Consider the following 144,179-nt stretch of genomic DNA (forward strand, 5'->3'; position numbering starts at 1 on the left):
ATGGGGAATTCCCATTCTCTCCATGGAGAGGCAGATCTATGTTACAGCCATAGATGATTCTGCACTACAGAATAAGCAACCCCTCTCACAGACTCCTCTCCTCACTTGCCGTATTGGAGTCCTGCATAGGGAGGAATTGCAATTGTATGTGTTAAAGATGTCATCTCCTATGATAGTTCTGGGCCTCCCGAGGTTACGTCAGCACTCATCTCAGATCGACTGGAACACTGGGCAATTGTTGTCTTGGTCCCCAGCCTGTCGAACCACTTGTTTAGACAAGGTTACCCTGTGTTCCACTGAGGTTCATGTGGAAGGGGTCCCTTCTCCATATAAGGCTTATTCTGACTTTTTTTGCCCTAAAGCTGCTGATAAACTTCCTCCTTACCGAGAATTTGATTGCCCTATTAAGTTAAAACCTGGTTCTGTACCTCCCAGGGGACACTTGTACAATCTCTCAGGTCCAGAACAACTTGTTATGAAGGAGTACATTAAAGAGAACCTGGAAAAAGGTTTTATCCGCCCCTCCAAATCGCCATCAGGGGATCGGATTCTTCTTTGTTCAAAAGAAAGATGGTGGACTTCGTCCATGCATCGACTTTCGAGCTTTGAACAAGATGACCATTCCCAATAGTTATCCCCTGCCACTGATTGACGATTTGTTTTCACAAGTCTCTGGGGCGCAAGTGTTTACTAAACTGGACCTGAGAGGGGCATATAATCTGATTCGTATCAGGCAGGGTGATGAGCGGAAGACAGCATTCAACACACCCGATGGGTACTACGAATACTTGGTTATGCCCTTTGGGTTGTGCAATGCTCCTGCGGTCTTTCAGGAGTTCGGAAACAAGATTTTTAGAGACGTTTTGGGACGTTTCGTAGTCGTTTACTTAGATGACATTTTGATCTTTTCCAAAAGCCTCAGGGAACACAGATAACATGTAAAATTTGTCCTTGAAAGACTCCGTGAGAATTGTCTGTATGCAAAACTCGAAAAGTGCTTATTCGAGTTGTCAGAAATTGCGTTCTTAGGATACATTATTTCCACTGATAGTCTGTCTATGGACCCTAAGAAAGTCTCTGCGGTGTTGGAGTGGCCGCAACCAGCCGAGTTAAAGGCCCTCCAATGATTTCTAGGGTTTGCTAACTACTATAGAAAATATATTAAAGGGTTCTCTTCAGTGGTTTCTCCCCTCACCAACCTGACTAAAAAAGGGGCTGACACTTATAACTGGTCTGAGGAAGCATGTAAGGCATTTACACAGCTTAAGACACTTTTCTGTGCCGCTCCCATTTTACACCATGTGGATGTAACTCGTCCTTTTATTGTAGACGTAGATGCCTCCGAGATAGGAGTGGGGGCTGTACTGTCTCAATATTCTGGAACTCAGGGACGATTACATCCGTGTGCGTTCTTTTCCCGCAAGTTTTCACCAGTGGAAAAGAACTATGACATTGGTAACAGAGAACTGTTGGCCATAAAAATGGCATTTGAAGAGTAGTGACACTGGTTGGAGGGGGCAGAGGATATGATTACGGTATATACAGACCATAAGAATCTGGAATATATCGAAGGGGTGAAAAGACTCAACCCGAGACAAGCTTGGTGGGCACTATTTTTCTCCCAATTCCGGTTCATAATCGCTTATAAACCCGGCAATAAGAACATTAAGGTCGATGCCCTGTCCCGTTGTTTCGAACCTGAGACAGTCCAGCCTTCACTCCCTGTTAAAATCCTGTCAGAAAATGTGGTGATTGCAGCTACAGAACCCATAGAGGATCTGACTGTCACTCTGCAGCCTCATCAGAGTGATGCTCCTGAGGGGAAGCCAGATGGGGTGTTATTTGTCCCGTTAAATTTGCGCCTCTAGGTCCTTCATATGTTTCACAGTCATAAGAATGCAGGGCATCCTGGTGTCACCAGAACAGAGGAACTGTTGTCCCGTAGTGCATGGTGGCCATCTTTAAAAGATGATTGCAGAGAATTTGTGACCTCCTGTACAGTCTGTGCTTGCAGCAAGCCGTCTAGACAGGCACCTGCGGGGACTTTGCAGTCTCTACCAACACCCACAGAACCATGGACACATATATCCATGGATTTTGTGGGGGAACTCCCAGCCACGGAAGGGAACACAGTAATCTGGGTGGCCGTGGACCGCTTTAGCAAAATGGCACATTTTGTGCCTTTGAGGAAACTTCCCTCGGCTCAGGAGCTAGTGGATCTTTTCATTAATCACATCTTCCGCTTGCATGGGATACCAGCAAATATAGTCTCTGACAGCAGAGTACAGTTTGTATCAAAATTTTGGCTAGCATTCTGCAAGCACCTAGGCCTGACTCTGTCCTTCTCCTCGGGTTATCACCCCCAAACCAATGGTCAGACCGAAAGGGTGAACCAGTCTCTTGAACAGTTCCTTCGGTGCTATGTGGCGGACTCCCAAAATGACTGGGTAAAGTTTCTTGCTTTTGCTGAGTTTGCCTATAACAACCTCAGAAACGCTTCCTCAGGCTTCTCTCCGTTTCAGGTAGTTACTGGAAAATCACCCAAATTCTGCCCATTACCAGCGACTAATTCTCTCTTTCCTGCAATAAAAGGCTGGCAGAACTCGTGTAAGAGAATTTGGTCACTGGTAAAAGCCAACCTGGAGAAAGCATTTAAAGATCAAAAGAGACAGGCTGATAGGAAGCGTTCACCTGGGTGGGATTTTGCCTCAGGGCATAAAGTGTGGGTTTCTACCCATCACATTGCCCTGAGACAGCCTTCAGCCAAGTTAGGACCAAAGTATATAGGTCCATACCCCATCACTGAGAAAATCAATTAGGTAACCTACAGAATTGCTCTCCCAGCCACTATGCGGGGTGTGAAATCCTTCCATGTATCTCTCCTTAAACCAGCTGTGTATGCAGAGTCCTCCCCCCCCCCCCCCCCGTGATTATTGATGGAGAATCAGAATATGAAGTTGAAGAGATTTTGGATTCTCGCAGAGTGTGGAATTCAATACAGTATTTGGTCCATTGGAGAGGATATGGTCCTGAGGAGAGGTCATGGGTCCCCGCGCATCATCTTCATGCTGAGGAATTAAAAAAACAGTTTCACTCATCTCACCCAGAATGTGCATTGGGGGCATGTTCGGAGACCATGCCTCGAGGGGGAGTAATGTCAAGACTCATGTAGTTACCTCTGCAGCGCGGAGCGGTGCGGCCGATGCTCCCGCTAGGACCTCGCCACATCATCTCAGGCATTCCCTTCCGGTAGAACAGGTCTCTCCAGGGTGCATCAAAGCAGGGCAGCGCACGCGCGCACCAGGAGACAGGACCTTTATGCTTTGAGGAGGTGGGTCAGCTGACCGGTCGGTCAGCTGACAGCAATGGACTGGCTCTCGCCGCTGATTGGCTGAAGTCCGCAGGGCGGAACTTTTGGAATATGCTGTTGTATTTAAGGCCTGAGCGATCAGTGCCTCATTGCCTGCTGTTGCTGAAATTTTGCGGTTAAGCTCTCAGACCTTAGTCAGTTCCCAGTGTGTTTGAACCGGCAGGACCCCGGGGATTTACACTTAGCTAGGAATTCTATTGATAGCTGTAATAATAATATTCATTATTGTATTGATTATCTGTGTATGACAATTTGCCTGAAACTCTTGACTCCGCTCTCTGCCTCTTGATTCTGTACTCTGCCTATCTGATTGGCGCCGACCTCGCCCCGACCTCGACTCTGATATTGCCTCCTGATTTTGTACCTTTGCTCATCTGACCTGTTACCGACCTTTTGCCTGTTTCTCACTACGCCTTTGCCTGACGACTCTGTACTGCCTCCTGACCGACCTGTTACCGTCATTGCCCTTACGACCACTCTACCTAGTGATAGTCCCTACAGCCAAGGGCTATCACATAGGAGTAGTCCTGTGTTATTGTGCACTAAAACACGTGTGATCACACTCTGAATAAAGTACTGACTATCGTGCTGTTAAGAGCTGTTACAGATCATTACAGCACCTCGCACTACCTAAACTATCCAGGCCAGCCAGCCCAACATCTCCACCAGCCAACCAGCCCAGAATCACTGGCAAAAAGGCCACAGCATCACCACCAGTCAGGTCAGCATTTAGTTCAACCAGCCAAGCACATCCCAGCATCACCGCCAGCCTGCCCAGCTACGCCACAGCATCACCGCCAGTCAGGCCACAGCATCACCGCCAGCCTGCCCAGCTACGCCACAGCATCACCACCAGTCAGGCCACAGCATCACTGCCAGCCAGGCCACAGCATCACTGCCAGGCCTTTCAGCCCACGCATCATCCCCAATCCAGCCAAAAACAGTATTGCCAGCCAGGCACAGCAGCCAGTAGAGGAGAATTCAGAAGCCAGGTGAAAGGTGTCTACCATATTAAGGATTAAGGGGGCATTCTGCCCATTTATGTGAAATGCTGTCTATTTATGTGCCTCATGACTGCTGAATTTGTCTTGTTGGTGGCCTCATGATTGCTGAATTTGTCCTGTTGGTGGCCTCATGATTGCTGAATTTGTCTTGTTGGTGGCCTCATGATTGCTGAATTTGTCTTGTTGGTGGCTTCATGATTGCTGAATTTGTCTTGTTAGGAGGCCTCATGATTGCTGAATTTGTCTTGTTGAGGGGGCTCATGATTGCTGAGTTTGTCTTGTTGAGGGGGCTCATGATTGCTGAATTTGTCTTGTTAGGGGCCACATAATTGCTGACTGTGAGACTATGGGAAAAGCTAAATCATCATCATATGAGACAATAGCATTAAACCTACATTTTTTTTAGCTTTTTAAAACAGAAAATTAAAACTGGGTTTTAAAAAAAAAATACATTTTCCAGGAGTAGGATGGATGAGTTGTTTATCTTCACAGTTTACTTGCATTTTCTATAATGTTCATGTATGAGTTAAAATGTTTGTATTTAGTTTAAATTGCTGTTGGCACTTTACGATAGATAAGTGACTTTTGGGTTGCAGTTTGGGCACTCGGCCTCCAAAAGGTTCGCCACCACTGTCCTAATCTAATGTCCCACCATTGCTAGGTTCATGGGGGGGTGGGAGTGGTCTGTGGATAATCAGTACTGGGTGCCAAATACCCTAGGTACGCCACTGGATATATAGCCTTGATTCCAAGTCACCTGAGTCATGGCCTCAATGAAGAAATTGATTTCACAGGATTCTTTTAAATGATGGCTAATATATTTTCTGATTTGTTGCAGATATATCCATAATTACCTATCCATTGTTTCAAGGGTTTGTTGATGTATGATATGATGGACTCAATATATGGACTCTGGAACTCTTCAACAGTGGATTACCGTTTTTTGCATCTTTTCTTGCATCTCTTTTTGTGATCTCGTCGGGTCGGGTTGTGCCTGGTGTATTCACACTACTGGATTATTACCCTGTACTCGTTTATTGCTCCAAGGAACTTTTTTTCAATATATGGATGGACTATGTGCTGTTTGCATAAACTTTTGGGACTTTTATCTGCCTTCCTTCCTTTGTGTAATAACTGCTTATATTTTTGTATTGATGATAAATGTATGGGTATGTACTGATTAATTGAATATGAATAAACTTACTGTTTTTGAATAACATCTTGCAGATACATGGATGCTAAAACACTATAGGTATGAGCTGAGGTTTTTATCCGTGATACATACATTGTCCTGGCTCCCTGATAGTTAAAATCAGCAATGCAGACCTTTTTGTCCCTTCAGGCTACCCATATACTTACGTAATATGCGCTTCAGCATGGTTTACTTCCTCCTGGCGTCTCCTCTTCCCCGCATTGGACGCGGATCACGTGATGCGCGTCTGGCGCTCACGTGACCGCACCCCGGCGCTATATCTACCCGGTGTGTATGCCGGTTTGATACAGGATCCCCCTCTCTTGATAAAGTGGCGTGACTGCCGCAACACTGGTAGAGAAGTCTGCCGGGGGCCTCCTCCACACTCTGAGACATCTCCTTAGTCTTCATCCTCATCTGGGCTCGTTTTTCTTGTTCTCCATGCTGCCGCAGCGGTCTCAGCATCTTGTCACTTAGTGTTTTCAGCATCCATGGGCTGTTTTTCTGGGGCTGATCATAGTATAATGTATTGCACTTATATGCACTTTTTTTCACAGGTTTGCACTTTTATTATGGTTTATTGATGACCTCATGCTGTGTCCTTATTAAAACGTGGCCTTATGAACCCGGGTTCAACCCCTGTGGCAGTTCTTATATTGAACTACCCAGGTGATATTATCATTGTTATGTTATTAGCATTCTGATTCATCATACTTCTATATTACATTATATCATGACCAATGAATTGTGGTGTCTCCTTGGTTTTTAAATGTTTTTAATCTACTTTCTATAGTGCTTTGTGAAGTTTATAAATATATTTGTGATATTTTCTTGAAATATAATGGTGTGGTGATATTTGTAGTTATAACCCTTGGTAATAATCTATTGCCAGATACAACTACAACCGGCCTAAAAAGCACAACTTTAAATTGCTAACCAGGTGGTATAGAACGCCTGATAGATTGGCTTATATATAGCCTGTGTTGAGGTCATCGGGGCTTGGTGCTGGATGGGAGGTATATATCTCCAGTGTTTGGACTGTGGTCCCTTTAAAACCTTGTGTGGTCCTAGGATAGAGTCCAGATTTTTGTGGCAGCAAGCAGTTGCTGCTTGTGTATTTTTTCTTTTCAGGGCCGGACTCCTGGGATGGGAGGGAAGCAAGGGCGGGCCTTCCCATCCCACCTAGGTACACACCTGGTTGTCAGTGGGGCTGAGAAAGCCTCACTAATGTTATGTTGATGAGATGCGAATTATGCATAAGAAGCAGCCTCACAGGCAGTCAGGGAGAAGGTGTTTGGCGGAGTAGGATGTTACCTACTGGATCTCCTGTGAAGGAGGATTGGTGATCACTTGCTGGATGCCAAACCACACTGTGGACTGCTGTGAGTGTGGCTTTGGACTGTTGGAAATATACTTGCTTTGAACAAACTGGACTCTTTACTACAAAAGCTGACGTAAGCTTACTGTTTATTTTCCTCATTACTGCTGAAACTAAGCTGTCTATGTTCTGCTGCTAAAATAAATGGACTTTATTTTGTACATCTGTGTACTGCGTTCTGGCTGCGACTCCTGTAAACTTCACACCTGGTATAAGTGATAGTTGCAGGAGGGGTTGCAGGGCAAAAAGGTACATTGTTGCACTTTGTTTGGTAGTGTCAAATAATTGCGGGTTTTTGGAAAATTGTTTTGGAGTGCATTAATAAGATTATTGATGCTAATATTATTTGGGATCCTTTCACAGTGTTATTACATTACTAGCCGACCCGCGGCGTAGTATACGCCGCTTAAGGGGGTAGAGAGCAGGAAGGAGGTATTGGGCACAGGGGAAAAAATAAAATCTTCTATGAACTCACCATACTCCTAACGGAATATCTTGGGGTGTCTTCTTTCTAAAATGGGGTCATTTGTGGGGTTCCTATACTGCCCTGGCATTTCAGGGGCCCTAAACCGTGAGGAGTAGTCTTGAAACCAAATGTCGCAAAATGACCTGTGAAATCCTAAAGGTACTCATTGGACTTTGGGCCCCTTAGCGCACTTAGGGTGCAAAAAAATGCCACACATGTGGTACCGCCGTACTCAGGAGAAGTAGTATAATGTGTTTTGTGGTGTATTTTTACACATACCCATGCTGAGTGGGAGAAATATCTCTGTAAATGACAATTGTTTGATTTTTTTTACACACAATTGTCCATTTACAGAGAGATTTCTCCCACCCAGCATGGGTATGTATAAAAATACACCCCAAAACACATTATACTACTTCTTCTGAGTACGGCGATACCACATGTGTGACACTTTTTTGCAACCTAGGTGCGCTAAGGGGCCTAACGTCCTACTCACAGGTCATTTTGAGGCATTTGGATTCTAGACTACTCCTCACGGTTTAGGGCCCCTAAAATGCTAGGGCAGTATAGGAACCCTACAAGTGACCCCATTTTAGAAAGAAGACACCCCAAGGTATTCTGTTAGGAGTATGGTGAGTTCATAGAAATTTTTTTTTTGTCACAAGTTAGCGGAAAATGACACTTTGTGAAAAAAAAATAATACAAATCAATTTCCGCTAACTTGTGACAAAAAATAAAATCTTCTATGAACTCATCATACACCTAACAGAATACCTTGGGGTGTCTTCTTTCTAAAATGGGGTCACTTGTGGGGTTCCTATACTGCCCTGGCATTTTAGGGGCCCTAAACCGTGAGGAGTAGTCTGGAAACCAAATGTCGCAAAATGACTCTTGAAATCCTAAAGGTACTCATTGGACTTTGGGCCCCTTAGCGCAGTTAGGGTGCAAAAAAGTGTCACACATGTGGTATCGCTGTACTCAGGAGAAGTAGTATAATGTATTTTGTGGTGTATTTTTACATATAACCATGCTGGGTGGGAGAAATATCTCTGTAAATGACACATTTTTGATTTTTTTTAAACACAATTGTCCATTTACAGAGAGATTTCTCCCACCCAGCATGGGTATGTGTAAAAATACACCACAAAACACATTATACTACTTCTCCTGAGTACGGAGATACCACATGTGTGACACTTTTTTGCAGCCTAGGTGCGCTAAGGGGCCCAACGTCCTATTCACAGGTCATTTTGAGGCATTTGTTTTCTAGACTACTCTTCACGGTTTAGGGCCCCTAAAATGCCAGGGCAGTATAGGAACCCCACAAGTGACCCCATTTTAGAAAGAAGACACCCCAAGGTAATCCGTTAGGTGTATGGTGAGTTCATAGAAGATTTTATTTTTTGTCACAAGTTAGTGAAAAATGACACTTTGTGAAAAAAACAATAAAAATCAATTTCCGCTAACTGTTGACAAAAAATAAAATCTTCTATGAACTCGTCATACACCTAACAGAATACCTTGGGGTGTCTTTTTTCTAAAATGGGGTCACTTGTGGGGTTCCTATACTGCCCTGGCATTTTACTCTCCCCGTTGCGGTCTGAGGGCAATCTGAGCGTGTGAGGCGAGTGATTGGGTGCCCGCAAGGGGCAGATTATGGTCTATTCTGATGGGTAACATTGACAGGTGGTGATAGGGGGTGATTGATGGGTAATTAGTGGGTGTTTAGAGGAGAGAACAGATGTAAACACTGCACTTGGGAGGTGATCTGACATCGGATCTGCGGGCGATCTATTGGTGTGGGTGGGTGATCAGATTGCTCGCAAGGGGCAGGTTAGGGGCTGATTGATGGGTGGCAGTGACAGGGGGTGATTGATGGGTGGCAGTGACAGGGGGTGATTGATGGGTGATTGACAGGTGATCAGTGGGTTATTACAGGGAAGAACAGATGTAAATATTGCACTGGCGAATTGATAAGGGGGATCTGAGGGCAATCTGAGCGTGTAGGCGGGTGATTGGGTGCCCGCAAGGGGCAGATTAGGGTCTGATCTGATGGGTAACAGTGACAGGTGGTGATAGGGGGTGATTGATGGGTGATTGCTGGGTAATTAGTGGGTGTTTAGAGGAGAGAACAGATGTAAACACTGCCCTTGGGTGGTGATCTGATGTCGGATCTGCGGGCGATCTATTGGTGTGGGTGGGTGATCAGATTGCCCGCAAGGGGCAGGTTAGGGGCTGATTGATGGGTGGTAGTGACAGGGGGTGATTGATGGGTGATTGATGGGTGATTGACAGGTGATTGGCAGGTGATCAGGGGGGATAGATTCATACAGTACACAGGGGGGGGGGGGGTCTGGGGAGAATCTGAGGGGTGGGGGGTTGATCAGGAGGGAGCAGGGGGCAGTTTAGGGTTAAAAAAAAAATAGCGTTTTTAGATAGTGACAGGGAGTGATTGATGGGTGATTAGGGGGGTGATTGGGTGCAAAAAGGGGTCTGGGGGGTGGGCAGGGGGGGGGGGTCTGAGGGGTGCTGTGGGCGATCAGAGGGAAGGGGGGGGGGCAGGATCAGTGTGCTTGGTGCAGACTAGGGTGGCTGCAGCCTGCCCTGGTGGTCCCTCGGACACTGGGACCACCCGGGCAGGAGGCAGCCAGTATAATAGGCTTTGTATACATTACAAAGCCTATTATACACTATTCGTGCGGCGATCCGGGTGCTAGTAACCCGCCGGCGCTTCCGAACGGCCGGCGGGTTACAGCGGGGGGGGGGGCAGAGCCAGTCGCAGGCGGCTGATCGCGTCGTGAACGACGCGATCGCCGCATAACCACGCCCGCCGCCGCCACCGCCGATGGGCGTATTGCGGTCGTTTGGGCCCAGCCCTTGCCGCCGCCCATCGGCTTAAGGTGGTCGCCAAGTGGTTAAAACAGAAGAAAATCTGCAATAATTCAGCTATAAGTGAACATTTGTGGTTACCCACAATGCACCGCTACTAAATATGCAAATTAATCCTTTTCACCCTTGGTAAGTCAAGCAAGCCTATGGGCCTGATTCACAAAGCGGTGCAAACTGTTTAGCAAGGGTGTGCTAAACAGTTAGCACATGAAGTTCCGTTCGCGGACTTTTGCGCGCACAATTTGGCGCAAACCGCGGCACTTTGCGCACGCAAAAGTTCACAAACAGCACACGCATGCTAAACAGTTTGCACTGCTTTGTGAATCAGGCCGTGTAGCTTTACATTGTACACAGTCATATCAATCCCACATGTGATAGCTTATTTCAGACTTTTGGTCCTCATCAGTACATGGCAAGGATTGATATGGCTGTATGAGATAGGGCTTGGACCAGTACAACAGAGTAACCAAGCAGCTCAGGGTGACCCAAACTACTAAGAATGTATATAGGAGGATAAAAGAGACCAAAAAGCCCTCCTACTAAAAAAAAGCAAAGCTTGGTGTAATTTTCCTTCTTAAAACAGAAGCAAATCTGCAATAATTCAGCTATAAGTGAACATTTGTGGTTACCCACAATGCACTGTTACTGAATATGCAAATTATCCCTCTTCACCCTTGGTTTGATATGACACTACTTCTTCTTCTTGCTTGGACCAGCCCCTTCTTCTTGCTTGGACCGGCCCTGGGGGCAGGGCACTACTTCTTCTTCTTGCTTGAAGGTTGAGGCACTTACTCTATTATATATATAGATACATCAAAGTCTATTAGTAGTTATAAGAGATCGTTGGTTCCCCAATGATTTTGGCTGAAAGTTTGATTCCAGCTAGGTGGAGATGTCAGGATCCTCCAACCCTCAAGGATTGGGTGGGGAAAGTTAACTTATTGAAAGATTCCGAAAACCAAATTGCGCTTCAGCAGGATAGACTGGAGATGTATGTTTAATGATAAGTGGGATAGATGGTTTATGTTTCAGATATCGTCTGATTATGAGACTTTGATGGAATTGTAAGAGTGAAGTCTCTTTGGGGAAAATTTGGATTTTTTATGGCGGAATGATTTCTCAGTTCTGTTGAAAAGTTTTGTATTTTTTTTTTTTTTAATTAGATGATAGGAGGGGGAGAAGTGTTGGGAATGTTTTGTGTTTAACCACTTTACCCCCAGCAGTGTGGATTTCTCCGTCCCTTTTTCCACCCTGCTGTCCGCGCTCCCGCTCGCTCGTCCGCGCGCCCCTGCGGTCGTGCACGCCACCGCCCACTCGCCCGGAGATCAATGAACGGGAAAAAACTTTCCCGTTCGTTTATCCAAGCCCCCGCAATGATCAGCTGCTTCTACGAGAAGCAGCGCAATCGTGAAAAAAAAAAAAAGTTTCCCAGCCTCATAAGACTTCCTGCAAGTGTCCTTCCGGACGCTTGCAGGACGCATAAACAAACAGTTACTGTGGCCATCTTGTGGCCAAATAGTAAAACCACACCCTAAAGCATTTTTCATATAGAAATACATTAGTTATACACAAAAAATTTACTCATTACCTCCCACACTCCCCATTTTTTTTTTTGTAATTAAAAAAAAATACATAAATAGTAACCTTAGGGACCGAACTTTTTAAATATTTATGTCAAGAGGGTATAACACTGTTACTTTATAAACTATGGGCTTGTAATTAGGGATGGACGCAAAACTGAAAAAAATGCACCTTTATTTCCAAATAAAATATTGGCGCCAAACATTGTGATAGGGACATAATTTAAACGGTTTTATAACCAGGACAAATGGGCAAATAAATTTCATGGGTTTTAATTACAGTAGCATGCATTATTTAAAAACTGAAAAATAATAAATTTTTCCCACATTTTTTCCTATTTTCCCATTAAAACACATTTAGAATAGAATTATTCTTGGCATAATGTCCCACCTAAAGAAAGCCTAATTGGTGGTGAAAAAAACAAGATATAGTTCATTTCATTGTGATAAGTAATGATAAAGTTATAGACGAATGAATGAAAGGAGCGCTGAAAGGTGAAAATTGCTCTGGTGTTCAAGGGGTAAAACCCCTCAGTTGTAAAGTGGTTAAAGGATACCCGAAGTGACATGTGACATGATGAGATAGACATGTGTATGTACAGTGCCTAGCACACAAATAACTATGCTGTGTTCCATTTTTTCTTTTTCTGTCTGAAAGAGTTAAATATCAGGTTTGTAAGTGGCTGACTCAGTCCTGACTCAGACAGGAAGTAACTACAGTGTGATCCTCACTGATAAGAAATTCCAACTATAAAACACTTTCCTAGCAGAAAATGGCTTCTGAGAGCAAGAAAGAGATAAAAAGGGGTATTTCTTATCAGTGAGGGTCACACTGTAGTCACTTCCTGTCTCAGTCGGGACTGAGTCAGCCACTTGCATACTATATTTAACTCTTTCAGGCAGAGAAAGAAAAAAAGGAACACAGCCTAGTTATTTGTGTGCTTGGCACTGTACATACACATGTCTATCTCATGATGACACGTCACTTCGGGTATCCTTTAATTTAGTGTTTGGTTAATAAGGAATGTGGGAGAAAAAGGAGAGAAGGGTGCTCTACGGTATTATTGATGATGGTATTTTTGCATTTTGTTTATTTTGTGGATGCAATCACTTTTCTTCCAATAAACTAAATTATATGAAAAAAGAAAAAAAAAACGACCCCCCCTGACCCCCTTCCCCCGCCCCCACAGCAGCATTATATACTTGCTGAGTTTCAAGCAACATCCTTTTTTTTTTTTAATACATTTTTATTGACTTTCAGTAACATACAATCAATTTTGAACGTAGAAAGAAGCCAATGATGCATAAAATATTAGAGATTGGTGCATCCAGCAGCATCTTCTAACCATCCTGTAACTCCTACTAGCAGCTTTCTGATGTCCACCATGCACAGCTCTCGGTGGGTCACATGACACATAGGGAGCAGGGGCGTAGCAATAGCCATAGCAGCTGCTATGGGGCCCTGGAGCAATCAGGTGGTGCTTAAAGAAGTTGTCAGAGAAATAAAGTAAAATGAATGGTACTTACCGGGGGCTTCCTCCAGCCCCAAGCTCCCAGGACCTCCCTCGCCGCAGCTCTGCCTGCAGCCATTTGCCAGAGCTCCGACCTGGTCCCCGGCGATGACATCAGAGCGACCTGGAGGTCGCTCTGTACTGCGCCTGCGCGATCGGCGCTGTCAATCACCGCCACATGCGCAGTCCACTCCGGCCCACGTGGCGGTGATTGACAGCGCCGATCATGCAGGCGCTGTACAGATTGATCTCTACGTCGCTCTGACGTCATCGCTGGGGATGGCAAATGGCTGCAGGCAGAGCTGCGGCGAGGGAGGTCCTGGGAGCTTGGGGCTGGAGGAAGCCCCCTGTAAGTACCATTAATTTTACTTTATTTCCCCTGACAACTCCTTTAAAGAGACACTGTAACATCAAAAATATCCCCTGGGGGTACTCACCTCGGGTGGGGGAAGCCTCGGGATCCTAATGAGGCTTCCCATGCCGTACTCTGTCCCACGGGGGTCTCGCTGCAGCCCTCCGAACAGCCACTGACAGACCCAACTGTCAATTCAATATTTACCTTTGCAGGCTCCAGCGGGGGCGCTGTGGCTGCTTTCGGCTGTGGCTGCTTTCCGAAGTAGACGGAAATACCCGATCTCAGTCGGGTCCGCTCTACTGCGCAGGTGCCGGAGACTTGCGCCTGCACAGTAGAGCAGACCCGATGGCGATTGGGTATTTCCGCCTACTTCGGAGCCGACGGCCGTCAGAGCGCCTGCGCAGGAGCCGGGAAGGTAAATATTGACGTCACCGCTGTACGGAGGGCTGCAGCGAGACCCCTGAGGGACGGAGGATGGCGTGGGAAGCCTCATTAGGATCCGGAGGCTTCCCCCACCCGAGGTGAGTACCCCCCAGGGGACGTTTTGACGTTACAGATTCTCTTTAATGTGTTCACCATTAACTATTTTGTGTTCCTCCACCCTCTGACTGTGGCTCAGTGCCTGTGAACTATGTGCAGTGTTGATTGCATGCAAACCTAAATTGCCCAATTAACTCACATGCAGAGGGTAGGGGCAGGTGGCATTGTGTAAGTGTGCCTACATCTGAGGGCCCCATGAAAGTTTTGCTATGGGGCCCCATAGTCTCTAGCTACGCCGCTGATAAGGAGCCATGCATGGAAGCCAGAAAGCCGTTAGGAGCTACAGGATGGTTAGAAGATGTTGCTGGAGACTCCGTAAGTATTAATTTCAAGAAAATCCCCTCAAAAGGCCAAATCACAGTCCCCATTATCCCCTCAGGCATGTTGGTTAGTTGAGACTTCCAGTTGCCTAAGTTCGGATAATGGGGACTTTGCTGTATATTGAATTTGAACAATTGTTTCACTGTTCATTTTTTTCCTCCTCAGTCTGTAAATTGCCTGTAATGACACCTTCCATTATTCTCTGGCAGATCAGGGGATATTTTTAGAGATAGGCGGCCTACTTACACCACCCAGTATGCGTGTAGGGCCCATAATTATGGATCACACAGCCAAGGTGGGAGGCAAAGCACTATATTTGCCTGAGATGTATTTGGAAGAGCCACATTGTGAAAATACCACATTAAGATTGTATAGGATGTATGAGGGCAGCAAAGTGGCATAGTGGTTAACGCTTTCACCTTGCAGCGCTGGGTCGCTGGTTTCTATCCCTGCCAGGGCACTGTCTGCACAGAGTTTGTATGTTCTCCCTGTGTGGGTTACCTCCAGGCACTCTGTTTTCCTCCCGTATCTCAAAAACATACTGATAAGTTAATTGGCTTCCCCCTAAATTGGCGCTAGACTATGATACATACACTACACGATATATACATACTAGGTATGATCAATGAGATGCAAATTGTTCTGAAATTATGCAAATGTATGCAGTTTGAAAATGGACCAATCAATTTAAACCCAGGTTTAAATTGATTGGTCCATTTTTCAAGCTGCATACATTTGCATAAAAATTTGCATAAACTCGGAACAATTTGCATATATGTTATTATCCCTACATACACATATGACTAGAGTAGGGATTAGATAGTGAGCCCCTCTGAGGACAGTTAGTGACATGACTATATACTCTGTACCCTGAGCCGGTTGTGCTGTGAAACAACATGAAACATTTTCATCAGGCACAGAGATTACAGAGGCGGAGTGTTTGTGCTGTGTATTTACACTTACAGCATGCAGTCAGAGCAGGAGAAGCGAAAAGAGAGCAAGCGAGGTGAAGAGGTCATCATTGGGAAAATGCAGCTTGTTGTGTTGCGTGAGAAGTCTGACAGTGAGTGAGAAGGAGGAGGCAGGAGAGCAGCAGTGTTTCATTTGACTTGAAAAGCAGAAGGGAGGAGGTGGCACTGCTGTCCTGACTGAAGATGAATGGAGGACAGCCGACCCCCTATACTTGGCTACCTATGCTGGGGGCAACTGTACTGGCTGCCTATACTGGGGGAAACTATACTAAGCCACTTATACTGGGGGCACCTTTGCCTGGCTACCTATACTGGGGCACCTACCTTGCTAACCTATACTATTGGCAACTATACCTGACTACCTATACAGTGGGCAACTATACTTGGCTACCTATACGGAGGTAACTATACCTGGCTACCCATATTGGGGGCACCTACCTATACCTGGCTACCTACCTACATATACTGAGGGTGTTTTTTTTTTTTTTGGTTGCACGGCAGCAAGTTTGCCTCAAGGAGGAAACGTTTTAGAACCGGCCCTGTCTGTACAACACTGCAGAAGATGTTGGTGCTATATAAAAATAATAAAATGCAAGATCTGGTTAATGCTAACTGCAATAGATGTGGATCAATTCTTCCTTCTTATGTCCCCAGATGCTCATGTCCAGATAGGGCAGATGATGATGAATTGGACCATCTAAACTGTATGTTAACATGACATGGTTTCAGCATAGGCTGGGGTATTATGGTATGATTTCCAGGAGGAAGCTTGTGTCCGCTTTTTGTAGATACAGTTTGCATAGCGGGCAGCCCGGTGCCCACTATTTCATCTGGAGATAAATTTACCCTTCTAGCCGGCTTTGCTCTATCCTGGCTTTGCTCTATGATCCCCCCCCAAATTCACAACCACAGGTCCTAACAGGAGCCTAGATAAAACACACCACATTCAAGAGCAAAGAGGACTATATGGATAAATGGAGGGAGTCTACAGACTGAGTGCTGACAGCACAGAAATTGAGTCTGGGAGACACAGACAGAAGCATAAACCCAGGGAGGACAGATCATGCCAACACTGCAAGCAGAAGACCCTTGAGGATGAGTAGTGGCTGGATAGTGTACTGGTTAAAGTCACCGCCTGTGACATGGGAGACCAGGGTTCGAATCCTGGCTAGGGTCAGTACCTATTCAGTAAGGAGTTCAAGGCAAGACTCCCTAACACTGCAGGGCGGCCTCTTGAGCGCTTTGAGTCTGACAGGAGAAATGTTCAGATGATCAGATTATTATGAGACACACTGCCCTACATATACAGAAACCAGGGACAACCACTTTAAGAAATCGATGAACCTAATTCCAGACTTTCACTCATTAGAGCAGGGCTGGGCAATCCGGCTGCCAGCTGGCATGTCACATCATGTGCCGTCCTGTTGCCATGGAGATGCCATGCAGGAAGTGGTGATTGAAGGTGAGTTTCCCCCGCCGCTCACTTGCAACTCTGCAAGTGCACACAGGCTGGATCCGGCCCGTGGGCTGTAGTTTGCCCAGAGCTGTATTAGAGGATGGAAGAAAACGCTAAACATTCCACTGGGAGAGGTGGAATCCGCAGTCACTATCACTGCACACTATGTTATGGCATGCCACAGACTGAGAGGAGCATAACATGAACTGTAAACCTCAGACCATAGACTGCTTACCTGTTATACCTCTATCCCACCACAAAGGACTTGGCCCATTTCATGTCCCCCATTTCTCCTTGCTTTGGCAATTCCTGTCTGTACCTTGGTTGTGCTAGTGAAGCTATTTTTGAATTGATTTGATATGTGATGGAGGGCAGTGAGGAGAGAGTGGAGTCTATTGAGGGTCAGGGGTTAAAGAGAGGATAGAATGAGTGGAAAGGGGAGTACAGAGAAGCCTGAGTGATGGAGGGCAGTGAGGATAGGATAGAGTCTATTGAGGGTCAGGGGTTAAGGAGAGGATGGAATGAGCAGAGAGGGGAGTACAGAGAAGTCTGAGTGGTGGAGGCCAGTGAGGAGAGAGTGAGAGGCTGACTTACTTCTTAAATCCCCACTCTGCTTGTCTGTCAGAGGCAGGGTTAAGAGGGGACCTGAAGAGAAGTTTAAGGAGGCTGCCAGATTTACTACCTTTTAAGCGATATCAGTTGCCTGCCAGCCCTGCTGATCTATTTGGCTGCAATAGCGTCATAAACACCTGATCTTCTGCATGCTTGATCAAGATCTATGGCTAAAGGTATAGAGGCTGATAGTTAGTAGGATAGCCAGGTAACTTGTATTGCTTAAAGGGAACCTAAACTGAGAGGTATATGGATGTTTCTTGTTAAACAATACCAGTTGCTTTTCAGTCCTGCTGATCTCTTTGGCTGCAGTAGTGGCTGAATCACAGACCTGAAACAAGCATGCAGCTAATCCAGTCTGACTTCAGTCAGAGCACCTGATCTGCATGCTTGTTCAGGGGCTGTGACTAAAAGTATTAGAGACACAGGATCAGTAGGAGAGTCAGGCAACTGGTATTATTTTAAAGCGGAATGAAACCAGGCATTTCTACTTTGCTCAAAGGCCTGGTGCACACCAAAAACCGCTAGCAGATCCGCAAAATGCTAGCAGATTTTGAAACGCTTTTTCTTATTTTTCTGCAGCGTTTCAGCTAGCGTTTTGCGGTTTTGTGTAGCGTTTTTGGTGTAGTAGATTTCATGTATTGTTACAGTAAAGCTGTTACTGAACAGCTACTGTAACAAAAAACGCCTGGCAAACCGCTCTGAAGTGCCGTTTTTCAGAGCGGTTTGCGTTTTTCCTATACTTAACATTGAGGCAGAAACGCATCCGCAATCCAAAATCTGCTGCAGCCCGGGAGTATGCGTTTCTGCAAAACGCCTCCCGCTCTGGTGTGCACCACCCCATTGAAATGCATTACCCTAGCAGATCCGCACCCGCAAGCAGATCGCAAACCGCAGCGGAAACGCTCCGGTGTGCACTAGGCCTAATAGATTATTTACAGCATATTATAAACAACCAGCATTTTTTTTTTTTACTAAAACTGCATTCAAAGGGTTAACACAGGCTTTAGAAGCTTCCCTGTCTGCAGAGCTGGCCGCTTCCAAAACTTTACATAATGTTATCTTGTGTTTAAATTGTATCAAGTGAGAAATGTAAACAAAGCCTTCTCTCACACTTCTGGGTCCCTTGATGAAAGTCAGATGATTTGCTGCAGGAAGTTCGTCAGGGGAGCTGCGCACCAGAGGCCGGCCAGGAGAGGAGAGTTCTGTCAGGTGAGTGAATTATTTTTTTACAGGTGCATTATTTTCTGGTGACTGCTGCCCACATTACAATTTTCTGGTGAAATGCTGCCCACGTTATTATTAATTTCTGGTGAAATGTATCGCAACAAAACAGAGCAACCTCAAAATATCCATGTCCATGGAAAAAATGTACTACACTGTACAAATAACAAAGAATTCCATGGTCTCCAAACCAAACAAGTGCGCACGATATACCAATAATGTATAATACATTTTATTAAGGACGTATCCTAAACACAATAAACACAAATGAACTGCCAGTGTTGCTGAGATGAAAATATACAAAAATATTACAATAATCAATAATAAATACAAAGCGCAGGTGTAGGCAAGTAGATCAATGCATCAGATACAAAAATATAGGTACTAAATGCGCTGCACAAGATGATCGTCTCTCTTATCAAAACAGTACTCACAGAGTAGTAATATTAAGGTGGCAGCAACTATAATAATGGAAATAGAAAGTGAACAATCTTACCTATCCACCTCACTGTACCCTCTCAGCCGCACCGGCAGTGAGACCTCACATGTATCGCACCCCCTACAGTGCTTCTTCGGGCATTAAAAACGATAAAAAGGAAAGGTCTTAAAGATACACTGAAGCAAAAAAAAAAAATGATGATATAATGATTTGTATGTGTAATACAGCTAAGAAATAAAACATTAAGATCAGATACATCAGTCTAATTGTTTCCAGTACAGGAAGAGTTAAGAAACTCCAGTTGTTATCTCTATACAAAAAAGCCATTAATCTCTATGACTTTCAAAGTCGTGGAGAGGGCTGTTTTCTGACTTTTATTATCTCAACTGTTAGTTAACTATTTACTTTTTCTCTGCTAGAGGAGAGGTCATTAGTTCACAGACTGCTCTGAAAGAATAATTTTGAATGCTGAGTGTTGTGTAATCTGCACATATTAGAGAATGATGCAATGTTAGAAAAAAACACTATATACCTGAAAATAAAAGTATGAGAATATTTTCTTTGCTGCTAATCTTCTAGTAATTATTCATAGTACACAACCAATTCATTATATCATATATTTTTTTTCGCTTCAGTGTCTCTTTAAATCCGCCGCTAACCCGACACAGCGGGAGTGGTCACTCCCCCCACACGTTGCTCCGTCATGTGTACGCAATGACACATAGCATGAGCGGCGCTGGCCCGACATTCATATATACAAGAGCTCAGTGCAGTAAGAAAGCAGTTGATAATATACAAATATAAATAATCATGCATCCATGTGCAATTAATCACAATGAAATATAACAAAATTTAAAATAATATAATATCCAGAAAACATGCAACAACAAACAACTTTGTAAGTGCATGTCGAATAAAACGCCATCTTGTTGTCAAAATAGATGTAGCATAAAGAACATGTATAGAAAAATAGAATAGGAAGATGCAGGAACTCTAGGGACATCTACTGGTAGGAAACATTATTGTTGTTATTATGCAGTAAATGCTATTGGCCGTACTGGAATAATTTATATTAGTCAATATATATATTAACAACACTGGCAGTTCATTTGTTTTTATTGTGTTTACGATACGTCCTTAATAAAATTTACTATACATTATTGGTATATCGTGTGCAGTGCACTTGTTTGGTTTGGAGACCATGGAATTCTTTGTTATTTGTATAATTTCTGGTGAAATGCTGCCCACATTACGATTGTTTTCTGGTGAAATGCTACTCACTTTACAATTTTTTTTCTGGTGAAATGCTGTACACATTATGATTATTTTCTGGTGAAATGCTTCCCACTTTATGATTATTTTCTGGTGAAATGCTGCCCACTTTATGATTATTTTCTGGTGAAATGCTGCCCACTTTACAATTGTTTTCTGGTAAAACGCTGCCTACTTTACTATTAATTTCTGGTGAAATGCTGCCCACATTACGATTATTTTCTGGTGAAATGCTGCCCACTGTAACGATCGGTGTCAGCACGCAGAGAGTATTTGATTATTGGTGATCTGCAGTATCACCAAGAATGCAGATATATATACCTGATTATTGATGATCTGCAGAATCACCGATAATACAGATAGATTACTAACCTCTGGACACCTATGTATATAAGAGTGCTTGGTGTAATAGTAAGACTTTGAGAAACACACCTGACGAGCAGGTGATCTTAGGCAGTATGGGCAATACTGCTTTAGAGAGTACAGGAACCTTCCTGCAGCCTGAGGCTCTCCAAGGGGTGGAGTCAGGCTGGAGGTAGGACGGACCAGAGAGTGAGTGACACCTGAAGGTGGGTGTCACTATCTGATCTGGAGACTCTCTCTTAAAGTGGTCTAACACCCAGCATTTCAACTTTGCTTTAAAAGATTGCTTACAGCTTATAAACTATTATGCCAGATTTTTTTTTTAGCAGAAATTCACTGAATGGATTAAACATGACATTTTAGTGCTGCATTTAGCTAGAAATCCTCCTCCGTGCTTGCTTGTTTAGTTACAAATGTATCTATCTACAATGTAACAAACAAACATTGCTCTGAGAGAACAAAGAGGGCTTCCCCGGCAGCCTTTTCAAAGGTCTATTTGTATTACAAATAAAGATACATTTTGTAACTACAGATAAGAACGGATGCGGATTCCTAGTTAAATCCAACACTAAAATGTCATGTTTAACCCATTCAGTGAATTTCTGCTTAAAAAAAAATCTGGCATAATAGTTTGTAAGCTGTAAGCAATCTTTTAAAGCAAAGTTGTAATGCTGGGTGTTAAACCGCTTTAAGGGGAGAGATAGCTCTTGAGGTCAGGCAAGCCAGGTCGGCAACACACGGACAGACAAAGTACAAAGACAGTAAGCTGATTCGGCATCCAAGGCAAGCAGGGTTTGGCAACGGAATATCAGATATGCAAGGTACTGAATCAGAGGAGTAGTCAGGAAAGCAATAAGTCATAACAGATATCAAACAATGCCTAGTCTGGGTGTGAGGTCCGTGGCCTCTACACCTTGGAACTAGTCTGATGTATAACAGAATGATAACACAAGTTCCCTAGTCTGGGTGTGAGGTCCGTGGTCTCTACACCCTGGAACTAGTCTGATGTATAACAGAATGATAACACAAGTTCCCTAGTCTGGGTGTGAGGTCCGTGGTTTCTACACCCTGGAACTAGTCTGATGTATAACAGAAAGATAACACAAGTTCCCTAGTCTGGGTGTGACTAGGGAACTAGTCTAACATATAACAGTCTGGGTGTGACTAGGGAACTAGTCTAACATATAACAGAGCAAAATACAAGTAAACTGGCTCAGTGTGAATTCCCAGGTCCACCTGGTTCAAACACACTGTTGGATCTGACTAAGGTCTGAGTGCTTCCACGTAGTGTTCGCAACGGCAGACAACTTGTGACTGGCCAGCAGTAACTATATATGGAGTAGTGCTCTCTGGCACCACCCCTAAGTGATCAACCAATAGTTACCCGCTCTGGGGTCAGCTGATCGGCTTGGTCAGCTGATCCCTCCTTGCCCATCATAAAAGTTCTGCCTCTCAGCGCGCGCGCGTATTCCTAAGCCTGTGTGAACTAACAGACTCAGCCACACCAGACACACGCTGCTGCGTGCAAACCGCCACGCTGGACGCGGAACCAGCCGCATTGCCGTCAATACATGCGGCGGCTTTTCCGCGTTCTGCCATGTTACCAGACGCATGCTTCCGCGTGCAAACCGCCGCATTGGATGCGGAATCAGCCGCCTTGCTGTCAGCACACGCGGCGGCTTTTCCGCATTCTCTCACACCCACTTTACGATTAATGTCTGGTGAAAAGCTGCTCACTTTACAATTATTTTATAGTGAAATGCTGCCCCATTTTGATTATTTGGCACCTATGGGGGGGGGGGGGGGGGCACAGGAGGGCCCAGTGATTTCTAGTTACGCCCCTGATAATAAGCTGGAGAAACAGCATATTTGATGTTAAAAGCACATTTAGCTTTGAAAATGAATAGCAGATGAGACTCTCTCCATTTTTCCCTAGTAGTCAATGCTCTCAAGATATTATTGCCGTTGAAAATTTTATCTCCACCTTCAGCTTCCCCAAGATGCTTTTCCCAACCTATGAAGTTTTGAATTATTTTTGAATCAAGGTGGAAAACTGCCACGGCTTTCTGGATTTCCAAAAGAGATCATTTATTCTAGCCTGGCTTCAAAAAAAGAGTCAAACGGTGTAAGTTTGGCTATACTGGATATATTCCTTAGTTGAGCTTTGACATAAGATCTAAACTAAGTAGGGACTACTAGGGATACCATACAACCTCTGTAACTCCTGTAAAGAGACCCATCTGTGTTATTCCAAGTTGAAAAAAATCCCCAACTTAGTTAAACCCTTATCTTCCCATTTATCATATCAGTCTTATCAGTCGACCTCATGCATCATGCTCAGAGCAAAGTTTGCATGGCCCCAGCACGGCATATACTTTCCATAGACACTTTCCATGGCAGTTTGAAAAGTAACCGTTTTCTCACCTCCTTCCATGCTGCTATGATATCTCTCATCATAAGCTGACAATGGCCTCAATTCACTAAGCTTTATCAAACACTTTATCAAATGTTTGATAATTTACCTCATGGGTAAAATCTAATTTTGAATTCACTAAAGTGTTATATATTTATTGAATGTTTTATTGATAAAACATTCAATAAATCTATAATACCTTAGTGAATTCAAAATTCGATTTTACCCATGAGGTAAATTATCAAACGTTTGATAAAGTGTTTGATAAAGCTTAGTGAATTGAGGCCTATGTCTGAGCCTTGGAAGTATAGACACCCAGGGTGTGTGCAACAGACCCCTTAGGCTCCAGGGTTCTGCTATGGCACACTCCAAATGATAATTGGAAAAGGAATTTGTATCCAAAACCCAATCTCGGACATGTCTGATTAAACAAGCAAGGTTATGGCGCCGCACATCTGGTATATTTAAACCTCCACTATCCTTAGGGCAGTGATAGGCAAACTTAGCTCTCCAGCTGTTGAGGAACTACAAGTCCCACAATGCACTGCAGGAGTCTGACAGCCACAATCATGATTCATAAAGGCAAATGCATTGAGGAACTTGTAGCTCCTTAAAAGCTGGAGAGCCAAGTTTGCCTATCTCTGCCTTAGGGAGTTGCAGCCTGTTTATTTTTATCCTCACCTTTTTACCTGTCCATAAGAATTTAGTAAATGCAGCAATTAAACGATTCACATCTTGGCGCTTAAGTAATAGAGGTAGGACTTGCAGTGAATAAAATGAATTTTCTAAAATGTATCATTTTTAGCAGTGCATCCCTCCCAACTAGTCCCGAGGTTATTAGTCCATCTTTCCAGCTGAGCTATCACTTTGTTAATTACAGGGGTAAAGTTTGCTGCATATAATTGAAAAGGATCTCTATTAATTTGAAGACCCAAGTAAGTAATATTGGAAAGGGCTAATTTGACACCCAGTGATTTTGCCATTTCCCTGTCAGCATTTCCTGAAAGCAAGAGTGAGCTCTTAAGCCTATTGATTTTGAATCCAGACTCCGATCCTAGTTCCTCTATAAGACCCAGAACCACGAGGACCTGTGTATCAGGTTGTCCATCAAAAGGAGAACATCATCAGCAAAAAGGGCAAACACCACCCTTTGGTCTCCTACTGTAATCCCCTCCTACCATAGTATTGTTATGTATTTATATAGCACTGACATCTTCTGCAGCACTTTACAGAGTACATAGTCATGTCACTGACTGTCCTCAGAGGAGATCCCACTCTAATCCTACCATAGTCATTGTCTGATGCCCTACCATATTATTATTATGCATTTATATAAAACCAAAATCTTCTGCAGCACTTTACAGAGTACATAGTCATGTCACTGACTGTCTTCAGAGGAGCTCACAATCTAATCCTACCAACCATAGTCAGTCAGACTATGCACTGCAAGTTTCCCCAGTATGCGGCCCACAAATTTCTGAAGGCGGCACTACTTGCAAAATCCTTAGTTAAGCTACATCAATGAAATTACACAAGCTATGGTCTTAGTGTCTTGTGGAGGCTGCCCTCCACATCACTGTAACAGCCCAGGTTCCTGCAATGCCTTCTGGGAGAAAACTGAGGAATGTTGTGAGCCACTCACCCACAATTTCCTTCAGTCCTAAGGCAAGCATGGTTATGGGGCATATTCAGAGCCGGGAGAAGGTCCTCCAGCACCCAAGGCTGAGATACAAAACTGTGCCCCTTCATCCCTCCCACCCCAGATGTCACACACTGATTGCTATCAGACTAAGAGGCACCTCAGGGCCCCCAACACCTTAATTTCTAGTTATCTGGCTTGCAGTCACTGCTATGTATCCCCTTTTCTTATTTCTCTCTGCTTCAAACACAACAGGGGAATGATAGCTGAGTGAGTTGTGTGCCCCTTCCTACACTACGCCTTGAGGCTGGAGCCTCTCTCGCCTCTGCCTCGGCCCGGCCCTGGGCATGTTACATGAGCTGTTAGAGCAGCATTGTGGTATGCAGTATGAAAGGAGGCTGGGCCATTTTTCCAGTCAATTTTCCTCCTTTTCTCCACTATAAGAGGGAGGCATAGATCAGGGGACAGCTGCTGGAGAGCTAAAAACCAGGATGGAGGTAAGAGGATCAATATGACACTTAGGGCCCATTCACACTCGGGCGCTTTGCATCCGCGATTCACGCTTTGCTGATCGCCGGCAATCAGCAAAACGCTGCTGCACAAGCAATCCTATAGGGTTACGCTCACTGCAGCGATTGAGGCACATTTTCGATTATCGACGATCACAAAACACGCTACATGCAGCAGTTTCCCAGCAATTGCATCACGATTCTCATGCACTGGAATGAGAATTGCCAAACACAATCGCTGAACAGTTATGGAATAGCTTGCAAACACCGCGCTGATATCAGATCTCGGGTGAATTCAAATTGGCGGTGCGCTGCTTAAATACAAAACAAAGCCCACTTTCATGTAGATCACAAGATCAGTCTTATCTTGTGATCTACATGAGAGGAGTCTTTTCATGGGAACATTAGTGCGCAGCTGTTTAGATTGTGAAAGTTATGGAATAGCGAAATGTAATATTGTGATCGCATTCACTGGGCGATGGTGACCGCGATTTTTGTGCGAATTGGCCTTGGAGCATGTGATGTTACACACAAGGGTTGAGGAGCATAATTTCCCTAGAAAAAAAAAAAACTAATATGACAAGTAAAATCACTCCAGTAAAAATAAAATCTTTATTGTAATTTTATTATTGTAGTTTAATAAACTTTTACAAAATATTTTACATTTATTCCCTTAAAACACAACTAGCACAACTTTAAGCTGAGCCTGAGGCCATATGGCTTCCACTAGAGTGGATTAACGAGATGCAAATAATTCTGAGTAGATGCAAATATTTATGCAGCTTGAAAATGGACCAATCAAATCCAACAGCAGTAGCAGCACTTGATTGGTTCATTGTTTGGCTAAAATTAACATAAATATTTGTATCGAACTAGAAATATTTGCAACTCATTAAGCATCTCTAGTGTGCACCATAAAATGTCCTCCTTTATAACGGAATGCTACATTAGTCTACCCTTCTGCACCATTCCTTGTCTCCTGACTGTTATGAACCACCTTTAGGTGTCCTGTCAGGTTTCATGTGTTCAGTGCATTGGCTGATAGCAGCATGAGCAATAAGAAGCATGTCCTACGATCAAGGCATTGGGCTCTACACCAGTCTACTCTCCTGCATCATTCCTAGTCTCCTGACTGCTATGAACGGTAAAAGCGTTTTAGTGTTTGAACCTGTCTTCTAACAGGTTTCATGTATTTAGTGTATCGGCCGATGGTGGAAGAAGCCATAAATGGCAAGTAGAAGGATGTCCTCAGATGAAGGTATCGGGCTAAAGTATCGTCAGGCTACCAGACTACAGTATTTTGGGAAATTCATAAACATGCACCAAACAGGCGAATGGCGACAATATTTCATACTGCAAATGCAAAATTAGAAGGGTAATACATTTTTTTTTTATTTATTGAAGTCTTGGGTGGTGTGCAAAAAAAAAATACTTAAAGAGAATCTGTATTGTTAAAATCGCACAAAAGTAAACATACCAGTGCGTTAGGGGACATCTCCTATTACCCTCTGTCACAATTTCGCCGCTCCTCGCCGCATTAAAAGTGGTTAAAAACAGTTTTAAAAAGTTTGTTTATAAACAAACAAAATGGCCACCAAAACAGGAAGTAGGTTGATGTACAGTATGTCCACACATAGAAAATACATCCATACACAAGCAGGCTGTATACACCCTTCCTTTTGAATCTCAAGAGATCATTTGTGTGTTTCTTTCCCCCTGCATCTCTCATGCACTGAAGTTTCAGGCTGCTCTTTTCTTCCTGCAAACAGCTTTGCCCTTGTCTGTAATTCCTCACTATGTGAAAGCCCAGCCAGCTCAGAGGACGATTTATCCAGCTTGTAAAAGATAAGAGAGAAGAGAGAAGCTGCCCTAATCTAAATAATACACAGGCAGTGTGCATAGAGGGGCCTGGAAGGGGGAGTTCATAGCAGAACCACAACACTGAAGAACTTGGCAGCCTTCCAGACACAGGCCGACAAGTCTGACAGGGGAAAGATACATTGATTTATTACAGAGACTGTGATAGTAGAAAGTGCTGCAGTAAGCCAGAACACATTAGAATAGCTTTTGGAACTTGTAGGATGATAAAAAACAGGATGCAATTTTTGTTACGGAGTCTCTTTAAATATCTTTTGTTTTTTTGTTGGGCTTTACTAACACGAGATGAGATGTTATCTCATCTCGGGAAAAATTAGAAAGTCAAACTTTCAAAAAGTAGTAAACATCAAATTAAAGTTAGGTATATAAAAATATTTTATGAAAGAAGAAATCACCCTTAGTAAACAATTAAGCAATAAATAACACAACTATCTAATCATTTCTGGGGATGGTGTTAGTCTTGTTTGTCCACCAGATGATGGGAAAGTGCAATAGAACCTTTGCTTGCAGTACCAACTTCAGATGCTGGGTATACTTCTTCCAGTAAAAGGTCTCATTTATTGGTCCACTAAGCTCTGGACATTTTATTTAGGTCCTATGATGTGAATGACACAATCAAATATCTGGTATCCGATGTAGACCCATTTAAGGGTAATGTTGTCAGATGTTCGGACTTGTTTACCTAAATAGTGCTACTCCTATTTATCTACCAGATCATGGGTATCTGATGTAGACTCTTCAGCTTTAGGGCCACGTTCAGAGGTTGGATCCTTTTTCTCTTCCACATGTCCAATAACACCCCCAACTCCCGCCCCCACGCTGCTTCCTATAGCTCCTAGTGTGACAGATCCTCCAACAGCGCCTCCAACCACTGCTGCAGTTGTGCTTCCCAATAACCCTACAGCTTCAGCTGCAAGAACAGTCCCAGCCACAGCAGCTCCTGCAATCCCACCGGCCAGACTCAAGACTCCTCCTCCAACAACACAGCCAAGGACCACCGCACATTTGGTGAAGCGCTTTGAATATTCTGCACAAAACTTTTCTTGTTTTTCTGCTAGCAGAGCTTTCATCTCATTCATGAGCAACTCCTTTTCGGCAGCGTTCTCACCTTGCAGCGTGTGCTCATATGTGTCCAACAAAATAGAGGCCTGCTCATCAACGATGGACCTCATCTGAGATGTTCTTACTCCAAGGACCTTAAATGGAGATGTTCCAGCAGGGACCTAAGAAGAAAAGGAAGTTGGTGAGGTCAGAATGTTGCATTGGCGTAATACCTGCAATTTTGGTCTGTGATAAAGACCTGGGGTGAGTAAGTGAAAATCCAAGTGGACCAATGAAGGATGATGTAGATTTAATAAGTTTATAAAGATTTGTCAATAGTGCGCCTGATTTTGTCAGCAGCTCACCTAAAAAAGGGTTACCTCAACGTCCCTACTGATTAAATAAAGTGTATAATAAATTTAGGCAACGCTAATCAATAAGAGTATTTAATAATAATAAATTAAATTCATAAATAAACAGTAAAGTGACTGTATAGGTAAACGTTCATCAGTAATTAGCTAAAATAAGTATCATACACGTCCACGCACCAATCATCCCCATACACCTACTGCAGTAGGAAAAAATGGTACGTGCACTAAAAAATGGTACGTGCACTAAAAAATATAAGAATATAAAATATAAAAAGGATTATAGCAGCAGACAGATAATCATATCATAATTGAATGGTGATTTGGTTGAATCAATGAAAAGTTAACTTTACTAGGTGGCGTGAATATACTTGACAAATTTCACACAAGGTATTTCTGATGGAAATTTCCACATTTGTAGCAGCAGTCCACACGAAGCAATGTGTACGGCAAATATCCGTTATAGTACAGCGGTCTTCGTAAGTTAATACTCACAGTCCCTCAGAAGAATGGATTGCTGGTATCAGGAGCCGCTCAATCCCGTGTGCCCCGGCCGGCGACTTACACAGGAGAGTCTAGATGCCACTGGAGATGAGTAGACAGCGGTATCGGGCTAGCTTGCCCGGCTCCAATGCGGTTAGTGCAGCGTTCCTTCAGCTGTTTCCGGAACGGCTCTCCGAATCTCCGTAGCGTGTTAGAGAGATACACCTCCTTCCTCAATCTTCGTGACGTCACTAGAGGATTAGCCAATCGCTGACGCGTTTCGAAGGTAACGTCCTTCTTTCTCAAAGCTGGCTAGGGGTTGGAGGGATCTGTCTTTTAAAGGGGCTGTGATGTCATTAAACTTCAGAAGCTTTATTCACATTCATTCAAAAGCATATAGTTCTAAATCTTTATTTAAGCCCGCTGGCACAAGGGTATTAAGATTATAAATCCAATTTGTCTCATGTCTAGACATCTCAAGGATGTAATCTCCTCCCCTCCAAGGTCGCTTCACTATCTCTATAGCGCAAAATCTAGTGCCATTAATCTTGCAATTATGTTGCTGCTTAAAATGATCAGAAAGTGGGTGCTTCATGTTCCCTTTTTTTATATTAGTACAGTGTTCTCCTAAACGTTCTTTGAGGGGGCGTTTCGTCCTCCCCACATACTGCTTGTGACATGGGCAGATAATAACATAAATGACACCTTTTGTGTCACAATTCATAATATCTTTAATGGAAAAACTGTTACCCTCTGTAGTGGAGATGATCTCACTCGTTCTCTCAACTGGCATCCGTGATTCTCTACACATCCTACAAAATCCACAATTTTTGAAATAACCAGCCTTCATTTTCCCCCTAATCTCTCTAACTGTAGGAGCTATAATATTACCCAAGTTTCGTGATTTTTTGAAAATCACTCCTGGATTCTCCGGGAGTATGTCATTAAGCAAGACATCCTCCTTTAGTGTCTCCCAGTGTTTCATCACAATCTTCCGCAATTTCATAGCTTGTGAGGAGTAGTTGAATATAAGTTTGGGATCCAGATCAAATCCTTTATCTTCCTCTGTTCTTTCTTTCAACAAATTTTCCCTTCTAGTATTTTTTGCAGATGCTCTTGCCTTATCAATATTCTCCAAACAGTAACCTTTGTCCTCAAATCTTTCCTGCATCTTATCAGCTTCTTCTTCAAAGTCACTCAATTTGGTGCAGTTTCTTCTTAAGCGAAGAAACTGCCCTTGTGGAATATTCGATAGCCACCTCAAATGGTGGCAGCTATCCACATTAATGTAGCTGTTTATATCAACTTCCTTGCGGTATGTCTTGGTGACAATAGTATTATCCTCCACAAACCTATCACGTTATGTGGATCAATACCTCCAAAAAGTGGTGAAATTGACCCCCTCCTACCTTAAAGACACAGGACACTTCTTAAGAATCCTTATGGACACCCCATGGGATGGAGATTACTGGCTCTGTACTATTGATGTCAGTTCACTATATACAGTCATACCTCATGACAAGGGCCTAGAGGCAGTGAGATTTTTTTTTTCTGGCTCAGGACGGCGAAATGCCTGTTGACCAGGTTGGGTTTGTCCTTCAGGCTATTCAATTTATCCTGGAGCACAATTATTTTGTGTTCGGGGGGCAGTACTTCCTCCAGGGGACCGGGACGGCGATGGGGACCCGGTTCGCTCCGTCCTTTGCGAATCTTTATATGGCCCACTGGGAACGATTTATACTCGGTGGGCCTCAGGGCCCCGGAGCCGCCCTGGTGCTCTGGAGGAGGTTTATTGATGATGCCTTCTTCATTTGGAGGGGCACCAAGGAGAGTCTGGAGGACTTCCTGATCTGGATTAACACCAATGATTATAATCTCACCTTTACTGGAGATTTCAGTAAAATTAGAGTTAATTTTTTGGACTTGACAGTGTTTGTGGAGGATAATACTATTGTCACCAAGACATACCGCAAGGAAGTTGATATAAACAGCTACATTAATGTGGATAGCTGCCACCATTTGAGGTGGCTATCGAATATTCCACAAGGGCAGTTTCTTCGCTTAAGAAGAAACTGCACCAAATTGAGTGACTTTGAAGAAGAAGCTGATAAGATGCAGGAAAGATTTGAGGACAAAGGTTACTGTTTGGAGAATATTGATAAGGCAAGAGCATCTGCAAAAAATACTAGAAGGGAAAATTTGTTGAAAGAAAGAACAGAGGAAGATAAAGGATTTGATCTGGATCCCAAACTTATATTCAACTACTCCTCACAAGCTATGAAATTGCGGAAGATTGTGATGAAACACTGGGAGACACTAAAGGAGGATGTCTTGCTTAATGACATACTCCCGGAGAATCCAGGAGTGATTTTCAAAAAATCACGAAACTTGGGTAATATTATAGCTCCTACAGTTAGAGAGATTAGGGGGAAAATGAAGGCTGGTTATTTCAAAAATTGTGGATTTTGTAGGATGTGTAGAGAATCACGGATGCCAGTTGAGAGAACGAGTGAGATCATCTCCACTACAGAGGGTAACAGTTTTTCCATTAAAGATATTATGAATTGTGACACAAAAGGTGTCATTTATGTTATTATCTGCCCATGTCACAAGCAGTATGTGGGGAGGACGAAACGCCCCCTCAAAGAACGTTTAGGAGAACACTGTACTAATATAAAAAAAGGGAACATGAAGCACCCACTTTCTGATCATTTTAAGCAGCAACATAATTGCAAGATTAATGGCACTAGATTTTGCGCTATAGAGATAGTGAAGCGACCTTGGAGGGGAGGAGATTACATCCTTGAGATGTCTAGACATGAGACAAATTGGATTTATAATCTTAATACCCTTGTGCCAGCGGGCTTGAATAAAGATTTAGAACTATATGCTTTTGAATGAATGTGAATAAAGCTTCTGAAGTTTAATGACATCACAGCCCCTTTAAAAGACAGATCCCTCCAACCCCTAGCCAGCTTTGAGAAAGAAGGACGTTACCTTCGAAACGCGTCAGCGATTGGCTAATCCTCTAGTGACGTCACGAAGATTGAGGAAGGAGGTGTATCTCTCTAACACGCTACGGAGATTCGGAGAGCCGTTCCGGAAACAGCTGAAGGAACGCTGCACTAACCGCATTGGAGCCGGGCAAGCTAGCCCGATACCGCTGTCTACTCATCTCCAGTGGCATCTAGACTCTCCTGTGTAAGTCGCCGGCCGGGGCACACGGGATTGAGCGGCTCCTGATACCAGCAATCCATTCTTCTGAGGGACTGTGAGTATTAACTTACGAAGACCGCTGTACTATAACGGATATTTGCCGTACACATTGCTTCGTGTGGACTGCTGCTACAAATTGTGGAAATTTCCATCAGAAATACCTTGTGTGAAATTTGTCAAGTATATTCACGCCACCTAGTAAAGTTAACTTTTCATTGATTCAACCAAATCACCATTCAATTATGATATGATTATCTGTCTGCTGCTATAATCCTTTTTATATTTTATATTCTTATATTTTTTAGTGCACGTACCATTTTTTAGTGCACGTACCATTTTTTCCTACTGCAGTAGGTGTATGGGGATGATTGGTGCGTGGACGTGTATGATACTTATTTTAGCTAATTACTGATGAACGTTTACCTATACAGTCACTTTACTGTTTATTTATGAATTGAATTTATTATTATTAAATACTCTTATTGATTAGCGCTGCCTAAATTTATTATACACTAGATTTAATAAGTGATCTATGATGCCTCATCCAAATACCAGTAATATTGTATATACATGTTAATACATATAGCATAGTGCAGGGGCGTTGCTAGCCCCAAAGATCAGTGGCATGTGACCCAGATGTATTCTGGGTTGCCCCGGATGTCCCCCAGGCAGAGTCAGCTGTGGTGGCATGCTGGGAGCTGTGGTGCATCAATCGGGTTATGCTGGGTGCTGTGGTGCCTCTATGTGGGCATACTGGGTGCTATAGTACCATGCTGTGCACTGTGATGCCGGGCATGCTGGGAGCTGTGCTTTTTCTATGGGGCATGCTCAGAGTTGTGATGCCTCAATGGGAGTCCAATGGGAGGGGGTCCACTAGAAGGTCAGGGAATGCTAAGGGGGAACTGCCAGATAACCTGGAATCAGGCCAGCCTACCCAGCAGAAAGCCAGACCAGCCAGAACAGAAGCCAGGTAACTCTGCCTAGTTATGTTTAAGCGACACTGCCTATTTATGTGATATGCTGCCTTTTTGTTTTTTGTTAATGGTGAGGGAGCTTCTTAGACTGCTGTTAAAGGACAACTTTAGTGAGAGGTAAAATGAGGCTGCCATATGTATTTCCTTTTAAGCAATACCAGTCGCCTGGCAGTCCTGCTGGTCTATTTAGCTGTAGTATTGTTTGAATTATGCCAGAAACAAGCATGCAGCTAATCTTGTCAGATCTGACAATAATGTCAGAAACACCTGATCTACTTCATCCTTCTTAAGGGTCTATGGCTAAAAGCATTAGAGGCAGAGGGTCAGCAGGATAGCCAGGTAACTGGTATTACTTATAAGGAAATAAATATGGTAGCCTCCATATCCGTCTCTCTACAACATTTGTCCTTTACATTCATTTAAATTTGTCTCCACCCATGACCACACCCACACACAGGTGCATGGCCACACCCATTTTCCATCTAGAGTGCCCAATAGTGCTCCGGACCTCTTAGGATACTAGCAATGCCCCTGGCATAGTGCCCATTACCAGTATGTGAATAGTTAACATTCCTTTACTTCAGCCATTTCATTTTACTGACCATTTCCTTATATGGAACATTCTTTAAAGTACATGTAATATACCTTAGCCTTTTAAGGAAAGGTGTCTGAAGACCACTTAGGATTGGCTGGGACGGTGTCTTTGTCTGTATCGGTATATAAAAGGGGGCCAACACCCCTATATCACTGGCTTCACGATGGGACTGCTTTATCGAGAGCAAACTGTACTCAGGTCCCCAAAGCTGAGATGCCCATAAGGGCATATGGGGCCCCTCAGGACTATTTGTGAACTTATCTGATCGAGCTGAAAGACATCTGGGCATTTGACCAACATTCTGTAGCCAAGAATGTATTCATTCAATGTTATATATTTTACATTTACGTGTGGTCTTTGAGTTATTTTAAAACTGCGAACCTACTACAGATAAAGTGCCTTGGTGAAAAATAGCAGTAGTTTTGTTACTGTCAACCTGTAAGTCAACGGCAACTGGCAATAGCGCAGGATGCCGCATAGCACAGGACGCTATTGCAGGCTGGAAGACGAAGAAAGCTTTGCGTATCCCGGGGCACGCAGGCACAGTTGCCGTCTTACAAATCGACGGTAACAAAACTAGTTGGCAGCGGCAGAATGGAGGATCGTGTAGGACCGGCGTGGGACAGGACGGCTGCTGGGGGCTTGGGGAAGCCCCAGGTAAGTGAAACTGTTTTTTTTTTTTTTCACAGTTCCGATTTGGCTCCTTCCAAAGGAGGAGCCACTCAAGAGTACCAGTTAGTGTTATGCTCAAATTTCACATCATAAGTCGCAATTACGATGCACAATTACCAGCACATTTGTAATTAATTTAATGCGTAACCGTAATTATGTTCCATAATTTCACGAGAGAGTAAAAATGAGAAATTTGAATTTCTGGGAACAAGTCAAAGAATTTTTTTTTTAAATCAATATTCTCAAAAAGCACAAGAAAATGTTTGTTTTTTTTTGTTTTTTTTAACAGTGACATTTTGCTGCTGTAGCCTTTAATTTATACCAAGTTTGGAGTTCTGTATACACATTTCAAGAAACCGGACAGTGTCACCCCTCCCAAGACTCTTTAACGCCTTGACACTTATGCACGCTGGTATAGCAAGAATGCAGAGCCTAGACAGCCCCCTAAGCCATACCGGCCAGCATGGTGCATGATGTGCGGGGCCTCTGGTAAAACCCTTGACCATGGACAAGGCGCTTTTCCCCACCTACAATGTCCTCTTTAAAATAAGTACCGTATATTCCAGCTTATAAGAAGACCCGGCATATAAGACGACCCCCTGCCCCCCCCCCCAACTTTTTCAGTTAAAATTGCACTTTGCAATTTCAATTCATAAACTGGCAAAACTTGCTGTAATCCTTGTAGCTTCTTGGGAGCAGACGCTTGTGTGTGTAGCAGAGCAGCTTCCGGGATCACCTGACTGGTGATGTATGTGCTGAAGAGATCGCCGGGCTGTATTGTGGAGTGCACACGTCACCAGTGAGGTGATCCCGGAGGCAGCACTGCTACCCATGCGAGGGTCTGCTCGCAATAAGCTACAGTTTTTTTTTTTTTAAAACAGAAAGCGTGATCTATGTTTCCTTTCAGCGGCACATTGCAGCATCAGGTAATTTAAAGCTCTGCATGACACCCGGCAGCCTCATACTGAAAAACTGACACCCGGTGTATAAGACGACCCCTGACTTTTCAGAAGATTTTTAAGCGTTAAAAAGTCGCCTTTTACGCCGGTATATACGGTATACAGAACTTGAAAGGTCTTCAGGTGTTCGGTAGCAAAATATAATTTTATGGAGTTAAAATACCATTATTTCTTTGGATTTTTAATGATAGATTTTTACAAAACCTGCAAGGTTTTTATGACTTTTTTTAAAACTTGTTCCCAGTATTCCAATTTACCATTCTGGTTTGCTCAGAATTTTTTCACATTTCAAAAAAATTTTTAAAAAATTTACGACTGCTGTGTTTTCATTTTGGGTAACATGCAACATTTACGAATGGATTGCGCAAAATCAATTCAATTGTGAAATCATAATTATGTGTAATTTTATGTGAAATGTCAATTGTGAAATTGTAATAATGTGAAATTTTATATGAAATTAGCACATTACAATCATCGGTAGTAGCAGCTGCTCGGAGGGAGAGGCATGTGACTCCTGTTCAAAAAGAAACCTGTCTGCACCTCAGACTCCTCCTATCGGACCATAGATGATTGTCAAGCAATTTGACGATCACCTAAACTCCGTTGAGGTGTGAGCACACTGCATTTCCCTTAGCAACGCAGTTGGTTGTGTGTTATACGCAAGCGCGCCTGTGTTGCTCTCAGTTGTAGCGCTTCCCCATTCAATGATAATGAATGGTACAGATCTGTGTTGAGCTGAAAATGTGTGCTGCTATGCTGTGTGACAACGTACTGCTGTGCAGTGCATGAAATAACCCATCTGTTAGATTTAATTGGCATTTTAAACATTTTGCTCTAACATTTATTACTTATGGTACTAACAGTTTATGAATCAATCAAGTTCACATTCCAGTTCCCTAAAGGTCTTGTTACCTGCTGGTCCATGAAGTCCTGGAACCTCTTCAGTAGGATAGTCATATACTTCCGATTTTCAAGGGAGTAGAACATCTGTAGGGGAAATCGGACACAATAATGAGAAAACTAGGACATTGGAGCTTAAAGCTACCCTGACCAGACGTCCCGTTTTACCTGGGACACGTCCCAGGTTCAGGGTCCCCTATCCTAGGCTGCAATGTGTCCCAGGTTATGTCCCACTTTTAGCCGCTGGGTGTCCCAGCCGTAGGACTCTGTGGCCGCATGAGGTAATGTTTGCCTCATTTACCGTTTGCAGAGTCAAAGTAATCGTTTTCTGCTGCATTTTATGACACATAAAGGAGGTAACGGTAGTTGCATTTCATTTGTCGGAGGTAACAGTTATTGCAATTCATGTATCAGAGGTAAGGCCCCATTCACACCTGGAAGCGCAAAACACAGGCTTGCGTGAGTGATTTTGCAGTGGAAAAATCACTGAACACCGTGGCGATTTTTACGCGATCGCGTTTAGCGCTTCTATAGCACTGAAGCCCGATCAACGGGAAATCACCTGAAAATGGTGCAGGCGACGCGTCTGAGTTTCCTGATTTTGGGCGATTTGCGGCGATTAGCACACCTAAAAACTTTGGGAGTGTTAACCAGGGTGCTAAGTAGGTTAGCACCGTTTTTTTACAAATCACATTGCGCGCAAAGTCCCACACGCAAAACTTTGCGCACGCACAGCGCGGTGCGCGCAAAACGTTGCATCGTGTTGCGACTAAAACGGCGCACCTGATGCGCCTATAAGGTCGACCTTATAGGCGCATCGGGTGCCCCATTTTAGTCGCACCACGATGTGATGGTTCGCTTGTGCGCGCGAGCGCTACATATCACGCCTAAACTAACTTTAGGAATGATACAGGGCTTTTCACAGGCGTGCTAACACTTAGCACTGCTTTGTGAATCAAGCCCATAGTCATGCCATGGACTGACATCCATGGTGCAAATCTCCCATTCCACTACATCATTGTGGTAACACTGCTTTCTTATGCGTTTTGGGAACATTGCCTATCTCTGGTTTGGGAGGAAACTCTGGCCCACTGCCTCAAAGTTACATTACAGTTCGCTCTGCCCACGCCATGTCATGGACATGCCCATTTTTGTACCGTTGTCATGGACACGCCTATTTTTGGGCGCGGTGCGCTAGTGTCCCCTCCCCCCCCTCTGTCCCAGGTTGAGCCAAGAAAAATCTGGTCACTGTATTAAAACGCTCCTGAATGATTGCACAGCACACATTGAAATGTTTTCTTTCCGCATCTAAGTGCTGTAGAAATCAATTGCAGTGTGCCCCGTGGCTTTGTATAGCTACATCTGAGTGCAAAAAGTCTTATCATTAGCTGTGATTCACAGCACCTCCCTGGCTCTGCCTCTGCAGAGAAAACAGAAGATGAACCCTTTCTGTGCTCTCTGCAAAGTTCATCTTGTTACAAATGTTTACCGTATAGGTTATCATGCTGTGGCTAATATTTTAGAGCAGAGAAGAAGTTAGGAGTTTAGATCCACTTTGAAAGGTATCTCCAGTCACATAAATGAGACTGTACAAGTTTTAATATGACTAATCTAGCAGCCACTTAGTAAATGTAATGGTTTTTAGTAGAGACTTGCAAGAGGGGAGGATTTAGAAATCTCTCCATTGTCAAAATATATTGGTATGTAGCCCCCCCCCCCCAGTGATGTCATAGCCTAGGCTGTTTAGCTATGCAGAATTCTCCTACTAGAGCATTCTGGGAAACCAGAAAGTATTTCTATTGTCTTCAGAACACACAAAAACATTCTGCAAGCATTAGCAGTAATGATGTAACCACCTGTGATACATTTCAGAATGTAAATCAGGGTGATGAAAGATTTCACAATGGGCAAACTCAAAATAAATAATTTATAAATAAACATTCTAAAAAAATATTTCACTACAGTTCCGCTGGTGGTTTATATCTACTCCCACTGAAGGTGATGGAAGGCAATTATTGGTCGGGTTTTTTGATTGGGATCACGTATAGATTAGCACCTAGCACACTTGGTGGGGGTGGGATTTTTTCAGCAAAGATAACATTGTCATATGATTCCAAATTCCTGTGAGAAAATTAATGTGCCCCGCCCCACTAACTAATGGAGAGGGAGGACTTGGATGCTTTCCTTGCATTGAAGGGCATCCACGGCTATAATCACTAGGTCATTCCCGGGAGAGTTGATCCAGAGATTTATCTGACTGACAACTCAGGAAGGAATTTTTCCCTTTTAAGGCTAATTGGCCCAGGCCTTGTAAGTTTTTTTGCTTTCCCCTGGATCAACTGTAACATGTGCTGTTCCGGACAGTGTTTTTTGTTTTTGTTTTCTTTTTGGCTGAACTTGATAAACGGATGTCTTTTTTTCAATCAAACTAACTATGTTACAATGGTTTCTAGATTATATTTTATGTACAGATTAATATGTGTGTTCCCATGCGTGATATTATAATTACCTCCATGGGGGAACCAAATTTGTATTCTTCTTTCCGTAATATGCCAACAAATTCCTGTAAGATAAAACAAGTCATAATCTGGACCAAGAGCCTGAAGCCAGAATGTGATCTCATACAGGCAAGCGCACAGTCATGTAAAAACACTCTTATGAGCGCCGGGTACCATGGGTTGAGTCAAAGATGGCAAGGTTGTATGTCCTTTTTCATATCCCAGGTGCAGTGGGCTTTGCCCATCTAGGAACCAACACCTCCCCAATTCATGAGTACGGATTCCTTGCATTGATATTCCAAGGTTTATGTTATTAGATTTACTACAATACAATGACCTTTTTCCGTTATTTTGACATGCTATATACCGTATATACTCGAATACAAGTCAACCTCGTGTATAATTCGACTCCAATATTCAACCCTCTTAAGCTGGAACTTTTTATTGACTCAAGTAGAAGTCTACCCAGCAAACTTAATGGCTGCACTTGGATCTCATGAGGGGTTAATAACTGCACTGCATACAGTATTGCAGCCATTATCCCCTCCTGTCCCTAAAGTGCAGCCCATACCTCCTCCAGGCCCCCAAGTGCTGCAATTATAGTATAGAATGAATTCTAGCGTATAGCCATTTCATTTTCTTTTCTTACTCGTGAACTATTGGCTACCACAGCTTTTTTATGTTCTGACATTTCAAAATTGTACAAAGTCAGTTATTCATCTTTGGAATATTAATACAAATTAAAAGTAGAAAAAATATAACGTACAACTATGCCTCAAAAATGTTGTGCTGTGTAAAATATAGATAAAAACAAACTTTGGTGATTTTCAACCCCTGTTCAAAAAATACATTTCTCCAAGAGTAAAATTCACTATAAAATGACTTTTCTACTTTGTTCCTAAAGACAATAAAAATCCAACATATCTGACAGGTTTTGGACTAAAAAATTCTGAGAAAATGTACAGAGGTTTTGCTTTTAACTCCTAAATTCAGCGCAGTTGACTTCAATGCAAGTCTGTGGGTGGGGCTGCTGGTTGGATTGCATCATGTTGCAGTTTAGATTGTACTCCAATTAAAAAGCAGAAACATCTCAAGAATGATCAAGGGAAGCAGGTTGCACCTGAGCTCAACTTTGAGCTTCATGGCAAAGGCTGTGAATACTTATGTCCATGGAATTTCTCTTTTTTTTTTTTTTTTTATAAATTAGTAAAAACAAAACCCTCAAGTAAACTCTTTCACATTATTATTATTATGGGGTGTTGTGTGTAGAATTTACGGGAAAAATAAATGTAATCCATTTTGGAATAAGGCTGTAACATAACAAAATGTGGAAAAAGTGAAGATGCGCTGTGCATACTCTCCAGATGCGCACACACATATTTTTATTGCAATGGTGTTCTCACGTATCGTCACTATTTTTTGTTGCAATACTGCCGGATTTTGTGCCATTTCGCTGTCAGAATGAAAGATCCATTTAGGATATACAGTACTTTGGATTATAATATTATTTCACTGAGCTTTATGAGACTTTTTTGCTCTTGATCTTTTTAATCATTTGTTTATGTACCCTTGTTTATTACATTCCAATTGGAGATAATTATGTAACTATATTAATGCAAATTATGTATAACAACAGAGGCTGTCCTTTAATTTTATGGATTTGACCATCTATGAATGGTTATAATTATTTTCCACCAAGAGATGGCGACATCATCCCTATGAATTACTTTGTAATGAATCGTAATCCTTCTGCATTCATTTTACAGGGACTCTAATTCTAATAAAATGTGGTTGCATCATTTATGAATCAATGCATGTGTCCTCTAATCATATGATTTGTCTGATCAGACCAGCTTTATTCTTATACTGATTTATTTTGTATCTACTTTGTAAGGACTGATTGTCTTTCCTAATAAAGAATTATTATATACCGTATATACCCGCAAGCGAGCCAAATTTTTCACCCCCCAAAAGTGGCCCAAAAGTTGGGGGGTCGGCTTGCTTGCGAGTCATGGGTAGGTGGGTGGGTAGGTAGGTGGTGTCCCTCTCCGCTCGCCCCGCGGCCGCCGCTGCTATTACCTTAGGCGGCGCCGCTTCCTCTATCCCCGTCCTGCTCCGATAACTAACTCATTTACAGCAGCGCGCCCCTCGCTGCTGTGATGATGGAGGAAACCATAGAGAGTGGCTTCCTGTAGCGGCGATGCCGTTACTATGGGAACCGCTCTCTATGGTTTCCTCGGTCATCACAGCAGCGAGGGGCGCGCTGCTGTGAAGTAGTTAGTTATCGGAGCAGGACGGGGATAGAGGAAGCAGCGCCGCCTAAGGTAATAGCAGCGGCGGCCGCAGGGGGAGCGGGGAGGGGCACCACCTACCTACCCACCCACCTACCCATACTGGGGCACTATGCTAGCTTTACTGGGGCACTATGCTAGCTATATTGGGCACTATACTAGCTATAATGGGGCACTATACTAGCTATAATGGGGCACTATACTAGCTATACTGAGCACTATACTAGCTATACTGAGCACTATACTAGCTAAACTGGGGCACTTCACTAGCTATACTGAGCACTATACTAGCTATACTGAGCACTATACTAGCTAAACTGGGGCACTATACTAGCTATACTGAGCACTATACTAGCTATACTGAGCACTATACTAGCTAAACTGGGGCAGTTTACTAGCTATACTGAGCACTATACTAGCGATACTGGGCACTATACTAGCGATACTGGGCACTATACTAGCGATACTGGGCACTATACTAGCTATACTGAGCACTATACTAGCTATACTGAGCACTATACTAGCTAAACTGGGGCACTTTACTAGCTATACTGAGCACTATACTAGCTATACTGGGCACTATACTAGCTATACTGGGACACACTAGGGGAATAAGGCGGCCAGCATTTCCTACCCCCGGCTTATATGGGGGTCAATCATTTTTCCCTGTTTTTTCAGGTGAAAGTTGGGGGGTCGGCTTACATGCGGGTCGGCTTGCTTGCGAGTATATACGGTAATTACTTTTTGGATTAGCATATTTTGATATTTTGTTGCAAGGACATGTATGTCTTTTGCGACATTGCACTAATAGGACTAGATAATTTAGGCATGTAGAACATTTCAGATAAAGTGGATGATTATTTAGTTCAGATTTGGCTTAAGGCTTAAAGGACATCCGAGGTGAGAAAAAAAATTGAGATAAATAATAGTATCTATCCTCTTTCTCCTAAAAATGACTTTTTCTTTAGTTATTCCAGAGTTATAAATCTAATTTTTAAGTTTTTACTGTTTCATGGCCTCTTTTCAATGACACATTCACTAAAGTATGCCAAAGCTAAAATCCATGAACTAATACCCTTTTTTATCTCTTTTCTGCTCTCAGAAGCCATTTTCTGCCAGGAAAGTGTTTTATTGCTGTAATTCCTTATCAGTGAGTGTTACGCCCGGTCCAGACCCAACAGAAACGGTCACTTGCATACCTGATTTTTAACTCTTTCAGGCAGAGGAAGTAAAAAAGGAACAGCCTAGTTATTTGTGTGCTTGGCACCGTACATACACATGTCTATCTCATCATGTCACATGTCACCTCGGCCTTCTTGAAGTTCTAAGCCAGCAGAATTGAAAACCAGTGCATGGTTCAGAAAATGGTGGGAGTAGAATAAATGGACTTACCTTCAGCGCTGCCCCCACTTTAGCACAGGTGATCCGTTCATCACGGATGTCTGTCTTCTGGAAGAGCCAGATTCCTGCCACAAGGTCGGAGATGTATCTTCTAAGGTGCCCCCTGAAGTCGTCATCCATGTCTGTGGAGATGGAAAGTGTGCGTTTTGATGAAGAAAGTACAAGAGCAACAACATATGTAAAGAAGCTACCACCTCTTCAACTGATGTAATACTCTCAGTAATGGCCAGAAACCATCTGTTCAAGAGGGCAACAAATGCATATCAACTGTCTTAAGAGTTTGTCAAACTCATTAAAAGATCTGCTGGTCTATAGCAAGATTATGGGCTTGATACAAATCAGTATTTCTCCTAAGTTTTCTCCTGGGAGATACTTTTTCATCTTCTGTTTAAAGTAAAAAAAAAATGCTGGTTGTATACAATATGCTGTAAATAATCTATTACAGAAAAGAAGAAATGCTGGGTTTCATTCTGCTATAAGCTAGTTTTTTTACTTACCCGGGGCTTCCTGCAGCCCCATAAGCACAGATGTGTCCCTTGCCGTCCTCCTGCTCTCGCCCATTCAGCCCACGGTGAGCCCCGGTAATGGGCTCAGTCAAAGCCAGTCAGGGTCTTCTACCCATGCGCGGACCTACTGCACATGCGCAGTAGACCCGGAGTGACGAAGATCCAAGGTAATGTATGGACTGTACAGGAAGGTGTCTTTGCTGATCCCCCCCCACAAACACCTAGGTTAATACTTGGTGTTCTATATGTCAGGTAGGGTGTAGCTAGCTCTATATAACCGAGCACAGTCAAACCTGTTGCCGTGTAACCAGAGGTTAAACGATTGACATGAGTTCACACCTGAGTGAAGCATAATATAGCTGCAATACACATAGGGTAATAAGATTTGCCCCTTGTGCATGCTCTGATAGGCTGTATCACAACCCTAGGGTGCTGGCTCTAGTTTTTACCTCCATTACCGATATGCCACACACCGAGTGAAGCATAGGTCAACCGACAACTTGGTAAGGCAGCCTGGTCCAGTTGTGACTCTAGTCAAGAAGGCCTACACAAGCATAGCATGGGGGAAATATAAAGTGCGGGATCAGGGGAGTGCTATACAAATATGTACAGTGTCACAAAGTTCTCAATTCATCTCAGATTCATGACTTAATAAATGTTGTTCTCACCATTTTAAAATCTTTTGAAAAATACTCTATCTATAAACGCTGCCAGATGTGTAAGTTACCTGCCAGTCTGCCTTCACCCGATCTCAGGAATCGTTTTCCTGGGTGCGGCAGGAGGAAGCCGCTAACAGAGGGACTCCTGAGAGTGTCCAGCACACGGCGGTATGCAGAGTCCTTCAGCAGCCTCAGTTTCTGTATAGGAAATGAAGAGAAGGTCAGTGATGCTGTTTGGATTTGGCTTCTGATGTATTTAATCCTGAATAGCAGGAGTTCTGGTGAGTATTACATTTACCGGCAGTAACGTTTCTCGCCAGCACCGACCTGCAATCTGATCAGCAATACTTGCTGGATTTCCATGTGTATGCAGAAACTCTGTCAGTGCCAGCATGAAAATACAGCCAACACTATTACCGAAATATCTGATCTATATTGCAATTCTGTGTGCCCAGTGCACACGTTAGCTGTTGGAGACTATAACCCAACACTCCTTTACCACCACTACTGGCATCTAGTATCCACTACTGCCCCCTTTTTAAGGCCTCAGTGCAGAATCAGTGTTTTTTCGGTCACCTAACTGTCATTGAACTACCTCACCCAACCACAGAAGCTGGAAAACCGAGATCATCTGCACTCCCGTGAAGCATTTATGTCCTGTCAACTAGCAAAAACAATGATTTGTTCACCTGACTTTATCACTAAAACTCTTTGCAGTTGTTTGCGGTGCGTTAATTGTGATGTTTCGTCTGTCAGTGTGCACCAGGCCTAACCCTTACACTACCTTATCGCCATGTACACACGCTGGATGTTTTAAAGCACTTAATTCCACCAATTTAGGAGAGTAATGTGATTTCTGCCCTCTAGCGATTAAAACATAACTCCGTAATTTATGGTGGGACTTTTGCCATGTACCCCCGTCCAGCATGCCCCCTGTCCAGGTGTTAGGTCCCTTGAAACAACTTCTCCATCACTTTTGTGGCCAGAAACAGTCCCTCTAAGTTTTAAAATTCGCCTGCCCATTGAAGTCTATGGCGGTTCACCAGGTTTGCGAACCTCTGTTGAAAATTTGCATTTGCAAACCGAAAAAGTGATGTGTGCTACATCACTAGTGCAGAGAGGAGACCAAACACAACAAGGGACCACACAGTGTCTGGGGACCTTAGAGATTATGCAAGTAAGCATAACTTTCAACATTTTTCTCAGCACAGGTTCACTTTTAGTGACAAGCTAATAGCAGCGCGCGCGCGCACACACACACACACACACACACACACACACCTACACACACACACACACACACCTACACACACACACACACACACGAAAATTCAGCATCAGTTCTAAAGAAGTTTCAAAGACATATCCTCCCCTGCCCCAATCAGCCATGGTCCTCCCCCTTCATACCTCTCTCTCACGTTCTAGATAATCACGAGCGGCTTCTCTTCCACAATTGTCGGGCTCCTGCCAATCTCGAACCAGAATATCCAAGTGCTGAAATTATAATAAAAAAACAGGTTTCAGCCATGCTTTGGCAGGAGAAGAAGTTGGTCCATCAGAGGTGATGCAAACTCTGTTGAAAACAGAAGCTCTCCAACCATGTTAGTTTCCCCTCTTCTTTTCTAAGTAATTGTTTTCTTAAAGAGGACCTCCACAATCAGAATTTATTGCAACTAAAATGAGCAAATTGGTGCCAGTTAGACATGGCACAGGTCAGAAAGTAGCTGGCACTGGCAGTGGGAAAGGGTGTTTTTAGAATATGAGCAACGAGTTGGGATAAGGTTTTAATTTTACCTAAGCCGAAGCTCAGGTAAAAAAAAAATCACATACTTACCCAAGAAGAGGGAAGCCTCTGGATCCTACAGAGCATAAGACAAGACAAATAACATTTATATCGCACTTTTCTCCTGGCGGACTCAAAGCGCCAGAGCTGCAGCCACTAGGGCGCGCTCTATAGGCAGTAGCAGTGTTAGGAAGACTTGCCTAAGGTCTCCTGCTGAATAGGTGCTGGCTTACTGAACAGGCAGAGCCGAGATTCGAACCCTGGTCTCCTGTGTCAGAGGCAGAGCCCTTAACCATTACACCATCCAGCCACCACAGCATACATGTCAAACTCTGGTCCCCGGGCCAAATCTGGCCCTCAGAGCCATTACATTTTGCCCCCAAGTGGTTCCCCACTTTGCATTATGTATGGCCAACTCTAGACCACCAGGGAAGCTATACCGGAGGTGAAGTCCTAGAACACCAGGGAAGCCATATGGGGGAGGTAGGTGGAAAGCACTAAACACTAGGGCACTGTATAGGGAAGGGTGGGAGCCTCTAGACACCAGGGAACTGTATAGGGGTTGGAGGGGGGCCATTAGACACCAGGGAACTAAGGGAGCAAGATGGTTAGTAGACATTGAGGTTGGCCCGCGACTAGGTCCCAGTGTACAATTTTGACCACTTTGTATTTGAGTTTGACAACCCTGCTATAGAGGCTTTCCACGCATTCCTTTGATCCCCTGTTGGCCCTTGCGGACCCCCCAAAGATTACAAACAAGAGCTTGTTGGTAATCTAATCAAGTGGGTGCTCCTCTTCAAGCTCAAGCCCGGCTGCACTGCACCTGCATGAGTATGGCCACGTCTGCGCAGTAAGCTAGAGCCACTTAATGCATAAGCAGCTCCATGCTACTGCATGCGCGTGCACAGAAAGAAGCTCCGCCCTGATCAGCTGGAGGGTCTCATGCAGTGGCAGGGGACCAGAGGACAGCGAGGGAAGCCTCTGGAGGCTTCTCCCTCCTTAGGCAAGTTTGTGTTGTGGTACCTGAGCTTTGGCTCGGGTCGGCTTTAAATTTGACTATATTTATGTGAATTTCTAGCTACACAGAAAAGCAAAGTGTGGGAATGGGTGGAGCAAAGAGTCGCTGGAGAGTGCAGGACAGGTGGGCTGGTGAAGAATTCTGGATAGATGGACTAGAAAACGAGGAGCCATTACCTGCAGATATTGTATAGAAAGTGATGTTCCTGTGAGCTCAGAGACGTGAAGATACATCTGGAAAAGCAAACAAATAACAGAAAATCCAACATATTAATCTGAACATAAAACATAGGGCCATATTTATCAAAGCATTACCGACAGTTTTTTCTTCTAAGACTGTTCTAACCAGCAGGGGAACTGTTCTGCATGATAGTAAGAACCTTCCCAAAGCCTATGTAATACCGCCAGTTTAGAGTGGATTTCTAGAGCTGCACATAGAGCCTGCTGACAGCAGATGGGTTGGTTACCTCAGCAACAGTAATTTCCCTCGCACACTGCACTGCCTAAGAGAACTTCCTAACTCCTCCGATTCCTAACAGTTTAAGACGGAATCTGCACTATTTAGTGATTTCTTAGGATGACTTAGACAGTTCTGCACAGATTTCTAAAAACCTACTAATATTTTGTCTCAGACACTCTTGATAAATGTCCCCCACAGATACATGAGCAGTTCAAAACTCTGTACAGGCAGATATCGAGCAACACAAATACAAATACATACGTAGTTGATGTGGTTTGAGACATTACCAATACTGGTACATGTTCATATGATAAAGTGCAACAGAAATGAGAAGCGCTAGGAGGAGGACCCTATCCTTGCAAGCTTACAATTCAGAGGAGAGTTGGCTAGAGACAATAGGGTTAGCGGATGAGGCAGCGAGTCTCCAGTACTACATATGACAAATTATACGTTTTAAGAGTATGTTTGAAGGCTTCCATGCTTGGAGCATGATGGACAAGCAGTGGAAGAGAGTTTCAAAAGAGAGGTTACACTCGCGAGAAGTCCTGTAAGGAGGGCGAGAGGAGGTGACATGCCTGGACAACAAGAGAGTCTCATGGGAGGAGTGAAGGTTCCAGGAGGGATGCTCTCTGGAAATTAATGCGGAAATGTTTGAAGGGGACAGATTATGTAGAGCTTTGTATGATAGGCTCAGGAGCTGGATCCTTTTGATGATTGGTAGCCAATGGAGGGATTGGCATAGAGGGGCGGCATCAGAGGAGAGGGAGTAGGGGGGTGGATGAGATGAGCAGCAGAGTTCAATAGAGACTGGAGAGGTGCCAATCTGTCCTTTGGTAGACAGCAGAGGAGGGTGTTACAGTGGTCAAGATGGGATACGCTTAGAGCATGTATCTCCTGTGAAAGGAAGGGATGGATTCTGGAGATATTTTTTGAGAAGAGAGAGAGAGAGAGAGAGAGAGAGAGAGAGAGAGAGAGAGAGAGAGAGAGAGAGAGAGAGAGAGAGAGAGATTATTAAATGTTTTAGACCATGAGTGTAAATGGAGAAGTGATCAAAGAACTGAGCATTGTCATGTGTGTATGTGCATGTTTGTTATCCAATAGCCTTTCAGAGAGCACACACATTTGAGTCAGCATTTGCACAGAACCCCAGATTGGTTTGAATGAACTAAGAGTACCTGTCTCTTAGATCCAGACCCATGTCCAACTTCACATCCGGGGCGGTGATGTCAGTAGTGTGTCAGAAGTAGCAGGGCAGTGGTGACAGCAAGGGGAAGGGAAGTGGAGGAGAGGTGACAGATACGCTGGCCAAGGGGTGGTAATGTCACTGCTCAAGTGTGGGTCCAGGAGAAGCGGCTAAGCAGCACAGTTTGGAGACTTGTGGGTTTGCTAGTCAGCCAGCAATCCACATCACAACTGTTTACCCATCAAGTTTCCCTGGTGGACCCGACACCACAGCCTTCACCCCAACACCACTACCTTTTAACAGACAATTTTAAACCAAAACATGTAGTACAGGCCTGCCAAACCATTTATACTGATCTCTGTTCTCTATACTCAGTAGACAATTTGATCCCTTAGGAAGTGTTGCCAAATACAGTACATCGAGCATTATCATTTGTTGTGTCAGGGTCACCTACCTCCAAATAATCCAGCTCTGTGGTCTTCAGACAATTGCTCACATTGAAAATCTGTGGACATATGCAAAAGAAGAAATAATGTTAGATGAAAGCTCCGACTGACGGATAAGTCATAGAACGCCTTCAAGATTTCATATACATTTCTGTCTCTCATACCAGATATGAGCTGAGTAGCATGGAGAGGGTAGACAGCTTGATGCAATTCTCTCGATTGCCTTCAATATCCAGAGAGCCTTCTGTGTCCAGGACAAACACCGCCATCTGTCCGGAGAAGACAACAACTTAAAATTACTCCAAAAATACTAACGTTCTCCCATCAATCTACGGATGTAGTGCTCATGTATCTGAAGCAAGCAGCATATGTCCTGCTTGGACACCTACACCTGTTTAGATTATGTACCATATGAATACAAAGAAACTGTGATACAAGTCCCTAGCGCCACATGTTTCTGGAGAAGCGTGCAACTATTTTTTTTTTATATGATATTTAAGTCGTTTCCCCCCTGTGGCTAGAGAGTACCATTGGGGCTCCTGTGGCAAGAGTGGACCATTGGGGCTCCTGTGGCTAGAGTGGACCATTGGGGCTCTGGTGAACGAAATGGAGCAACGGGGCTCTGGTGACTGGATTAGACCATTGGGGTTTTAGTGACTGGAGTGGACCATCAGGGCTCTACTTACTGGATTCAACAGTTGGGGTTACAGTGACTGGAGTGGACCATTGGGGCTCCAGTGACTGGATTGGACCACTGGCTTTACAGTGACTGGAGTAGAACATTAGGGCTTTAGTGACTGGACCATCAGAGCTCCGGTGACTGGAGTGGACCATCAGGGCTCCAGTGACTGTATTGGACCATCGGTCACCTGAGTGGACAGTCAGGCTCTGGTAACCAGAGTAGAAAATCCGAGGAAGTCCGGCCTCACCTTCTCTCCACTCCTCTCCAGGATAAAAGGTCGACTCCAAATCCAGATCCCCTTTGTGAGACCATCAGCACCGTTTCTCCAATCAAATCCCACGAGATCTTCATCGTCCAACCCCAGACCAATTGGCTGACCCGCCTCCTGCCAGGGAGAAACAATCACCCAGTTATATCAGTTTGTTTGGCTAAAAAACTTCAAAATCAGCTTCAACACATGGGGAAGTTCACTCACCAGGCTGTGAAGAGCTCGGAGGATATAATTCATCAGGGTGGATTTCCCCTTCCGCTTCTCCCCGATTACACAGATGAGGCACAGTGGGTAACCGGCCACCTCTCCTTCCAGGAAACACCTCTGCAGCACCGACTCATCCAGCTGTAGCCTCCCCTGATGGTCCGAGTACACCAGATGGAGAGCCGAGGCTGCTTCCTAATGTGAGCAAAGAGATGTCAGAGGAGTTCTGTGGCAGATACCCAAACCTAAAGCTTTATACAGGTGCTAGGAATCAGAACACCTTACAGCAGGGGTCTCAAACTCGCGGCCCGCGGGCCATTTGCGGCCCTCGAAACAATATTTTGTGGCCCTCGCTGGCAAAAGCTTCCTTATAGTTCGCTTCAGTGCTCCCAAGTAATCCGCCGCATCCCCGCCGCTAAACAAGGGCTGCAGAGCCCCCAAATCGCCCGGGGGGCAATCCGCTGGCATTTCCTGGAAGGGGCAGAGCTTTCAGTTTCAGCTCTGCCCCTCCTGACGTCAATCGCCGCACGGATCGCCGCCTCTCCCCGCCCCTCTCTGTGAAGGAAGAGTGAGAGGGGCGGGCAGAGGCGGCGATGCGCCGCGATTGTGAAATTCCTTATGCGGCCCAGCCTCATCCTGACTTTGCCTCTTGCAGCCCCCAGGTAAATTGAGTTTGAGACCCCTGCCTTACAGCAAAGTGCCCTATGCTGTGGGTGCTCTCAACTGAAGAGGATAGTCCAAATGAGGATCAGCAAAAACTCCACAACTAATTATTGCAAACTGTCCTTGTCATACAATACTTCAGAGCTTAGAGAGCACATAGCCCTGGGTGTGAGTGCTGAAGTCATCTGGGTGTTCGAATCACCTGGTTATTGACCCTTTAGAAGTCAATTTATTTAGAGGCTTGCAAGTGCTGCAGGCCAATTTATTTTAGCACATGTTTTGCCTTGCCATGCTAATAATCAGTACTGCTGTAATTTATGGTCACTTGCCACTAGGGGGCAGTGTGAGACAGTAACAGAGGACTTCTGCTTTCAGTTTCTATATGTTTTTCTAGCAGAAAGAGATGAAAGCAATCCAAGAATTTACAGCACAGCGAGTTCTGCCGACTGAGGCCAAAAGCAGTGCACTCTGTTGAAGCTGCTAATGGGTTAACTGTTTTAAAAGGTACCCATACACTGCAACGATTTACCATCGAAATACATCAGATTCAATCACTGTGATCGAAGCTGTGTGAAATGTTAACGCAAATGGTGACCAGGTGGAAATCGAATCGATTGATTCAGTTGATCTGTGCAGGTGGAAAATTTAACTCAGTCGCCGGCGGGCCGGGAGCATGTCCTTAGCGGTGTTTGATATGGCGACAACCGACACAGCAATACATCACCTGTCCAGTCGGCGCGAGTCCCCGCTGTCTCTCACTTCTTCAGGCATCTTCTCTTCACTTCCTGTTCTGTCCTGTGAGAAAGCAAAGTTCAAACAGTAGAGGGCGCTCTACTATTTGAACTTCATGCTTGTCACAGGACGGGACATGAAGTGAAGCAAAGATGGAGGAGTACGCTGGAAGAAATAAGAGACTGTGGGGACCCGGGGACTCGCGCCGGCCAGACAGGTAATGTATTGCTGCAGGCCGGGGAAGCACGCGGGGGGCAGAGGCAGGCGGCAGCGACGGCTCCACAGGTTGTGAATCGATTTCATGCTGAAATCAATTCAAAATCTGTGTGCAGTGTATGGGCAGCCATTACATCCCTCTCTGATCAGATTCAATCAAAGAGGTATCTATCTGCTGGTTGATCTGGTGGCAAGCCACTAGTGTATGGCTGGCTTAAAGTGTAACTGTCGGGCATAAAATCGAAAATCAATTCTTTATTTTTATCTGGTAAACAAGTAATAAGGATGCTAACCAGGCAATCCAAAAGTTAAAATCATGATTACTTTTCTTGTTTATAAATGATTGTCACAGGAGCCCTGGTGGTCAGAACGCAAATTGCCTTCCAATCGGTTTCAGCACACCAATCATGCAAGCTGTGGTCGCGATCAGTGGGCAGAAACCAGGCAGCAGCCCGACTAGAAGGGAGCCTGTGGGTTACGGAAATACACTTTACACACTATTTCAGGGTATATCTGCCACCACCAGGGCCAGTGGTCCCTACCGACTGACTGACTGATCCTGCAAAGAAAACGGTTAAAACACGCTGTATTCTGTCTAGATATCAATAATAGTAGCGACTCCTCAGAGACCTGAGTTCAGTTTCTGTGTATGGCTGTATAGCAGGTGTAGCGGAACAGTAAACGACTTTGGTAAAGTCTTTATTTACGTGCAATATAAATAATTAATGTATACAGAAAATCATTAAAATCAACAATTATGGAAACATTAATAGCCAGTATGAAATAAAAAGGGAGAAAATACTTAGGGTTTGTGGAAATATGTCCGTTCTGGGAAAAACTTGTAGAGTTCCTTTTGTTTCAGTTCAAAGTTCAGAGTTCAGACCAGGTGGATGCCAGCATATCCTCAAGCTGGCACAGATGTGATCAAGATGGTGTTTCAAGGTGGAGGACCCTTGTGTTTCAGCCTGTCAATAGTTTTATCACCCATCGCTGCGGGGAGTGGATATGACAGGCACAAGTCCAGCCTCGGGAGGATGGAGCAGGGGCTGTCCCATCCTTACAGACCCTCAGACTGGCAGAATTCTAGTTCGGCCTGTCTTGGGGTGCACGTGGGGGCAGTTAAAACCTATACCGCATATTCACACTCAGCATGATTTTACGAATCCTAGGAAATGAAATATTACAGGTCTATCATGAGAATTTACCCCCAGTCTCTTCAAACCCATATTGCTATGAGAGTTTAGGGGACAGAGTTCTGGGAATTTCACAGAACCAGCACCGGGACTCATGCTACACTTTCCCCACATTTAGCGAAGCTGCCATCTCAGGAACCCCAGAAATATGACAGAACTGGGGTGTTATGGATTATGCTATGAGCCTCAGGTCATTCAGGGTGTGTGCTTGCAACTGGCTTCCCTTTGATCCTTCCCAGGGAGCAAGGTTTCAAGACCTCCCGGGGATTCGTAGCCTGCTTGGCTGAATCTAGGCCTCAGAGCTGAAATAGCTGGCATATGCTCTGAGAGGGGCCATTAGCTCTCCAGGGGGCCGGGGAACCAGCTTGTTACAGCTATGTGTTAAACGCAATTAACTTCCTTTCCCAGAACTGTCTATCTTAAAACCAAAGTTTGTCATTCTGAGCCCTGCAATAGATGTGCGATCAATTGCAGTGATCAGAAACGACTGCTGGATCTGCGATTTTTGTGCGTTTTGGACGACTGGGCGTCGCCTGGCGTCACAATGATGATTCCCCAGTTTACCTGTCTCTTATTTGGTACGTTGCCGTACAAACGAAGTTGCAGGGCATGATGGGTTGTCTTTTTTTGCTTCTTTATTTCCCCTCAGACTTAACCAATGTACAGAAGCAAAAAAGGACAACCAAGCATGCCCTGCAACTTCCTTGTTGTGTACCAAATTTTGTGTGTACCAAATAAGAGTCAGGCAAATTGGGGAATGATCATTTATCAACAATAAAAGTAATAGAGATTTTAACTTTTGGATTGCCTGGTTAGCATCCTTATTACTTGTTTACCAAATAAAAACAAATAATTGATTTTTGATTTTATGCCCGACAGTTACACTTTAAGAAAGGAGCTCACGTTGGATAAATAAAGACTGTTTACTTGTGAAGTGCTTGCTGGTACCCTACTCTTTCCAGTGTAAATATGTTGGTGCTATATAAATCCAATTAATGATAATAATAACAACCCTAAACCTTGTCACACACCATCTTCCTGACACTCCTGACTACACAGCAGAACTTCTAGCTGTGTAGGCAGAAGTGTCAGGAAGATGGAAAGAAGCATGCAGTACAGTGACAGGAGGCGGCGGTATCAGCAGGTAAACCCTCTCTGTTATAGCCAAACTATAGCATCTTTCCTCTGCTCCAGCCAGCCAATGGGACCCCAGCATACTGTTAAGATTATCACCCCATTAAAAAGGAAAAGGGCTAATCATGTGAAACAGAGGGAGCATGACCTGCCATATTATTATGTATTTATATAGTACTGGCATCGAAGGCAGCACATAACAGAGAATGTCGTCATGTCCTTGGCGGAGTTCACAATCTAATCCCGGCCATAGTCAAAGTCTAATGTCCCGCCATATCATTATTATGTATTTATGTAGCACTGGCATCTTCTGCAGCACTTTACAGAGTACATAGTCATGTCATGGACTGACATCCATGATGTAAATCTCCCATTTCACCACATGTTTGTGGGAACACTGCTTTCTTATGTGTTTGGGGAACATTGCCTAATTACCTTTAGGGTCACTTTGCATATCTGTGTTTTGGGAGGAAAGTCTGGCTCACTGCCTCAGAGTTACATTAGTATGCTCTGCCCATACCATATCATGGGCACGCCCATTTTTCCTCTGCGCCATGGACACACCCATTTTTTGGGGGGAAAAATCTGGTCACTGTATCTAAAGGCCACAGACAGCATGATGGTGGCATGAGAATGGGCAGAGTCATAACTTTCAAAATAGGTTGCAGAGAAGAGGACACAAAAAAGGGCACACAGGAAGGTATTAGGTGTGTGTATGTGTGTGGGGAAGGGGGGCAGAAGAGGGACTAAACGGGGGTACACAGGGGGCCACCGAAGGTGCACAAGCAGTGCAGAGGAAGCACTAAAGAGATTAAAGGGGGCTCACGTGAGACATGCTCCAGTACCAAGATGCTGGCGGAGGGTGCTGCAACATGTCTTCTGTATAATATGAGGCATGGCAGGCCTCTCATCATGGTGGCTACATAGGGGCAGCCACATGTTTTAATATTATTTAGATTATTTCTCATGTTCTCACCTGTCTGGCCTGTTCTTCTTTCACAGCAATCTGGACCTTCTCGATCATGTTCTGCAGCCTGTAGACAGGTATGAGCTGGTCTTTGGGGCAGATCCTCCTGCACTCGGGGCACCGATACCCCAGGGGTGGTGGGGTGCTCCAGTACTTGGTGATGCATGCTTTGCAGAAGGTGTGACCACATATGATAGACACAGGGTCTGTCAGCTCACAAAGACACAGGGAACACGTGATCTCCTCTTCCAACTTGGAGAATCGAGCAGCTCCTTCCTGAGGCATGGTGCACCTGATTGGGGGGGGCGAGACAGATAGTTATCCCAAACACCAGCACTGGCAAACATCAACAAAAAGTCCAACAATCTCGATGGGACATCAGACAGACACAAAACGTCATAGATAATCGCAAGTCTTCATGGTAGATTGATCCTAGTTGTAGTTCTGGTGACTGCAAGGAGAAAGCCTGAAGGACTTTGCCTGGTAAACAGCAGACTCTGATAACATAATCACATGATAAAGAGGAAATGGCCAGTCGCAGCAAAAACAGGAAAGACCTGTAAGGTGAAGAAGAGTTCTCAAAGACTGGAAATGGTGATAAATCTGTGTGCAGAGGAGTCACATTATCAACTCAACAGATTTTGGGAATTCTTTACTGAAAGTGAACCATAAACATAACCATACAAAATCAATGGTAAAAGTTCAAGGACCTGTGGTCACTTTCACATCTGTTCCAGCTGTCAGTGCAAGATACAAAAGACAGCCTAGCCTTAACACTTAGGCACTGACACTACCAAACCCGATTCAAGTCTTTTATTGTTAAACTCCACTGGTTATGATAGAGAAAAAATAAATAAAAAGTAATCCCCCATTTCATATTATATTTATTTCTGTATAGTCAATATCACCTCAAGGTTTATGCAACTGTAGGTACTTGTGGCATTGCTAGGACTTTATATTATTCTATGGGTCACACTGTCCAATTATATTTGATTGTGGCAGCACACTGCCTTATGTTGTTTGAGGGCAATATGCTGGTCAATCTTGCTGTTTGGGGGTTATGCTACTTAGTGTGTGAGTGTGTGAGTGTGTGTGTGTGAGTGTGTGTGAGTGTGAGTGAGTGTGTGAGAGTGTGTGAGTGTGTGAGAGTGTGTGTGAGAGTGTGTGTGTGTGTGAGTGTGTGTAAGTGTGTGTGTGAGTGCGTGTGAGTGTGTGAGTGTGTGTGCGTGTGAGTGCATGTGAGTGTGTGAGTGTGTGTGTGTGAGCGTGTGTGTGCGTGTGTGAGTGTGAGAGCGTGTGTGCGTGAGCGTGTGAGTGTGTGTGTGTGTGCGTGTGTGTGAGTGTGTGTGAGTGTGTGTGCGTGAGCGTGTGTGTGTGTAAGTGTGTGTGTGTCTGTGCGTGTGCGTGTGAGTGTGTGTGTGTGTGTGTGAGTGTGTGTGTGCGTGAGCGTGTGAGTGAGCGTGAGTGCGTGTGTGAGAGTGCGTGTGTGAGTGAGTGTGTGAGTGAGTGAGTGAGTGAGTGTGTGTGTGTGTGTGAGTGTGAGTGTGTGAGTGTGTGTGTGAGTGTGTGTGTGTGAGTGTGTGTGTGTGTGTGTGTGAGTGTGTGTGTGAGACACAGACAGACATGGAAGCCCCGGGAGGAGAGACTGTGCAGGCAATGTGACCAGGGGGTCCTGGAGGATGAGGCCCACTTCCTGCTACACTGCAGCAAATATACACCGTTGAGGACCGCCCATTTCCAAAGACTCTCCGCCCACATCGCAGATTTCACCTCCACAGATGAGGAGAGGAAACTCTACATCCTACTGGGGGAAGAGGAAAAAACTGTGCAAATAGCTGCGCGATATGTCACGGCCTGCCACCAACTGAGAGGAACATGATACCACATGGACTGTATAACCCCATACTCCCCTCCCCTATGGACTGATCATGACCATCAGGGGCGTGAATAGAAATCACCGGGCCCCCCTGCAGAAATTTGGATGCCTCCCCCTTTGGCCCACTCAGGGTCGTTTTGGGGGGCAGAAGGGGTTGTAGTATGAGGGGAGAGCTTGATTGCACATTGGCGGGGAGGGGGGACAGTCCCCCCCCCTCACCTCGGGCTCTCCCCTCAGTGTTCCCCTCCAGCATCTATCAGTGGCAGCAGGCAGGAACACATACCTCCATCCACCACAAAGGTCTGATCTCTTTGTGCCTCAATCTACTTCCTGTTTAAACAGGAAGTAGTGTCAGACACTTAGAGAGAGGAAGCTCCGGCGGTGGTACGCAGGAAGGTATGTGTTCCTGCCCGCTGCCTGCAGACACTGATTGAAGCTGGAGGGGAACGCTGAGGGAAGAGCCCGAGGTAAGTGGGGGGGGGGGAACACTGGCCTCCCTCCCCGTCGATTTGTGGCCAAGCTCTCCCCTCATGCTGCAACTCCACCTGCCCCCCAAAACAGCTCTGAGTAGGCCCCCTTGCAGGTGCAGGGGCTGCATCCCCTATTGCTACGCCCCTGATGACCATGCCTTCTCTGTTTACCGTACATTTGGTGCCGGTTTCACACTGCTAACCAGCGTTAGGGTCGCTAACTTTCCCCGTCTGGCAGCAGGCCAAGCAGGAAGTGAGGCTCTCTAGCCCTAACTTCCTGTGGCCAAGAAGATAAATTGTGTGGCAGTGTATTGAAAAAATATGCTTCCATGCATGCGTATCGCAACACACTACCACGAAAATGTTTTAAAATATACACATTGCCATAGGCAAACGTGACTTCCGGTCCACCGCACAAGTTGACCTGTAACGTAGGTATGTGCTCGCATAGGTAATGTGGTTAAAACATCACTTCCGTCGCATCGCCCCCTAGACTTTCATATACTACTACTGTACAGTGGCAATCCCGACAGTAAAATATCCGTACATTTTACCAGTATTTTACGGTCGCTAAACCTAACCCTATTTTCACAGAGCCCTCCCTCTACTTATGCCTAACACTAATCACCCCTCCTCCCCAATGATGCATAACCCTAACCGACCCCCCCCCCCACCCTAACAATGCCTAACTCAAACTGATAACCCCACCAATGCTTATCCCTAACCAATCCCCCCACTGACTAACCCTAACCATTCCCACCCTACTTATGCTGAACTACGTCAGCTTTAATCCAATACCCCCACACCTGTGCCCTACCCTAACTGATAACCCTCTGATGCCCATGTAAATAATAGTAAATGAGGGAAATGTGGGCTTCTGTAGCGGGCATGTTGCACTCACTATTTGTAGCCATGTGTTTCTAAGAGGGGCCCTTCCGTTGCTGGGAGGCCCAGGAATTTCTAGTTAACCCCCTGTAGTGAAGATATACAGAGCGGCCTTCCGTGTTTCGCTTACCTCGTCGCCATGGCGACGAGCGGAGTGACGTCATGGACGTCCTGACGTCAGCCGCCTCCGATCCAGCCCTTAGCGCTGGCCGGAACTATTTGTTCCGGCTGCGCAGGGCTCGGGCGGCTGGGGGGACCCTCTTTCGCCGCTGCTCGCGGCGAATCGCCGCAGAGCGGCGGCGATCAGGCAGCACACGCGGCTGGCAAAGTGCCGGCTGCGTGTGCTGCTTTTTATTTGATCAAAATCGGCCCAGCAGGGCCTGAGCGGCAGCCTCCGGCGGTGATGGACGAGCTGAGCTCGTCCAGACCGCTCAGGAGGTTAAAGTTACTTTTATTCAACTAGCAAGTAATTTTTTGACGGGAAATGACATAGGTGTCTCCCAAAAGATAATAAGGCGATGTACTAGATATGGGGAAAAAAACATTTCTCAGCTTTTATTTAAATTTGAGCAAAAAGTGTCCAGTTCAAAATTATTCATACCCTTCACAAACTGTCACAGTCTGTGGAAAAACCAAATAATCCAAGGTGTTCTAAAGCATCCTAATTACCCTGATTATTGGGAACAGCTGTTTTAATCAACAAACTCAGCAGGTGAAAAACAGAAACTCTCTGCAGTTGTTTTTTGGACAGTCATGGCGAAGACAAAGGAGCTCAGTGAGGATCTGCGGCTGCGCATTGTGGCTGCTCACAAGTCAGGAAAGGGCTACAAGTCAATTTCTAAATGTTTTCAAGCTCCAGTGGCTACAGTGTAAAGTAATATTAAAAAATAGAAGATGTTCCGCACCGTGAAAAATCTCAGAGACATGGTCGGAAGCCAAAAGTGAGAGAGGTGAAAAAGAATCCAAGGATCACCACCAAGGCCATCCTGGTGAATCTGGACTCTGCTGGTGGCAATGTCTTTTTTGTGTGTGTTTTTTTCAGCCAATGGACCAGGGAACCTAATCACAGTGAACGGGACCATGAAAAAGCAATACATGAGAATTCTCAACAACAACATCAGGCAGTCTGCAGAGAAACTTGGCCTTGGGCACAATGGACATTTCAGCATGGCAATGACCCAAAACACACAGCAAAAGTGGTGAAGAAATGGTTAGCAGACAACAGTAAGGGCCCGTTTCCACTGCTAAATGATGCGAATGCGGCTACCTAGCCACATCACATCACTTCCGCCGCATCACTTCCACATCTCCAGATGCAGAAGTCAGTGGAGGAGATGGGACGCGGCTGCGGGCGGATGCGGCCGTGCGAAAATCTGCAGCATGCTGCACATTCTCGGATCGCTCCGCACCGCTCCACACAACATGCACGCAGTGGAAACTCTTCCATTGCCGTGCATGTGTTTCAGCATACAGGCGGTGTGATGCGGCTATGTAGCCGCATCGCACCGCTCCTAGTGGAAACGGGCCCCTAAGAAGATGTGTGATGAATTTACAGCACATTAAATTAAACACATAACTGTTTCCCCCGTTATTCCTCCTCTTCATTTCTCCTATTTTCGTCACTCCCCGCTGCCAACAAACAACTTAACTCATAAAATATAACTTTTAAACCTTTGGGCAAGATGGCTGCAATGTAAAGTGCTTCCGGGTCAGTACACAGTCTCCCTGTACTGCTGTGCACCAGAGCTGAGTTGAAGCCACACAAGGCAGATCTCCTCCCTGCTGTCAGCCTCACTGCAGGGAGACATATCTTCCCCTTGCTAGCTGGAGTGCACAGAAAGGTCAGTGATGACTCATTAGATGACGTGCAGCAGGGAGAGGCAGATAGCAGGGAGGAACAGCTGCTGTATTGTCTGCCTCTTCCTGCAGCACTATATTCGTCTGACTAGATGAATAATTAGAAAGCAGCAGAAGAGAGACAGCACAGCTGTTTCTAAACAAGACAAGGGAAAAAAGATTTGTACTTATGAAAGGAACATATCTCTTCAAATAAATTGCATTTTGAAAAAGGGCCACAGAACCCCTTTAATGTTTTGGAGTGGTACAGCTATAGTCCTGACTTGAATCAGAAATAATTAGCAGACAACAACATTAACGTTTTGGAGTGGTCCAGACAGATTCCTGACTTGAATCCAATTGAAAATCTGTGGAGGGAGCTAAAGATCAGAGTGATGGCAAGAAGAGTCTCCAACCTGAAAGATTTGGAGCTCATATATATATATATATATATATATATATATATATATATATATATATATATATATATATATATATATATATATATATATATATATATATATATATATATATATATATATATATATACACACACACATATACATACATACATATGTATGTATATACTGTATACATACGCACACACACACAATATATATATGCAATTTACATACAAGGTATAAAATAAAAGCTGCACTTGTAAACACACAAAAGACATAGTAGAATGCTTACGGTTTAGCCCCGCTGTTCCCCATGTGATGTCCGGGACTCCCTCGTCACTTGGATTTGGGAAGAACCTGTGAATGGACTTTGGTCACTGAGTGAGAAAGGAAACTGCAGAGGGGTAGATATGTGTATTTGCCAAATGCAGAAACGAAACTCAGCAGACAGGTAGCTCTGCAGGCGGGGCACACGGGACAGATAGGAATGTAGCAAAATTATTCACACACACATAAAAGCTGCCTCTACACCATGAATAGCTTTAAGTGTTCTGTTCTTTGTCCTGTGTAGCCCTCAGGGACAAGGCATGCTTTAGCCTGCGCTATAGAGCCTTAGTAAACTGATGTCACATATTTTTGAGTGTACCCGAGGTGCCTGAGGCAAACTTGTGAGGATGCAAACCCCCCCCCCTCCCAATTTGGAATGATTGCACAGCACCCAACAATTTGCACTGCACATTATAGTCATAGTGTGACCCCCCCCCCCCCCCCAAACACAAAAAAACCCAAAAATATAGTATAGGTAGGCCTGGTATATGTGCCCCCTCCCCAGTAGAAATAGCTAGGTATAGGTGCCCCCAATATAGAAAGCTAGGTATACTTGCCCAAAGTATAGGTGCCCCCAGTATAGGAAGGCAAGTAGCTAACTAGGTATAAGTGCCCCTGTATAGGATGCCAGGTATAGTTGTCCCCAGTATACGGGGCCAGGTATATGGGCCCCAAGAATAGGTAGCCAAGTATAGGTGCCCCCAGTATAGGTACGAAGTATAGGTACCCCCATTATAAGAAGCCAGGTGTATGTGCCCCCAGTATAGGTAGCCGAGTATAGGTGCCCCCAGTATAGGTAGCCAAGTGTAGGTGCCCCCAGTATAAGAAGCCAGGTATATGTGCCCCCAGTATAGGTAGCCAAGTATAGGTGCCCCCAGTATAAGAAGCCAGGTATAGGTGCCCCCAGTATAGGTAGCCAAGTATAGGTGCCCCCAGTATAGGTAGCCAAGTATAGGTGCCCCCAGTATAGGTAGCCAAGTGTAGGTGCCCCCAGTATAGGTAGCCAAAAAAAAGGTGCCCCCAGTATAGGTAGCCAAGTGTAGGTGCCCCCAGTATAAGAAGCCAGGTATAGGTGCCCCCAGTATAGGTAGCCAAATATAGGTGCCCCCAGTATAGGTATCCGGGTATAGGTGCCCCCAGTATAAGAAGCCAAGTATAGGTGCCCCCAGTATAGGTAGCCAAGTGTAGGTGCCCCCAGTATAAGAAGCCAGGTATATGTGCCCCCAGTATAGGTAGCCAAATATAGGTGCCCCCGGTATAGGTAGCCAAGTATAGGTGCCCCCAGTATAGGTAGCAAAGTATAGGTGCTCCCAGTATAAGAAGCCAGGTATAGGTGCCCCCAATATAGTTAGCCAAGTATAGGTGCCCCAATATAGTTAGCCAAGTATAGGTGCCCCCAATATAGTTAGCCAAGCATAGGTTCCCCAATATAGGTAGCCAAGTATAGGTGCCCCTGGCGCTGCATGCAGCTGAGACCACAGATCAGTGGTGACAGGAGAGCGGTTCCCCTAGTAACGGTGCATATACAGGAAGTAAGCAATTCCTGCATATGTGAGGCTACTAGGGCACCAGTCTCCTGTCTCCACTGCGGGTCACTGCTGATTTGAGGTCTCCCTGCTGCATGCTACCCTGGGCATGCAGCAAGGGGGGATTCCGGGGCCAGGACAATGAGGTGGAGAAGGGGGCTGACGACTCGATCAGGTAAACAAGCAGCAGCCCTGGAGGAAGAGGGACAGAGGAAATGCTGCCCCTTGGAAGACACGTTGTTCAGGCGGCGTCATGCAAGGTCCGCCTTGGAAGACACGTCATTCAGGCGGCGTCATGCAAGGTCCGCCCCTGTATGTACAGTGGCAAGCATATTAATAACCAGGCTGTGTTCCTTATACTCCTGAAAGAGTTACAGGACAGCTGAAGTGAGAAGGATATGGAGGCTGGCATATATATGTCCTTTTAAACAATACCAGTTGCCTGACAGCCCTGCAGATCCATTTGGCTGCAGTAGTGTCCAGATCACACAAGAAAGACACATGCAGCTCATCTTGTCACATGAGACAATGTCAGAAACTCCTGATCTGCTGCATGCTTGTTCAGGGGCTATGGCTAAAAGCATTAGAGGCAGAGGGTCAGCTGGATAGCCAGGCAACTGGTATTGCTTAAAGGGACACTGCTGTGCAGAATGCCATTGAGGACGGGAACGCGAAGAAGGATAAGCGTGGCCAGCCCTGCGCAGGCACAGAAAGCCCGCCGGCTCCACCAGGGCCTGGCAGCGAAAACAAAATTAGCTGGTGGCGGGGGACCAGAGGATTAGTGAGTGACTGCGAGGGCACAGGACTGCTGGAGGGGGCTGGTAGAAGCCCCAGGTGAGTAAAACTGATTTTTTATTCCTGGCTTAAAGGGAAGGTTCAAGCAAAATAAAAAAATGAGTTTCACTTACCTGGGGCTTCTACCAGCCCCATGCAGCCATCCTGTGCCCTCGTAGTCACTCACTGCTGCTCCAGTCCCTTGCTGGCAGCTTGCCGACCTCGGAGGTCGGCGGGACGCATTGCGTACATTTTTACGCATTCCCGCTAGTGCAAGAACATTAACACATACATTTTTACGCGTTACTGGTTCAATGCGTACATTTTTACACATTGAACCAGTAATGAGTAAAAATGTACGCAATGCGTCCCGCCGACCTCCGAGGTCGGCAAGCTGCCAGCAAGGGACTGGAGCAGCAGTGAGTGACTACGAGGGCACAGGATGGCTGCATGGGGCTGGTAGAAGCCCCAGGTAAGTGAAACTCATTTTTTTATTTTGCTTGGACATTCCCTTTAAGTGTCCTTTTTAAAGTAAATAAATATGGCAGCCTACATATTCCTCTCACTTCAGTTGTCCTTTATAGGAGTAGGAGGATAGATACAATTGTTTATCTCATCACTGTATTTTATCAGTTTATTTTCAGCTCATGTTCACTTTAAAGTGGGCCATAAACCAGCCACTGGGGAGGAAAAGTGGGGGGGGGGGGGGGGGGGCAGTTGTAGAATTTCTACTGTGCCTCCCACGGTGTTTATGTCCAGCCTCTCCTAACCAATGTCAGAATTCCACTTACAGTGGACCTGAACTCATGCACAGGAAACAAGGAAAACACAGATGAATCCATCCGGTTTTTGTTTAGAGTGAAGAGCCTATCTAATTCCCCATCAGCTGCAAGTCATGAAAATTGCAATTTGATCTCTCAGCTGTGTTAGCACAGGAATCTCAACAGCCTCAGCTAATTTGTAAACACAGGATGTTAACCCTATGGGCTCGATTCACAAAGCGGTGCTATCCCAGCAAAAGACTTTAGGCGTGATAACCATTGCACCACGCTGGTGAGAAGCCAGTTTAGGCGTGATAAGTTTAGGCGTGATAAGTTTAGATCGCGCGCAAAGTCCCGCACGCAAAGCAGCGCCATTAAACTTGATGCGAAGTGTACCAGACTTTGCTAGCGCAAAACTTTTGATCAGCTGTGCACTGCAGTGCTAACGCAGTTGGTGCTTAAACTTATCACGCCTAAACTTATCACACTAACTTATCACGCCTAAACTGAGTTTAGGCGTGATAAGGGGCTTTTCACCAGAGTGCTAACTGTTAGCACCGCTTTGTGAATCAAGCCTTATGTCTGCTTCCATGAAAGTAGGAAGCAGACACACTGCAGATTTATTGCAGGATTTGTATCAGCTGTAACAAAGAAATGTTTTTCTTTAAAAGATAAGAAACAGCATAACATTTAGAGCAGTAAGGAAGTTCTGAGTTAAGGTCTGGCTTAAAAATGTGTGCACTGCAGGGACCTTCATGAGTGTAGCAGCTGGAAATGCATTTGGATGCTCTAGGCCAGGAGTGTCAATTTCAAATACAAAGTAGGCCGAAATTGAACATTTGTTACCAAGTCGTGGGACAACCTCAATGTCTACTGGCCACCGTATAGATTTCCCTGGTGTCTAATTGCCCCCCTCCAAGTCCTATACAGTTCCCTGGTGTCTAGTGGTCCTCCCTCCCCTATACAGTTTTCTGGTGTCTAGTGGCCCCACCCTCCCCTATACAGTTTCCTGGTGTCTAGTGGTCCTCCCTCCCCTGTACAGTCCCCTGGTGTCTAGTGGCCCCCACCCTCCCCTATAGTTCCCTGGTGTCTAGTGGTCCTCCCTCCCCTATACAGTTCCCTGGTGTCTAGTGGACCTCCTCCCTCCCCTATACAGTTCCCTGGTGTCTAGTGGACCTCCTCCCTCCCCTATACAGTTCCCTGGTATCTAGTGGTCCTCGCTCCCCTATACAGTTTTCTGGTGTCTAGGGGCCCCCACCCTCCCCTATACAGTTCCCTAGTGTTTAGTGCTTTCCCCCTACCTTACCCTTATGGCTTCCCTGGTTTTCTAGGGTTTTCTGGAGTTTGACATATATGCTCTAGGCAAAGCACCTTTTAACTTCCCAAATCTTGCAAAAAGGAGGATCAAGGATGAAATTAGCTAGTTTTGTAGGTTCAAATCAAATTCTGTTATATACAGAAATTAAAAATAAGTCTCTAAAGGATACACAAATATTACCAGGCCAAATACTCCTCAAAAGTCACTTTGTGAAGAGCATTATACTGTTTATGTACAGCCTGGGTCTTTTAGGATCCATTCACACGTGGTACGATGTGGCAAAATTGCTGGATGTCGGCCATTCAGGAACCATGCATTGAAACACCAGTAAAATGTTGCCTGTAACCAAGGCCTGAGGCCTACTTCAGATGGGCAGTTCAGCTGCCTAGCAACCATGAAATGATTGGATGTTGTAAATACAAGCAACTTGGGTCACCTGAGGTAATCAGCTACACATACACAGCTACCACAGAAATACCGCATGTATCATTTGACAGTTGCTGCCCACCTAGATGTTACTGGATTGGGTACCGTACCTTGTGGTACACCTCATAAAGAAGCATGTGATCAGTTTGATCAGGTGATTTGTTAGGCTCTGATTGGCTGGCCATAATCATGTTTCATTTCCATTTCCTGTGAAGGGTTTGGATTCTGGCAGTTGACTACTAGGCTGGATCACACTACAGTAAAAATAAAATAAAATAAAATAGCTCCAATTCAACGAGGTGCAAGAGAATGTGTAAACGGATACTATGTTTAGTATACCCATTCACACATTTTTTTTCCGTTGCCCGCATACACTATGGATGCTCACTGAATCAGTGCAAGCCTATGGCCTCTTTTTCACGGACAGTTGATAGGCAGTCAAATGTCTCTCAAATTCTCACAACTGCTTGCTGCTGCCTGGTAACTGCTCACTGCTGCCTGGTAACTGCTCACTGCTGCCTGCTCACTGCTGCCAGGTAACTGCTCGCTGCTGCCTGGTTACTGCTCGCAGCTGCCTGGTTACTGCTCGCTGCTGCCTGGTTACTGCTTGCTGCTGCCTGGTCACTGCTCATTGCTGCTTGGTCACTGCTCATTGCTGCCTGGTCACTGCTCAATGCTGCCTGGTCACTGCTCAATGCTGCCTGGTCACTGCTCAATGCTGCCTGGTCACTGCTCAATGCTGCCTGGTCACTGCTCAATGCTGCCTGGTCACTGCTCAATGCTGCCTGGTCACTGCTCAATGCTGCCTGGTCACTGCTCACTGCTACCTGGTAACTGCTTGCAGAGCACACAGTTCAACTGTCTGTAGAAAAAAGAGGCCTATAAGAATCGACAGAGTCTGTTCTCACGATTTTGAGAGCAATATTAAAATTTACCAGAAAATAGTGCAGAGAGATAATATTGCTTATACCATCAACAACGTGTCATACTCTTGAGATATTTTGTCAAAAATGTCTAATACTGATGTAATACTTTTTGAGATATATTTGAAATGTATTATGTCAGTGAGCAGTAACAGTATACACATGTATAGGTATTTTTGTTTGTAGGCACTTGTATTGACCTGAAGAAGTGGGCTGAGACCCCTAAAACGTGTTGTCCTTTTTAATCATACTGAATAAATAATTTAATATTTTTACATTTACCCTGTGGTTTGGGTTCTTACATCTGGAGTGGTAAAGACACCATCTATATCCCATGCTGATGTCACGGTACAGTGCAGTGTCACCCTGTATCCCGGATGTTATATCTCTATATCCCATGCTGATGTCACAGTGCAGTGTAGTGTCACCCTGTATCCCGGATGTTATATCTCTATATCCCATGCTGATGTAACGGTACAGTGCAGTGTCACCCTGTATCCTGGGATGTTATATCTCTATATCCCATGCTGATGTCACAGTGCAGTGTAGTGTCACCCTGTATCCTGGGATGTTATATCTCTATATCCCATGCTGATGTCACAGTACAGTGCAGTGTCACCTTGTATCCCCGGATGTTATATCTCTATATCCCATGCTGATGTCACGGTACAGTGCAGTGTCACCCTGTATCCTGGGATGTTATATCTCTATATCCCATGCTGATGTCACAGTGCAGTGTAGTGTCACCCTGTATCCTGGGATGTTATATCTCTATATCCCATGCTGATGTCACAGTACAGTGCAGTGTCACCCTGTATCCCGGATGTTATATCTCTATATCCCATGCTGATGTCACGGTACAGTGCAGTGTCACCCTGTATCCTGGGAAGTTATATCTCTATATCCCATGCTGATGTCACAGTGCAGTGCAGTGTCACCCTGTATCCCGGATGTTATATCTCTATATCCCATGCTGATGTCACAGTGCAGTGTAGTGTCACCCTGTATCCTGGATGTTATATCTCTATATCCCATGCTGATGTCGCAGTGCAGTGTCACCTTGTATCCCCGGATGTTATATCTATATATCCCATGCTGATGTCACGGTGCAGTGCAGTGTCACCCTGTATCCTGGGATGTTATATCTCTATATCCCATGCTGATGTCACAGTGCAGTGCAGTGTCACCCTGTATCCCAGATGTTATATCTCTATATCCAATGCTGATGTCACAGTGCAGTGTAGTGTCACCCTGTATCCTGGATGTTATATCTCTATATCCCATGCTGATGTCACGGTACAGTGCAGTGTCACCCTGTATCCTGGGATGTTATATCTCTATATCCCATGCTGATGTCACAGTGCAGTGCAGTGTCACCCTGTATCCCGGATGTTATAGCTCTATATCCCATGCTGATGTCACAGTGCAGTGTAGTGTCACCCTGTATCCCGGATGTTATATCTCTATATCCCATGCTGATGTCACAATGCAGTGCAGTGTCACCCTGTATCCCGGATGTTATATCTCTATATCCCATGCTGATGTCACAGTGCAGTGTAGTGTCACCCTGTATCCCCGGATGTTATATCTCTATATCCCATGCTGATGTCACGGTACAGTGTAGTGTCACCCTGTATCCCGGATGTTATATCTCTATATCCCATGCTGATGTCACGGTACAGTGCAGTGTCACCCTGTATCCCGGATGTTATATCTCTATATCCCATGCTGATGTCGCAGTGCAGTGTCACCTTGTATCCCCGGATGTTATATCTCTATATCCCATGCTGATGTCACCTTGTATCCCCGGATGTTATATCTCTATATCCCATGCTGATGTCACGGTACAGTGCAGTGTCACCCTGTATCCCGGATGTTATATCTCTATATCCCATGCTGATGTCACAGTGCAGTGTAGTGTCACCCTGTATCCCGGATGTTATATCTCTATATCCCATGCTGATGTCACGGTACAGTGCAGTGTCACCCTGTATCCTGGGATGTTATATCTCTATATCCCATGCTGATGTCACAGTGCAGTGTAGTGTCACCCTGTATCCTGGGATGTTATATCTCTATATCCCATGCTGATGTCACAGTGCAGTGCAGTGTCACCCTGTATCCCGGATGTTATATCTCTATATCCCATGCTGATGTCACGGTACAGTGCAGTGTCACCCTGTATCCTGGGAAGTTATATCTCTATATCCCATGCTGATGTCACAGTGCAGTGCAGTGTCACCCTGTATCCCGGATGTTATATCTCTATATCCCATGCTGATGTCACAGTGCAGTGTAGTGTCACCCTGTATCCTGGATGTTATATCTCTATATCCCATGCTGATGTCACGGTACAGTGCAGTGTCACCCTGTATCCTGGGATGTTATATCTCTATATCCCATGCTGATGTCACAGTGCAGTGTAGTGTCACCCTGTATCCTGGGATGTTATATCTCTATATCCCATGCTGATGTCACAGTGCAGTGCAGTGTCACCCTGTATCCCGGATGTTATATCTCTATATCCCATGCTGATGTCACAATGCAGTGCAGTGTCACCCTGTATCCCGGATGTTATATCTCTATATCCCATGCTGATGTCACAATGCAGTGCAGTGTCACCCTGTATCCCGGATGTTATATCTCTATATCCCATGCTGATGTCACAGTGCAGTGTAGTGTCACCCTGTATCCCCGGATGTTATATCTCTATATCCCATGCTGATGTCACGGTACAGTGTAGTGTCACCCTGTATCCCGGATGTTATATCTCTATATCCCATGCTGATGTCACGGTACAGTGCAGTGTCACCCTGTATCCCGGATGTTAAATCTCTATATCCCATGCTGATGTCGCAGTGCAGTGTCACCTTGTATCCCCGGATGTTATATCTATATATCCCATGCTGATGTCACGGTGCAGTGCAGTGTCACCCTGTATCCTGGGATGTTATATCTCTATATCCCATGCTGATGTCACAGTGCAGTGCAGTGTCACCCTGTATCCCAGATGTTATATCTCTATATCCAATGCTGATGTCACAGTGCAGTGTAGTGTCACCCTGTATCCTGGATGTTATATCTCTATATCCCATGCTGATGTCACGGTACAGTGCAGTGTCACCCTGTATCCTGGGATGTTATATCTCTATATCCCATGCTGATGTCACAGTGCAGTGCAGTGTCACCCTGTATCCCGGATGTTATATCTCTATATCCCATGCTGATGTCACAGTGCAGTGTAGTGTCACCCTGTATCCCGGATGTTATATCTCTATATCCCATGCTGATGTCACAATGCAGTGCAGTGTCACCCTGTATCCCGGATGTTATATCTCTATATCCCATGCTGATGTCACAGTGCAGTGTAGTGTCACCCTGTATCCCCGGATGTTATATCTCTATATCCCATGCTGATGTCACGGTACAGTGTAGTGTCACCCTGTATCCCGGATGTTATATCTCTATATCCCATGCTGATGTCACGGTACAGTGCAGTGTCACCCTGTATCCCGGATGTTATATCTCTATATCCCATGCTGATGTCGCAGTGCAGTGTCACCTTGTATCCCCGGATGTTATATCTCTATATCCCATGCTGATGTCACCTTGTATCCCCGGATGTTATATCTCTATATCCCATGCTGATGTCACGGTACAGTGCAGTGTCACCCTGTATCCCGGATGTTATATCTCTATATCCCATGCTGATGTCACAGTGCAGTGTAGTGTCACCCTGTATCCCGGATGTTATATCTCTATATCCCATGCTGATGTCACGGTACAGTGCAGTGTCACCCTGTATCTCGGATGTTATATCTCTATATCCCAGCCATGCTTATGTCACAGTGCAGTGTCACCCTGTATCCTGGGATGTTATATCTCTATATCCCATGCTGATGTCACAGTACAGTGTAGTGTCACCCTGTATCCTGGGATGTTATATCTCTATATCCCATGCTGATGTCACAGTGCAGTGTAGTGTCACCTTGTACCCCCGGATGTTATATCTCTATATCCCATGCTGATGTTACAGTGCAGTGCAGTGTCACCCTGTATCCCGGATGTTATATCTCTATATCCCATGCTGATGTCACAGTGCAGTGTAGTGTCACCCTGTATCCTGGGATGGTATATCTCTATATCCCATGCTAATGTCACAGTGCAGTGCACTGTCACCCTGTATCCCGGATGTTATATCTCTATATCCCATGTTGATGTCACAGTGCAGTGTAGTGTCACCCTGTATCCTGGGATGGTATTTCTCTATATCCCATGCTGATGTCACAGTGCAGTGCAGTGTCACCTTGTATCCCTGGATGTTATATCTCTATATCCCATGCTGATGTCACAGTGCAGTGTAGTGTCACCATGTATCCCCGGATGTTATATCTCTATATCCCATGCTGATGTCACAGTGCAGTGCAGTGTCACCGTGTATCCCGGATGTTATATCTCTATATCCCATGCTGATGTCACAGTGCAGTGTAGTGTCACCCTGTATCCTCGATGTTATATCTCTATATCCCATGCTGATGTCACATTGCAATGTCACCCTGTATCCCGGATGTTATATCTCTATATCCCATGCTGATGTCACAGTGCAGTGCAATGTCACCTTGTATCCCGGATGTTATATCTCTATATCCCATGCTGATGTCACAGTGCAGTGCACTGTCACCCTGTATCCCGGATGTTATATCTCTATATCCCATGCTGATGTCACAGTGCAGTGTAGTGTCACCCTGTATCCTGGATGTTATATCTCTATATCCCATGCTGATGTCACGGTACAGTGCAGTGTCACCCTGTATCCTGGGATGTTATATCTCTATACCCCATGCTGATGTCACAGTGCAGTGTAGTGTCACCCTGTATCCTGGGAAGTTATATCTCTATATCCCATGCTGATGTCACAGTGCAGTGCAGTGTCACCCTGTATCCCGGATGTTATAGCTCTATATCCCATGCTGATGTAACGGTACAGTGCAGTGTCACCCTGTATCCTGGGATGTTATATCTCTATATCCCATGCTGATGTCACAGTGCAGTGTAGTGTCACCCTGTATCCTGGGATGTTATATCTCTATATCCCATGCTGATGTCACAGTACAGTGCAGTGTCACCTTGTATCCCCGGATGTTATATCTCTATATCCCATGCTGATGTCACGGTACAGTGCAGTGTCACCCTGTATCCTGGGATGTTATATCTCTATATCCCATGCTGATGTCACAGTGCAGTGTAGTGTCACCCTGTATCCTGGGATGTTATATCTCTATATCCCATGCTGATGTCACAGTACAGTGCAGTGTCACCCTGTATCCCGGATGTTATATCTCTATATCCCATGCTGATGTCACGGTACAGTGCAGTGTCACCCTGTATCCTGGGAAGTTATATCTCTATATCCCATGCTGATGTCACAGTGCAGTGCAGTGTCACCCTGTATCCCGGATGTTATATCTCTATATCCCATGCTGATGTCACAGTGCAGTGTAGTGTCACCCTGTATCCTGGATGTTATATCTCTATATCCCATGCTGATGTCGCAGTGCAGTGTCACCTTGTATCCCCGGATGTTATATCTATATATCCCATGCTGATGTCACGGTGCAGTGCAGTGTCACCCTGTATCCTGGGATGTTATATCTCTATATCCCATGCTGATGTCACAGTGCAGTGCAGTGTCACCCTGTATCCCAGATGTTATATCTCTATATCCAATGCTGATGTCACAGTGCAGTGTAGTGTCACCCTGTATCCTGGATGTTATATCTCTATATCCCATGCTGATGTCACGGTACAGTGCAGTGTCACCCTGTATCCTGGGATGTTATATCTCTATATCCCATGCTGATGTCACAGTGCAGTGCAGTGTCACCCTGTATCCCGGATGTTATAGCTCTATATCCCATGCTGATGTCACAGTGCAGTGTAGTGTCACCCTGTATCCCGGATGTTATATCTCTATATCCCATGCTGATGTCACAATGCAGTGCAGTGTCACCCTGTATCCCGGATGTTATATCTCTATATCCCATGCTGATGTCACAGTGCAGTGTAGTGTCACCCTGTATCCCCGGATGTTATATCTCTATATCCCATGCTGATGTCACGGTACAGTGTAGTGTCACCCTGTATCCCGGATGTTATATCTCTATATCCCATGCTGATGTCACGGTACAGTGCAGTGTCACCCTGTATCCCGGATGTTATATCTCTATATCCCATGCTGATGTCGCAGTGCAGTGTCACCTTGTATCCCCGGATGTTATATCTCTATATCCCATGCTGATGTCACCTTGTATCCCCGGATGTTATATCTCTATATCCCATGCTGATGTCACGGTACAGTGCAGTGTCACCCTGTATCCCGGATGTTATATCTCTATATCCCATGCTGATGTCACAGTGCAGTGTAGTGTCACCCTGTATCCCGGATGTTATATCTCTATATCCCATGCTGATGTCACGGTACAGTGCAGTGTCACCCTGTATCCTGGGATGTTATATCTCTATATCCCATGCTGATGTCACAGTGCAGTGTAGTGTCACCCTGTATCCTGGGATGTTATATCTCTATATCCCATGCTGATGTCACAGTGCAGTGCAGTGTCACCCTGTATCCCGGATGTTATATCTCTATATCCCATGCTGATGTCACGGTACAGTGCAGTGTCACCCTGTATCCTGGGAAGTTATATCTCTATATCCCATGCTGATGTCACAGTGCAGTGCAGTGTCACCCTGTATCCCGGATGTTATATCTCTATATCCCATGCTGATGTCACAGTGCAGTGTAGTGTCACCCTGTATCCTGGATGTTATATCTCTATATCCCATGCTGATGTCACGGTACAGTGCAGTGTCACCCTGTATCCTGGGATGTTATATCTCTATATCCCATGCTGATGTCACAGTGCAGTGTAGTGTCACCCTGTATCCTGGGATGTTATATCTCTATATCCCATGCTGATGTCACAGTGCAGTGCAGTGTCACCCTGTATCCCGGATGTTATATCTCTATATCCCATGCTGATGTCACAATGCAGTGCAGTGTCACCCTGTATCCCGGATGTTATATCTCTATATCCCATGCTGATGTCACAATGCAGTGCAGTGTCACCCTGTATCCCGGATGTTATATCTCTATATCCCATGCTGATGTCACAGTGCAGTGTAGTGTCACCCTGTATCCCCGGATGTTATATCTCTATATCCCATGCTGATGTCACGGTACAGTGTAGTGTCACCCTGTATCCCGGATGTTATATCTCTATATCCCATGCTGATGTCACGGTACAGTGCAGTGTCACCCTGTATCCCGGATGTTAAATCTCTATATCCCATGCTGATGTCGCAGTGCAGTGTCACCTTGTATCCCCGGATGTTATATCTATATATCCCATGCTGATGTCACGGTGCAGTGCAGTGTCACCCTGTATCCTGGGATGTTATATCTCTATATCCCATGCTGATGTCACAGTGCAGTGCAGTGTCACCCTGTATCCCAGATGTTATATCTCTATATCCAATGCTGATGTCACAGTGCAGTGTAGTGTCACCCTGTATCCTGGATGTTATATCTCTATATCCCATGCTGATGTCACGGTACAGTGCAGTGTCACCCTGTATCCTGGGATGTTATATCTCTATATCCCATGCTGATGTCACAGTGCAGTGCAGTGTCACCCTGTATCCCGGATGTTATATCTCTATATCCCATGCTGATGTCACAGTGCAGTGTAGTGTCACCCTGTATCCCGGATGTTATATCTCTATATCCCATGCTGATGTCACAATGCAGTGCAGTGTCACCCTGTATCCCGGATGTTATATCTCTATATCCCATGCTGATGTCACAGTGCAGTGTAGTGTCACCCTGTATCCCCGGATGTTATATCTCTATATCCCATGCTGATGTCACGGTACAGTGTAGTGTCACCCTGTATCCCGGATGTTATATCTCTATATCCCATGCTGATGTCACGGTACAGTGCAGTGTCACCCTGTATCCCGGATGTTATATCTCTATATCCCATGCTGATGTCGCAGTGCAGTGTCACCTTGTATCCCCGGATGTTATATCTCTATATCCCATGCTGATGTCACCTTGTATCCCCGGATGTTATATCTCTATATCCCATGCTGATGTCACGGTACAGTGCAGTGTCACCCTGTATCCCGGATGTTATATCTCTATATCCCATGCTGATGTCACAGTGCAGTGTAGTGTCACCCTGTATCCCGGATGTTATATCTCTATATCCCATGCTGATGTCACGGTACAGTGCAGTGTCACCCTGTATCTCGGATGTTATATCTCTATATCCCAGCCATGCTTATGTCACAGTGCAGTGTCACCCTGTATCCTGGGATGTTATATCTCTATATCCCATGCTGATGTCACAGTACAGTGTAGTGTCACCCTGTATCCTGGGATGTTATATCTCTATATCCCATGCTGATGTCACAGTGCAGTGTAGTGTCACCTTGTACCCCCGGATGTTATATCTCTATATCCCATGCTGATGTTACAGTGCAGTGCAGTGTCACCCTGTATCCCGGATGTTATATCTCTATATCCCATGCTGATGTCACAGTGCAGTGTAGTGTCACCCTGTATCCTGGGATGGTATATCTCTATATCCCATGCTAATGTCACAGTGCAGTGCACTGTCACCCTGTATCCCGGATGTTATATCTCTATATCCCATGTTGATGTCACAGTGCAGTGTAGTGTCACCCTGTATCCTGGGATGGTATTTCTCTATATCCCATGCTGATGTCACAGTGCAGTGCAGTGTCACCTTGTATCCCTGGATGTTATATCTCTATATCCCATGCTGATGTCACAGTGCAGTGTAGTGTCACCATGTATCCCCGGATGTTATATCTCTATATCCCATGCTGATGTCACAGTGCAGTGCAGTGTCACCGTGTATCCCGGATGTTATATCTCTATATCCCATGCTGATGTCACAGTGCAGTGTAGTGTCACCCTGTATCCTCGATGTTATATCTCTATATCCCATGCTGATGTCACATTGCAATGTCACCCTGTATCCCGGATGTTATATCTCTATATCCCATGCTGATGTCACAGTGCAGTGCAATGTCACCTTGTATCCCGGATGTTATATCTCTATATCCCATGCTGATGTCACAGTGCAGTGCACTGTCACCCTGTATCCCGGATATTATATCTCTATATCCCATGCTGATGTCACAGTGCAGTGCCACCTTGTATCCCTGGATATTATATCTCTATATCCCATGCTGATGTCACAGTGCAGTGCAGTGTCACCCTGTATCCCGGATGTTATATCTCTATATCCCATGCTGATGTCACGGTACAGTGCAGTGTCACCCTGTATCCCGGATGTTATATCTCTATATCCCATGCTGATGTCACAGTGCAGTGCAGTGTCACCCTGTATCCTGGGAAGTTATATCTCTATATCCCATGCTGATATCACAGTGCAGTGCAGTGTCACCTTGTATCCCTGGATGTTATATCTCTATATCCCATGCTGATGTCACAGTGCAGTGTAGTGTCACCGTGTATCCCGGATGTTATATCTCTATATCCCATGCTGATGTCACAGTGCAGTGCAGTGTCACCCTGTATCCCGGATGTTATATCTCTATATCCCATGCTGATGTCACAGTGCAGTGTAGTGTCACCCTGTATCTCTATATCCCATGCTGATGTCACAGTGCAGTGTAGTGTCACCCTGTATCCCGGATGTTATATCTCTATATCCCATGCTGATGTCACGGTAATCCCATACTGATGTCACGGTACAGTGCAGTGTCACCCTGTATCCTGGGATGTTATATCTCTATATCCCATGCTGATGTCACAGTGCAGTGTAGTGTCACCCTGTATCCTGGGATGTTATATCTCTATATCCCATGCTGATGTCACAGTGCAGTGCAGTGTCACCCTGTATCCCGGATGTTATATCTCTATATCCCATGCTGATGTCACAGTGCAGTGTAGTGTCACCCTGTATCCTGGATGTTATATCTCTATATCCCATGCTGATGTCACGGTACAGTGCAGTGTCACCCTGTATCCTGGGATGTTATATCTCTATATCCCATGCTGATGTCACAGTGCAGTGTAGTGTCACCCTGTATCCTGGGATGTTATATCTCTATATCCCATGCTGATGTCACAGTGCAGTGCAGTGTCACCCTGTATCCCGGATGTTATATCTCTATATCCCATGCTGATGTCACAGTGCAGTGTAGTGTCACCCTGTATCCCGGATGTTATATCTCTATATCCCATGCTGATGTCACAATGCAGTGCAGTGTCACCCTGTATCCCGGATGTTATATCTCTATATCCCATGCTGATGTCACGGTACAGTGTAGTGTCACCCTGTATCCCAGATGTTATATCTCTATATCCCATGCTGATGTCACGGTACAGTGCAGTGTCACCCTGTATCCCGGATGTTATATCTCTATATCCCATGCTGATGTCGCAGTGCAGTGTCACCTTGTATCCCCGGATGTTATATCTCTATATCCCATGCTGATGTCACGGTGCAGTGCAGTGTCACCTTGTATCCCCGGATGTTATATCTCTATATCCCATGCTGATGTCACGGTACAGTGCAGTGTCACCCTGTATCCCAGATGTTATATCTCTATATCCCATGCTGATGTCACGGTACAGTGCAGTGTCACCCTGTATCCCGGATGTTATATCTCTATATCCCATGCTGATGTCGCAGTGCAGTGTCACCTTGTATCCCCGGATGTTATATCTCTATATCCCATGCTGATGTCACGGTGCAGTGCAGTGTCACCTTGTATCCCCGGATGTTATATCTCTATATCCCATGCTGATGTCACGGTACAGTGCAGTGTCACCCTGTATCCCAGATGTTATATCTCTATATCCCATGCTGATGTCACAGTGCAGTGTAGTGTCACCCTGTATCCCGGATGTTATATCTCTATATCCCATGCTGATGTCACGGTACAGTGCAGTGTCACCCTGTATCTCGGATGTTATATCTCTATATCCCATGCTCATGGCCGGCCCTAGACTTTTTGCCGCCTGAGGCAAATTTTGAAAAAATTGCCGCCACCGCTGCCCCCCCTGGGGGGCCGCCGAGCTGGAGGGGTAGCTGGCAGGACGGGGGTATTGGGCCTAGCGGTGGGGAGGGGGGTCGGACCCCCCCTCCCTCGCCTGGGTCCCCCGATCTGCGCTCCCCTCCAGCCCTAAATCGAAGCAGCCGCTATTTGTAAGAGGCACGGGCGGGGAGGACTCAGGACTCACCTCTTCCCAGCGTGCGCTCCACTGACGTCACTTCCTGCAGCGTTGCAGGAAGTGACGTCAGTGGAGCGCACGCTGGAACGAGGAAGAGGTGAGTTCTCCCCGCCCGTGCCTCTTACAAATAGCGGCTGCTTCGATTTAAGGCTGGAGGGGAGCGCAGATCGGGGGACCCAGGCGAGGGAGGGGGGGGTCCGACCCCCCTCCCCACCGCTAGGCCCAATACCCCCGTCCTGCCAGCTACCCCTCCAGCTTGGCGGCCGTCTCCCCGCACCCACGGACGGGCTGGTGCCGCCCCTGGAAATTTGCCGCCTGAGGCAAAAGTTTCACCCCGCCTCATGAGCGGGCCGGGCCTGCCCATGCTTATGTCACAGTGCAGTGTCACCCTGTATCCTGGGATGTTATATCTCTATATCCCATGCTGATGTCACAGTACAGTGTAGTGTCACCCTGTATCCTGGGATGTTATATCTCTATATCCCATGCTGATGTCACAGTGCAGTGTAGTGTCACCTTGTACCCCCGGATGTTATATCTCTATATCCCATGCTGATGTCACAGTGCAGTGCAGTGTCACCCTGTATCCCGGATGTTATATCTCTATATCCCATGCTGATGTCACAGTGCAGTGTAGTGTCACCCTGTATCCTGGGATGGTATATCTCTATATCCCATGCTAATGTCACAGTGCAGTGCACTGTCACCCTGTATCCCGGATGTTATATCTCTATATCCCATGTTGATGTCACAGTGCAGTGCAGTGTCACCCTGTATCCCGGATGTTATATCTCTATATCCCATGCTGATGTCACAGTGCAGTGTAGTGTCACCTTGTATCCTGGGATGGTATATCTCTATATCCCATGCTGATATCACAGTGCAGTGTAGTGTCACCTTGTATCCCTGGATGTTATATCTCTATATCCCATGCTGATGTCACAGTGCAGTGTAGTGTCACCGTGTATCCCGGATGTTATATCTCTATATCCCATGCTGATGTCACGGTACAGTGCAGTGTCACCCTGTATCCCGGATGTTATATCTCTATATCCCAAGCTTATGTCACAGTGCAGTGCAGTGTGACCTTGTATCCCCGGATGTTATATCTCTATATCCCATGCTGATGTCACAGTACAGTGCAGTGTCACCCTGTATCCTGGGATGTTATATCTCTATATCCCATGCTGATGTCACAGTGCAGTGTAGTGTCACCTTGTATCCCCGGATGTTATATCTCTATATCCCATGCTGATGTCACAGTGCAGTGCAGTGTCACCCTGTATCCCGGATGTTATATCTCTATATCCCATGCTGATGTCACAGTGCAGTATAGTGTCACCCTGTATCCTGGGATGGTATATCTCTATATCCCATGCTAATGTCACAGTGCAGTGCAGTGTCACCCTGTATCTCAGATGTTATATCTCTATATCCCATGCTGATGTCACAGTGCAGTGCAGTGTCACCCTGTATCCCGGATGTTATATCTCTATATCCCATGCTGATGTCACAGTGCAGTGTAGTGTCACCCTGTATCCTGGGATGGTATATCTCTATATCCCATGCTGATGTCACAGTGCAGTGCAGTGTCACCTTGTATCCCTGGATGTTATATCTCTATATCCCATGCTGATGTCACAGTGCAGTGTAGTGTAGTGTCACCCTGTATCCCGGATGTTATATCTCTATATCCCATGCTGATGTCACAGTGCAGTGTAGTGTCACCCTGTATCCCCGGATGTTATATCTCTATATCCAATGCTGATGTCACGGTACAGTGCAGTGTCACCCTGTATCCCGGATGTTATATCTCTATATCCCATGCTGATGTCACAGTGCAGTGTAGTGTCACCATGTATCCCTGGATGTTATATCTCTATATCCCATGCTGATGTCACAGTGCAGTGCAGTGTCACCGTGTATCCCGGATGTTATATCTCTATATCCCATGCTGATGTCACAGTGCAGTGTAGTGTCACCCTGTATCCTCGATGTTATATCTCTATATCCCATGCTGATGTCACATTGCAATGTCACCCTGTATCCCGGATGTTATATCTCTATATCCCATGCTGATGTCACAGTGCAGTGCAGTGTCACCTTGTATCCCGGATGTTATATCTCTATATCCCATGCTGATGTCACAGTGCAGTGCACTGTCACCCTGTATCCCGGATATTATATCTCTATATCCCATGCTGATGTCACAGTGCAGTGCCACCTTGTATCCCTGGATATTATATCTCTATATCCCATGCTGATGTCACAGTGCAGTGCAGTGTCACCCTGTATCCCGGATGTTATATCTCTATATCCCATGCTGATGTCACAGTGCAGTGTAGTGTCACCCTGTATCCCCGGATGTTATATCTCTATTTCCCATGCTGATGTCACAGTGCAGTGTCACCCTGTATCTCGGATGTTATATCTCTATATCCCATGCTGATGTCACAGTGCAGTGCAGTGTCACCTTGTATCCCCGGATGTTATATCTCTATATCCCATGCTGATGTCACAGTGCAGTGCAGTGTCACCCTGTATCCCGGATATTATATCTCTATATCCCATGCTGATGTCACAGTGCAGTGTAGTGTCACCCTGTATCCCGGATGTTATATCTCTATATCCCATGCTGATGTCACAGTGCAGTGCAGTGTCACCCTGTATCCCGGATGTTATATCTCTGTATCCCATGCTGATGTCACAGTGCAGTGCAGTGTCACCTTGTATCCCCGGATGTTATATCTCTATATCCCATGCTGATGTCACAGTGCAGTGTAGTGTCACCCTGTATCCCGGATATTATATCTCTATATCCCATGCTGATGTCACAGTGCAGTGTAGTGTCACCCTGTATCACGGATGCTATATCTCTATATCCCATGCTGACGTCACAGTGCAGTGCAGTGTCACCGTGTATCCCGGATGTTATATCTCTATATCCCATGCTGATGTCACAGTGCAGTGCAGTGTCACCCTGTATCCCGGATGTTATATCTCTATATCCCATGCTGATGTCAAAGTGCAGTGTAGTGTCACCCTGTATTCCCGGATGTTATATCTGTATATCCCATGCTGATGTCACAGTGTAGTGTCACCCTGTATCCCGGATGTTATATCTCTATATCCCATGCTGATGTCACAGTGCAGTGTAGTGTCACCCTGTATCCCCGGATGTTATATCTCTATATCCCATGCTGATGTCACAGTGCAGTGTCACCCTGTATCTCGGATGTTATATCTCTATATCCCATGCTGATGTCACAGTGCAGTGTCACCCTGTATCTCGGATGTTATATCTCTATATCCCATGCTGATGTCACAGTGCAGTGCAGTGTCACCCTGTATCCCGGATGTTATATCTCTATATCCCATGCTGATGTCACAGTGCAGTGCAGTGTCGCCTTGTATCCACGGATGTTATATCTCTATATCCCATGCTGATGTCACAGTGCAGTGTAGTGTCACCCTGTATCCCGGATGCTATATCTCTATATCCCATGCTGATGTCACAGTGCAGTGTAGTGTCACCCTGTATCCCGGATGTTATATCTCTATATCCCATGCTGATGTCACAGTGCAGTGCAGTGTCACCCTGTATCCCGGATGTTATATCTCTGTATCCCATGCTGATGTCACAGTGCAGTGCAGTGTCACCTTGTATCCACGGATGTTATATCTCTATATCCCATGCTGATGTCACAGTGCAGTGTAGTGTCACCCTGTATCCCGGATGCTATATCTCTATATCCCATGCTGATGTCACAGTGCAGTGTAGTGTCACCCTGTATCCCGGATGGTATATCTCTATATCCCATGCTGATGTCACAGTGCAGTGCAGAGTCACCCTGTATCCCCGGATGTTATATCTGTGTACCCCATGCTGATGTCACAGTGCAGTGTAGTGTCACCCTGTATACTAGATGTTATATCTCTATATCCCATGCTGATGTCACAGTGCAGTGCAGTGTCACCGTGTATCCCGGATGTTATATCTCTATATCCCATGCTGATGTCACAGTGCAGTGCAGTGTCACCCTGTATCCCGGATGTTATATCTCTATATCCCATGCTGATGTCACAGTGCAGTGTAGTGTCACCCTGTATCCCTGGATGTTATATCTCTATATCCCATGCTGATGTCACAGTGCAGTGTCACCCTGTATCTCGGATGTTATATCTCTATATCCCATGCTGATGTCACAGTGCAGTGCAGTGTCATCTTGTATCCCCGGATGTTATATCTCTATATCCCATGCTGATGTCACAGTGCAGTGCAGTGTCACCCTGTATCCCGCATATTATATCTCTATATCCCATGCTGATGTCACAGTGCAGTGTCACCCTGTATCTCGGATGTTATATCTCTATATCCCCTGCTGATGTCACAGTGCAGTGCAGTGTCACCTTGTATCCCCGGATGTTATATCTCTATATCCCATGCTGATGTCACAGTGCAGTGTAGTGTCATCCTGTATACTAGATGTTATATCTCTACATCCCATGCTGATGTCACAGTGCAGTGTAGTGTCACCGTGTATCCCGGATGTTATATCTATATATCCCATGCTGATGTCACAGTGCAGTGTAGTGTCACCCTGTATCCCGGATGTTATATCTGTATATCCCATGCTGATGTCACAGTGCAGTGTAGTGTCACCCTGTATCCCGGATGTTATATCTCTATATCCCATGCTGATGTCGCAGTGCAGTGTCACCTTGTATCCCCGGATGTTATATCTCTATATCCCATGCTGATGTCACCTTGTATCCCCGGATGTTATATCTCTATATCCCATGCTGATGTCACGGTACAGTGCAGTGTCACCCTGTATCCCGGATGTTATATCTCTATATCCCATGCTGATGTCACAGTGCAGTGTAGTGTCACCCTGTATCCCGGATGTTATATCTCTATATCCCATGCTGATGTCACGGTACAGTGCAGTGTCACCCTGTATCCTGGGATGTTATATCTCTATATCCCATGCTGATGTCACAGTGCAGTGTAGTGTCACCCTGTATCCTGGGATGTTATATCTCTATATCCCATGCTGATGTCACAGTGCAGTGCAGTGTCACCCTGTATCCCGGATGTTATATCTCTATATCCCATGCTGATGTCACGGTACAGTGCAGTGTCACCCTGTATCCTGGGAAGTTATATCTCTATATCCCATGCTGATGTCACAGTGCAGTGCAGTGTCACCCTGTATCCCGGATGTTATATCTCTATATCCCATGCTGATGTCACAGTGCAGTGTAGTGTCACCCTGTATCCTGGATGTTATATCTCTATATCCCATGCTGATGTCACGGTACAGTGCAGTGTCACCCTGTATCCTGGGATGTTATATCTCTATATCCCATGCTGATGTCACAGTGCAGTGTAGTGTCACCCTGTATCCTGGGATGTTATATCTCTATATCCCATGCTGATGTCACAGTGCAGTGCAGTGTCACCCTGTATCCCGGATGTTATATCTCTATATCCCATGCTGATGTCACAATGCAGTGCAGTGTCACCCTGTATCCCGGATGTTATATCTCTATATCCCATGCTGATGTCACAATGCAGTGCAGTGTCACCCTGTATCCCGGATGTTATATCTCTATATCCCATGCTGATGTCACAGTGCAGTGTAGTGTCACCCTGTATCCCCGGATGTTATATCTCTATATCCCATGCTGATGTCACGGTACAGTGTAGTGTCACCCTGTATCCCGGATGTTATATCTCTATATCCCATGCTGATGTCACGGTACAGTGCAGTGTCACCCTGTATCCCGGATGTTAAATCTCTATATCCCATGCTGATGTCGCAGTGCAGTGTCACCTTGTATCCCCGGATGTTATATCTATATATCCCATGCTGATGTCACGGTGCAGTGCAGTGTCACCCTGTATCCTGGGATGTTATATCTCTATATCCCATGCTGATGTCACAGTGCAGTGCAGTGTCACCCTGTATCCCAGATGTTATATCTCTATATCCAATGCTGATGTCACAGTGCAGTGTAGTGTCACCCTGTATCCTGGATGTTATATCTCTATATCCCATGCTGATGTCACGGTACAGTGCAGTGTCACCCTGTATCCTGGGATGTTATATCTCTATATCCCATGCTGATGTCACAGTGCAGTGCAGTGTCACCCTGTATCCCGGATGTTATATCTCTATATCCCATGCTGATGTCACAGTGCAGTGTAGTGTCACCCTGTATCCCGGATGTTATATCTCTATATCCCATGCTGATGTCACAATGCAGTGCAGTGTCACCCTGTATCCCGGATGTTATATCTCTATATCCCATGCTGATGTCACAGTGCAGTGTAGTGTCACCCTGTATCCCCGGATGTTATATCTCTATATCCCATGCTGATGTCACGGTACAGTGTAGTGTCACCCTGTATCCCGGATGTTATATCTCTATATCCCATGCTGATGTCACGGTACAGTGCAGTGTCACCCTGTATCCCGGATGTTATATCTCTATATCCCATGCTGATGTCGCAGTGCAGTGTCACCTTGTATCCCCGGATGTTATATCTCTATATCCCATGCTGATGTCACCTTGTATCCCCGGATGTTATATCTCTATATCCCATGCTGATGTCACGGTACAGTGCAGTGTCACCCTGTATCCCGGATGTTATATCTCTATATCCCATGCTGATGTCACAGTGCAGTGTAGTGTCACCCTGTATCCCGGATGTTATATCTCTATATCCCATGCTGATGTCACGGTACAGTGCAGTGTCACCCTGTATCTCGGATGTTATATCTCTATATCCCAGCCATGCTTATGTCACAGTGCAGTGTCACCCTGTATCCTGGGATGTTATATCTCTATATCCCATGCTGATGTCACAGTACAGTGTAGTGTCACCCTGTATCCTGGGATGTTATATCTCTATATCCCATGCTGATGTCACAGTGCAGTGTAGTGTCACCTTGTACCCCCGGATGTTATATCTCTATATCCCATGCTGATGTTACAGTGCAGTGCAGTGTCACCCTGTATCCCGGATGTTATATCTCTATATCCCATGCTGATGTCACAGTGCAGTGTAGTGTCACCCTGTATCCTGGGATGGTATATCTCTATATCCCATGCTAATGTCACAGTGCAGTGCACTGTCACCCTGTATCCCGGATGTTATATCTCTATATCCCATGTTGATGTCACAGTGCAGTGTAGTGTCACCCTGTATCCTGGGATGGTATTTCTCTATATCCCATGCTGATGTCACAGTGCAGTGCAGTGTCACCTTGTATCCCTGGATGTTATATCTCTATATCCCATGCTGATGTCACAGTGCAGTGTAGTGTCACCATGTATCCCCGGATGTTATATCTCTATATCCCATGCTGATGTCACAGTGCAGTGCAGTGTCACCGTGTATCCCGGATGTTATATCTCTATATCCCATGCTGATGTCACAGTGCAGTGTAGTGTCACCCTGTATCCTCGATGTTATATCTCTATATCCCATGCTGATGTCACATTGCAATGTCACCCTGTATCCCGGATGTTATATCTCTATATCCCATGCTGATGTCACAGTGCAGTGCAATGTCACCTTGTATCCCGGATGTTATATCTCTATATCCCATGCTGATGTCACAGTGCAGTGCACTGTCACCCTGTATCCCGGATATTATATCTCTATATCCCATGCTGATGTCACAGTGCAGTGCCACCTTGTATCCCTGGATATTATATCTCTATATCCCATGCTGATGTCACAGTGCAGTGCAGTGTCACCCTGTATCCCGGATGTTATATCTCTATATCCCATGCTGATGTCACGGTACAGTGCAGTGTCACCCTGTATCCCGGATGTTATATCTCTATATCCCATGCTGATGTCACAGTGCAGTGCAGTGTCACCCTGTATCCTGGGAAGTTATATCTCTATATCCCATGCTGATATCACAGTGCAGTGCAGTGTCACCTTGTATCCCTGGATGTTATATCTCTATATCCCATGCTGATGTCACAGTGCAGTGTAGTGTCACCGTGTATCCCGGATGTTATATCTCTATATCCCATGCTGATGTCACAGTGCAGTGCAGTGTCACCCTGTATCCCGGATGTTATATCTCTATATCCCATGCTGATGTCACAGTGCAGTGTAGTGTCACCCTGTATCTCTATATCCCATGCTGATGTCACAGTGCAGTGTAGTGTCACCCTGTATCCCGGATGTTATATCTCTATATCCCATGCTGATGTCACGGTAATCCCATACTGATGTCACGGTACAGTGCAGTGTCACCCTGTATCCTGGGATGTTATATCTCTATATCCCATGCTGATGTCACAGTGCAGTGTAGTGTCACCCTGTATCCTGGGATGTTATATCTCTATATCCCATGCTGATGTCACAGTGCAGTGCAGTGTCACCCTGTATCCCGGATGTTATATCTCTATATCCCATGCTGATGTCACAGTGCAGTGTAGTGTCACCCTGTATCCTGGATGTTATATCTCTATATCCCATGCTGATGTCACGGTACAGTGCAGTGTCACCCTGTATCCTGGGATGTTATATCTCTATATCCCATGCTGATGTCACAGTGCAGTGTAGTGTCACCCTGTATCCTGGGATGTTATATCTCTATATCCCATGCTGATGTCACAGTGCAGTGCAGTGTCACCCTGTATCCCGGATGTTATATCTCTATATCCCATGCTGATGTCACAGTGCAGTGTAGTGTCACCCTGTATCCCGGATGTTATATCTCTATATCCCATGCTGATGTCACAATGCAGTGCAGTGTCACCCTGTATCCCGGATGTTATATCTCTATATCCCATGCTGATGTCACGGTACAGTGTAGTGTCACCCTGTATCCCAGATGTTATATCTCTATATCCCATGCTGATGTCACGGTACAGTGCAGTGTCACCCTGTATCCCGGATGTTATATCTCTATATCCCATGCTGATGTCGCAGTGCAGTGTCACCTTGTATCCCCGGATGTTATATCTCTATATCCCATGCTGATGTCACGGTGCAGTGCAGTGTCACCTTGTATCCCCGGATGTTATATCTCTATATCCCATGCTGATGTCACGGTACAGTGCAGTGTCACCCTGTATCCCAGATGTTATATCTCTATATCCCATGCTGATGTCACGGTACAGTGCAGTGTCACCCTGTATCCCGGATGTTATATCTCTATATCCCATGCTGATGTCGCAGTGCAGTGTCACCTTGTATCCCCGGATGTTATATCTCTATATCCCATGCTGATGTCACGGTGCAGTGCAGTGTCACCTTGTATCCCCGGATGTTATATCTCTATATCCCATGCTGATGTCACGGTACAGTGCAGTGTCACCCTGTATCCCAGATGTTATATCTCTATATCCCATGCTGATGTCACAGTGCAGTGTAGTGTCACCCTGTATCCCGGATGTTATATCTCTATATCCCATGCTGATGTCACGGTACAGTGCAGTGTCACCCTGTATCTCGGATGTTATATCTCTATATCCCATGCTCATGGCCGGCCCTAGACTTTTTGCCGCCTGAGGCAAATTTTGAAAAAATTGCCGCCACCGCTGCCCCCCCTGGGGGGCCGCCGAGCTGGAGGGGTAGCTGGCAGGACGGGGGTATTGGGCCTAGCGGTGGGGAGGGGGGTCGGACCCCCCCTCCCTCGCCTGGGTCCCCCGATCTGCGCTCCCCTCCAGCCCTAAATCGAAGCAGCCGCTATTTGTAAGAGGCACGGGCGGGGAGGACTCAGGACTCACCTCTTCCCAGCGTGCGCTCCACTGACGTCACTTCCTGCAGCGTTGCAGGAAGTGACGTCAGTGGAGCGCACGCTGGAACGAGGAAGAGGTGAGTTCTCCCCGCCCGTGCCTCTTACAAATAGCGGCTGCTTCGATTTAAGGCTGGAGGGGAGCGCAGATCGGGGGACCCAGGCGAGGGAGGGGGGGGTCCGACCCCCCTCCCCACCGCTAGGCCCAATACCCCCGTCCTGCCAGCTACCCCTCCAGCTTGGCGGCCGTCTCCCCGCACCCACGGACGGGCTGGTGCCGCCCCTGGAAATTTGCCGCCTGAGGCAAAAGTTTCACCCCGCCTCATGAGCGGGCCGGGCCTGCCCATGCTTATGTCACAGTGCAGTGTCACCCTGTATCCTGGGATGTTATATCTCTATATCCCATGCTGATGTCACAGTACAGTGTAGTGTCACCCTGTATCCTGGGATGTTATATCTCTATATCCCATGCTGATGTCACAGTGCAGTGTAGTGTCACCTTGTACCCCCGGATGTTATATCTCTATATCCCATGCTGATGTCACAGTGCAGTGCAGTGTCACCCTGTATCCCGGATGTTATATCTCTATATCCCATGCTGATGTCACAGTGCAGTGTAGTGTCACCCTGTATCCTGGGATGGTATATCTCTATATCCCATGCTAATGTCACAGTGCAGTGCACTGTCACCCTGTATCCCGGATGTTATATCTCTATATCCCATGTTGATGTCACAGTGCAGTGCAGTGTCACCCTGTATCCCGGATGTTATATCTCTATATCCCATGCTGATGTCACAGTGCAGTGTAGTGTCACCTTGTATCCTGGGATGGTATATCTCTATATCCCATGCTGATATCACAGTGCAGTGTAGTGTCACCTTGTATCCCTGGATGTTATATCTCTATATCCCATGCTGATGTCACAGTGCAGTGTAGTGTCACCGTGTATCCCGGATGTTATATCTCTATATCCCATGCTGATGTCACGGTACAGTGCAGTGTCACCCTGTATCCCGGATGTTATATCTCTATATCCCAAGCTTATGTCACAGTGCAGTGCAGTGTGACCTTGTATCCCCGGATGTTATATCTCTATATCCCATGCTGATGTCACAGTACAGTGCAGTGTCACCCTGTATCCTGGGATGTTATATCTCTATATCCCATGCTGATGTCACAGTGCAGTGTAGTGTCACCTTGTATCCCCGGATGTTATATCTCTATATCCCATGCTGATGTCACAGTGCAGTGCAGTGTCACCCTGTATCCCGGATGTTATATCTCTATATCCCATGCTGATGTCACAGTGCAGTATAGTGTCACCCTGTATCCTGGGATGGTATATCTCTATATCCCATGCTAATGTCACAGTGCAGTGCAGTGTCACCCTGTATCTCAGATGTTATATCTCTATATCCCATGCTGATGTCACAGTGCAGTGCAGTGTCACCCTGTATCCCGGATGTTATATCTCTATATCCCATGCTGATGTCACAGTGCAGTGTAGTGTCACCCTGTATCCTGGGATGGTATATCTCTATATCCCATGCTGATGTCACAGTGCAGTGCAGTGTCACCTTGTATCCCTGGATGTTATATCTCTATATCCCATGCTGATGTCACAGTGCAGTGTAGTGTAGTGTCACCCTGTATCCCGGATGTTATATCTCTATATCCCATGCTGATGTCACAGTGCAGTGTAGTGTCACCCTGTATCCCCGGATGTTATATCTCTATATCCAATGCTGATGTCACGGTACAGTGCAGTGTCACCCTGTATCCCGGATGTTATATCTCTATATCCCATGCTGATGTCACAGTGCAGTGTAGTGTCACCATGTATCCCTGGATGTTATATCTCTATATCCCATGCTGATGTCACAGTGCAGTGCAGTGTCACCGTGTATCCCGGATGTTATATCTCTATATCCCATGCTGATGTCACAGTGCAGTGTAGTGTCACCCTGTATCCTCGATGTTATATCTCTATATCCCATGCTGATGTCACATTGCAATGTCACCCTGTATCCCGGATGTTATATCTCTATATCCCATGCTGATGTCACAGTGCAGTGCAGTGTCACCTTGTATCCCGGATGTTATATCTCTATATCCCATGCTGATGTCACAGTGCAGTGCACTGTCACCCTGTATCCCGGATATTATATCTCTATATCCCATGCTGATGTCACAGTGCAGTGCCACCTTGTATCCCTGGATATTATATCTCTATATCCCATGCTGATGTCACAGTGCAGTGCAGTGTCACCCTGTATCCCGGATGTTATATCTCTATATCCCATGCTGATGTCACAGTGCAGTGTAGTGTCACCCTGTATCCCCGGATGTTATATCTCTATTTCCCATGCTGATGTCACAGTGCAGTGTCACCCTGTATCTCGGATGTTATATCTCTATATCCCATGCTGATGTCACAGTGCAGTGCAGTGTCACCTTGTATCCCCGGATGTTATATCTCTATATCCCATGCTGATGTCACAGTGCAGTGCAGTGTCACCCTGTATCCCGGATATTATATCTCTATATCCCATGCTGATGTCACAGTGCAGTGTAGTGTCACCCTGTATCCCGGATGTTATATCTCTATATCCCATGCTGATGTCACAGTGCAGTGCAGTGTCACCCTGTATCCCGGATGTTATATCTCTGTATCCCATGCTGATGTCACAGTGCAGTGCAGTGTCACCTTGTATCCCCGGATGTTATATCTCTATATCCCATGCTGATGTCACAGTGCAGTGTAGTGTCACCCTGTATCCCGGATATTATATCTCTATATCCCATGCTGATGTCACAGTGCAGTGTAGTGTCACCCTGTATCACGGATGCTATATCTCTATATCCCATGCTGACGTCACAGTGCAGTGCAGTGTCACCGTGTATCCCGGATGTTATATCTCTATATCCCATGCTGATGTCACAGTGCAGTGCAGTGTCACCCTGTATCCCGGATGTTATATCTCTATATCCCATGCTGATGTCAAAGTGCAGTGTAGTGTCACCCTGTATTCCCGGATGTTATATCTGTATATCCCATGCTGATGTCACAGTGTAGTGTCACCCTGTATCCCGGATGTTATATCTCTATATCCCATGCTGATGTCACAGTGCAGTGTAGTGTCACCCTGTATCCCCGGATGTTATATCTCTATATCCCATGCTGATGTCACAGTGCAGTGTCACCCTGTATCTCGGATGTTATATCTCTATATCCCATGCTGATGTCACAGTGCAGTGTCACCCTGTATCTCGGATGTTATATCTCTATATCCCATGCTGATGTCACAGTGCAGTGCAGTGTCACCCTGTATCCCGGATGTTATATCTCTATATCCCATGCTGATGTCACAGTGCAGTGCAGTGTCGCCTTGTATCCACGGATGTTATATCTCTATATCCCATGCTGATGTCACAGTGCAGTGTAGTGTCACCCTGTATCCCGGATGCTATATCTCTATATCCCATGCTGATGTCACAGTGCAGTGTAGTGTCACCCTGTATCCCGGATGTTATATCTCTATATCCCATGCTGATGTCACAGTGCAGTGCAGTGTCACCCTGTATCCCGGATGTTATATCTCTGTATCCCATGCTGATGTCACAGTGCAGTGCAGTGTCACCTTGTATCCACGGATGTTATATCTCTATATCCCATGCTGATGTCACAGTGCAGTGTAGTGTCACCCTGTATCCCGGATGCTATATCTCTATATCCCATGCTGATGTCACAGTGCAGTGTAGTGTCACCCTGTATCCCGGATGGTATATCTCTATATCCCATGCTGATGTCACAGTGCAGTGCAGAGTCACCCTGTATCCCCGGATGTTATATCTGTGTACCCCATGCTGATGTCACAGTGCAGTGTAGTGTCACCCTGTATACTAGATGTTATATCTCTATATCCCATGCTGATGTCACAGTGCAGTGCAGTGTCACCGTGTATCCCGGATGTTATATCTCTATATCCCATGCTGATGTCACAGTGCAGTGCAGTGTCACCCTGTATCCCGGATGTTATATCTCTATATCCCATGCTGATGTCACAGTGCAGTGTAGTGTCACCCTGTATCCCTGGATGTTATATCTCTATATCCCATGCTGATGTCACAGTGCAGTGTCACCCTGTATCTCGGATGTTATATCTCTATATCCCATGCTGATGTCACAGTGCAGTGCAGTGTCATCTTGTATCCCCGGATGTTATATCTCTATATCCCATGCTGATGTCACAGTGCAGTGCAGTGTCACCCTGTATCCCGCATATTATATCTCTATATCCCATGCTGATGTCACAGTGCAGTGTCACCCTGTATCTCGGATGTTATATCTCTATATCCCCTGCTGATGTCACAGTGCAGTGCAGTGTCACCTTGTATCCCCGGATGTTATATCTCTATATCCCATGCTGATGTCACAGTGCAGTGTAGTGTCATCCTGTATACTAGATGTTATATCTCTACATCCCATGCTGATGTCACAGTGCAGTGTAGTGTCACCGTGTATCCCGGATGTTATATCTATATATCCCATGCTGATGTCACAGTGCAGTGTAGTGTCACCCTGTATCCCGGATGTTATATCTGTATATCCCATGCTGATGTCACAGTGCAGTGCAGTGTCACCCTGTATCCCTAGATGTTATATCTCTATATCCCATGCTGATGTCACAGTGCAGTGTAGTGTCACCCTGTATCCCCGGATGTTATATCTCTATATCCCATGCTGATGTCACAGTGCAGTGCAGTGTCACCTTGTATCCCTGGATGTTATATCTCTATATCCCATGCTGATGTCACAGTGCAGTGCAGTGTCACCCTGTATCCCGGATGTTATATCTCTATATCCCATGCTGATGTCACAGTGCAGTGCAGTGTCACCCTGTATCCCTAGATGTTATATCTCTATATCCCATGCTGATGTCACAGTGCAGTGTAGTGTCACCCTGTATCCCTAGATGTTATTGTGACACCGTCGATATGACATATCGAATGCGTCATGGAGTTACGAACGCCAGTTCTTCGCAAACCAATCAAACTGACAGTTGTTGGTTTAAACTCCCCTGTTTTTTTTCTTACTCTCTGGTTGCTAACAAACCCTGGCTCTTTGGTAGCTTCTAATTACAAATCCTCACCTACATGGGACAGGGTGTTTCCTGGCCTTATGTGGCCCCCTAGAGAGTATATAAGCTCATCCATCAGATGAAGGGTAGATATCAGTTGACAGAAGCTCATAAATTGTAGCTTTCTCCAGTCTGATCGGCCCCAGTCTCAGCAGGAGATCTGACACCTAGGCTGCTCCCTGAGCTTCAAAAGACTTCTGACCTTAGGAAAACCTTTTTTCTGATCTCACAAATATGAAATCCATCTTTTGTCATAAAGATGACTTTCCAAATAGGCAACGGCCTTTAGAACCCGCTTATTATGAAATTCGGAACAAACCACACGATTGGATGTTCCCGAATGAAAGGTAAGCCCCGCCAAAGCAGAGATATGCATTTTGGGGTCACCGTTCACTCTAAACCCCCCAAGTTTGGTATCAATGTTCTTGATAAATTCTGACAAACCTAAAAATGTTATAAGATTTAACATAACTTGTACGGTTTGCAGATGAGCACACCTATCATGATTCAGGTAAATTCTTGTTTCTATGAGAGGGGCAGAGACCTCCTGCTGCAAAGAGGTGTGTGATCCATGCCCCCTAACCCCTCCTTGCTGGAGTGGGGGCTATAACCACAGAGAGCCCAGAAAGCTCTGGGTCCTTCACCTTTCATCTGATGCCTAGTAACATCCTGGCAGCCCGCAAGGACACGGGCCAAAACCTCCATCTTGGAACTATTTCTAACAAAGGCCTGTTGGCCGCATGGCAACCGCCATTTTGGGACTTTCACCAAAGACTTGCGATTGCCGCATGGACTACCAATAACGGTATTTGAACTATATATAATCAGACATTCTGTTTCTTTTCCTCTCTTCCCTCTGTAAAATCAATCTGTTGTAAAATAAGCTGTGTGTATGTAGTTTAGAAATAAACTAACGATTTTATCGTTCAGTCTTGTGCCTTTTCTGGTCATCTGATTGCTGCTATAACGAATCTGCCCTCTGCAGAGTCAGTCATACTACCGCATTGTTTTATGATTTGCTTATAAATTGTTGATTTGCTAGCTAGGTTGTAAATAACCGTTTCTTCCTTCTAGGATTAGCTAGTACTAGATTTCCTGTGCGAAATTGATAACTTTCGTTTCTCGATTGTAAACCCAATTCGAGATTGCAGCATATAGGGACCCAGTAACCTTTCTTTAACATCACATTGCTCACATTCTTTAAGCCGTCGGAAGTGACTATTCCCCGAACGGTGACTGGAGCGTGTTGAACGTGATTGGGCTGGCTACCGTATTGTGACTGCGGGAGTCTCTTTCCTCCCTGAACTGGAAGAGTGGTGGCAGTGTATTTACCAGATTTCCAGCGCGAAATCGATATTTTTAGTTTACAGATTGTATATACAATCAGAATTGTACATGTATGGGCACCTCCAACCGATCTTAACCGTTTACTACGCACACAGTGAATTTGCCTCCAGCAGTCTCTAGTGCATGAGACCTGCATGACAACAGTGGCCTAGTAATACGGGATTGGTGGATGTTTGTCCCATTACATATTGTCGGCAGCTGCACGACCCATCTTTGTCAGTCTGTTCACCGTACTTCCTGCGTATGCTAACGGGAGCAGATTAGACGGGATTGGCACGCTCTGTCACCTTTTCTTTCTTCTTACCTCTGACGATCCAGCAACCGGTCTCGTTGTCCGTCTGCGCCCGTACTTCCTGCGTACGCTAACGGGAGCAGATCTCGACGGGATTGCGGGGCTGGATTGTCACAGTTATATCTCTATATCCCATGCTGATGTCACAGTGCAGTGCAGTGTCACCCTGTATCCCTAGATGTTATATCTCTATATCCCTGTATCCCGGATGTTATATCTCTATATCCCATGCTGATGTCACAGTGCAGTGCAGTGTCACCCTGTATCCCTAGATGTTATATCTCTATATCCCATGCTGATGTCACAGTGCAGTGTAGTGTCACCCTGTATCCCCGGATGTTATATCTCTATATCCCATGCTGATGTCACAGTGCAGTGCAGTGTCACCCTGTATCCCTAGATGTTATATCTCTATATCCCTGTATCCCGGATGTTATATCTCTATATCCCATGCTGATGTCACAGTGCAGTGCAGTGTCACCCTGTATCCCTAGATGTTATATCTCTATATCCCATGCTGATGTCACAGTGCAGTGTAGTGTCACCCTGTATCCCGGATGTTATATCTCTATATCCCATGCTGATGACACAGTGCAGTGCAGTGTCACCCTGTATCCCGGATGTTATATCTCTATATCCCATGCTGATGACACAGTGCAGTGCAGTGTCACCCTGTATCCCGGATGTTATATCTCTATATCCCATGCTGATGACACAGTGCAGTGCAGTGTCACCCTGTATCCCGGATGTTGTTATATCTCTATATCCCATGCTGGTGACATAGTGCAGTGTAGTGTCACCCTGTATACTAGATGTTATATCTCTATATCCCATGCTGGTGTCATAGTGCAGTGTAGTGTCACCCTGTATACTAGATGTTACATCTCTATATCCCATGCTGGTGTCATAGAGCAGTGTAGTGTCACCCTATATCCCTGGATGTTATATCGCTATATCCCATGCTGATGTCACAGTACGATGTAGTGTCACCCTGTATACTAGATGTTATGTCTCTATATCCCATGCTGATGTCACAGTACGATGTATAGACTCACCCTGTATCCTGGGATGTAGGGTTCCTGTATCCTGTGGTTTTCCAGTGTACACAGGAAGAGTGAAGCGAAAGTGAAAGTTACACTGTGACACCTCCCGCCTCCTCCTATTGGCTGTCAGCAGGCTGGGAGGTTGTGTGTCACCCAATCCTGTGACACAGGCAGACACTGCTGTGTAATGTAATGGCTGGCTGGCTGGCTGGCTGGCTGGCTGGCTGAGTGGAGGGAGGGGGATTAGTGGGAGGCTGGGAAGGGCTATAAATACTCCCATGAAGGCTGCAGCTGCAGGTAACACTGTAATCTCTTCTCAGCAAGAAGCATTAACCCCTCAGCTGCCTTGCTAGAAGACATCAGTTATTAGGGTAGAAGTCATGTATTGTTTTCTGCCACTTTAGATTCAGTAAAAACACAAACATAAAAGCAAAGCTGAACCTGCAGGGTTAGGAAAATTGATGTGGTGTGATAGATTGTTTGGGAAAATTGAAACAATTATTTTAAAACATTAGGTTCCCTCAAAGCTATGGGGTTGGTTCATAATGGCCATAAACCTGTTGAAAAAAAAACAAAAAGGTCAAAGGCTTGCGCTCCACAGCACAGTTTACTAATAACTTTAAAGGAAAACTTTAAAAATAAAAATTTCACCAATCAGATAGGGGATACGCGGGCTCCAAAAAAACACATATATACTCCAGTTTTTAAAATCCAGTCCACATAAAAGCCGCAATCACAATCCACATGGCCTGCTTGTCCGCAGATAGAAGGTATGGGATTTCTGTAACGCTCGGTGAAGCACAGAGAGGTCTGATTACCGGTGACCTGCAGCGTCACGGGAAATACAGACGTATACCAGATTATGTGTGATCTGCAGTATCACCGATAATCCAATATACCAGCTAACCTCTGTTCACCGGAGTAGAGTGTAGTGTTTTGGTGTAACAGTAACACTTAGAGGACTAGGCCTCAGTACAGTAAGACGTACTGTACAGATTACTTCCGCAACCCTGAGCTCTCCAAGACGGGAGGAGTCAGACTGCTAGCAGGAAGTATCTTCTGAAAGTCACCCTCAGGCGGAAGGGTTACTAACAGAACGAAGAACCTCCTCCAATGATGAGGTCGGTTCTCGAGGTCGGACAAGCCAGGTCGTACACACACAGACAGATAAAGTACAAGATCGAGAGGCAGAGACGGAGTCAAAGTACAGGCAGGGTTCGGCAACGGGGTATCAAGTATATCGGGGTACAGAATCAGGAGGCAGAAACAGAGTCTAGGAGCGAGCCGGGGTTCGGCAACGGTGTATCAGAAATAACGAGGTACAAGATCAAAGTTCAGAAGAGTAGTCAAGGCAGGCAAGAAGTCATAACAAATAATCACAATCAAACTAGTACTTAAGCTATCAACAAATCTATCTTAGTGTAGGATTACAGCTCCAGCTGGTCCCGGCACACTAACGGATCTGACTAACGGATCTGGGTGCTCCCACGTATGTGAACGCAACGCCAGACAAGGAACAAATGAACAGCTAGCAGTATATATACACATATCCCCTCTCCAGCACCTCCCTAAGTGCTGGACCAATGAGGAGTGAAGCTATGGTCAGCTGACCTGCCTGGTCAGCTGACTCTCCCCTGAGAGTAATAAATTATGTTTGAGTGCGCGCGCGCGCGTCACTCTGAATCCTGTGGGACTATGAGTCCCAGCAACAGCAGCCCCGTTCTGCGGTGTCCCCGCAGCGGGGATCTGCTGGCTATCTGCCGCATTCAGCGCGGCGGTTTCGCCGCGTTCTGCGGCCTGATGCACGGAGGCAGCCGCCTCATGATGCGAGGAGGCGGCTGCCTCTCCGTGCGAGAAGTTCCTGTGTGCGGAAGGAGCCGCCCGCCGCTGGCTCATGGCGGCGGCTCCTCCGCGCTTTCTCACAGTACCCCCCCCCCCCCCCGAGGAGTGGACTCCGGACAGCTCCTTCCAGGTTTTTCTGGATGTACAGTATGAAATTCTTTCACTAACTCGTCCGCATGCATGCGATTCCCCGGTACCCATTGTCTCTCCTCAATACCGTACCCCTTCCAGTGTACGAGATACTGCACCGAGTTCTGTACCGTACGTGAATCTATAATCTTTTCCACTTCATACTCGGGTTGGGCATTGACTAAGACAGGAGGAGGGGGGGCGGGACCCACCTGGACTGCAGGTTTGAGAAGCGATACGTGGAAAGACCTCACTCCACGCATACTGGTGGGAAGATCAACGGAGTATGTGACATTGTTAATCTTCCTAGTAACTGGAAACGGACCCACGAACCTGGGACCAAGTTTGTCCGAGGGTTGTTTCAGGGTCAGGTGACGGGTTGACACCCAAACCAAATCTCCTGGTTGGAATTTCCATTCCAACGAGCGTCTCTTGTCAGCCTGACTTTTCTGACTCTGGAATGCCTTTACAAGGTTATTTTTGATGATCCACCACATGTCCTTAAATGATCTCAACCACATCTCCAAGGCTGGGAACGGAGTGGCCGCAACTGGCAGTGGGGAGAATTTAGGCAGTTTACCGGTCACAATCTGAAATGGGCAGAAACCTGAGGACGAACTCTTTAAGTTATTGTGGGCAAATTCTGCATAAGGTAAATATTTCACCCAATCATTCTGTGCCTCAGCAACGTAGCATCTCAAAAATTGCTCCAGCGACTGGTTGACCCTCTCCGTCTGGCCATTTGTCTGTGGGTGATACCCTGAGGAAAATGACAATTTCATGCCCATCAAGTGACAAAATGCCCTCCAAAATTTCGAAATAAACTGAACTCCCCGATCAGATACTATGTCCTCTGGAATGCCATGTAGCCTGAAGATATGGATGATAAATAAATCGGCCAGTTCCTGGGCCGAGGGGAGTCCTTTCAAAGGCACGAAGTGGGCCATCTTGCTAAAACGGTCGACCACCACCCAAATAACTGACATGCCTTCAGATCTGGGAAGCTCCCCCACGAAATCCATGGACAAATGGGTCCATGGTTCGCTCGGGGTGGGTAAAGGCTGCAAGATACCTACAGATGCCAGCCGGGAGGGCTTGTTTCTTGCGCACACCGCACATTCCCTGACAAATTCTTTACAGTCAGCGGCTAGCGAAGGCCACCAAGCACATCTGGCCACAAGATCCTGCGTCCTAGATGCTCCTGGATGTCCCGCATTCTTATGGGAGTGAACCATCTCCAAGATCTGGAGACGGAAGGGTAACGGAACAAATAACACCCCGTCTGGTTTCCCCTCTGGGATATCCTGCTGAAAAGGACTCAAAGTCTCTTCCCAGTCCTCCCAAGTCTCGGTGGCGGTTAAGACCACATTTCGTGGGACAATGGTCTCAGGAACAGGGGGCTGTGCTGTCTCTGGCTCAAAACACCTAGAAAGAGCGTCTGCCTTGGTATTCTTGCTCCCTGGCGTATAAGTGATCAAAAATGTAAATCTCGAGAAGAATAGTGACCATCGAGCCTGCCTTGGGCTCAATCTTTTAGCCCCCTCGATGTATTCTAGGTTCTTGTGGTCGGTATAAACTGTGATAGTGTGCTCCGCTCCTTCTAGCCAGTGACGCCACTCTTCGAAGGCCAACTTGATGGCTAAGAGTTCCCTGTTGCCTATGTCATAGTTTCTCTCTGCCGGAGAGAACCTTCGGGAAAAATAGGCACACGGGTGTAGTCTACCCTGGAGACCAGAACGCTGGGACAGCACAGCCCCCACCCCGATCTCTGAGGCGTCCACCTCAACAATAAATGGAACGGAGGTGTCAACGTGTCTGAGTATGGGAGCTGAACAGAACAACCCCTTTAACTTAGAAAAAGCCTGTACTGCCTCGGGAGGCCAATGAGTGGTGTCTGCCCCTTTTCTAGTAAGGCTAGTGAGAGGAGCGACCACTGTGGAATACCCCTTTATAAACCTTCTATAATAGTTCGCAAACCCCAAGAACCGTTGCAATGATTTTAACCCCACCGGCTGTGGCCACTCCAGGACCGCGGAAACCTTGGCAGGGTCCATAGACAAACCTGAGGTGGAGATTATGTACCCCAAAAACGCAACCGACGTGACCTCGAAAATACATTTTTCGAGCTTGGCGTATAACAAATTTTGCCTCAGTTTGTCTAACACCATCCTGACATGGGTTCTGTGTTCCGAGAGGTTGTTAGAAAAAATGAGAATGTCGTCAAGATAGACTAGAACGAATCTTTCCCAATACCTCCCGAAACACCTCATTGATGAGTTCCTGGAAGACGGCCGGGGCATTACACAACCCGAAGGGCATCACCCTATACTCGTAGTGCCCATCGGGGGTATTGAAGGCCGTCTTCCATTCATCGCCTTTCCTTATACGCACCAGGTTGTATGCCCCCCGTAAATCCAGTTTAGAAAATATGCTAGCCTCAGTGACCTGTGTGAACAAATCGTCAATAAGTGGTAACGGGTAGCGATTCTTCACAGTGATTTTATTGAGACCTCGATAATCGATGCAAGGCCGTAACCCCCCATCTTTCTTTTTGACAAAAAAGAAACCTGCCCCAGCGGGCGACCGGGACGGCCTAATGAAGCCCTTTGCCAAGTTCTCACGAATGTATTCCTGCATGGCAAGTTTCTCGGGGCCAGACAAGTTATATAAATGACCTCGAGGAGGCACACAACCGGAACGAAGATCAATGGGACAGTCGAAGGAACGATGCGGGGGCAACTTATCCGCGGCCTTGGGACAAAATACATCGGCATAATCTGCATATTGCTTTGGTACACCTTCCACCTGTACCTTGGTTAGACCCAACGTTAGTCTCCCCAAACACTGCTGGAAACAGTGAGGTGACCATGCCGTCAACTGTCCTGTGGCCCAGTCTATCTGTGGGGAATGTACCTGCAACCAAGGCATGCCTAGGATAATAGTGGAGGTGGACATTTGCAACACATAAAACTGTAACTGCTCCCCGTGTAAAACCCCTATGGTGAGTCCCACAAACGGAGTCTGTGACAGGGGACAGTTCCGCTGCAAAGGGGAGTCGTCAACTGCCGTGACCTGGATGGGGGGTCTCACGGGAGTGAGTGGTAACCCCAACTCCTGAGCAAACTCAAAATTCATAAAGTTAGCCGCTGAGCCGGAATCAATGAAGGCTTCAGTGGCAACAGATTTATCTTCCCATGTGACCGTACATGGGAGAAGTAATTTTTTTTCCTTAAGGGGTGAAGTCTGTGTGCCTAGGGTGTCACCCCCCACTACTCCTAGGCAGACCCGTTTCCCGCCCTATTGGGGCAGTTTCGCACCCTATGCCCTGCCTCTGCACAGTATAGGCACAGTTGTTCCGTCATCCTCCGCCTTCGCTCCACCTGGGTCAATTTTGAACGACCAATTTGCATCGGCTCTGGTGGAGGCAAGGCCAGAAAGGGTGAGACAGGCGGAGGTGCTGGTTCAGAGGCTGCAGCAACCGGTGCCGTATACGAAGTCACCCTGACACGGTGACTTCCCCTAGCCTGCTTCTGATGGCGTAGCCTGCGATCTACACGAATGGCCGATGATATGGCCTCATCAACTGTCTTGGGCTCTGGTACTGTCAACATTAAGTCAGAGACCTCCTCCGTCAACCCAGACAGAAAATAATCCATCAGAGCGAAGTTATCAAATCTAGAGGTGATTGACCACCTACGGAACTCCGCCGCATAATCCTCGACCGACCCTCTGCCTTGCCGCAAAAGCTCGAGTTTCCGCTCTGAGGTCACAGCAAGGTCAGGGTCGTCGTAGATTATGGCCATGGCCTTAAAGAACTCGTCTACCGAAGTCAGAGCGGTATCGGTAGCAGGCAGGTTATATGCCCAGGACTGGGAGTCCCCAGTCAATAAGGTTTTAATAAAGATGACCCGTTGGGCCTCAGTCCCCGAAGATCGGGGTCTCAATTCAAAATACGACAATACTCTACTCCTGAAATTCCGGAAGTCCGACTTGTGGCCGGAAAATTTCTCAGGGACAGGCATACGGATGTCGTCACTAGGAGGGGATCGCACTGAATCGACTGATGTCTGGAGGGTTCTCACAGAGCCTGATAAGGCATCAATTAAGGCTTTGTGCTGGCCTAGTGCTTGATGAATGCTATCCACCGAAGTGGCAAGCACAGTCAGAGGATCAGTGCGTTCCATCGGTATCTTTGGTCTGGCGTTCTGTAACGCTCGGTGAAGCACAGAGAGGTCTGATTACCGGTGACCTGCAGCGTCACGGGAAATACAGACGTATACCAGATTATGTGTGATCTGCAGTATCACCGATAATCCAATATACCAGCTAACCTCTGTTCACCGGAGTAGAGTGTAGTGTTTTGGTGTAACAGTAACACTTAGAGGACTAGGCCTCAGTACAGTAAGACGTACTGTACAGATTACTTCCGCAACCCTGAGCTCTCCAAGACGGGAGGAGTCAGACTGCTAGCAGGAAGTATCTTCTGAAAGTCACCCTCAGGCGGAAGGGTTACTAACAGAACGAAGAACCTCCTCCAATGATGAGGTCGGTTCTCGAGGTCGGACAAGCCAGGTCGTACACACACAGACAGATAAAGTACAAGATCGAGAGGCAGAGACGGAGTCAAAGTACAGGCAGGGTTCGGCAACGGGGTATCAGGTATATCGGGGTACAGAATCAGGAGGCAGAAACAGAGTCTAGGAGCGAGCCGGGGTTCGGCAACGGTGTATCAGAAATAACGAGGTACAAGATCAAAGTTCAGAAGAGTAGTCAAGGCAGGCAAGAAGTCATAACAAATAATCACAATCAAACTAGTACTTAAGCTATCAACAAATCTATCTTAGTGTAGGATTACAGCTCCAGCTGGTCCCGGCACACTAACGGATCTGACTAACGGATCTGGGTGCTCCCACGTATGTGAACGCAACGCCAGACAAGGAACAAATGAACAGCTAGCAGTATATATACACATATCCCCTCTCCAGCACCTCCCTAAGTGCTGGACCAATGAGGAGTGAAGCTATGGTCAGCTGACCTGCCTGGTCAGCTGACTCTCCCCTGAGAGTAATAAATTATGTTTGAGTGCGCGCGCGCGCGTCACTCTGAATCCTGTGGGACTATGAGTCCCAGCAACAGCAGCCCCGTTCTGCGGTGTCCCCGCAGCGGGGATCTGCTGGCTATCTGCCGCATTCAGCGCGGCGGTTTCGCCGCGTTCTGCGGCCTGATGCACGGAGGCAGCCGCCTCATGATGCGAGGAGGCGGCTGCCTCTCCGTGCGAGAAGTTCCTGTGTGCGGAAGGAGCCGCCCGCCGCTGGCTCATGGCGGCGGCTCCTCCGCGCTTTCTCACAATTTCCCTGTAAAACAAACTTTACATAGCGCAATACTGCATAAATTAAAACACACAGTGATCACTCCAGGGATGGTGTATAGGGCCTCCACCAGAAACACTTGATGCTTGAGGGGTACTGCGCCCCCATAGTGGGCATAAAACCTTACACATTTATTGCTAAAAGCTGCATAAAAAACCCTACATCCCAGGAAACCCTGGTCTTTAGGGGGGTTTAACTTTGTGGTCCTAAAGTGATTAAAAGGAACAAATATTGCTGCCAACACATGCCTCTGGTGTTAGGTTTCCTTTCAAAAAACAAAAGCAAACAAAAAACCCCACCTACAGTCAATTGCTAAGCTCATCTCTACTGACTGATAGCTTGTCATAGTCTATGCAGGTTTTGTCACTGGTCAGAGGTAGATCCCAGTCCCCGAGCAGCAAGACACAGGTGCTGATCACCTCAGGATATTAGGCCCGGTTGGTGGGTCACTTACCAGCCACAGAGCGAGGTGGGTAGATGGACATGTTGAGGACAAGTCACATCGGATCCTCCTTATTGTGCTTCCTCTATCACACCAGGAAGTTATGGGAGATGACAACAAGCTGCAGCCTGATCATCATTGTCACCAGGAAGGGCTGAGTACATTGTCTCCTGTGTAATAACTAATCCCAGCTGGAGCTCACCAATTACATCACCTCCTCCTGATCACAGACAGCAGAGCAAGTCTAACTACAGCTGTGGTCTGTAATGCTAAACTGAGGTCCACCATAGAAATGTGGTCAGGCTGCCTCTGATCCTAAAGTAAAAAAAAAAAAAAAAATGACTTTTACTCACCTGGGGCTTCCAATAGCCCCCTGCAGCTGTCCGGTGCCCTCGCCGTGTCCCTCCGATCCTCCTGTCCCCGCCGGCAGCCACTTCCAGTTTTGCCGTCAGGAGCCGACAGGCTGGGAATGCGAGTGATTCTTCGCGTTCCCAGCCACAATATCGCCCTCTATGCTGCTATATGCTTCATGCTATATGCTATAGCAGCATAGAGGGCGATATTGTGGCTGGGAACGCGAAGAATCACTCGCGTTCCCAGCCTGTCGGCTCCTGGCGACGAAACCGAAAGTAGCTGCCGGCGGGGACAGGAGGATCGAAGGGACACGGCGAGGGCACCGGACAGCTGCAGGGGGCTATTGGAAGCCCCAGGTGAGTAAAAGTCTTTTTTTTTTTTTTTTTTGACTTTAGGATCACTTTAAAGGGGAACTTCAGCCTAAACAAACATACTGTCATTGAGTTACATTAGTAATGGTAGTTAAAATAGATAATCTCTTACCCACTCTGTTTTAAAAACAGGCAAAGGTTTGTGATTTCATGGGGGAAGCCATCTTTTTCATGGGGGCAGCCATCTTTTTGGTTGAAAGGAGGTGACAGGGAGCATGAGACACAGTTCCACCCATCCTGTGTCCTGATCACCCTTCCCAGCTGTGTGCGCTAGGCTTCAAATCTCAAATTCAAAATTAAAAAATAACTAAAATGCACCAAAACAGCAAAAAGAGAACAACATCATTAGAAATCCCATCATGCTTTGCACAACATCAGGGGAAAAATGCCCGGGCAGTTTTCTTCTGTGCAGCTAAAAATTAGGCTTGGGTAAGAAAAACAATGTTCTGATGCTGTGAAACTGTCCTTTTCAGTGCTGCTGAGCAGATTTTTAGTCTGGAGGTTCACTTTAAAGGACACCTGAACTGAGAGAGATATGGTGGCTGCCACATTTCCCTTTAGACAATAATTGCCAGTTGCCTGGCAGTCATGCTGATCTCTTTGGATGCAGCGGATCAGTGCTAGTCTAGTTTAGGGGACCCAGCAGGACACTCTATATGGGACGGTTCTCCAATCACAGCACCCTCTACTGCATGAAGTGTTGTGATTGTTGCCGAATAGTATGGGCGTAGTTTACTATAACCTATCTGAAACCTAGCAGTTCAAGAACATGGGCGTATCAATAACCCCTGCGGCCCCTGCCATGGCAGGGGGTCCAAGAGGCTTTGGGGGCCCCTCCTCCCTCTCCCCAACTGCAAGTGCAGCCAAGTAGCAAAAACCTCACAAAAACCATGTGCAGGAGCATGTCTCTCTGCTGCTATTTGCTGACTCTCGATCATGTAACCTGCATGGAGTTAGGGGACCAATAGTGCCCCATGCTATCACTTATGAAGGAGGTCCTTATTAAGTCTAGTTACACCCCTGTTCGGGAAGGTGCTGTCCAACCAATCACTTTGAAGAGGATCCGAGATGGAAAGTAACTATAACAAGAAACTTGTCTATATATCTTAACTAAAGTTTAGATAGTTTACACAGCTGCCAACAGCTTCAACAGTTTATGATTATTTATTGCTGTGATACAATGAGGGCAGCCATGTTCTGTTTGTCACACTACACTGAGGCAAGCTGATAGCATCTCCAGCACTCAACCTGTGGAAAATTCCACTCCCCCTCCTCCACCCCTCTGCCTCTGAAATCTGTGGCTAGTAAGAGGGTCAGCGCATACCACAAAGGCTGCATCTGAAATGACAACCAGCTCATGTGTGCAGCACCTCTAATAGGCTTTCTGCACACTTCGCATTCACCTCAGATGCAAATCATATGCAAAACTACTACTACTTATCACGCAAACAGGAAACTCAGGAGGATGGGCTGGGAGCAGCTAACCTGATAGTTATATACTTGCAGAGTTAAGAAAAAAATGGGGGGGGGGGGGGGGGGAGGGTAAGGCTGCGCATCCCTAAACACATGCCATAATTGACTGGTTAACCGCATAGGCATACACCGCCTCTATTAGACTGAAAAATGCATGCCCTGCATCCAAAACAAGTGCTAACATTTATTACACTAGGAGGAACTTTAGCTTCCAATATGGTTTGCATGCAAAGTATAATGTACTAGACACTTGCGCCACGGTGAGGCAAACCTCCGGGCAAGTGACCTAACCTAAATTAAAAACAACATATGTAAAACCTTGGGAGCAGCTAAGCAAAAAAATGTTTAACTTACATTTTGTTGGACAGCGGGGAGAGGGCCAGCGCATACCACAAAGGCTGCATCTGAAATGACAACCAGCTCATGTGTGCAGCACCTCTAATAGGCTTTCTGCACACTTCGCGTTCAGCTGCTCCTCCTGCCCAGACTGAGCGCCCATAAGCCCTTGCTACATTGCTCTAAGAGTGCCAAGGCACAAAAGAAGCTGTGGGCGAGGCTTGTTTAGTTAATAGGGAATTAGAGTAAAAAGTATTTGGCTTGAGGAATGCCCTATAAACTATATGAAAGGAACACAATTATGCAATGAGTAAAATTTTATCTCAGATCCACTTTAACGGAATTTCCCTATGGATTTTCACGTTGGCTTACCTTAACCATACTAGCTCACAAATTTTTTTGTTTTTTTTTTGTGCAAAAAAGCAAGGCACTAGTCTAGGTTAGGGAACCCAGCTGGCAACCTCTCGAACTGCTAGGTTTCAGTTAGGTTGTAGTAAACAACGCCCACACTATTCAGCCAATCACAATGCCTCACGCTGTAGAGGTTGCGGTAATCAGAGAACTGTTCCCTAAGAGGTTTCCTGCTGGGTCCCCTAAACTAGACTAGTGCCGATAAACTCAGATGGTAGGTCATTATTTTCTCTTAGCGATCTGTTTCCATGCGAGTCTATTGCAGTGATGAAGAATAGCTGGCACCGCACACTTTGGCTTCAAATTGTGGCTACAAAGTTTATGCTGCAGGACGCTTTACATTTATTAAAAATGAAACAGCCATGTAGGCAAGAAATTTGTCTAATGAAATCTGCAGAAGAATGACAAAAGCCCGATACTTTCCACAATGGCAGACTTCCCTGTCTGGCAGCCAGGCCCGGATTTACCTCACAGGAGCCTATAGGAACCGATATCCTGGCTCCCTAGACTTCTCTTTCCATGGACCTACAAACCCCCAACAAACCATACTGCAAGTGTGCTGGCTGCCCCGGCTGTCACTTCTCCCTTCCTTCCCTTGCCCGTCACCGGTAGCTACAGGTACCCCTTAGTATTAGGTAGCCAGAAATACCCTCAGTATTAAGTAGCCAGAGGTGCCCCTGACTGACGTGAGATCTCATCAGTGGAATGCAGAGAGCAGGGTGAGTAACCTCTCATTTACACTCATAAGGACTCTGCATAGGAAGAAGGAAGGGAGGCGTTCTGGGAGGGGAGTGAGCCGCCGTTCCATCATCAGGTGCCTATAGGCATTTGCCTACAGTGCCTTGTGTTAAATCCAGCCCTGCTGGCAGCCATCTCGCCTTGTCATTCTGAGCCGATTCTTGCTCCTGATTGGTAGTCTTGTTGCTGAGTTAAGAAAATAAAAGCCTTGTGACAGAACTTGAGCCACCACACTCCACCTGGTGGAGCAGTGGAAAATAATATAGCATTCCATTATTTTTTTAATTGATGTATTTTAATTATATAAATAACGTGCTTTACTAGACTTATTGTCCCCTTACACGCTCGCTTTGCTTGGGTAACTTAACTCTATGCTCACTTGGATAGTAATGATTGCATGCCAGGACCCTCGCTTGCCTGCTACGCTCGCTGGGCTTCAGGCTGGACACTTGGGTTGGTGCAACCCACAAATGGGCGAGGGTCCTGGCGTACAATCTCCCCTGTCCAAGTGGAAATAGAGTTAGAATGAATTTTAAAAAAAAAAGGTATCTGAGCGAAGCAAGGACAGAGCCCACAGCCCAGAGCAAGAGGAAATGATTCTAGTAATGCAAGTTATTTAAATAATTAAAATACATTAACCTCTTAAGTGGTTGATAATAATTTAAAGGGGCCCATATGCTACGTACACACATGCGACAACGATCGTTCGTTATGAACGACGAACGAACTTTTAATTGAAGAAAGAACGACCTAAGTAACGTTAGTTGTAAAAGGTGTGTAACGATCAGATCGTTAAAACGAACGTTACAACAAATAAAGCAACGATTGCGCTTGCGCATAAAAATGAACATGGAGAAATAGTGAAATGCGCATGTCAAGCCTAGTACGAACGATCGTTTCCAACGATGTACTACTTTTGCAAACGATCGTCGTTGGGAAAAATCCGCCAAGCTAGATCATTCGTTTTGAACGATCTAGCTCGTCCGTCGTTAGATTTCATGGTCATTGGCTGCTTTTTTTCAAACGATCGTCGTTTGAAATGATCGGGGAACGATCGTTTCAAACGACTATAGTCGCATGTGTGTACGCACCTTTAGCACTCACTAAAAATTAAATAGTGACTTACCTGGGGCTTCCGCCAGCCCACCGTAGGCCGCAGTTGCAGGCCAGAGAGTTCAATTCCTGAGTGTCACCAGGAAGAAAAAACAAAATCACCGGACGAAAGCGCTTAGAGAAACATAAATCGCTCTGGAAGTGAAGGGAAAATCGATTTCAAAAGCGTTCACAAATGCGCCTAGTGCTTGCGATTGCACTAGCGATTTATAATGTGAACAAGGCCTCACAACTGCTTGCTGCTGCCGGGTAACTGCTCACTGCTGCAGTGCAGCTGCCCATGGAAAAAAGGCCTCAGGCCTTGTTCACATTATAAATCGCCAGCGCAATCGCTGAGCGATTTTGTAAGCACTTTTCTAAGCGCTTTCATAGTGATTTTGCTTAGAAAAGTTATTTTCTAAGACTTTGTTCACATCTAAAATCCGAAATCGCTGATGCCAGCGATTTTTAATTTTTTTCAATTTTTTCCCCCCTCCTGGTGCTTACCTGCACGCTTTGATTTTGTATAAAGTGCTTTATTAAGCGCTTTTGCAGAGTGATTCAGTTTTTTCACTATCTGACATCAGTCAGGAAGTGAACTCTTGCACCCGAAAATGAATAAATACAGTGCATTTATTCATGAATGCGCCGGGGAAATCACTATACAAAGAGCTTTTTCAAGCACCTATACCTTCCATCGAGCAAAAACAAGGAACACCAAGAGCCCCAATAGTGTAATATGTACTGGTAAATGGTTACTAGATAGAGTAAATATTAATACTCACAAACCAGGGTTACCATTAGGCAACCGCTGTAAAGGCAGGTGGGGAGATTTTCCTGACCCCACTCAGGAATAAGAAGTCGCTCTCTGTAGATGAGAAAAAAGGGGGTTCAACCCTCCACCCAGGGTGGACTCAATATTATGCAGGAGAACAAAGGCACCAAAAGGATAAAAGGAAGCTAAATGAGCTTAAAAAAACAAATTCTTGGTAAATAGAGGAGGTAGTGGTGGACTTACCTCCTCCAAGTAGACACACAACGACTGTAGTAAAGACAGTCAATATATTTTATGAACTCCAAATATGCAACGCGTTACGCAGGTTTGATCCCGCTTCATCAGGCAATAACAACGGAGCAATAGCATATGTGGTCAGTAGAAGAGCCAGGCACCTCTGTGTTCACACAGAAGAATTTGTTTTTTTAAGCTCATTTAGCTTCCTTTTATCCTTTTGGCGCCTCTGTTCTCCTGCATAACATTGAGCAAAAACATTTAGAAAATGGTACAGGCAGCGCTTTTTTGAGTTGATCGGAAACAAACCACTCAGATGTGAACACTCTCATAGGGAATCATTGCACAAGCGCTTTTAGGGCGATTTTTGAAAATCGCTGGCGCTTAAACTGCAAAACGCCCTAGGTGTGAACAAGCCCTAAGCGCTTTTGTGTAGCGATGTTTTGTTCACTTCCTGATGTCAACCAGGAAGTGAACTCTTTGACCTGGAAATTAATAAATACAAGTGCTCAGCAAATCGCTTTTCAAAGCACTTTTTTCAAGCTGTTTTGCTATACTTTCTATTGAATCGCAAACGCTCTGGAAATGGTGCAGGAGTCGCGTTTCGATTGGATAGAAAGCTCTTTGCTTATGTGAGAACACTTACATAAGCTAACATTGCACAAGCGCTTTTAGGCCTCTTTCACAGTGTGACGTTAAAGTCGCACGTTATAACAACACGTAACGCAGAATAACTCACAGCAATGAAAAATCAATGGCCTGTTCACAGTGCAGACGTCGTGTTGGTGTCTACCGCTACACGTTAAATGAAAGTGCTGCATGCAGTGCGTTATACACGTTATTAGCTGCGTTAGACTGTTTGCACATGCTCAGTAAGACTAGCCAACATACTCTTCGTTACCTGTATTTTCTACTGTATATGCTGTATGCGTTGGTAACGCTGCGTTGCAACGCTTTGGCCGCGTTGAGTTGTTAGTTTTGTGGTGCGACTTTAACGTCGCATCAAACCGCAACGTCCTAATGTGAAAGTAGCCTTAAGGCAATTTTTAAAAATCGGCAGCGCTTCAAAATAAGCGAAATCGCTTATGTGAACAGGTCCTTAGTGTGCGGCGCTGGTCTATGGGGATTCCTGCTGGGTCCCCTACACTAGACTAGAGACGGCAATTTTTTAGCGCTGCCACTGAAATATGAGTAGGGCACAGTAAAAAAATGTCCTACCATCTGAATTTAATAAACAGACAAAATGCAAAAAGCAGATAGCATACAAACGGATGAGAATTAAAATGCAATCAGAATACAATAGATGGGCGGTGATCGTAATTTTGGAAAAATCACAAAACAGATGTGAATTCTAAAGTCTCATACACACCTACATTTTTGATTGATCGGAAACTAACGTCAGGAAGTGAAAAAACAAATCGATCTCCACAAACGCTTAGAAAAGCGCTTTATAAAAAATAAAAAAAAAATTAAGAAAAAAAAAAATCGCAGCTCGCAGGTGAGCTCCGGGAGGTTCTAAAAACATTGCAAACAAAATCGCAAAACGCTGGCATCAGCTATTGCGATTTTAGATGTGAACAAAGCTTTAGAGATCGCTCACACTAGAGTAGTTTTCGCCCTTTTTTCAAGCACAGGCGATGTTTTTAAATCGCCCCCAAAACGCTTGTGCAATGAATGTCTATGAGAAAGTTCATATCAGCATGGTTTGTACACTGTGCGTTCAGTAGAGCGGGGCGTGGATCATTTTAGAGGTGATTTTGCCTCAATGGAAAATATAGGAAAAGCGCAAAACGCTCACAAATCGCTTTGTGCGGCGTTTGCGTTCGTGATTTTAAGGATGAATACACTGTATTCTTTTCCGGATCAAAGAGTTCACTTCCTGACTTGTGTCGGGGAGTGAAAAAACGCAATAGCTCTAAAAAAGCGCTTATTGAAGCGCTTTACAAAAAACGCAGCGCCCACCCGGAATGCAATGTGAACAATGCCTCTGAGCTGGTGCGCGCCAGAAGAGCTTTTCTGAGCGCTTTGTGATTTTAAAAGCTCCTGCTAATGTTATCCTATGTGTGTGTTCACACTGGAGTGATGGGATTTTGTAAAAATCCCCCATAGCATTGCATTAGCAAGAGCTTTTAAAATCTCTAGCCTTTAAAAAGCTCTTTTAGGGCAATCATTTGAAATCTGCGCCGGTAGACTTGGGCGCAGGATACAGCCGGTATACGGCTGATGCTGCTTCTGCACAAGTCTGGGCCGATTTAATTACTATTCCCCCTCCAGGCCGCCACGGATAGTGGGGGGAATGATATAATTCGGCTTCCAGCGATTGCTGGAGGCTGAATTATTGTGTTTTAAAAGCAACTTTGGCTCCGTCTCCTGACGGCGCCGACGTTACCCACTGTGCACTGCTGTAGCTGTAATTCCTATTACAGTCTATGCGCCCAAATCTAGCAGCGCTTAAAAGCACTCCTCCGCTTTTAGGCCCAGTGCACACCAAAAACCTCCAGCAGATCTGCAAAACGCTAGAGGTTTTAGAAGCAGATTTCAGAGCGATTCTAGGCATGTTAGAGAGGTTTTCTAAACATGTCTAGCATTTTGTGGAGCGTTTTTGTGTAGCAGATTTCATATATTGTTACAGTAAAGCTATTACTGAACAGCCTCTGTAACAAAAACGCCTGGAAAACTGCTCTGATCTGGCGTTTTTCAGAGCGGTTTTCCACTTTCCTATACTTTAACATTGAGGCAGAAACGCCTCAGAAATCTAAAAAAATGTTGCAGCCCCCGAGTTTGCGTTTGTGGAAAAAATGAGCCGCTCTGGTGTGCACCATCCCATTCACTTTCATTAGCCAAGCGGTTTACCCCCTGCAAGCGTTTTAAAAACCGCCCCAGAACCGCTCTGGCGTGCACCAGCCCGTAGTGTGCACCAGCCCTGAAAATGATTGATCATATCAGCTCCCTTTTCTCCATATCACAAGCTCAGTCATTAGTGAGGTAATTAGTGCTAATTGTGCAGCTGCTCTGTGTGTGGCAGGTGGGAGCTCTCACTGCTCTCCTGGTGAAAGCTGGTTTGGTAAGGAGTAATACTGAGTTACTACAAGAGCCAGCATGCCCTCACCAGCAGAGCAGCTGATGACTGCACAGCCAGGGATGTAGAGGAGTGGAGGAAGATGCCGGTCTTTTGTCTAGGCCTCAGGGTGAGGTTCTGGTGCATATTTATGATAAAGATGAAGACTCTTGTGAGGAACTGGTTGACCTGCATTCTCTGTGGCTCAGTGGTAATAAGAGCAGGAGACAGAATCACTGGAGTGGTCAGAGCACAGTGAGGGAGAGGCACCAATGTACCTGCTGAGTGCTGGCTGCATCCTCCTGCTGCTGGGTGAGTACTGCCTCATTGGTCCTTACTACAGGGGTGGGCATGGGGTGAGGGGTGGGCACCAATGTACCTGCTGAGTGCTGGCTGCATCCTCCTGCTGCTCCTGGGTAAGTACTGCCTCATTGGCCCTTACTACAGGGGTGGGCACCAATGTACCTGCTGAGTGCTGGCTGCATCCTCCTGCTGCTGGGTGAGTACTGCCTCTCTGGCCTTTACTACAGGGGTGGGCATGGGGTGAGGGAGGGGCACTAATGTACCTGCTTGAGGCAGTTATTGTTTTAAAAGTTTACAACGGTATAGTTTGTCATATTAGTTCATTAATACATACAGATTTTACATTTTCAAAGGTATTATCGTTAATATATGTAAAAGGGTGTTTCTGCAGAGGGGGAGTGGTTAGGGTTAAGCACCACCTAGGCGGCAGTTAGTTTTAGGCACCACCAGGGGAGGGTTCTGTGTGAGGGTAGGGTTAGGTTAAGCAGTATTGACGAAAAAAGTAATGACCTTTAATGTTAATGTTATTTCTCGTTTGGGTACTTATCCGTTAGCCGGGCGCATCCGGCAGGTGGCGACAAAACTCCACCAGAGTTACATCTTTCCCTACTATCCATGGCGGCCTGGAGGGGGAATAGTAATTAGCGCCACCTGCCGGATGCGCCCGGCTAACGGATAAGTACCCTCGTTTGTTTTAGCAACAGTAATTATCGTCAAAGCTTGACAACTATGGTTTAGCAAATTTTGCTAATACCTGGCGCCAAATTCGTTAATAAGTCGGGCCCTTTTTTCATAGCGTCCTTTTTTTATGCCTGCTTGTATAGTAGTGTATCTGAGACAAGGGAAATGTATATTATAAATTCTGCATACCTGGGGCTTCCTCTAGCCCCCTTCAGGCTTATCACTCCTTTACCATCCGCCTCCACCTCCTGGATCGTCTGCAATTTGCCCCGGAAAGTCCTGAGCATGTGCAGTCTGACTGCGTGTTCCCACCCACCCATCGCACTCCCATCACTTGGAGCATTCTGCGGCTGTGCAGTAGTACTGTGTATGCACAGAACACTCCTGCCATTGGGAGTGTGATAGAGGTGCGCACAGCTCGGACACGCATGCGCAGTACACTCCAGACGACGGAAGGACATTCTGGACTGAATTGTGGAGGATTCAGGCAGCACAGGAGGATGACAAGAGAGCGCTCAGGCTGGAGGAAGCCCCAGGTATGTATAATTTATTTCATGTTCCCTTTAAAGAAAACCTGTGAGGTTTGCATGGCATAGCTTTAGACCCCGGGTAGTAGCGCTGACCCATTCTGGCCTGGCTATTGCAGAAGAAAGCTGAGTAGGAAGGAGCTAGCATGCATGCGCAAGGCGTCTACATGCGGACTTTCAGGTAGGGATGGTCAGAAGTAAAGATTTTCAATTCTGGTGGAATTCTGCCTTCTGCCAAAGCTGAATTGCGATTCCTCGGAATTCCACAGCAATCTCAATTTGCACTTTCCAAATTCCACTGTATATTTTTTTATTTTTTTATTTTTACCATTCTTATTAGTTTGGTAACTGGAGGGGGTGGAGGGAAGAGAGAGGTTTTGCGGAATCCGTTATATGTTGCAGATGTACACTCTTATGCATACATCTGTGGTACACCTCTGATTGGCCCAAAGGTTGCCTCACATTATATAAAATGATCTGATTTCACAGCAATTTTGCTAAAGGTTTCTTTATAGAAAAAAATTGTGATTGGACAACCCTCTCCCTCCCCCTCTCTTTTGCAAGATATTGTATGTGGTCATATTTTGTAATGTAGAGATCCGAGTAATTTTTCAGAGTTTTCACTTATTTTGTCATAATGGGGGGGGGGGGGGGGGGGGGGGATTTTACACGTGTGACACGTCAGTCAGATTTTTCAAATGTTACAATCAGAAGAATAGGTTGTGCTTCTTGAGTTCTTGCAAATTTTATGAAAATGTATGCAGCTTAAAAATGGACCAATCAAGTCTCACCAAGGTTTAAATTGATTGGTCCATTTTCAAGCTGCCTATATTTGCATAAAAATTTGCATAAACTCAGAAGTATTTGTATCTCATTGATCATCCCATCATTTTTTAGATTTCTGAGGCGTTTCTGCCTCAATGTGAAGTATGGGAAAGTGGAAAACCCCTCTGAAAAACGCTAGATCAGAGCGGTTTTCCAGGCGTTTTTGTTACAGAAGCTGTTCAGTAACAGCTTTACTGTAACAATATGTGTAATCTGCTACACAAAAACGCATCCACAAAACGCTAGACATGTCTAGAAAACCTCTCTAAACATGCCTAGAATCGCTCTGAAATCTGCTTCAAAAACCTCCAGCGTTTTGCAGATCTGCTAGGTGGTTTTGGTATGCATTGGGCCAAACTCTCCAAAAATGCATGAGAAATGCATACAAAAACCAGAGCAGAACCAAAAATGCAGAGAGTAATGCTGCGTACACACTGGCGACTATGGTCGTTTGAAACAGCTCATTAACGATCGTTCAGCCGACAATCGGGGAAAGAACTTTACCCAACGATCATTAACACGAACGACATCGGGAAGATGGAAATATCCAACCTGACGGATCATATCTACCGACAATCGTTACAAAACTATAGTGTGTACAGACATCGGCCGAGAACGATCGTTACAGGGGCCAATGCGCCTGCGTTGAATTCTGCCCAGCTTCAGTACTTCCTTTGTAGCACGGCCGTAAAGATTGTTACATTGCTCATTTCAATTAAACTTTGTTTTCAAGTTAACAATCATATTTGTATCTATTGTAACTCCATGTCAGTGGTTTTTTTTTATTTTATATAAATATGTACGCAACATTTCCTTCTGATCGTTCTTTTCTGTGAGAACTATCGTTAAAATATGTATGATGATCGCTGCATCCCATCGTTGCATACCAATCTTTCCAATATCGTTCATCTGGTAACTATCGTTCTTTGCAAACGATAGTTATCGCAAGTGTGTACGAAGCATAAGGGCCCATTAACACTAGAAGCGCTTTTCTGAGCATTTTTGCGATTAACATTTTTTTTAAAATCGCTCTTTCACTTTCATTAACCACTTCCCAACTGAGGGGTTTTACCCCCTGACCACCAGAGCAATTTTCACCTTTCAGCGCTCCTTCCATTCATTCGTCTATAATTTTATTATTACTTATCGCAATGAAATGAACTATATCTTGTTTTTTTCGCCACCAATTAGGCTTTCTTTAGGTGGGACATTATGCCAAGAATAATTTTATTCTAAATGTGTTTTAATGGGAAAATAGGAAAAAATGTGGGAAAAAATTTATTATTTTTCAGTTTTCAGCCTTTATAGTTTTTAAATAATGCACGCTACTGTAATTAAAACCCATTAAATGTATATGCCTATTTATCCCGGTTATAAAACCGTTTAAATTATGTCCCTATCACAATGTTTGCCGCCAATATTTTAGTTGGAAATAAAGGTGCATTTTTTTCAGTTTTGCGTCCATCCCTAATTACAAGCCCATAGTTTATAAAGTAACAGTGTTATACCCTCTTGACATAAATATTTAAAAAGTTCAGTCCCTAAGGTAACTATTTATGTATTTTTTTTAAATTGTAAATTTTTTATTTTTTATTTTTAATTACAAAAAAAAAAATTGGGGAGTGTGGGAGGTAAGGAGTTAATTTTTTGTGTAAAACAAGTTTATTTGTGTGTAAAAAAATGGTTAGGGTGTAGTTTTACTATTTGGCCACAAGATGGCAACATTACAAATTTGTTTCATGCGACCTGCAAGCGTCCTTCCGGACGCTTGCAGGAAGTAGAAAGAGGCTGGGACTTTGTTATTTTTTCACAATGATCGCGCTGCTCAGCCGAGCGGCAGCAGATCATTGCGGGGCTGAGATCAACGAACGGGAATGGATTTTCCCGTTCGTTGATCTCTGAGCGGGCGGCGGCGTGTTTACTAGCGGCGGGCGGCGTGTTTACGAGCGGGAGCGCGGACAGCGGCGGGAGTGCGCAGAGTACGGATTTCTCCGTCCCTGGGGGTGAAAGGATGGAAAAAGGGGCGGAGAAATCCGTACGCGCGGGGGTAAAGTGGTTAAAATGAATGAATAGGAACAATTAAAAAAAAAAAAAAAAAAAACGCTTAGAAAAGTGCTTCCAGCGTGACTGGGCCCTAAAACTGCTCTGTACAGACAAGTGTTCTCCCAGCGTTAAAGTGAACCTGAAAAGAGAAAGATGTATACGTATATGGAGGCTGACGCATGAATTTCCTTTTAAGCAATACCAATTGCTTTGCTCCCCTGCTGATCCTCTGCCTCCAAAACTTTCTGCTATAAGGCCTAGTGCACACCAGAGCGGTTCTGCTGCGGTTTGCGATCCGCTTGCGGGTGCGGATCCGCTAGGGTAATGTATTTCAATAGGCTGGTGCACACCAGAGCGGGAGGCGGTTTGCAGAAACGCATACTCCCGGGCTGCTGCAGATTTTGGATTGCGGCTGCGTTTCTGCCTCAATGTTAAGTATAGGAAAACCGCAAACCGATCTGAAAAACGGCATTTCAGAGCGGTTTGCCAGGCGTTTTTGTTACAGTAGCTGTTCAGTAACAGCTTTACTGTAGCAATACATGAAATCTACTACACCAAAACCGCTACACAAAACCGCAAAACGCTAGCTGAAACGCTACAGAAAAAGAAAAAGCGTTTCAAAATCTGCTAGCATTTTGCGGATCTGCTAGCGGGTTTTGGTGTGCACCAGGCCATAATGTTGAACAGTCCTGCAGATCAGATGTTTCTGACAAGTGTCTAATAAGATTAGCTACATGCTTGTTTCTGGTGTGTAAATCGGACAACACTGCAGCCATAGGGATAAGCAGTTGCCAGGCAAACCACTATTGTTTAAGGGCCCGTTTCCACTAGTGCGGCGCGAATCGCCGGGATTCCACCGCTGACGAAATCGCATGCGGATGCGATTCCGCGTGCGTTTTTGCCACGATTTCGCATAGGCAGAGTATATGCGAATTTAACCATGTCACTGGCTGGTTCAATGTACATTACTTTTCATGCGAAATCGGGGTAAAAAACGCATGTGCGTTTTCCCTATTAAATACATAGCCTGCGAATCGCCTGCATTCCTCACGCAGGCGAATTCTGCAGGCTCTACCGTGCAGAAAAACGCAGGAAAAAACTGACAAGTGGAAACAGGGCCATCCACTTGTATTGGTTATGCGAATCCGCATGCAGAGAACGCATGCGGATTCGCTCTAGTGGAAACGGGCCCTAAAAGGAATTAAATGACATATATAATTCTCAGTTCAGTAAAATTTAAAATACGGTATGTGCAAACATGGGCGATAAAAGAAATACAATTTTGGTACTTATCCGTTAGCCGGGCGCATCCGGCAGGTGGCGACAAAACTCCACCAGAGTTACATCTTTCCCTACTATCCATGTCGGCCTGGAGGGGGAATAGTAATTAGCGCCACCTGCCGGATGCGCCCGGCTAACGGATAAGTACCACAATTTTTTTTCCAGAGTAAAACTGACCATAAATTACTTTTTTCTCCTAAGTTGCTGTCACTGAGGCCCAGTGCATACCAAAAACCTCTAGCAGATCCTCAAAATGCTAGAGATTTTTGGAGCAAATTTCAGAGCGATTCCTGGCATGTTTAGAGACGTTTTTCTAAACTGGAGGAAATCAGACTCGTATATCTGCATTCTGGTTTTCTAATTTGTTCCTCTTCTTCTGTTTTCAGGAAGATCTGACACCGCCAACTCTGCAGCACGTAAGTTTGATGGGGGATTGTATTGTTGTAAGCATTTCTCTAGGCTTTCAATTCTTCATTTTATTTTTAACTGCTCTTTTCTTGGAGGAATGGCCCTCAAAGTAATAGTCTTAGGCCTCTTTCACAGTAGGACGTTGCGGTTTGATGCGACGTCAAAGGTGCAACGCAAATTACAACGCAACGCCCCAAAAAATTTGAAACGCAGCTTAATGTCCCGTTATCTTCGCATACAGTAGAACATACAGGCAATGAAAAGTATGCTTCCAAGTCAATACTGAGCACGTGCAAACAGTCCAACGCAGCTAATAACGTGTCTAACGCACATCATGCAGCACTTTCTAATAACGCTACACGTTACACACAAACGCAACGTGTGCACTGTGAATGTCACACAGACTTACTATTGCTGTGCGACTTTTTGGGGGCATAGCGGTGTAATTTAGATTGCGACTTTACCGTTGCAACTATCCGCAACGTCCTACTGTGAAAGAGGCCTAAAGGTGGGTAAACACAGTCTTTATTGCCCAGTTTTACCCCTTCTATGTAGTATGAGTGTTTACCTACATAATCTGTATTCGTGGTATTCAAAATCTGTTGGCCCTCATACGAAAATTGACAATTGTCCAATCCAAAATTGCAGGTGTGTACCCAGCTTAATACTGAATGCATTTCTTGAAAAATAAAATGGTAAAGAGACTGGGGTGTTGTAATGGGATGACTGCATTGGTCGCCACCAGATCAACCAACAGATAGATCCCACTCTCATTGAATCTGGTCACAGAGGGATCTATTGGCTGCCCATACACTGCACACAGATTGTGAATCGATTTCAGCCTGAAATCGATTCACAACCTGTAGAGTATATATTTTATCTATTGCAACCCCATGTTTGTGTTTTTTGTTTTGTTTTTATACACATATCTATATATCTATATATATCTATATATATATCTATATATATCTATATATATATATATATATATATATATATATATATATATATATATATATATATATATATATATATATATATATATATATATATATATATATATATATTATATCGTTCCAATATTGTTCGTCTGGTAATTATAGTTCCTTGTAAACGATCGTTATTGCAAGTGTGTACGTAGCATAAGTCCTTATTTTGTCATTCTGACTGATTTACCTGTATGACGTATTTTGTGCTCTATTTGCACCTGTTGCCCCCCCACCCCTCCTTGTCTGTTTGCTATGACCTAGGTTCTCAACGTGTGGTACGCGTACCCCAGGGAGTACTTCTGATGGTTCCAGAGGGTACTCGGGCTTGATATACTTAATAAGAATAACAAATTTTGAGTTTTACAGAATAAATATTATTTGAACACCACCAAATTAGTGTTTTAGCTATTAAAAGCAATAGTAAATGCTTGGAAATTGTTTAGAACCAAATATATGTGCTACGATTAAATATATATTTTTCTAGGGGTAAATGTGATAATGTTTACTATGCTACTGGGTACTTGGTGAGAACAGGGTTTTAAAAGTATAAAAGTAAGTCTGTGCAGGCGCTCAACATAAACAACAGATAGCCCAGAGTCTCAAACAGTCTTTGTTAGCAAAATGGGAAATGACATTCAAAGTTCACCAGGTATAATCTTCAATTGTGACAGCACCAATGTAGCTTGACGTGCAGCGATCAACCCTGGAGTGCACAGGGTGTAACATCAAATAGGATAGCAGGATCCGCACCGTCTAAAATCCAAATTTATTAGAACATTTTAAAATCCATAACAGGCAGTACTGAGTGTGAGCCGGGTCACCATGACGCACGGCGTTTCAGAATCTAGCTCTTTCCTCAGATTTTAGACGGTGCGGATCCTGCTATCCTATTCAAAGTTCACCAAGCACAATTCCACCAGGTACTCTCACCAGATCCGGTGGCTGACTGAATGACAGATCAGCTAAAACAGCATATACATAACATCCAGGGACTCTCCACGGCTGTTGGCATCTGTAACTACGGTGACCAGACGTCCCGGATTCGGGGTCCGCTGTCCCAGGCAGCATGAGGTCCCGGGAAACGTCCCGCTTTTAGCTGCGGGACGTCCCGGCCTCGGGACTCTGGCCACTGTATCTTCATGAACTGGCAGCGGCGTCTATAGACATTACATTGGTACCTATGCGAATTCACGGCAAAAATCGTATGGGGAAATCGCATGCGATTTCCCTATTAAATACATTGCATGCGATTCACATGCATTCCACTCGCAGGCGAATTCTGCGGCTCTTTTGTGCGTTTTTTTTCTCCGCTGAAAAAAATGTACCTCAACAACGCTACAGTGGAAACAGGCCCATCCACTTGCATTACATGTGCGAATCCGCATGCGTTGGACGCATGCGGATTCGCGATAGTGGAAACGAGCCCTTAATGGTCATAGTTGGCTGTGTTTGCTGCTTTGGGGTTACGGTATACTATTAAATAGCATCACACAGTTTCTGCACACCCATGATGCGAATCCGTGTTTGACCACATCATGGCATAAACACAGCTTTCTTATGCCTCGCTGTTGCATCATTATTTTAGCTCCGCCCATACAATGTCGTTGCCACGCCCTTTTTTCGGCGCAGCGCGCAGCCCCCCCATTTTTTGGCGCTGCACGATTTTGACCTCCTTATCCAACTGCGGTGCAAGCTCCTTAAAGTGTAGCTTTAGCTTCCAGTGTTCCCCCAATAGGCCTCCCTGAAATCTGATCTGCTCAGGATGGGCAGTCCTTTTCCCAGGATCAGGAGGAATAGACAGAGCAGCTGATGCAGGTGTTGCTGATTAGTCCACCAGTGTTCCTTCCAGGAACTATGGAACTTTTCACCAGCCTAGCAGGGCAGCAGGCAGGCGGGGAGCTGTGTGTCACAGCAGGCAGGGAGCTGTGTGTGACACATGGCTGCCCGCATGCCTGCTGCCCTGCTAGAAGGCTGGTGAAAAGTTCCATAGTTCCTGGAAGGAACACTGGTGGACTAATCAGCAACACCTGCATCAGCTGCTCTGTCTATTCCTGGGAAGAGGACTGCCCATCCTGAGCAGATCAGATTTCAGGGAGGCCTATTGGGGGAACACTGGAAGCTAAAACTACAGTTTTTTTTAAAGGGAACCAGAGACGTTGGGGGAAAGGTTTTATACATACCTGGGGCTTCCTCCAGCCCCATAAGCCTGTATCGCTCCCACGCCGCTGTCCTCCGTTGCCTGGATCCGCCGGTACCGGGTCCCGTCATTTCCGTGAGTCAGCCGGCGGACGCAGCCAATTGTCCGCATCACAGGGGCTCCCTCCATATACCTGCGTGTGCGGCTGCATACTGCGCAGTCGCATGCGTAAGGGTATGGAGGGAGCCCCTGTGCATGCAGACTATTAGTCGCATCCGCCGGAAGTGACGGAGCCCGGTACCGGCGATACAGGAAGCGGAGGATTGTGGCGTGGTAGCGACCCGTGCTTATGGGGCTGGAGGAAGCCCCAAGTATGTATAAAACCTTTTCCTATTTTTCCCTATCCTTCCTCTCTGGTTCCCTTTAAGGAGCTTGCACCAAAGTTGGATAAGGAGGTACAAATCAAATGTGTATGTTGCTGATCAGCTCAGGGGGATCAGCGTTACCATTTGGAGAGCGGTTAACCTTTTTTCCATTATTGCTGGTGGAGGGAACACAGAGTTGATCGCCTGGCACGAGGTTGGATTTTAGTGCTGCCACTATTGTTTGATCTAGCAGTATCATGCTATGTCCGCACATTCTGCTTAAGTTACAGATGCCAACAGCCGTGGAAAGTCCCTGGATGTTATGTATATGCTGTTTTAGCTGATCTGTCATTCAGTCAGCCACCGGATCTGGTGAGAGTACCTGGTGGAATTGTGCTTTGTGAACTTTGAATGTCATTTCCCATTTTGCTAACAAAGACTTTTTGAGACTCTGGAATAGCTGTTGTTTATGTTGAGCGCCTGCACAGACTTAAAGGAATACTGTAGGGGGGTCAGGGGAAAATGAGTTGAACTTACCCGGGGCATCTAATGGTCCCCTGCAGACATCCTGTGCCCGTGCAGCCAGTCACCGATGCTCTGCCCCACCTCCGGTTCACTTCTGGAATTTCAGACTTTAAAGTCTGAAAACCACTGCGCCTGCGTTGCCTTGTCCTCGTTTCCCCTGAGCGCACGTCGCAGACACAGACCATACTGGGCCTGCGCAGTACGCTCCTGGTGCCATCAGCGGGAGTGAGGACACGGCAATGCAGGCGCAGTGGTTTTCAGACTTTAAAGTCTGAAATTCCAGAAGTGAACCAGAGGTGGGGCCGGAGCATTGGGGAGTGGCTGCACGGGCACAGGATGTCTGCGGGGGACCATTGGAAGCCCCGGGTAACTTCAACTCATTTTCCCCTGATCTCTCTTCCCCCCCCCCCCCCCCTCCCCCCCGTACACTGTCCCTTTAAGGCTCATACACACAACAGACTATAGTCTTTGGAAAGTGAAAGATCACAGACCAATCTTACCACCGTTCATGTAGTATGAGAGCCATACTCTACACAGTCTTTTCTATGGAGCTGAACTCCACACCAGAAAAAAAAATCTTTGAAAGATGCTGCACACACAGATGCTGTACAGACACAAAAGATCAGTATCTGCAAAAGATCTGTTCCTGCCAAAACTCCATTCCTGCAAATTGCAATGATAGTCTATGAGATCTGCAGATCATCATACACACATGATTTAACTGACATTCATCTGCAGATCAAGCAATCATCCGCAGATCTGAAAATCCATCCTGGTGGATCTGATCTGCAGATGAATGTCAGTTAAATTATGTGTGTGTGATGATCTGCAGATCTCATAGACTATCATTGCAATTTGCAGGAATTAATTTTTGGCAGGAACAGATCTTTTGCAGATACCGATCTTTTGTGTCTGTACAGCATCTGTGTGTGCAGCATCTTGCAAAGATTTCTTTCTGATGGGGAGTTCAGCTCCATAGAATAGACTGTGAAGGTATGGCTCTCATACTACATGAAGGGTGGTAAGATTGGTCTGTGATCTTTCATTTTCCAAAGACTATGGTCTGATGTGTGTATGCACCTTTACTTTTATATTTCTAGGTAGGCATTTCCCATCCCACTGTGTGGCGATCCATTTAGCTCTCGCTGTGACATTATGTATTTTTTACTCTTTATTTATCTGTGATTTTTTTTTTTTTTTTTTTTTTTTTTTTTTTTTTTTTTTTTTTTGCTTGTTGGGAGGAGCGCCCGTAACCACAGTTGTTATAACAGGGTTTTAAAAGTGTTACATACCAATAAAATGTTGAGAAACACTGTTCTGACACAAAATGGTATGTTCTTCTGAGTCTGTCATCTGATTATTATGTTACTTGGTAAAATCTGATTGTTATTATGTTACTTTGTGAAATATATGATTCTTTTCTTACAAAATAACTTTTTTTTTTTTTACTACTTTTTATAAGCACTGTAACGCGATCGTTTCAGAATCGTGGCAAAATGCTGCAGGTAACACATTTTGCGATTGATGCTAATCATCAGTGGCAGTGAAATCACTGCCATAGGGTTAGAATAGCACTAGCGCTTTAAAAAGGGCTAGTGCTTCGGCGATTAGTGGGAATCGCCATAGTGAGAACGGGCCCTAAGGGATGGTGCACACAAGAAGAGCTTTTCTGAGCTCTTGCTAATGTTATCCTGTGTTCCTTCTCCTAAAAAGGACTTAAGATATTCCACAGTTTAATTTTTAAATCTACTTTTTAGGTTTTAACTTTTTTTTTATTTTTTTTTTTTTTTTTTTTTTTTTTTTTTATTGTTTTTGCTTGATGACCCATTCATTGAAGTATGCCAGAGCTAAAATCTCTATGACCCTTTTTTTTTTTTTTTTCTTTCCTGCTCTCGCAAGCCATTTTCTGCTAGGAAAGTGTTGTATAGTTGGAATTTCTTATCAGGGAGGGTCACATTGTAGTTACTTCCTGTCTAAATCAGAACTGAGTCAGTCACTTGCATACCTGATATTTCCGAAATTCCGATTGGAAATTGCATTTCCGCATCGGAATGCGGAAATCGGTAATGCAAATGCATTAGGCGGATTTCCGGCGGAAATCGCGGAAATTCCGCCCGACTTTAACCACTTAACAACCTCTGCCACGCTTATCTACGCCACTTTAAACTTCACCTGAGTCACAGGGGCGTAGATAGGCAACTCCTGTTTATTTTGCTGCTGTGCGCGATCGCGTGCACGCGGATGTGCATATGCGTCGGGCACCCGCTGGTCCGTGATTGGCTGATGTGAACATGTGTTCACAAAGCCAATGACAGTGCTCATTCATGCAGAATGTGTGTAAACATTGCATCAGTCACTATGCTGTTACAGTTACTGAGATCACTCGTGAGAGGATCTCAGATAACTAACACAGCATTAGTGACTGATCAGCATCAGTGAGGTTTTTTTTTAAATAAATTATACCCCCATTAAGCCCATTAACCCTTGCCTCCCTTAAATGTGAAAATTGCTGTGGTTTTTAGGTGAAAAACCCTGTGGTAGAGAAGTGGTTAACATCGATTTTTCTCAAAAACTATAAGGTGCATCTTGTTCAGGAGATTCTGTTTAACAAACCCTGAAAATTTGGTGTTTCTAGGACTTACGGGGGCTTTGCTATTAACCGCTAAAGTCGGCGGATTTTTACTGTAATGTAAAATGCAGAAAATCTGCATCTGCCTATTTTCTGCATTTACATTACAGTAAAAATCCGCCGACTTTAGCGGTTAATAGCAAAGCCCCCGTAAGTCCTAGAAACACCAAATTTTCAGGGTTTGTTAAACAGAATCTCCTGAACAAGAAGATGCAAAAAAAAAAAGTTTTCAAAAAGACCTTATAGTTTTTGAGAAAATCAATGTTAAAGTCCGGCGGAAATTCCGCGATTTCCGGCGGAAATTCCGTATCGGAATGCGGAATTTGGTAGCGGAATCGGTATTTGACAATGACGGAATGTGGATTTACCGCAGAATCGGAAATTGCCATTTCCGACCATCCCTACACAGCATAGCTATTTGTGTGCTAGTTGGCATTGTACATACACATGTCTATCTCATCATGTCACATGTAACCTCGGCTATCCTTTTAAAAAGCTCTTGCGGTGTGCACCAGCCCTTAGCTGCATTGTCTGCCCTGGTTGTGTGGCACAGAGCTGAAGTGCTCTGTTGGTCTGTGGTGGTGGTTGCCAGTGTTTGTTTTGCTGTATTTGAAGCGTGCCTTCCCCCCCACATGTATTGTGCAATGTGCGGTGTCACGCTACGAGTTTATATGCAGTGTGTGTGACAGCTCTCCTCACAAGACAGGTTCCATTGGGGGTGATGTCATAGACAGACAGAATTAATGTCTCTCCCATCATCTGGGAGCACCGAACACAATGGCCTCAAGAAAGGTTCAACCTATGACAGGTAACAAACACACTGACGTACGTGGCCGAGGGCTGACAGTGATCTATGACTCATCCTTTCCATACCTTATGTCTCTTCTGTGCCAAAAAACTGTGTGTGTGTGTTTGATCATTGCACAGGTTTTAGGGCTGGAACCCACTAGAACGATTTTATTTTTTACTTTTTGTGATTTAAAATGCTAGCGATTTCCCTAAACGCTCAGCTAATGTTAATGGATGGACCAAAATTCCACTGAAGCAATTGCGATTTATCAAAATTGCAAACGCAGGACATGCAGCATTTTTTAACGTTTAGCGTTAATGTTTCTGCCATGTAAAGTATATAAACACTGGCGTAATCGCTCGTCAAAACCTACATAGAGCGATTTTGCTAGCACTTTTACTTTACTGCACAATGTAAATAAGTCAAAATTGAAAGGACCAATCAGAATTAAAAACGCTAATTGCTACACAATCGCTGGCAAAAAGCCGACACTTTAAAAACGCTACCAAAATCGTTTTTGTGATTTTGTGAGGGTGTTTTTTAAAAACTCTGTGCAAAGCGCTTTGCGATTTCCCTATTCCTTCCATTGAGGCAAATCGCCTCAAAAATGGTACAGGCAGCGCTTTGTTGAGCGGATCGGAATCGAACCGCTCATATGTGAACACTCTCATAGGGAATCATTGCACAAGCGCTTTTAGGGCAATTTTGAAAATCGCCGGCGCTTAAAAAAACAAACAAAAGCGCCCTTAGTGTGAACAAGCCCTTAATGTTCATCAAAGTTACAGCATGGAGGGTGGGATGTGTTCAATGTTTACTGGCTGATGTTATCTGTCGGTAACCAGCTTCGAATGCCATCTCCTGTGGATATCCCCATGATTGACAAAAGCAGGGAGCCAATAGGAGCAGCCTATCTCTCCTCCTACTCCCTGAGATTGGATGCGATGCCTTCTCTGGAGGGTCAATATTTTCTACCTTCCAGGCAGCGAGCAGAGAAAGAAGGAACAAAACATGTTTCCCCTGCCTCCCTTCATACGTTTAACCCTATAAGGTTCCTGTTTGGAGATGCGGAGGAGCTAGAGGGGAGAGTCGCCTAAGCATGACGTGTGTAATGTCTCTTGGAAGTTCATCCAAGCTGTGGCAATAAAATAGTAAAATGTTAAGGAAGACTAATGGACAGATTCAGAGCAAGCAGAGATTGTATTATAACAAACGTGTACATCTAAATGGATGTTGGGATGCCTCTTACTATTCACTGCACGGAACAGCTTGAAACAAAACCGACAACTCCGCATTGTTACCAAACAAGTTTTCGTGGATTGAAGCATAGTAGTTCAGTAAATTACTAAACTTCTATCGCACCTGTGACAATCTTGATGACTTAACATCTTTGATACTTTTCAGTCAGGATTCAGGAAAAGGCACAGCACTGAAACGGCATTAGTCCGAGTAATGAATGATCTACTTACTGCAAGGGACAAGGGTGATTGCTCAATTTTGATTCTTCTTGACTTGTCTGCAGCATTTGATACTGTGGATCATGAAATACTAATCCAGCGACTGAAGAAGTACTGTGGCCTAAGGGGTACTGTTCTTAGCTGGTTTCAGACCTTCCTATCTGGCAGGACACAGCAAGTATGTCTGGGCACACACTACTCTAATCCAGTGCCACTTCCCTATGGAGTTCCACAGGGTTCTGTACTATCACCATTACTCTTTGCAGTCTACATGCTCCCACTGGGCAAAATAATCCAGAACTATGGTCTAGGATACCATTGTTATGCAGATGACACACAACAGTATCTGTCCTTCAAGCCTGGCACCCAAGACCCATCAGCATCCATAAATGCGTGTCTAGTGGATTTACAAAATTGGATGAACACCAGCTGGCTGAGGCTGAACTCTGACAAAACAGAGGTGCTGGTGGTAGGTGGTCCACACATGATGGATAAAGTTCAAAACGCTCACCACCTCAAACTAGCAATTGGGGGAGATACTGTACAGTATAAAGACTCTGTGCGAAACCTTGGGGTGATCCTGGATGGAAATCTAAAACAGCAGATATCAGCTGTCGTCAAGTCTTCCTTCTTCCATCTAAGAAATATAGCGAAAATCAAACACCTTATCCCAGCTGAAGACCTACCTGCCCTGGTTCATGCATTTGTATCCTCCCGCCTAGACTACTGCAACGCCCTGTTCATCGGATCTAGAGAAAAGGTTCTGCGCCCCTTACAGCTAGTACAGAATGCTGCAGCCAGACTCCTAGCCAATGCCCACTGCAGCTCACACATCACCCCAGTACTGCAAACTCTTCACTGGTTGCCAGTAAAATGGAGAATCAATTTTAAGATCTGCCTGCTGACATTCAAGGCTCTACACCACATGGGACCCAAATACATAGCGGATCTATTGGAACTTTATGCCCCTCCACGCACTCTCCGCTCTGCCAACAAGATGAAGCTGATTATTCCCAGGATACACTTAACATTTGGTGCTCGGGCCTTTTCCTACGCAGCCCCTACTCTATGGAACTCACTTCCACAATCAGTACGAGAGGCTCCCTCTCTGGACAGCTTTAAAAAAAGGCTAAAAACTCCTCTTTTCCCTAGCCTTCGAGACTGCATAATGCAGGGTCACAGCGCTTTGAGTCCCCAGGGAGAAAAGCGCTATATAAATATTATTGTTATTGTTAATGAAAAAAATATATAATACCGAATGCAGTGTTTAACGACTTAGGTTTTTAGGTTTTCTTATTGAACAGCCTTTAATGAATTGAAGACCTAGTATGAGAAGATCAATCAAGTGACAGATCTCTCTCTGATTGAATCTGATTACAGCACGGCCTTGTGACCAGTGGCGTAGCTAGAGATTATGGAGCCCCATAGCAAAACTTTCATGGGAGTGTCACCATAAAGATGAAATTTCAACAGCAACTGGTCTGAGTGTATTAAGTGTTAAAGATGCTAATCCTGCATTCAAAACTTTCAAAACTTTTTCTGCTGTTTATAGTTTGGAGTTATCACCTACTTTAGGAGCACTGGCCCTTTAGTAGCCAGTGCCAAACAGTTGCATGCTGGGGGTCTTTTTATCTATAATATGTTCCTCCTCTTCTATTTATTTCCCTGTCTAGCTGCTTATCTCAAACATGATCCCCTGCTCACTTGTGTTTACAAGGAAGGCTGAGATGACTCAGCAATTGGAGGAGAAAAGAAAAAAGTAAAGGGCAGAAATGACATCCGGATTTAGCCTAAACTGTGGGCAAAAGACATGGTTCCCACCAGAAACAGAATTCTCTTCATCTACATGTATACAATTGTGTGTGTGTGCTGCAATCACTCAAACGCCTTGACCGATTTGAATGAAACTTGGTATACAGATCCCTTACTAGCTGGGATGATATGTTCTGGGGGTCTCATGCCCCCCCCCCCCCCCCCCCTGCACACCTGGGCAGAGCTACAAACAGCAAATCAGATTTCACCCATTCATGTCAATGGACAAAAATGTAAAAGGCTGCCATTCTCACAGTAATCAAGCCAGAGTCTCCACAATTGCCACAGTTGGTCACTTGGTGACCAAGGTTACAAATCCAGGAAAAGTGGGTGGAGCATAAAACAGCCAATCAAATTTGAGCTATTCATTTTAAATGGGAAAATGTAAACTGCAGCCATTCTCAGACTGTTAATCGCAGGGTTCTTAAACTTGGCACACTTGGTCACTGGGTGAATGAGATTAATATCCAGGAAAGTGGGTGGAACCTACAACAGCCAATCAAAATCCACGCATCGATTTTCAAGGGGAATATTTAAACTGCTGTCATTCTTACACTATGGCAGAGGCTTCAAACTTTCTACAGTCAGTCATTGGGTGACTGGGGTCCAAATTCACTAAAGGGGCGGGGCCACAAACAGCCAGTCAGATTTCCTTGCTGGATAAAATACTTCCATTCACACTTTTGATGCCAGGAACTGAAAGCTCACAAACTTGGTCATTGAGTGACTGTGTGTCAAGGTTACAAAAAAGTGGGTGGAGCCAAAAACAAATTTTCACTGATCAAATATATACTGCAGCCATTCTTGCACTGTTAATGACAGGGTTCTCAAACTTGCACAGTTGGTGACTGGGATTAATATTCAGGAAAATGGGTGGAGCCTACAACAGCCAATCAAAATTCACCTGTTGATTTTCAAGGGGAATTTTGACATTGCTACCATTCTTACACTGTTAATGACAGAGGCCTCAAACCTGATACAGTCAGTCATTGACTGAGGTCCAACTTCACTAAAGGGGGTGGCGCCACAACCAATCAGATTTGTTTAATTTCAAGGGGAATATACAAATTGATACCAAGGACCCCAAAGCTCATAAACTTGGTAACTAAGTGACTTTATGTATGTCAAGATTAGAAAAATTGGGCGATGCCAACAACTACATTTTTTACATGAGAAAATATAAACTGCAACTGTTTTTACACTGTTAATGGTACGGTTCCCAAACTTGACACAGTGGGTGACTGGGATTAATATTCAGGAAAGTGGGTGGAACCTACAACAGCCAATCAAAATTCACCTATTGATTTTCAAGGGGAATATTTACATTGCTACCATTCTTACACTCTTCATGGCAGTGGCCTCAAATCTGGTACAGTCAGTCACTGGAAGACTGGGGTTTAAATTCTGAAAAGGGGGCGGGCTACAAACAGCCAATCAGATTTGTTTAATTTCAATGGAAAATGCAACTTGATGCCAAGGACCCCAAAGCTCTTAAACTTGGTCATTGAGTGACTGTATGTCAAGGTTAGAAACAGTGGGCAGAGCCAAAAACAACTAACTTTTTACTTGGGAAAATATAAACTTGCAGCCAATTTTACACTGTTAATGGCAGGGTTCTCAAACTTGACACAGTTGGTGACTGGGATTAATATTCAGAAAAGTAGCTGGAGCCTACAACAGCCAATCAAAATTCGCGTATTGATTATCAAGGAAAATATTAAAACTGCTGCCATTCTTCACGGTTAATGGCAGAGGCTTCAAACCTGCCATTAAGTGACTGGGGTTCAAATTCACTAAAGGGGCAGAGCCGCAAACAGCCAATCAGATTTCTTTGCTGGATAAACTGCTTCCATTCACACAATTTTGATGCCAGGAACCTGAAAGCTAACAAACTTGGTCATTGAGTGACTGTGTGTCCAGGTTACAAAAAGTGGTCAGAGCCAAAAACAAATTTCACTGGGAAAATATAACTGCAGCCCTTCTTCACTGTTGATGGCATTGTTCTCAAACTTTGCACAGTTGGTTACTGGGTGAATGGGATTAATCAGGAAAAGTGGGTTGAGCCTAAAAAAGCCAGTCAATACTTAGTCACCTGTTGATTTTCAAGGGGAATATTAAAATTTCTGCCATTCTTGCACTGTTAATGGCACAAGCCTCAAACCTGGTAAAGTTGGTCATTGGGTCACTGGAGTTCAAATTCAGAAAAGGGGAGGGAGCCACAAACAGCCAAATTTCACTGGGGGAATATAAACTGCAGGCCTTCTTACGCTGTTAAAGGCAGTCACTGGGTGACTGAGATTACTATTCAGGGAAGTGGGTGGAGCCTAAAAAAGCCAGTCAATATTCACCTGTTGATTTTCAAGGGAATATTAAAATTGCTGCCATTTTTACACTGTTACTAGCAGATGCCTGAAGCCTGCTACAGTTGGTTATTGGGTGACTGGGGTTCAAATGCTGGAGAGGGGCGGAGTCACAAACTGACAATCTGATTTAGTTTAATTTCTATGGGAATATACAAATTATTGATGGCAAAGCTCAAACTTGGTCATTGAGTGTTTGTGTTAGGGTTAGAAAAAGTGGGAGGAGCTGACACAGCCAAATACATACCCGGGCAATGCCGGGTCATCAGCTAGTAACATATTATAGGATACTTTTTTTATTTTATTTCCATAACAAAAAGTGGGCGGAGTCAAATACAAATATCAGTGGGAAAATGTAAACTGCGGCCATTCTTACACTGTTAATGGTAGGGTTCTCAAAGTTTGCATAGTTGGTCACTGGGTGAACGGGGTTAATATTCAGAACAGTGCGTGGAGCCTACAAAAGCCAATCAAAATTCACCTATTGATTTTCAAGTGGAATATTTAATTGCTGCCATTTTTGCACTGTTAATGGCACAAGCCTCAAACCTGGTACAGTTGGTCATTGGGAGACTGGCATTTCAATTCATAAAAAGGTGGTGGAGCCACACAGTCAATCAGATTTGTTTCATTTCAATGCAAATAATTGATGCTAAAGACCACAAAGGTCACAAACTTGTCCATTGAGCAATTGTGTGTTAGGGTTAGAAAAAGTGGGCAGAGCCAACACCAGCCAAATACATACCCGGGCAATGCTGTGCCATCAGATCGATAGATGGAGATATACATTTTAAGGGTGATAAGTAACAGTTCTTGGCAAATGAATGGGAGGAGCATAATGTGAACATTTCTCTGGTTTTTAAGGAGAAAAAAATTGTGGTTGGGAAGTGGTTAAAATCCAAATTGTAATCAATATTCAGAGCAAACAAGCTTGTTCCTGTAAGTGACCACAAGAGGGCAGTGTTCTCCAAGCTAAAATCAGTGGTGTGCACAAATTTGGATCATGTTAACAGATTTCCTTTGACAGGTTTTGAGCCGCCCATCTTCGGAAGCACTCAGACAGGAGTGCTTCTGAAGCTTTCTGAGGATCCTCAAAAGCCTATTTGACCAACTGGTTAAATAGCTTCAATAAGGCCGATTGTCATGATGAGCATACATTTCTCATAATCGCAACTTTGCTTCATAATTCGCAATAACCATGCAAAATTATGGGAAAAATCATGATTTTGTTTGTAAACCTAATCAGGAACTGTAATTTTGTGCTGACTTTAATGCTTACTAGCAAATCCCTCATACATGCTATTATCACTAAAATTGAAATGTAAGTTAACCCTCCTGGCGGTCTATTAAAAGCCGCCAGGGGGCAGAGCAGCTTTTTTTTTTTTTTTTTTTATCATGATAGCCGCTGTGCAGTGGCATCCCCCCACCCGCTCCGATCGCCTCCGGCGATAAAGCCAGTCCGGAAATCCCGTTCTGAACGGGATTTCCATTAGGGCTTCCCCCATCGCTATGGCAACGGGCGGGGATGACGTCATGACATGAAAGGGAGTCCCAATCCACCCCTCAGCGCTGCCTGGCACTGATTGGCCAGGCAGCGCATGGGGTCTGGGGGGGGGGCAGCGCGGGGGGTAGCGGCGAATCGGTGCGGAGCGGCTGCGATCAGTGTGCACACGCAGCTAGCAAAGTGCTAGCTGCGTGTAGCAAAAAAAACAAAAAAAAAAACTATGCAAATCGGCCCAGCAGGGCCTGAGAAAGCCTCCTGCGTGGCTTACCCCGAACTACGTTTGGGGTTACCGCCAGGAAGGTTAAGAAAAAGAGTGGGAAGAAATTAAGACCTTGTAGTAGAGACAATCAATCAAGTTTAAAAATGCAAAGGGGGAAAAAGACAATTTAAAAAAAACCTTTTTCCTTTGCATTTTTAGGCCTAGTTCACATTGTAAATCACAAGCACTGAGCAATTTTGTTAGCGATTTTTGTGAGCACTTTTCTAGCGACTTCAGAGCGATTTTTGCATAGAAAAGAGTTTTTTTTCTAAGCGCTTTTGTGTAGTGATGTTTTCACTCCATGACATCAAGCAGGAAGTGAACGCTTTGACCTGGAAATGAATAAATACAATGTATTCATTAAAGCACTCAGTAAATCGCTTTTTCAAGCACTTCGCGATTTTGCTATACTTCCTATTGAATTGGAAATGTTGCAGGAGCCGCGTTTGTGATTGGAACATTGTACAAGCGCTTTCAAGGTGTGTGTTTTTTTTTTTTTATCGCCAGGGTTTAAAAGTAAGCAAAATCGCTCATAATGTGAACAAGCCCTTAAAATAGATTTTCTTAAACTACAATGGCTATCATTCATAAAGCGTTCCCGCATGCGGAAATGCTAAAAACAGCCGACTTTACCGAACACTGAGCAAAATGTGTATTCATAAAGGCTGTTTCCGCATGCGAAGCTGACTTTCCCGAGCAGAGCGATAAATTACTGCATTGTGCGGTGATTCTATGCGGAAATGTAACAAAATGTCCATTCATAAAGATTAGAGCAAGAGGTATGCGGACGGGGATTACCGCTACCTCGGATGTGGCGAGAAGCGTGCGTAATACATTGCAGTGAATGGGACAGACCTCCCAAGCAGCAGCAGAGAGAACTCCGCACAGAGGGACTCGGCCAGCTTCTCCTGTTTCCGCATGCCTACCTACAGCCTAACACTAGCCTACAGCGGGATATCTCCGCACTCCTATCACAACTAGAAACCTTTTTATGAATGACCACCCAGAAGGCTGAAATACCGACAGCGGTGTTTCCCCGCACAGATTTACTTTACCAACAGCACTTTTAGGAATGATAGCCAAAGTCATTTTGGGGGAAAAAAATTACTTTGTCCCACTTTTCTCCAACACATGTAGCAATTTTGGTGACAATGGCATGTATGGGGGCTTTGCTCTTAACTGCTAAAGTAGGTAAGAAATTACATGAAAATTAAGCGTGAATGGATTTCATAAAATCAAAAATCAATCGAATGTCCAAATCATAATTTTGAAAATGTATGCAAAATTTTGTGTAATCCTAATTGGAAGATTACGATCATTTCTAGCGGACAGTGTTTGAGATCCAGAGCAGTGTTATTTTATACCCACAGCAAGCAAGAAAATGACTTTGAATGAATTTTGACAGTACTTATTCATCTACATCTGGTCGCATAACGTGCCCCTAACTCAAGGTATGGTGGTGTTGAAGTTGGACGTCAGATTGAGCCGCGTTATGCAGCTCTCAAAGCAGCCGCTCCAGGTTAGTGATAGGAAGTCCGGATCTTTTTAAGGATTCGGATCATTTGAATCGGATCATTAAAAAGATCCTGATCTTTGAACCGAATCATTTGAATCATTTTACTAGGGAAGCAGACTGGGTGAAATGACTAGCAGGACAGGACTTTCCCTGTACTGTACATTCTGTATGTTCCTGTTTCTTCCAGACAGACATCCACTGTGAACCGAATCTTTCATTGTGGTGATCCGGATGATTCGACTCACAAAAAAGATCCGGATCAAATGAACTATTCGTTCATGATCCGGACAACACTACAGTTCTACCACGGTCTCTGCAGTGCAGTGAATATTAATTAGCCATGTGGCTGGCCAGGGAAGAGGGGAGACCTCCTCCTCCAACATTACTGAGCATGTGCAAACAGTCTAACGTGGCTTAGCCCAGTATAACGTACAGCATGCAGCACTTTGTTTAAACGTGCTGCGTCACTATGCAACCCAACGTGTGCACTGTGAACAGCCTATTGATTTTTACAGTGCTGTGAGTTAGGCTGCGTGACTGGCTGCTGTAACGTGGGACTTTAACGTCCCACTGTGAAACCAGCCTTACAGCTGTAATGCTAGGTATACACAATATCATTTTCTGGCAGATTTACCTGACTCCCCCCCCCCCCCCCCCCCCCCTCCACATGTCCGATCTGAATTTCAATCGATTTTCCGATAAATTTTTATAGCATGGAATCAGATCGGACATGTTGGAAAAAATTGATCTGACAGGTAAATCTTACAGAAAATTGTATTGTGTGTACCTACCTAGCATAAGGACTAATGAGTTATCTGTAAAGACAATAGCATATCTGTGCTCTGCGTACAAGTAGCTCCTTAGCTTGACTGGTTACATCGCTGAGGCTACCTGGCTCCTGAGCATGGGGACAAGATTTTGGATGCCCATTTAGGAATGAGTGGCAGCATAAGGGGAGTTGAGAAAAGCCTGTGATGATATATAGCATGATCTGTTCATGCATTCACATTGCTCAGTAGGAGGGGCCCTGACTAGGAGAAAGCTTTGAGAAGCACATGATCAGTTTGATTAGCTGATGTGTAAGGCTCTGATTTGCTGGTCATAATCATGCGTTTAAACCAGGATGTCATCACACCACATCAGGCTCTTACAAACCTAGTTCAACCTGGTGGACGAAGGGAGAATTGCAGAGCTGGATCCAGGGGAGGTGAGTAAGTGCAAGAGCTGCCGCAGATCTATCCGGCAGTGACAAGAGCCCTTCAGCGTTCTTGTCACTTTTTAAAAAAAATTATTTTTTTTTTATTCCAAAACCACTTTTCTCTATCACAATTATCGGTTCAAATGTCAAGAACATGATGTACTGTGATTAAGCTAAGGCCCCGTTCACACTGCACGCGTTTGTGTCCGTTTTTAAGGTACGCGTTTTGTGTGCGTTTTGCGAGGGCCAGAAAAATCAATGCAAAGGTATGGCCCTCGTTCACATATACGCGTGGCAAACGTATGCGTGGCAGAAACGCATAGTTGGATGCATTTCTGTGCGTCGCGCACAGAAACGCATTATAATGAAAGTCAATGGGCGCGCACTAAAAACGCATGGCATGCGTTTTTGTATGCGTATTCGGAGGTGCGTTTCTCGTCGGAAGTGTAGGACTCTTCCAGGTATGATCAAAAACGCATAAGGAAAAAACGCATACAAACGCATTACAAAAACGCGTACAAACGCGTACAAACGCATGCGTTTTTCCAGTGCGTTTACTACATGCGTTCTGCACGTTTTCCACACGCACATAATATGAACAGGGCCTTAAGTAGTGATCAAACACACCATTGTCTTCGACTGAAAAGTATGAAGTCAGCGGTTGGTTGTCTCTGGATCACAAGTTCTGCTTGTGTACCAGTGGTGCTCATGCAATGTACGGGTATCCGAACTACCCAGGTAATCCGAACTTTTTCCACTATCCGAACTTTGGATTGGATTCCAGATATCTGTGTAAATCCGAATAGCACTATCCAAGCAAGATCGGAATTCCATGTGAAAATCTGAAATCCAGGCGGATAGTTTAGTTAGGATATCCGAGCAGAGGCCTTCAATGGCTAAAATCCCTTTCGGAGGCATTCAGCGGGGGAAGAGATATTTTTTTTTTATTTTTTTTTTTATTTTTTTACCTTCCAAAAATGTTTTGGAAGCATTTTAAAGGCCACTTCTGGTTTTCTATCCGGATATCCGAATCTGACCAGATATTGGGTTCGGATTTCCAAATCTACTCGGATACCCAAAAGTTCAGATCTGAATATCTGGGTATCCGAATCCAAATTCAATTCGGATTTTGAAAAGGGGTATCCGAGCAGCACTGCTGTGTACAACTTAAAGGATACCACAACCGAATGGTTGTGGTAAAATTGATTGCCGCACTGTGTAGGGGGTGATGAGCGCATACCTGCATTTCCTCCCGCCCCCCTCCGTCTGCCGCCGTTCATACTCTATACACTCCGGTGTGCGGCGACTTGCTTGACCTCTGCCCCGGACATACTGCGCCCTGTGTGCGCAGTATGTCCTTCCCCCTTCGCTTCTGGCTGGCGCATAGTGCCAGGCTCAGAAGCACGCTGTCCCCTTTTTGCTGCGTGTGCGCTCCATTACACCGAGCGTCACATGATTAGCATGTGACGCTCGGTGTAATGGAGCACACACGCAGCAAAAAGGGGACAGCGTGCTTCTGAGCCTGGCACTATGTGCCGGCCAGAAGCGAAGGGAGAAGGTCATACTGCGCACACAGGGCGCAGTATGTCCGGGGCAGAGGTCAAGCAAGTCGCCGCACACCGGAGTGTATAGAGTATGAACGGCGGCAGACGGAGGGGGGCGGGAGGAAATGCAGGTATGCGCTCATCACCCCCTACACAGTGCGGCAATCAATTTTACCACAACCATTCGGTTGTGGTTTCCTTTAACACTTTTGCAGTTATTCCACTTTGTAAATATTTGCAGTGTTTTCCATTGTTTCCTATGGATTTTACTACTGTGTAAGTAGTTTTCTACATGGGCCCTAATAAAGGGGATCTCAGGTCTGATTGGTAATTCTATAAATATGTCCAGTAATGGTTCATTTATGTTGCCAGCTCTGCAGTGGGCCAGGTTATAAAGCCTTGCTATTCACCTAGAGCAGTGTTGCTTGGATACCCCTGATCACAAATTCGAGTAAATCCAGCCACGGCAGTATCGAAATCCAAATACGCTGTGATCTGGATTTGAAACGGAATTCCAAATTCAACTTGGATTTTAGCTGTGATTGCATGTAGAATCCGTGATCACAGATTTGACTTTCACGTTAATAGCAAAGCCCCCATACATGCTACAATCACCAAGATTGCACGGACTATAAAGGTCAGAAGTGGCTAAAACGTAAAAAAATAAATAAATACCAGTTAATAGCAAAGCTCCCTTATATGCTAGAAACACCAAAATTGCAGGATATGTTAAGTAGAACAGTGGGAACAAGAGGACTTTTTTTTTTTTTTTTTTTTTTTTTTTTCTCAAGAAGACCTTATAGTTTTTGAGAATTTGTTTTAACGTTCAAAGGAAAAAAGTATACAGGCAAATACATGAATTCTCATTTACTGCATTTAAATGTATACTTTTTTTTCCCCTTTGAAACTGCTTAAAATCAATTTTCTCAAACTATAGGGTCTTTTTGAAAAAAAAAATTCCCCTTCTTCCCACTGTTCTACTTAACATATCCTGCAAATTTGGTGTTCCAACCATGTAAGGGGGCTTTGCTATTAACTGCTAAATCGGTGAGTTTTCAGGTAATAATCACGGCCCATGATCACGGCTAAATCCGTGATCACGAGCCAGATTTGGACCACGATCACTGCTGTATTCGGAACGGAGTCCGTGATCGAGAGGTGATCACGAATTTGGAATCCGACCTCATGATCAGGAAAAAAATGCTCGTTATCTCTGGTTACCCGTGATCACAAGGCTGTGGAGAGCAACACTGGAGCAACATCTATGGTTCCCTTTAACCTTGTCAGATCTGACAATATCAGAATGAAACACCTGATCTGCTGCATGCTTGTTCAGGGGCTATGGCTAAAAGTATTAGAGGCAAAGGATCAGCAGCCAAGTAACTGTTATTGCTTAAAAGGAAATATGTCAGCCTCCATATTCCTCTCACTTCAATTGTTCAAGTCACGCCAGGTGGTTGTTTCCTGTACAATGTATAAGCCTTGAGCTGTTAAAAATGCAAGACTTTGCTGCTAAAGTGAAAGTGCACATAGTGTCTGTAAAGAGCTTGCATGTAGGCCTTGCACACGCATACATAAGTTTACGTGTACATGCGCAAAAAGTTGTACATGTGAAAGTGTTAAAGAGAATCTGTATTGTTAAAATGGCACAAAAGTAAACATACCAGTGCGTTAGGGGACATCTCCTATTACCCTCTGTCACAATTTCGCAGCTCCCCACTGCATTAAAAGTGGTTAAAAACAGTTTTAAAAAGTTTGTTTATAAACAAACAAAATGGCCACCAAAACAGGAAGTAGGTTGATGTACAGTATGTCCACACATAGAAAATACATCCATACACAAGCAGGCTGTATACAGCCTTCCTTTTGAATCTCAAGAGATCATTTGTGTGTTTCTTTCCCCCCTGAGGGGGGAGTGCAAAGCAGAACCACAACACTGAAGAACTTGGCAGCCTTCCAGACACAGGCTGACAAGTCTGACAAGGGAAAGATACATTGATTTATTACAGAGACTGTGATAGTACAAAGTGCTGCAGTAAGCCAGAACACATTAGAATAGCTTTTGGAACTTGTAGGATGATAAAAAACAGGATGCAATTTTTGTTACGGAGTCTCTTTAAACTCCGAAATGGTTCCCATCAAGTATGAATGCCCCTCTCTGATAGCACTCACGTTCAATTCAGGCCCAGTACTGCCTTTTTTGGCCATCAGAGCTTTCTTATGCTAGGAGCACACATACAATTTTGTTAGATAGATGGTTTGATCAATTTCCGTCATGTTCGATTATTTTCGATCGCTTTCTGGTTGATTTCCCATAGAAGTAAATGGAAATTGATAAGAAAATTGAGCGGAAAAACAAATCAATCGATTGAACGGTAAATCGACCGAAAAAACTTTGGCTATAAGAGCTTTCTGAGAGCGCTTTTAAAAAGCGCTCCCATTGACTTAGATTAAAATCGCGGTAAAATTGTATGGTGTGTTTTTTGCAGTTGAGATTTTAATGTGTCTGAGCCCTAAAGGATCAAACCCATGGAGGGAGTGTGCTCCAGCTAGAAAAGAGGGATTACGACCTCTATGCAATGTTCAAAACCGGTAAACAGCTGGAGCATCCAATGAAATATCTTTGTTTCCATGTAAAAAATTAGGACCAGTGTTTCGGAGCCATGTAGGGCCTCTTTATCAAGGCAAGATTTGCTCACAGGCAAAATCTGTCTGCAGGCATGTAAAAACTCCTAATTAAGGAGAAGAGTCAGGCTCCTCGAAAAAAGAAAAAACTCGCACAAGCCGGTGTGTATTCAGCAAGTGGCAGCACTGCTTAGAAACGTTGGCTCTATGCTTTTACTGGGAACCAATAGCTATTGCTTTGGATGTGCCAGCTCTTTACCTACATTGTTCTCTGTAATGTGATAAATGGTTCGGGCAGAAATAAGCTAGTGATTGTACATGTATGGTACTATAATTCTTTACCTTCATGGTTGAAGAGTTTCTTGCTGGCCCTAATGTATGTTGTGTAACCGGATGGTTGTCCGTTGCTGTGAAGACCTCTTGGCCAGTGTAGAGTGTTATGTCACCTTGTTTCTCATCTCATTTTCCATCTCGTGCACCAGCAACGTGCCAGGATTTGGCTGACGTTGCATTACTGTGGCATGTGTTCCATGTGGAACGTTCCCAGTGCATGTGACCTTAGTCTTGGCAGGAAGGACAATGGGATGGAACATTTCCTGCTGCCTGTCAATAACCCCTCTGTGCTCTATAGCTGCATAGCTTGGAGTGTGGTGCTAATCATCAGATTGGCACGCATGGATTGGGTTGATCGCTGCCTTGTGATCTCCTGCTCCCTTGAATCAACTGTTTATTGGGTAAAGGTGACTGGCGAATGGGGGTCTTCTTGTCAAGATGATGCTATTTGCTTCTATGGTTGTCTTCCTCATCCCCCATAGCTATGGGCTTGCACAACTCATTATTACAATATTGATATTGACAAGACGTTTTGAATCAGGATGATACCACTTATTGGCTAACCTAAAAGAATGAGGAGCAAGCTTTTGGATATACTGCCTTCACCAGACTTGAATCCTGTATGCTGACAAGTTGTTAGCACTATATATATATATATTCTGGTATTGGTGTTCTGTTTTGTTGGCAAGGCGATGCTCCACTCTGTTGTGGCCTATTTAATGAGCTCCTAACAATATACATTGTTTCAAATCTGTAGATAAAATATTGAACAAGGATAGCAATGTTTTTACATTGGTATGAGGTTGATAATTAACGTCCTCATTCTTTTTCGGCCTAGACCAGCAGTGTGGCACGCATCCCTGAGGTGGCATGCAGAGCTGTATCTGTGGGCATGTGCCGGTCGCCACCACTAAAGGTCTGCCGCCGCCACTTGTGCATCCCGGTCCCCCAGACTTGCTGCCCGTACATGCCTCAGAACAGTGGCGAGCACAGAGAGACAGACAGCGCACACTTCCTGCCCCGACCTGTGCACTTCACATGTGTCTTGCATGTGATCCGCACTGGGCAGGAAGTATGTGCTCTCGGTCTCTGGCAGTCGCAACTGATCTGAATGAGTACCACAACCAGCGTTCCCGCGCAGCAGCTAGCACACAGGCCAGAGCCCTGCATAGCATCCAGTACACAGGCCAGAGCCCTGCATAGCATCCAGTACACAGGCCAGAGCCCTGCATAGCATCCAGTACACAGGCCAGAGCCCTGCATAGCATCCAGTACACAGGCCAGAGCCCTGCATAGCATCCAGTACACAGGCCAGAGCCCTGCATAGCATCCAGTACACAGGCCAGAGCCCTGCATAGCATCCAGTACACAGGCCAGAGCCCTGCATAGCATCCAGTACACAGGCCAGAGCCCTGCATAGCATCCAGTACACAGGCCAGAGCCCTGCATAGCATCCAGTACACAGGCCAGAGCCCTGCATAGCATCCAGTACACAGGCCAGAGCCCTGCATAGCATCCAGTACACAGGCCAGAGCCCTGCATAGCATCCAGTACACAGGCCAGAGCCCTGCATAGCATCCAGTACACAGGACAGAGCCCTGCATAGCATCCAGTACACAGGACAGAGCCCTGCATAGCATCCAGTACACAGGACAGAGCCCTGCATAGCATCCAGTACACAGGCCAGAGCCCTGCATAGCATCCAGTACACAGGCCAGAGCCCAACTCAACACAGCAGCTAGCTCCCAGCCCAGAGCCCTGCATAGCAGCCAGCATCCAGGCCTCAGCATAGCACCTAGCACAACAGCTAGTACACAGCACCCAGCACAGCAGCCAGCACAGCACCCAGGCCACAGCGTAGCAGAGCACCCAGCCCAGAACCCAGCGCAGCAGCTAGCCTAGAACTAGGGTGGCCACTTGCAGAACCCTAAAAAGGACATCACACCCTGAAAAGGAGTACATTGCACCGAGCGTGCCAAAAGTGGGCATGGTCAAGCATAAAGTGGGTGTGGTCATGGGTGGGGCCAAATATACATGACCTTAGCAGTGGTGTAAATGGTCTGCCGGGGAAATTTGAGCTCTGCCGTAGTGTAGGCCCCAAAAATAGATGTAATCTGACAGCATTTCACCAAAAATACGCGTAATTTGGTAGAAGTTCCTGCAAAATACAGATAATATGGAAGTGGTTCCCCCAAAATAGACAATGTGGCAGCAGCAGTTCCACCAACATACACGTAATTTGGAAGCAGTTCCCCAAAATACGCGAAACCTGGCAGCGGATCACCCAAAATACACGTAACACCCAACATACATATAATCTGGCAGCAGTCGTCCCCCATTATACACAATCTGGCAGCAGTTCCTCAAAATACGCGTAATCTGGCAGCAGTTTCCCAAAATACGCGAAATCTGGCAGCAGCCGTGCCCTTAACATACATAATCTGGCAGCGGTTCCCCAAAATACACAATCTGCTAACAGCAGTTCCCCAAAAATACAGATAATCTGACAGCAGTTTCCCAAAATATGCTGAATCTGGCAGCAGCCGTGCCCCTAACATACATAATCTGGCAGCGGTTCCCCAAAAATACAGATAATCTGATAGCAGTTGCCCCAAAATAGGTACCCCCAGCATAGGTAGCCAGGTCTATAGGTGTCCCCACTATAAGTAGTCATGAGTAAAGTTGATCCCAGAATAGGTAGCCAGGTCTTTGGGTGTCCCCAGAGTAGTTAGCCAGGTCTATAGATGTCTCCGGTACAGATGGCCAGGTTTTTAGGTGTCCCCTAGAATAGTTAGGCGGGTCTATAGGTGTCCCCAGTATATGTAGCCAGGTCTTTAGGTGCCCCCAGAATAGTTAGCCAAGTGTATAGGTGTCAACAGTACAGATAGCCAGGTGTATAGAATCAGTTCAGTGGATGAGACAGGGACTGCAACTGCACACAGCATGCAGCTGCAGTTCCGGTCTCATCCACTGAACTGTTCAGTGGATGAGTCAGATCATTAAACTCACAGGAAAGAACCGGCTCAAATGACTCATAAATCGGACATCACTACTGCTTCTCCGGCGCTTGGAATGAGGCAGAGGTAAGTCCCACCCGCTGCCAGCCGCCCCAAAATGTTAGTTCTGGAGGGGAGAGCGAGGAAGGGGAGCCCCAAGGTGAGGAAAGGGGGGGGGGGGGGGACATCTCCCCCCCCCCCCCCTTTCCCACTGCTGTACCTACCGCTCCCTCTTCTCTGCACTCTCTCCATCCACACAGCCCAGCGGTCCAAAAAGGACATCTGGCCGTCCTTCCTGGACTTGCGCCGGACAGAGGACCAGAAGTCCAAAAACCGCACTGTCCGGCTGAAATCCGGACGTATGGCCAGTTGGCCACCCTACCTAGAACCCAGCCCAGAGCCTAACCCAGCACCCAGCACAGCAGCTAGCACCCAGCCCAGGGCACAGCATCCAGCGCACAGCACCCAGCCCAGAGCACAGCATCTATGTATCCCCTTTTGACATTGCATGTATATAGCTATGTGCTCTTACATCTTGTCAGCATGCAGGCCATGTCCATTATAATACAACTTGTTAGTGTTAAACTACCCTAATCCTTGCTTTTTCTAATGTCAACTGGGGATGGTCAATCAAACTCTATTTTGGCGGAATTGGATTAAACCGTTTTTCAAGCTTGCATTAAAAAAATTGCAAAATCCTGCATCAACTAGGAAGTGTGTGTGTGTGTGTGTGTGTGTGTGTGTGTGTGTGTGTGTGTGTGTGTGTGTGTGTGTGTGTGTGTGTGTGTGTTTTTCCCCTTCTTCTTCTTATCTTTCATCCAACCTCCTGTTGGAAGAAAAGCTCTGCTATAGATATAAAAAGGAAAGCAATACATGTACTGTGCAACCTTGGTTTATGGGCATAATTTGTTCTACAAACATGCTTGTAATCCAAAACGCTCTTATCAAATCAAAAATAGTATAAAATAAAAATGTAAACAAGCCTTTCACTCAGTCATTGCCATCTGTTGGCTCACCCAAACCTCTTTTTTTTTTTTTTGTTTTTTTGTTTTTTTTTGTTGTTGTGTGTGTGTGTGCAGGTTTAATAAGGAACTTATCCAATGACTTACTTTTGAGGATTTCATGGAAATGTCAC

General features: G+C 45.2%; 2 protein-coding genes across 8 annotated transcripts in view; one reads left to right on the forward strand and one right to left on the reverse strand.

Annotated features, from left to right (window-relative positions):
* Window positions 1-26,102: 26,102 nt before the first annotated feature.
* On the reverse strand, window positions 26,103-103,188 carry LOC137524293 (RING finger protein 112-like). Of its 7 annotated transcripts, none has more exons than XM_068243998.1 (14): window positions 103,111-103,170; window positions 60,657-60,721; window positions 54,906-55,188; window positions 49,992-50,186; window positions 49,764-49,901; window positions 48,999-49,103; window positions 48,843-48,893; window positions 46,923-46,979; window positions 45,353-45,439; window positions 44,014-44,143; window positions 42,772-42,902; window positions 39,100-39,153; window positions 36,603-36,677; window positions 26,103-28,605 (listed from the first exon to the last, which is right to left on the reverse strand). In XM_068243998.1, exons 2-14 carry the CDS (start codon window positions 60,677-60,679, stop codon window positions 28,081-28,083), a joined length of 1,854 nt encoding a protein of 617 aa, XP_068100099.1. In that variant the 5' UTR covers window positions 60,680-60,721; window positions 103,111-103,170; the 3' UTR covers window positions 26,103-28,080. The 7 variants fall into 7 exon arrangements, with proteins under 7 accessions (XP_068100099.1, XP_068100095.1, XP_068100098.1 ...); XM_068243994.1 differs by lacking the exon at window positions 103,111-103,170 and adding an exon at window positions 95,329-95,415; XM_068243997.1 differs by lacking the exon at window positions 103,111-103,170 and adding an exon at window positions 65,607-65,684.
* Window positions 103,189-112,190: 9,002 nt separating this feature from the next.
* LOC137524294 (serine protease 27-like) overlaps window positions 112,191-144,179 on the forward strand; it is a 53,370-nt gene continuing 21,381 nt past the window's right edge. Inside the window, exons 1-2 of the mRNA XM_068244001.1 lie at window positions 112,191-112,252; window positions 117,987-118,016. Coding sequence (XP_068100102.1) covers window positions 112,213-112,252; window positions 117,987-118,016 — 70 coding nt within the window. The 5' untranslated portion in view covers window positions 112,191-112,212. The remainder of the gene's footprint in view (window positions 112,253-117,986; window positions 118,017-144,179) is intronic.

Source organism: Hyperolius riggenbachi, chromosome 7 (assembly GCF_040937935.1).
Source record: "Hyperolius riggenbachi isolate aHypRig1 chromosome 7, aHypRig1.pri, whole genome shotgun sequence".
NCBI lineage: Eukaryota > Metazoa > Chordata > Amphibia > Anura > Hyperoliidae > Hyperolius > Hyperolius riggenbachi.

Bases quoted from the DNA above. Each gene is read 5' to 3' on its own strand.
- LOC137524293 (XM_068243998.1), bottom strand. From the start codon at position 60,679: ATGGGGAACAGCGGGGCTAAACC. The intron at 42,903-44,013 runs GTAACTTACACA...CCATCTCCACAG, and splicing joins GGGTGAAGGCAGACTGGCAG to ACATGGATGACGACTTCAGG. The intron at 36,678-39,099 runs GTAATTATAATA...TTTCCCCTACAG, and splicing joins AATTTGGTTCCCCCATGGAG to ATGTTCTACTCCCTTGAAAA.